This window comes from Dermacentor andersoni, chromosome 10, assembly GCF_023375885.2.
Source record: "Dermacentor andersoni chromosome 10, qqDerAnde1_hic_scaffold, whole genome shotgun sequence".
Classification (NCBI taxonomy): Eukaryota; Metazoa; Arthropoda; class Arachnida; order Ixodida; family Ixodidae; genus Dermacentor; species Dermacentor andersoni.
In genome coordinates this window covers 6,540,645-6,684,823 of record NC_092823.1, presented here as the reverse complement: position 1 = coordinate 6,684,823, position 144,179 = coordinate 6,540,645, and the positions used below count along the sequence as shown (strand labels likewise).

Below are 144,179 nucleotides of genomic sequence, written 5' to 3'. Positions count from 1 at the left end.
ACATCCAGGACGTGCGCGCACCTTGTCGTAAAGCCGATCACGACATGACAGAAGCTGAGAAGGTCGGGCATGTGCTTAAGGGCATTGCTGACGATGCCTTTAGTCTGCTCATATGCAAAAGCTGCTCTACAGTTGACGCTATCATTAAAGAGTGCCGACAATTCGAGCAGGCCAAAAGCCGACGCGTCTTGCAACCATTCATCAGACTTTCCAATACTGCCGCAACGTCGACGTGTGAAGATCAACCCGCACAGCAGCATGCGTCGCCATCACAGGACGTGGTGCAAATCGTTAGACGTGAACTGGATGCGATGGCACCCGCAGCTTTCCATTCGCGTAGCCCTGATGCTACCATGTTTTCAGTTCTACTCGTACAAGCCATCGTTCGCCAGGAACTTGAAAACATTGGTTTACAGTCTGTGTGGGCTCTCGGCAATCCCCGAGCTAACGAACGCGCTTCTACTATTTTCGCTCCACACCGACGCTTCTCTCCACGTTATTGCGACCCGACTGAGTGTAGAACTGCGGACGACCAGCCGATATGTTTCACCTGTCGCCGCATTGGTCATGTCGCCTGATACTGTCGCAACTCGTGGCCCTCAACACTTCGCACGCCGACCAACCTGAGCCGTTTTGATGGCAATACATGCAATGTTTTGTCCACAGCCGAGTCTAACAGCGCTGACAACTCTGCTAGGAACAGGTGGTACAGTCGCTCACCATTGCTGCGCGGACACCAGTCTCGCTCACCGCAAACAAGTCATCCATCTTCCCGTTTGCCGCAGCCACGTCACCTTTCGTCCCCTGGAGCTTTTGGCCGCACCCTTTTGGAAAACTAAGAAATGCAGCTCTCGGAGGTGGTACTGCATTGCCCACTATTGCAGCAAATACTCTGTCTGTGCCCATAAAGAGAAGTGTAATTGATGTTAAAATAGACGGCTTACCTGTCCAAGCACTCGTCGACAATGGAGCCCACGTATCCGTGAAGAGTGCTAGCCTACGTAGACGTTTAAAGAAGGTCCTCACCTCAGCGGCTGCCCGAGTGCTTCGTGTGGCCGACGGCAGCGTGCTGGTTGTACTTGGAATGTGTACTGCACGCATGGTATAGCCCGCCGCCCTATTTCTGTTCTCTATGCTGTGATCGACAACTGCCCTCACGACGTTATCCTTGCATTGGACTTTTTATCCACTCATTCTACTCTAATCGACTGCGCAACCGGCGTTCTTCAGTTAGAACTGCCTCAACTCGCGGACGCTCTTAGTACCGCCCCACCACGCTTCTGCTCGCTTCAAGATTTGCGTTTGTCACACGAGGCAGTTACTTATGTAACTTTGACCACCCAGCCACAGGTTCTTGACGGTGAATATGTGCTTCACCCCATCATCGACGTGCTTTTCGACTGGAACGTTGCTCTTCCACATAAGTTGGTCACAGTTAGTGATAACGACGTCGTTCTGCCGCTTCTGAATTTCAGCCTGTGCCCTCAAGTGTTTCCGGCCGGCATGTTCTTGGCCAGCGTTTCTAGTGGTTGTAAATATGACATTGAGAGTCTGAATGCCAAAAGTGGCTTATTAGCGCCGATTGCGGCTGGCAGCTCTGGTTCCTTAACGGATGACTTCGCGAAAATGATTGCACCTGACCTCACCGCTGCACAGGCCACGGAGATACGACGCCAGCTTGAATCGTGCAGTGACATCTTTGATTTCGGCGACAGGGCTTTAGGCCAAACATCTGTTGTTCACCACCATATAAACACTGGAGACACGAATCCTATTCGCCGGCTTCCCTATCGTGTATCGCATACTGAACGTCGAGTCATCCAATCATAAGTGGACAAAATGCTCCGCAAAAGGGTCATCGAGCCATAAGCCAGCCCTTGGGCTTCGCCTGTCGTCTTTGTGAAAAAGAAAGATGGTATGTGGCGTTTTTGCATCGATTATTGGCACTTAAACAAGATCACGCGGAAAGACGTCTACCCACAACCAAGCATCGATGACGCCTTGGACTGCTTGCAAGGAGCTAAATAATTCTCGTCCATCGATCTTCGATCCGGCTACTGGCAGATTTCAGTTAATGAAATGGACCGCGAGAAGACGGCCTTCATCACGCTGGATGGCTTATATCAGTTCAAAATCACGCCCTTTGGCCTATGCAATGCTCCTGCGACATTTGAACGTATGATGGACTCTCTCTTCTGTGGGACTACAAGTGGACCACCTGTCTTTGTTATCTTGACGACGTTATTGTTTTTTATTCCACGTTCGGCAGCCACCTTAGCCGACTCGCTGCAATTGTTGCGGTTCTCCGAAAAGCCGGCCTTCAACTGAACTCCACGAAGTGTTTGTTCGGGCGCCGTCAGATTACCGTGTTGGGTCACCTCGTTATGTCCAGCCAGGTCCGGAAAATTTCGCGCCGTGCGCAGTTTCCCTGTGCCATGTTCTGCCTCTCAGTGCGCTGCTTCGTCGGCCTGTGTTCTTACCTTCGCCGTTTCGTCAAAAACTTAGTCGCGTTGCTCGGCCTTTGACAGATCTTCTAAAGAAGAACATGTCATTCTCATGGGGCCCGGAGCAGGCTCACCCGTTCGCCCCTCTCATCGGGTTTCTGACCACTCCTGCCATACTTGCCCACTTTGATCCGTCTGCACCGACTGAAGTCAACACTGACGCAAGCGGCTATGGCATTGGCGCTGTTCTCGCCCAACACCAGAATGCTACCGTGTGCGTAATAGCTTACGCCAGCCGCCTGCTGTCACCTGCCGAGAGAAGCTACTCCATCACCGAGCGGGATTTCTTGGCTTTAGTTTGAGCTGTCGCCAAGTTCAGGCCATATTTGTACGGCCGCACGTGTTCGGTCGTCACAGACCACCACGCACTGTGCTGGCTGTCTCCTTACGGGACCCGACTGGACGGCTTAGTCGCTGGGCTTTGTGGCTCCAGAAATTTTCATTTAGTGTCCATTACAAGACTGACGTCTCCACAAGGCCGCCGATTGCCTGTCGCGTCACCACGTGGATCCTGCCGAGACTGTTGCGCATGATCCGGTGACCTGCATGATGTCTTTGACCGACATGACCGACATGCGTGCTGAACAACTACGCGACGCATCCTTACAGTCCATCATCGCCGGAGTGCAATCTGGCAGTACCGACGGCATGTGCCGCATGTTCATGCTCCATGACGGCATTCTCTACCGCCGCAATATCAACCCTGACGGCCCTGAGTTGCTCCTTGTCCTTCGTCATCTGCGACCCGTCGGTCTCGAACAACTTCACGATGCACCGACGGCGGGACACCTTGCAGTGTTGCGTACATACGACCGCGTATGACGCCGGTTCTTCAGGCCGGGTCTCTACCGCTCTGTGCGTCGTTATGGCGCAACTTCCCAATTGTGTCAACGCCGGAAGAAACCTCCCCTGGAACCTGTCGGACGACTCCATCCCATTGAACTTCCCTCTGAACCGTTCCTTTGAGGCCTTCACCTGCTTTGCCCTTTTTCGACAACGACTAGAGGGAACAAGTGGATCGCCGTCGCTACTGATTACGTGACACGCTAAGCGATAACAAAGGCGTTGCCGACTAGTTGCGCAACTGACGTCGCCGATTTTCTTCTCGAAGACGTCATTCTCCACCACGGTGCACCTCGAGTTACTCACAGACCGTGGCCGCTCATTCTTATCACGAGTTGTCGACGACCTCCTCCGCTCTTGTGCCACTGAGCACAAGCTGTCCACCGCCTACCACCCACAAAGGAACGGCCTTGCGGAAAGTCTCAACCGAACAGTCACAGAGATAATGTCGATGTACGTCTCCAACGATCACCGCGTCTCGGACGCCACGCTGGCTTACGTGACGTTCGCGTATAACTCGTCCCGACATGACACCGCAGGATATTCACCTTTTTATCTCTTGTATGGTCGCAACCCCACACTGCCTTTTGACACCATCTTCCCTTCTATTCCACTTGCAACTGAGTACGCTCATGAAGTCATCGACCACTCTCACATGGCACGTCAAGTCACCTGATATCATTTATTAGCCTCGCAGCATATACAAAAGGAGTGCTACGACCGCTCCCATCGGCATGTTAAGTTCGCACCAGGTGCTTGGGTGCTCCTCTGGTCACCATATAGTCCGGTTGGCCTCTCCCAGAAGCTTCTCTCTCGCTACACAGGGCCTTATAATAATAATAATAATAATAATAATAATAATAATAATAATAATAATAATAATGCCTTTATTTGTGTCACATGTAGGGTACACAACACTGGAGGCCAGCAGTAAAAGCTGTCATAAATGACAGCTTGACAGAGCCGCAGGCCCCCATGCACATGATAGTGGTATAGCGGCATTGCTTACATCAGAAAAAAAACCCAGAAATAAACACACAATACACAGTACAGTACATAATACACCTTCATAAAGTAATTCCATTTGCCGGAAATAGAAACAAAAATGATCGTGATCATATCCAGCTTTCCTGGACACGTACCAACTAGCGCCCCAAGCGGCGCCGGCACGAAGCTAGCGCGTTTTCAATGGAACGAGCGGGTTTTTCGCGTATAACAAAAGCTGCAGGTCGATTATCGAAAAACGCAGGCGACAGACGTGTTCTGGAAGACAATCCACACGATCCAAATGCAGTGATCACGCTATGGCACGTAAGAATTTTGTTCCCACAGCGGTTAAAGGTTTAGCAATGGAAGCCTATGGAAACGACGAAAATTTGTACTCGATTTTCGAGGCACGAACGGTGCCTGTAATTAACCTACGACGTCTATCGTAATACGCAGTGCAGCGTATGTAGTCCGGAGACTCAGCTTTCGATTGATGCCTATCGCGACTCTCCATACATGGCGCAACACTGTTCCCAAAAGCGTTTTTTGTAACACTGTTGTGAAAATTCACGAGGTATCTATAAAAACATGAGCGTACCGCTGGGCGAAGACTCGGAACCCGTGGCCGAGTGGTAGAATCGCGCGAACCTTTCGTCTCCCGTCGCGGTTGCCGCGGTTCGATTCCCGCTTCGCACTTTTTTTTTAAGCCGCATAGGGCCTAGTTTTATAGTCTGTCACTAGATGGCAGAAACACAAAATCCAATATTTGCTTTCGGTTCTGGTTTTGCAGCGGCGCAGCTTTTTTTTTTTTTTTATAAAGCCGCATAGGACTTAGTTTTACAGTCTCCCACCAGACGGCAGAAACACAAAACTCATGGTTTGCTTTCGGTTCTGGTTTTCCAGTGGTTCTCCTGAAATATTATGTTTTCTATTTTTCCTTCCTAAAACATGGCAGTGTCGTGTTCATTAGTTAGGTCATCGTATTTATGAATATTTTATTCATTGGACATCTTAACTAGAAGCTTGAGCATAGCTTTGTGTTATGCAAAAAAGAAATACTTTAGTGCTTTGTAGCGTGGAACCTGGGAGAACAAAATGGCTATTCTTATTGCGTTCTTCTGGAAGGTCCGTTTTCACGACTTTCGCCTGTCCTTAAGGGCACATACTCCGAGCCAATCAGGTCCACCTGGGCCACAATGCCACCCGGTGGCCAGTGCCATTCCTATGCAACGTTCGTGCGGAACAAAGGGTCTGCTAAGCTGAGTCGCTGCCCGAACGTTAACTATTTCTAAAGATTCATCCAAATAAGAAATGCACCAACTAGGAGAAGACATGCAGCGTGTGGATTAATAGCTACTGTTAATGTGTTGCCTACAGCCAAGTGATATGAATCCGTAGGTGTGGACGTAAAAAAACCATATGAATAAATGTCCCGTGCTGGTGTCTGCCCCGGTCGCTCTACAGAGAAGCTAGCTTGGCTAGCCGTCACTATTTAGGATCAACATATGGCGTCGCTCGTTCGGGGCAGTTGCTTTGAATGCGCAGCATTCTTTGGCGAGTACCCCTGCAATTTGGTAGCAAAATCGTGCAAAATCGTGTCTGTAACGCCAAAAAACTTGACGCATTTCCCATATGAATACATAGGTCTTTATAAAAAGGGTTGGGCTGACCAATTTGAAACTGGAAGTGGCCTCAGCATAAATTTGGGCGTGATACAGGGATGGGCCAAGTTTAGTTTGGTAGTGATATGGGAGTGGCCCAACCTAAATTTGGGGTGAAATGGTAATGAGCCAAGCTGAATTTGAGCCTGATATGGGGGTTGCCCAACCTAAATTTGAGGTGATATGTGGGTGGGTAAGCCTAAGTTTGGGGGAATATGGGGGGTGGGCCAACCTGGATTTGGGGATGATACGGGGGCGGGAGAACCTAAATTTGGTGGGATATGGGTAGTGGGACACCCTAACCATGGGGGTGACATGGGGTTGGGCGAAGCTGAATCGGGGGTGTAATGGGGATGGGCTAACCTAAATGTGGGAGTGATTTGCGGTGGGCCATCCTAAATTTGAGGTGATAGAGGGGTGGGCCAGGCTAAGTCTGGGGCTGATATGGTGGTGGGCCAACCTGGATTTGCAGGTGGTATTGGAGTGGGCCAACCTAAATTTGGTGGTGTTGTGGAGGCAGCCCAATTTGTATTTGGGGGTGATATGGGGTTGGTCCTACCTAAATGTGGGGGCAATCTCGGGGTCAGCCAATCTGAATTTGGGGGCGATATGGGGGTGGACTAGCCTAAATTTGGGGTGCGCCGACTCGAAATTTGGACGTCGATTTATGGAAATTCGGGCGTGCATGCACCAACTTGAAAATTAGGGGTGACCCAATTGAAATTTGGGATTGGGATTTGAGTTTAAGGCTGGGCGAAAAGAAAATCGGGCGTGGCCGAATTTAAATTTGGGGGATGGGCCAATTTAAATTTGAGGGTGTGCCTACTTGAAATTTGGGGGTGAGCCTACTTAATGTTTGGGGTGGGCCAATTGAAATTTGGGGGCCTGTTTACGAATAGTTAGACAACACCAGCGGTGTTTCTGCATCGTTTTCATCATCGCAAAGTACGTACATTAATAATTGTTAGCCAATACCCCTCAAAGTGAGCTACCACTCGAGCCTTCCCAGCCCACTGAGCTAATAATGTCACAGGAGTGCTCTCATCGTGACGACTGCGACGTTCAATGTGGAGATCCACAAGAACAAATCGCAGACCGAGCTGACCATTTTCACACGAATGTCATGGTTAACACTACTCGCGCGTGCTAGACGCAACACAAGCTTACAACGATCATAATTCAACTTTCCATTGCACGCTAGTCGACACGCTCTCAGTGCACTATTTCGCCAATCATTGGATAGAGCCTTGCTGCATGTTTTACTGTCATGTTGCGTCGTTTTTCACGAAGGCCGTCTCCCGAAAAGAGAATACATTTTTGAGATTGACGAGGCAAGCTAGTATATAACTCATACGAAGCAAATGTTAAACGGTTATATTGATTTTTCAAAAATGAATATAAGTAAATAAGATTTCAGATGGTATTGTTTCGATCGGGCATGACAACGAGTTTTTCCCGCCCGTCACAGTGCTTTGACCGAAAACCTAATCATTTTGCTCAAACGTGTTGCCCCAATACTACATGTGCTAAATGTAGAAAAGTGCGGTGCGTGGTCACAGCTTCAAAGCCAGTCTATTTTGTGTACGGTTGTTGATATTGTACTAATGTGGAGTTTTCTTCTTTATAAGAGCACAAAAAGAAGAATATAACAGGTGGTAGCTAAGCGCAACGTAAATTGGAAGATCTGAAACCAGCAATTATTTTTAATTTGTGGGTTGGTCTTCTCCGCCGGTAGATCGCTGTCGGATCACTTCAAAGAATTTTGTTTGTGTGCAACTGCAGCAAAAACAAAGATACTACCATTTCATTGCCAGGACCTTTATGCCCTCCACACACACAAGAAGGACACCAGATAATTGGCAATATCAGTTTATAAACTGACATTATTTTGCTAGTTTCAGCGTAGCGTGGTGCCTGCGGACGGAGTATTTTCTTAGTATCAGTCCAGTGTTAGCAATGAGAAGCAGTTCGGTCTACCATTCCCATGAGGGCATACTAGCCATCGTAGCGCTTTACTGTAGGACAAATTAAGTGCTAAAAACTTGGTGTGCCTTGTCCTTCCCGCAGGTCGTTCATCCAATCTGTTATGGTGACGATCAACGTTGTGTCCGTCAGGCCTCCTCCTCATTTTTAGCTTCACCATCGCGAGAGTGGACAGAGAAAGGAAGCTTTCTTCACAATCAGCCCCAGCGGGATTCCACCACTCGTAACTGCTGCAATTTGCATTCAGTGACTGGGCATGCTAAGCACATCCTTAGTTTCACAATGACTAGAGTACGCAGAAAAAGTAGAGCTTTGGTCGCTATCACTACCATGAACCCATGTCAATGCATATATAAGTACGTGCAGGGGCTGAGTATGCTAACCTCTCCGCTACCACCTGCTTCCACCACCTTAGATTTTCCAGGCATACCTGCTTCTTGTTTTCATCGCAGACGCATGCAGGGCAAACGCGGATAACTAAAAAATCTCAGTGCCCTTCCACTCTGTGAAGAAACATGACCTGCAAAGCTGTGTATGTGGGTCCCTTAATGGCGAACTGCACCTCCACCGTATGTCGGCCCCGCATTGCACTGTCTTCGGGATCGGTCCACGTATGGGGAGTGCTTAACGCCTGCTTCATCTCCGCCGCGTGTCTCCCCGGCATAGCGTTACATTCGGGATCAGCCCACATATGGGGAGCGCTGAACGCATGCTTCACCACCGCTGCGGGTCGGGCCGGTATTACGCTATCTTCGGGATTTGGCTCTACACGCGGACGCGATAGGGGGGAAAGTAGCCCTTAAGAGGAAGCTTTAGCTCTGGTGGTCCTATCTAAATAAACGTAAAAGGAGAATTCGTTTTTCTCGACAGCCACTGCATCTAATTTGACAAGGTTTGTTGCATTTAAAACAAAAACTTAAAATCTAGTGTCTGTTGGTTTCGAATTCTTGAATTAGGTCATCATTTGTTTATTCAAAATTGTCAAAAATTGCAAATTTTAAGAAAACGAAATCATCAAGTTTACAACTCGCTTTCGGCAATGAAAACTGATATCAAAATTATGTACATTGCATCTAACAGCACATCTAAAGGAGACAAAATTGATATATTACGCATGAATCTCAAAAAATTTAGTAATATGGAAACACAGCTTTTCCACAACCCTTGTTCACAACGTAACGACTTCACGTAAGATATAGATCGGCATATTGGAATTGTCTAATGGATGCTGTTTACAGAACCGCGATATCAGTTCTTGATGTGGAGTTAATAATTTGTAAACTTCGTGCTTGTGTACTTTTCACACTTTCGAATCGTTGAATATCTTTTACCAAAATTCAGGCCCTAAATAGAAATTCCGCTTGCAATAGTCACTAGAATTTACCTTTCTCTCCCGAATCCAACAAATTTCATTAAAATCGGTCCAAGGGTTATTTGAGAAAAGCGTTTCGGCGTTTTACATCTATTTGAATAGGCGGAGTCGGAGTAGGGCCCGTGTTAAAGCTTCCTCTTAACGACTTCGCTGTAAAAAAAAAAAAGAATAAAAGCATAAAAGAAAACAAAAACGCTGCAGCCATCAATATCGCCGGCTCAGATTTTGTCATGATGGCACCGTCCCCATCGGCACGGCTCCGTGAGCAGCTACCAAGCTGTTCACTTTCGTTATCTTCCTTCCCTCGGCGGCAGCGCATTGTCTTGATGCCAGCGACGCGCTAAATCTGCATCATCATTGAGTCATGCATCGCTCCTGCGACCAAGCAAGCTTTCGGCGGCACACGTACACTGCCGCATTGACACCAAAACTTTAAACTGCTTACTTTCGAGCAAAGAGCATGAATAAAAATGGAACGCGACTATAAGGCCACGGGGAATATGTTCGCGGGGCAATACTATTGATGACAGCATCCCGAAAGGCTAGATGTGGTCAGGTTGACTTTACAGGTTTGGAAGGAATGACTGATGGTCTAGTTGCTTCATTATCACATAAAGAAAAGCATTTGAAGTTGTTAGCGCAGTTTGTGTGTGGTTCCTCCTTTGTGTCCCGTCGTGAACTGCCGTTCTTTCTGTGGCTTTACAGATGTTTTTCGATTGGCTGCATAATCTCGTGGACGGGCTCCAAACTGCTCATTTTCTTTAGCCACGTAAGAACCATTACTGAAAATTTAATTAACGTAGCTTTGTTAATTACGCAAACAACTTGTCAACTTACTCCGCATCTAGAGATTACCAATCTGAACACTCGAATGATAAAATGATGTTAACATTGTTTGTATCATTTCAATAGTTTTGTTTCGTGCAGTTAAAAGCAGCCGGCATATTGATGGTGTTGTAGACTTCTTATAAAGTAAGGGTGAAAGCTTGGACAGGTTATCTTGACACAAATCAACTTCATGAGCTTAAGCACATGTGCCCAACCTTGCACGACTGCCTTTACAACCGATTCTCATATGTTATACAAGAAGCACCTCAGCGCTACGGTACATCCCACAAGGTGTGCGGGAACATTGTGCGCGCTCCCGATTAGGTTCCTGAGCGTTGGTGGCATCAGGCTCGGTTTCCTGGCATCATATGGAATAAAAACTGCTGCCTGGAGGAAAGCATAGGGTACATTTTCAGTACTTTGTAACATATGAATCAGCACGGATGTGTACGTTAGAACAAAAAGTACTGAAATATTAAGATGAGGATTTGGCTGGATGTATTTTAGCTGTCGAATGATAAGATCTAAAGAAAAAATACTGCGATTTTGTGACAATTAATGCTGACATGAAATATGAGCTCCGACACAGTACCCGTGGTGGAACTGGCCCCTGGACTATTGGGATACATTGAACCACGATACGCTGGTTGATAGTTCGCGCTTGAATTTCTTGTATGTCGGCGCCGCTGTGCAGTGTTGGAGGCCCTTTTTAAACGGCAAGCACTGTGTTTCAGCTAATATTGAAAGCAACTGTATTCTTTTTTTACGGGGGAGGCTTTTTTTTAGCGTCTAACCACAGTTCCAGAGTTATCAGTTAGCTCAAGATGCGCCTGCATGTGTTTCTAATATCCAGTATGTTGTCACGGATTCAATAGCGAAAGAGCGTTATCTTATCAGATTGCGCGCGTGAAGCGAATACTGGCCTACATTCGCCGTCACATTTGACGACCCGGGATTGCGCTGCAATGTACGAGCATTTCAGTCTGACGAACTGATGCCTTGATCCGCAGATCGGAATCAGAGGAAGCACTTTGCGCGCAGCCATCGTTGCGCTTTGAGCGTTTTCTTTTCCAGCGAAAGCTCACCTTATAATGAGTTATATTCGTGACTCACTCTTTGGAAGTGTTTTGTTCTTGACATCCCTACAATGTGAGAGTATAGAGGCGCTCCATCTTCATTGAGTGAATACTTGGAAACGGACTAGGCCTTTTCTTGCGTCTGCGTTTCCATACTTACCGCTTCAATTTATTTTTATTTTTTATAACCTAATTTAGGAGGCTGTAAAGCACAGCAACCTTTTATTAACAGGACGTTTTAATAACACAGAAAATATAAATGCTTAGTTGTCGGCTTTCACCTCATGGTAAGGAATTTCAATAAATCAATCAATCAACCAATCAATCAATCAATCAATATTTAATTTTGACAAAACAAATACAAGATGGGTATAAGTACACATTCGGAGGTCCCGAAGTAACAACTTTCGGGGGGACCATAAAGATATGTTTATGATAATTAAAAGCCTATCCTCTTGACAACGTTTAATCTGAGTTCCTCTTTGCAAGCTGATACAGACTTGCAGGTGATTCGTATCGGGTGTCCTCAACATATGTCTAACCGTCAAACAAAGAGTTATTCCGAATGTTTAATTTCAGGAAGGCGTGTTACCCTCCTGTCTTTCATTCCCGTTCGCAAACACGCATAAGACGAAAGTGCTGCATGAAGAGCGTCGTTAGTCAAAACCAACGAGCTAGCGTAACTCACCTCGCTTATATCGCTGTCATTTATACTTATATACGAAATATATATATTTTATATCGACGCATCACGAATCCAAAAAGAGCTGTCCATGACCAGCCCAGATAGGTTTCTTTCATTTCGTACTTCGTAGTAGAGCTAATAGTAGCTCACGAAGCAGAGCACTGAGTGTGGATATTGCAGAGAAGGTGTTCTATATACTGTCTGGTCACCCACCAAAAATTGCCCGCCGTGCTACTGGCCATTCCTAGAAAATTGTATATGTGACGCCCAGTCATTTGCAACACCGCAACTTTGTTTTGCGATTGGAGAGTCCAGGTGAGAGACAGGGTGGTTATGTAGATAAAGACACGCTATTTTCTGCAGTAACATAGGAATGCATGAATGAATGCCTTGATGATATGTGGTTTTTAATGGCGCAAGGGCCAGCTATGGCCAAAGAGCGCCATGTCCGTGTTAATGAGTTTGCAATGAAATCATGAGTTCGATGAAGTTGGTGTGACGTGGCTGTAGAGGGGCCTTAAAAATGTTCGCGCTAAAGTGCGCAAAATCTGTACAATAAGATTATGGCGATGTCTTATGACGTGTACTATGAACATTTAAGGTGCATTTAGAAAGAATGATACGATGTGTAAAAATATATATGGTTAAAAGATATGCTAGAGCACTGCTGCCTCCTTAGAGCCCTTGAAGCACAAGGGCCTGGAGGCATGTGCTATTCGAAACAATTATCGCAGCGGCATCCTCTGGAACGAGGATGCTCTACGAATTTAATGGTCTTATAACGTGTAGTACGACATTATTTAAATAGTTGAGGATTGCCTTGGTGTCAAAAAGCGGTTCCTCGCCGAGAAACATAGCCGGGTGTAGAGGGATGTTATAATGGTAAGCAAGCGGAAAATGTTTCTTTCTCTCCGTTTCGGCTTCGCGACACTCCAGGAGCACGTGGAGGACGGTAAGCCTCTCACCGCATCTGCCACAGGTTGGAGGTTCACTTTCAGTAAGCAGGTAACTATGGGTGCCAAATGTGTGTCCTATTCTGAGGCGACAGAATAGGACATCTGTTCGCCGAGATTTTGTTGGGGAGGGCCAAAAACCTAACTGGGGCTTTATAACGTGCAGTTTGTTATTTGTTTCCGCGTCCCACGTGCACTGCCAGTGATGTCGCAGTTTATTTCGTAAGAAAGGCCTCAGGTCTGTGACAGGCACCTCAGCGGTAGGGTTAACAGCTTGCGATGTGATTGACGTGGCCATCTCGTCCGCGAGAACGTTACCTTCGATTCCCCTATGGCCAGGGACCCAGCATATTATGATGTTCTGGTTAGATGAGTACGCTTTACACAATACCGAATACAGATCATTGAATACGGGATTTTTATGTTTGTAGAGTGACATTAGGGCCTTCACGACGCTTAGAGAGTCTGTATAGATCGCTGCTTTTGGAAGTTTTGTTCTTCTTACATGCTTCACAGCAGAGAGTAATGCGTAGGCCTCGGCCGTAAAGATGCTTGTTTCCGGATGCAGTACATCGGATTCCGAGAAGGATGGGCCGACGGCTGCATAGGATACCCCGGCATTTGACTTCGAAGCGTCTGTGTAGAACGCTGCGCAGGAGTGTTTGTACTGCAGTTCTAGGAAATGCATTCTAATTTCGGCCTCAGGAGCGTGCTTTGTAACTTTTATAAAGGATATGTCACATTGTATCACCTGCCACTCCCAAGGAGGTAAGAGCTTGGTTAGGTGCATTAAGCGATGCTCGAGGAGTGGGACACTGATTTCATCGCTAATCTCCTTCACACGCAGCGAGAAAGGCTGTCTTATGGAGGGGCGATTGTTGAAAAGTGTAGCGCACGTCATATCGGTAACGGTATGAAAACATGGATGTTCAGGATTGGAGCGTACTTTAAGGAAATATGTAAAGCTAATGTATGATCTCTGTAGGTGGAGAGACCATTCATTCGATTCGGCATATAAGCTTTGAATCGGGCTTGTTCTGAAAGCGCCAGTAGCTAAGCGGATGCCCAAATGGTGGACAGGATCCAGCATCCTTAGCGCGCTCGGGGCGGCAGAGTTGTACACTACGGCACCATAATCCAATCGTGACCGAATTAGGCTCTTGTAGATATTCATTAGACACTTTCTGTCACTACCCCACGTAGTCTTAGATAGAAGTTTCATTAGGTTCATTGTTTTTAGACATTTTTCTTTCAGATATTTAATGTGTGGAATGAAAGTGAGTCTGTAATCAAGTATAATACCCAGAAATTTGTGCTCTTTGTTGACCGGTATTTGGTGTCCACACAGTTCTAAGGAAGGATCCGGAAACAGGCCTCTCTTTCTTGTAAAAAGAACGCAAGTGCTTTTGTGGGGGTTGATTTTAAATCCGTTTTTGTCTGCCCACTTGGAAATCTTGTTCAAGCCCTGTTGCACCTGTCTCTCGCATACTGAGAGGTTACAGGATTTGAAGCCGATTTGAATGTCGTCAACGTAGACAGAATAAAGAATGGCAGGTGGCAGCGAAGCACGAAGCGAGTTCATCTTCACGATGAAGAGCGTACAACTCAGCACGCCTCCCTGTGGTACACCTGTTTCTTGTGTGAAAGGTCGCGACAATACGTTGCCGATTTTCACTCGGAAGATTCGATTCAACAAATAGCTTTCAATTATTTTCAGCATATTGCCACAGATGCCCATTTCCGACAGGTCTCGCAAGATGCCGTAGCGCCATGTTGTGTCATATGCCTTCTCCATGTCAAGGAATATTGACATGAAAAACTGCTTATGTACAAATGCGTCCCGAATATATCCTTCAATGCGTACAAGGTGATCTGTTGTCGACCGGCCTTCTCAGAAGCCACACTGATAGGGATCAAGTATATTATTGAGTTCAAGGAAGTGTATGAGTCTGCGATTAATCATTTTTTCAAAAACCTTACACAGGCAGCTTGTAAGGGCTATTGGGCGATAGCTTGCCGCCATGGATGGGTCTTTCCCCTGCTTCAAAACACGGACCACAATTGCTTCTTTCCATGCAGTTGGAAAGTATCCCGCAGCCCAAATAGTGTTGAAAATTGTGAGTAGTGTAACTTCGGTGTCATTGTGTAGGTTTTTGATCATTTCATACATAATTCTGTCAGAACCCGGTGCGGAGCTCTTGCATGATCTCAAGGCAGCTCTGAACTCGGCAATACTAAATGGACAGTTGTATGGTTCATTCCTTCGACATTTTCCTATGAGTGGCTTACATTCTTCTATTCGTTTGTATTTTAGAAAGGATTGCGAATAATTTGTTAGACTTGACACGCTCTCAAAATACTCCCCAAGTGAGTCCGCCTGAGCTTGTAGGGTATCGCCTTCTGTGTTTACCAAAGGGAGTGCATATGCTTGTCTCCCTCTTATCCTATTTACCCTGTTCCAGGCTTTGGCCTCATCTCTGAACGAGTTAATACTCGATAGAAACTTCTGCCAGCTTTCTCTTCTGGCCTGCCTGCGGGTTCTCCTGCCTTGAGATTTTACTTTCTTAAAGTTAATAAGATTTTCTGCAGTGGGGGAAGCGCGTAGCAACCCCCACGCTTTGTTCTGTTTCTTACGAGCAATCCTACATTCGTCGTTCCACCACGGGACACGCCGTCTGCATGCCAAACCACTTCCTTCAGATATGCATTTAGATGCGGCATCTATTATGAACGCTGTAAAATACTCCACAGCGGCATCAATTTCTAGAGAAGACATATCAGCCCATGATATGCTAGATAGATTTCGAAATTTCTCCCAGTCGGCTGTATCTATCTTCCACCTAGGAGCTTGTGGAGGAGATTCATTTTCTTTGGATGTTCTTAGCAGTACGGGGAAGTGATCACTCCCGTAAGGATTGCTCGTAACTTCCCATTCGAGTTCGGGCAGTATAGACGCGGAAACTACACTAAGATCTATTGACGAAAAGGTTCTGTTTGCAAGAGAGTAATATGTGGGTTCTTTCTTATTTAGAAGGCACGCTCCTGAAGAAAAAAGGAACTGTTCAACGAGACGACCTCGCGCGTCTGTACGAGAGTCGCCCCACAGGGAGCAGTGCGCATTGAAATCGCCAAGAACAACATAAGGTTCTGGCAATTCATCTATGAAGGACTGAAATTCAGGTTTGTTTAGTTTGTAATGTGGGGGTATGTAAAGTGAACAAATAGTGATGAGTTTGTTTAGCAGGACAACTCGAACCGCCACTGCTTCGAGGGCCGTTCGTAGCTGCAAACGTTGACACGCTATGCTTTTTTGAATTACAATGGCAACGCCACCCGATGATGCGACAGCATCATCGCGGTCTTTGCGAAAAGTAACGTGTTGTCGAAGAAAATTTGTGTGTTTTGGTTTTAAGTGTGTTTCCTGTAAACACAGCACTTTTGGATTGTGTTGGTAGATGAGTTCTTGTAGATCATCGAGATTCCTAAGAAGACCTCTGACGTTCCATTGGATTATTTGTGTGTCCATATTGGAAGTAAATAAGTGCTGTGTTTACGGAAACGGAAGGGATGCCTTAGATTACAGAGCCCTTTCGGGGCCCTGTAATAGGGGTTTTGTTCTTTCTGGAGCGTTCGAGGGAGCCTCGCCGCTCCTTAGGCGCTTGGTGCGCCTTGAGGATAGGTGTAGTGTCCATTGCCTCTTGTGAGGCGCCGGACACGTGCTCTTGCGAGCGAGATGTTTCCCGAGAGAGTCCCGCCTTGGAGGGCAAGACCCCTGCGCCCACCAGCCCGGAGGTCGATGGGGCTCCCTGAGGGATCTGGCTGCGCCGGCTGTTGCCAGCGCTGGAAGGGGCCGGGGAGGCTGGGGCAGCCTCGGCTGCGCCCACCTTCGGGGTCGATGGCCCCGTCTGCTGTGTTGGCGTAGCAGCGTTAGCTGCAGCCGCCGAGGGGGCGGATGGCGTCACTGCCGCCTCACTGGGTGTGGGTCGGACAGCCGGCGGAGACCGTTGTGGCGCTGCCCCCTGACGCGCCACATCGGCAAAGGTGTGCTTTGGCAGGAAGGATACCCGCCTGCGTGCCTCTTTGAAACTTATGTTTTCTTTTACTTTAATTGTAACTATTTCCTTTTCTTTCTTCCACGATGGGCACGACCGCGAGTATGCAGCGTGCTCCCCTTCACAGTTTACACAATGGAGAGAGTTTTCACACGTTTCAGAGGTGTGCTCATGAGCACTGCATTTCGCGCAGGTTTGGCGGCTTCGACAGCTCTGTGAACTGTGACCGAAACGCTGGCATTTGAAGCAACGCAGGGGATTTGGAACATATGGGCGAACACGGAGCTTGATATAGCCGGCCTCGATGGACTCGGGCAAAACACTTGTGCCAAAAGTAAGAATCAGGTGTTTGGTCTGAATTTCCTTATTATCACGCCTCATCTTAATTCGCCTAACGTTGATGACGTTCTGCTCGCTGAAGCCCTCCAAGAGCTCAGCCTCAGTCAGCTCCAAGAGATCATCATCGGAGACTACACCACGGCTGGTATTCATAGTACGATGCGGTGTTACCGTTACTTTGGCGTCGCCAAAAGATACTAGATTGGGTAGCTTTTCATACTGCTTCAGGTTGCGGAGCTCCAAGAGGAGATCAGCGCTTGCCATTCTGGATGCTTTGTACCCTGTACCAAAAACTTGGGTCAGAGTCTTGGACACGAGGAATGGTGAGATTGTTCGAACGGCTTTGTTTGGTGTTTCGGAGTGGACTACATGGAATCGAGGAAATGTTTCTATTTGACGGGCAAAAAATTCTAAGACATCATCGGTGCGCCCCCTCTTCAGGGAGCGATCAGGTAGTGGGGGGAAAGGAGAAGCCATAAGAGATTGTAATTTCGGCAGTAACGCCAGCCACCCACCGTGGAGTCCTACAAGGGGACGCTGCAGGGCCTGTGAAACACGGCCTGCAAACGCCAGCTGTACATTACCACTATAACCAAATATGAAATAACCGAGGTTGGCTATTCACACAAGGTTAACCCTTGCCGCCGTGAAGAAAGGAAGTAACTGGAAGAGAGAAGAAGACAGGAAAGATCAAAAAGTGAGAGATAAAGACGAAGGTTTGAGGAGAGAGAGAGAGAGACAGGAAAAGGCGACTGCCGATTTCCCCCGGGTGGGTCAGTCCGGGGGTGCCGTCTACGCGAAGCAGAGGCCAAAGAGGTGTGTTGCCTCCACCGGGGGGCCTTAAAGGTCCATACACCCGGCATCGGCTCAACCCCCAGGATCCCCCTTTCCCCGGACACGGCAAAGCCGCGCACGGCTACACGCGGGAGGGTCCAACCCTCGTGTGCTCGGGTACGTGGTGTCGCAACACACCAAACGCCTGCTGACGCAGACGCCCCTGCGGGGGAATGAATGCCTTCATTTATTGAGAAAAAAGAAGACCAAGCATCAGTGGAAGCACGTCTCAGCAGATTGGGAAAGAAGCGGGGGACAAAGAGGAAAAGCTGGAGGCCGGGTGGCAGGCGAAGTCGCAGTTTAGGGGCGAGAGAATATAAGCAAGAGTTGGTGAAACCAGTTGAATTCTAGTGTAGATCTGTGATGTGGTGAGTAAATGATTGGAGTGACCGCCAAGCATCCGTCATTTGCGGTAGTATAAGCACCCGCCGTTCTTGGTAACAAACGTTTACTGAAAACCAATCTTCGCAATTAATTATTCATCAGCCATACCTCGCCACGTATTTCTTAGTGGCAGGGTCAGTGGATTTGAACTACGCTGTCGCGACAAGTTACGACTATAACGTGAACGCTTGCGGTTACGGTTGCCATACTCGTGACTCTTACTATTGCGCGAATACTATAAACATGGGTTTACTGCACAAGCTAGTGAACAGACATTTTAGAACCGCGTTTTTCACCTTACATACGCGCAACGCAAGCACCATTGCAGCATGTTGCGGTGCGCGTCCCTTCAAGACAGAGACGAGAACAAAAGACTGTGTTAGAAGACAGGGTACCGACTTGGGCCTCGTGCCAAACATATCCAAGCCAACAATATTTATTTTATTTCAATACCCTAAAGGCCCGATGCGGGCGTTACGTAGGGGGGGATTCATCAAAGAAAACTTAACAATATGCAACACAAAATATAAACGGCTGAAGACAAGAATAAACAAGTTATTAAGCCAGGTGCAAGTTGACAGGGGAAGAAATGGCTAGGAACAGGTACTGAAAAAATGCACATGTAGCAAATCCCACAAAACAAAACAAAAATCGCACCTTCAGAAGTTCCAAAACATGTCATCTAACATTCCACGGAATGTTACGGCCCACACGCACACACTGAAAAAAAAAAACGAAAAAAAAAACGCCCATCATTCTACAGTGGAATTTTCTAAGTATGGGGGGGGGGCGACCAAAGAGTTGCTTGAAATGATGATGTTCCAGCGATAGCCACAATGCCAGAAGGAAGCGAATCCCACTCTTCAATAGCCAGGACCAGAGGTGAGTATTTGTATCGTTCTGTCCGAGCGAAAATGGGTTTAGTCTTCTTCATGTGATCTACACGAGCCGGTGTGTGCGGCACCAGGAGAAGATGTGAACTTGCGAATGGTGTGTTGCTGTGATAGAGAGTATGGAAAAAAGATAAACGGCTGAGTTTTCTGCGCATGACCAGAGGCGGGAGACGGAGCGATATTTTCAGTACTGTTACACTTTGATACCGAGAGTAACGGAAAAGGATGAATCGAGCAGCCTTGTTTTGTATATATTCCAACATGTTAACAAGATAGGTATAATGAGGGTTTCAGATCACGGGTGCGTATTCTATCACAGGCTTGATTAGCGTGTTGAATGCGTGTAGTTTTGGATCCTGGTTGGCTTGGCGTAGTCGGCGTTTAAGAAGACCAAGTTTTTTTAAGTCTTTGGTAGTAATCAGTTCAATATGAGTGCTCCAGGATAAATAAGAGCTAAAATTTACACCGAGGTATTTTACCGACGCTGAAGTTTCAATGATAGTATTATTAACTGTGTGGGCATTAGGAATCGTCTTAGCAGCGGAAGTAAACTTGAGATGTATAGTTGTGTCTGCGTTAATTACCATCTGCCCTACCGCACCAATGAGTTAGCTCATCAAGATCAGTCTGGAGAGCAATGATGTTAACAATCATGCCGTCGTTTCTAGGCAAAGAGGTTATGTATTTAAACTTCTCGGGTGACAGTCCAATCCGCCACCTACGGGAGCGCTTGAAGCCGCCGGCGGCCATATTGTTAGAGGAAAAGGAGCACGGCTACAGTACGTGGCTGCAAGCACGCGCGACGCAACTGTGCTTGCGGTTCTGCGATGAAAAATAAAATGACACCCCTTTAGGAAGTATATCAGTCCGGCATTGTGTGTCGCTGTTGTCAAAAAAAAAATTATGTCATGGTGGTGGGTGCCTTGTGTTCTGTGTACAATATGTTGCGAGAACTGAAAAACAGTCGTTTCCTGTTTTCTTCATTCAGTAACCTGACGCGTGCATCGGCACTGTGATGCCCTTTCGTCGATACGTGGTGCCGGGCCGCATTGACAAAACATGACCTTGAAGTATAGTATCCTTATGCCATTTCTTAAAAAAATCACTGTTTGTGTTAATGAGCATTTTTGCTTTAAACCTAGAAAACAAGAAAAATATTCAACGGTAGGTCTCATTTTTGTCCGGCGTTTCAGTTCTAGCTGAAAAGAGTTGGTGAAAGCAAATTTACAGTAATGCTAAGGCGACCCACCTTCACTGCACGAAGCCGCAAGCCTACATGCGCTCCGATGAGGGTAACCTGCCAAAGTTAAAGTCATGCGTCACTGGCGGCTCAAGCAATCTTTACTTTTTTTTTCGTTTCTGCATCCGTTCTTCCTGCGTCTGCGGCAAAAACGAGAAGTGGGAAGGCAGATAAACGGAAATTGGTGGAGGCAGGTGGTAACGTAATGGTTAGACTGCCTGCCCATCTCCCAAATGCAAGATGCTGCATTTGGGAGATGGGCTCGAATCCCGGTGGTTTGTTTGGGAAGACAGCTTTCTGTGCACTCTGGTGACTGCGACGCTCAGAATTAGGCGGCAGCCTGACGACAACGGTCGCCGTCAACGTAACAGAATAAGCGGGCGTGCAACGTCCCACTTAAAGCCGAAAGTACATTCAGAGGAAATACGCTATACTCTTGTCGGCAAAAAAAAAAAAAAAAAGTGATGAGTAATGAGCGGTGTTGTTGAGCGAAGCTGTAGACCGATAATGTCACCATACACAGGACCACGCTCCAATCCCGGTGCTCAACGGAAATATACGTCGACAGCATGTCAACTAGCGTGTTATAGATACTTCATTAAAGTCGTTGCGTGTTTGTGTTGTGTCTAGTAGGAGCGAGTAGTATAGGAGATTTCATTGGAGAGGAGGCGGTGAGCGAAGTCCGCGAAAAGTAATTGAGGATAGCCACATTGAACGTCGACGCCGTGTTGAAGGAAGCCTGCGACTTCAGTTGCTCAGCCGACAGAAAGGCTTGAGTGGTAGCATACCGCTGGGCGTATTTGGTAACCACAGCGATAGACACACACTTTGCGGAAGTAAACAGAGGAAAGGGACGTAGTGAGTTGGCCGCCCTTTTCAAGCTCTGGTATAGCTTGAAAAATGAATGTGGCGAAGTATGACGCAACAAATAGTATATGCCAACCCAAATGAATCAGCGTGGTCATACTTGCGCGACATGCCATGGTGGCCTGCCACCAGGACGTCATGAAGTTGCAGTGATTACAGTTTTCATTGGGTACTTGAGAATAAAAACGAGCACATCAGAGACGTCAGAGGGATGTTTCTACGGTATAAAAACACATCGCTCTCGCCCCCCCCCCCCCCCCAAGTAATTAAATCACGAATATAAGCTTACGAATAGGGGCATCATAAGTTTGAGCACTAGGGCGCTTGTTGATCTTGTTCAGGATGACGTCAGCGTTTCATTCAGCGTTTATTTCTGAGAAAATGAGTTGGAGTTACGTTTATTTGCATCACAATGGCGGGCGTAATCAGGCAAACATTGACAGCATTTCATTAGAGGGTGCCTGACTACTCTGTGGAGATTATGTTTAACAATGACAACAAACACAGAAAGCTTTGCTTACATCGATTCGCACATCCGTGGGATCCGCATAATTTTGTGACTATCAATTTAGATGCTTCAGAATGGCGCTCATTAGCGCAACATTTCCATCCACAGTGAGCAAAAGCGGCTGTCGTATCCACAGTAGAATTGATTTAAATGGCTTTAATCCCATGGACATATCGTCGCCAACTTCCGTGGGAATGGAGTCGTCAAAATGGAATACAGGTGACAGGGAAATCAGGAGGTTGATGAACGGCAAGAAGGCGGAAGCTTGCACATGACCTCAGGGATATAAAATGACTTTTTGAGCAGCTTATCCAGGGGGCCATGCAATGGTTTCCACGTCTATTAAAAATCCTCCAAAATATTAACAGAGGCCGACAAAAATGCGGGCATTTTGGGAAAGGGGAAACCGCTGGAAATTTCGCGCCAGCCTTAGCCTAAATATAAAAGATGACTTAAAAATAAGAAACCATAACGTTGACAGGGTGGCCAAATTCTGGCACAAATAAATCGGCTGTTGAAGCAGTTCAGCTGAAACGCAATGGTGCGAAATAAGGCGAGAATGTCGGCAAGTGTTGAACAAAGGTCATGTAGGTCCTGTGGCCGACGCCAGCGCTCGGCAGCTGTCTGGTCGTCAGTGTCTGGTCGTCAGATGCCTGGTCGTCAAATGCCTGGTCGTCAGATGCCTGGTCGTCAGATGCCTGGTCGTCAGTAATTACAGTATGACTCGGGTCTGAAATATTGGACGCGGACTCCATCACATTGAATACAGTGCATTCTACGGTGTCATTCTTGGACAGATGGTACCCATTCTCTCGCAATGAGGATGGGAACAAATTGTCTCACGTGCCGGCTGTCACCTTCCTCCTACTGGCAACATTCCTTTCCCTCCGTAGTTGCTCAGCTTTTATTGGGTTCGGCTGCTAATCACGAGGTCTCGGGATCGAATCCCAACCACGGCAGCGTACTTAGGGTTAGGCGCACGTTAAAAATTCCAAGCGGTCTAAATTATTCCCGGATCCTCCACTACGGCGTGCCTCATAATGAAATCGTGGTTTTGGCAAGTAAAACCTCATAATGCGTTATGTAACATTCGGTAAGGATGTCCTGGGCAGTCGCACAACTCTTGAATACAATTAAGTGTCAGGAGTTGCGCGTGAGGTCCTTGAATATGTCATCATCATCATCATCATCATCATCATCATCGTCAGGCTGGTTACGCCCACTGCAGGGCAAAGACCTCTCCCATACTTCTCCAACAACCCCGGTCATCTAATTGTGGCCATGTCGTCCCTGCAAACTTCTTAATCTCATCCGCCCACCCAACTTTCTGCCGCACCCTGCTACGCTTCCCTTCCCTTGGAATCCAGTCTGTGTATAATAGCTGTGTCTTACCAGTACTCACCTACGGGGCAGAAACTTGGAGGCTTACGAAAAGGATTCTACTTAAATTATGAACGAGGCAACGAGCTATTGAAAGAAGAATGATGGGTGTAACGTTAAGGGATAAGAAAAGAGCAGATTGCGTGAGGGAACAAACGCGAGTTAATGACATCTTAGTTGAAATCAAGAAAAAGAAATTGGCATGGGCAGGACATGTAATGAGGAGGGCAGATAACCGATGGTCATTAAGGGTTGAATATGTGGATAGCCTTTATGGCGTTCGATAGCTGCTAGTCTACAATGCGGCTATATAATAAAGGCGGAACGGCAACATGGTAGAGAATGTGGAGAACATACAAATCCGCATATATTACTGCACAATGATTTTAAATAGCGTTCTTGCTTCACGCACGTGGATAGCCGCCATAGGAGACTACTTTGGAAACTAATTGCAAGTACTGTATATGTCGTACCCAAGGGTGTACCTGGCCTGGTGGCCAGTAAATGTGACCTAATATTGCGAGCAGCTTCGGCCATAGCATGCTAACGGATGACGACACAGACTGAAGAGACTAGTGCAAGAGTGGACAGGGGACACTAAAGACGCTACAAGGACAAGCGCCCAGTTGGAAGTTTGCGCTTATCCTTGTCGTCTCTTTAGTGTCCCGTGTCCACTCATGAGCTAGTCACTTTAGCATGGAATACCAACTAGCCCCTCTCACACCCTGCGACGACACAGGGACAGTTTGCTCAATTCTTGTTTCGCGACTTTTGTGTCAAGGTGAAAACAACAAATCCATGTATATGTCTAATACTTAAGCACATCTAGATTTGCAGCTGCGGCGATAGCCCATGAGTGCGCATTGCAAAGTCGCTAGTGAAATAATTGTGTGCACCTTAACGAATTCGATAGGGGAAAATCAAAATCCATGCACGACGGGGTCTCTAGTAGGCGCGGTGCGATGTTCGGACGTTAACAATGTATGCCGATTGAAGAAAGGCTGCCCCGAAGTGCTTCTGACGGTTAGGCTAGCTTCTTTACTCCGTAGAATGAAAAAAAAAGAAAAAGAAAAGGAAAAGAGAAGAAAAAAAAAAGAACCGAATCAAAAGCCCAGAATCAAGAATTGCTCGTCGCGAGTAAACGCTGGATGACGAGCAATTTCCAGGCGACGAGCGAATACGCTTGATCAAGAACACTGATAACGCCGGCGGGACATGCATTGTGGCGAAGTTCAATGCGCAGGGATAGCTTTTACTTTTTTTATTTTTGTTTGGTTAACGTCATCACGCGTCACCGCGGGAAGTTTGAAAAGTTTAAAATGAGTACGCCACGTGGTGGCATTCACGCGAACTAAACCCTCGTGTCCAGAAAAGCTGGATACGATAGGCAGAAATTAATGACAGAACAAATACCTTCAAGCAATTAAAAAAGAAAAAAAATATCATACGAAGGTATAGCTTACTAAGGTGAGAAAAACACAATTCACTACAATTCAAGAATACGAGTCATGAATACAAGTCATAAATACAAGTCATAAATACACTTCACTCATCAGGAGGAAATAACATCGACGCATATATAATAAAAGTGGGTAATTAAAACATGGTCACTTAGAATAAGGAGAAAGGACATAATTAAAGCAGAAGTATGTTGAGAGCCAGGATAATGGAATAAGGATAAAAATAGATTAGCGTAATTGCAGATTTTCAATGATAGTGAAAGACCGGATCATTCGGACATATAATATTTCCGGAGTTCTTTAAATGTATATATTTCCAGCTGTATATTTTTTTCTATTCAGTTTATTTAATAATCTCGGTAACTGATTTTCCAGTGTTTGAAGACCATAGGTCGTGCGGTATGTTTTTATTTTTGAAGTAGTAGCTTAGCGCGAATAAAACCACGGACACAAGGAAGACAGACAAGGACAAGCGCTACTCACAACTGTTTAATGGAAGGAAGGATAGTGCACATATATATATATATATATCCTCTTGTCACGCATGCGCATACCAAGTGGAAAAGAACAGGCACATGCACATCAAAGGCGGTTGCGCAAGAAGTTAAATTCGGCATCCAGTAATGTTATAGGAGGCTCACTGACACATCTATCTCTATTCTTCTATGTTTTACATTCGCTATTCTACATCTATCTACATCTACATCTATCTACATATTCTACATCTATCTCTATTCTCTACGTTTTTACATTCCAGTATTCGTTGTAACGGGTGACATGGCTAGGGCCGTCACTATGTAGGTTCGTTAACTGTTTTAAGAATGTGCCGCCATCTTTTATTTCCTGTTTACAAAGCTTACTTGGTCGGTAATTGTATATCTTCATAATAGTCCGACGCCAGGTTAACGATGTAAATTACGAGATTTCGCCTCTACACTTTGATGCATCCTCAAGTCAGATGCCTGCCTACGTCGTGCACGTTTCGCGACTGAAGCCATGCTTCGCTCGCAATTCTTCACCTGCCACGCGCCGAGACGGCGCTTCGCCAGCCGGGGGTCCTGTTACGGAAGGATGAAAGAAGAGAGAGAGAACGAAGAAGATCGCAGACGCTGGCTGCTGCGTGTTGTTGGTGGTCAGCCATCTTAACTATTCTGACTCATCCTGTATATATATTGTAAGTATAGTTTTCCTGGACTTGCAACATTCCCGTAACAATATTATGTGCAGTTGTGTGTGGTTTTAAACATTGCGATGTTACAGTGCATGTTTGTTGAACGAAACACACTCATATACACGTACTATCAAAGGGGGCGTCACAGCGAACCGAGTGCGCGTGTGAATGACAGTACATTGCGTCACATCTCCCCTTTTCTTCAAATCAAGATCACTCAAGTTCAGGCATCGGGTATCTTCGTGGTGGTCGGCGGTTGCGTTCGCTTCTACGCAGTTGTGGCTCTGTGGTTCCCACCGTGAGTCGATGTTCTTGGTGGGCGCCAATGAGTCTGCCAAAGGAGTGGGTGCCAGACGGAGGTATTCTCTGGTGCGCTGCAACAGGAGCCTATCTTCGGTTTCGATAATGTAGGCTCTCGAGCTGTTGGCGGGCTTCACAACTGTAGCAGGGGACTAGGCTTTTGATGGTACGCTGTACACTGTGACGCGGGAGAAATTAGGAAGCTCTGGTAGAGGCCTTGTGCCTCGGTTGCAGAAGGAACGTTGTTTACTCCCGATGTCGTGGAGCCGCCGTTGCACCTCTTGAGGGGGTATGGTTTGCGGTCGCAGGTGGCTTTCCGTGACTGGTAGCAGTGTCCTCGCCTGCCGGCCCATCAGACTCTACATCAGAGACCCCAAGCAGGAATCGCGAGGCGTATTTCTCCAAGCAATGCAGCACAAAAATCCACTGCACTGTACCGATGTCTCTTCATTAGTTTTATGGCTTCTTGAACGCCATGTTCAGCCATTCCTTTCGATTGGGGGTAATAAGGACCGGTACGGATGTGGTGCAAGCCAATCTTACCGACAAAATCACGAAAGTTCTGGCTGCAGAATGGTGGCCCATTGTCGATGCATATTCGCTGCGGGAAACCGTGTGTGGCGAATATGTCGGCGCAAACAGCAATCACCTTGTCGGCTGTTGTCTGCACGGGCCTTAGTTCGAAAAAGAAATAATAAAGGTCGATAACCACCTAGTACTCTACGCCGTTGTGATAGCAAATGTCGGCTCCTGCAACTTCCCATGGTAGTCTTGGAATTTGATGATTCACCATTGGCAAGCGTCGATTTCATGGCTTGTGTTTCTGGCAGGTCTCGCTCTCGCAGCGTCGGGCAATCTCTTCTGCATCACTGATTATAGAAGGCCAAAAGAGCACAGTTCGGGCACGTGCCTTCATCTTGTCTGCTCCTTCATGCGTGGCATGAAGGCAGCCGAGTACTTCTCTGCGCATCTTAACAGGAATGATGAGGCGGTTGCTCCGGAGCACGAGACCGTCTTGCGTATGTAGCTCGTCACGGAAGGTCCAGTAGCAACGTATTTCGCCACTGATATCAGCTTTGCTGTCCGCCCACTGGGTGCTAGCATACTGTCGACAGCAAGCAACGGTATTCACATTGTAATTCAGGCACTGTTCTTTCAGTAGCGCTTTGCTCGGGAATCGCGATAAAGCGTCAGCGAGAAATAGCTGCTTTCCAGGAGTGTATCGAACGACTATCGGGTACCTTTGGACGCTGAGGTGCATGCGCTGAAGTAGTAGAGGGCATTGGCATAACGGCTTCTTAAATATCAGTTCTAGTGGTTTACGATCCGTTTCTACTGCAACTTCAGGCTGTCCGAAAAGATAGTCGGGCAATTTTTCACGATTGCCAGCATCTCTTTTTCAATCTGGGCATGCCTTTGCTACGTTTCTGTCAGCGAACGTGAAGAGTACGCTAGCGCATGCCCATCCTGTATAATTACTGCGCCAATTCAGTTCTGGCTGGCGTCTACCGATAGGCTGATCGGTTTGCCCTGCTGGTAGTAGCTTAATACAGGAGCTGCGGCAAGCGCTTCCTGTAGAGGATTGAAGCTTCCTTCTTCACGGTCCTCGCAAACCCTAGCGACATCCTTCTTTAGTAGTTCTCGTAGTGGCGCTGTTAGGTTTGACATATTAGGAATAAAGCGAGAGACAAAATTAACCATGCCGAGGAACGTCTGCAGCTCCTTTTGGTTGCTTGGCGTCTGGACTTGCAAGATGTCTTTTAGCCGCTGTGGATCGAAACTCAGCCCGTCACATGTCGGAACGTCTCCTAAGTACCGGAGAGATTCCTGTAACAAACTGCATTTCTTTGTGTTCAATTTCAGGTTGTATTCTTGGCATCGTTGCAGGACGTTTACAAGGTTGATGTCATGCTCGCTTTTCGTTCTGCCCCACACTAGAATATCGTCCATGACAACCGCTGCGCCTTTGAGACCTAGGACCCGGTGCATGGCACGCTTAAATATTTCCGGTGACGACGATATCCCAAACGACATGCGTAAAAACCTGTAACGGCCATAGGGATTGCTCATTTTGGAAATCTTGAAGCTTTCTTCATCTAGCTTTATTTGCCAGAAACCGGAGGCTGCGTCCAAAGTTGTAAAGTACTGCGCGCCACTGATCGAAGGTGATTTGTCTTCCACTGTTGGCATTGGATAGTGCTCGCGAAGCAGTGCTTTGTTCAGACAAGAAGGGTCTAGGCAAATTCGTACCTTCTCTCCTTTAGTAACGACGACCATGTTGCTGGCCCATTCCGTCGGCTCTGTCACTTGGGCTATCACTCCCGATGTCTCCATGCGGTCCAGCTCTGCTTTCGCCTTACTTGGCAATGCCATTGGAATCAGCCATGCTGATTTCACCGCTGCCTGGGAACCAGGCTTGAGCTTCAGGTAGTAAACCGTACCCTCCAATTGACCTAGGCACTCGAACACGTCTTCGTAAGGCTTCGCAGCATCGTAAAGCTCTAGAGTCTCGACAGAAGAGACTCTTTGGAGTAAGCCAAATTCTTCAGCAACTGCACCGCTCAATGTCACGCCAACTTACTTCGTCTTCCACGACAAAAAAGTCTGTCTGAATCTTGCTTTCTCTCGTTGCAACTTCGAGACGAACTTGTTTCGTTGCTTTTTTCTGGAAGCCAAAGAACGTGTTTAAACCTACGCTGCAGTCATGAGGCTGCTTGTGTGTTATTTTCTGCAGCAGGTTGCGCCTGGGTCGAACTTCGAAAAAACTTCTATCTGAACGGTAGCCGTCCAGCGATAGTCTTTCGCACGGGCATGCGGTACTGTTTCCAACCAGAAATCGCCTAGCGTTTCGCCGTCTTGGGTTTCAAAAGATGCAAGGTTTTTCTCTTTCGGGTGAAATTTTTTTGGGCACCTTCTTGCAGGCTATGGCGAAGTGATTCCTTCCGCCGCATTTTCTGCATTTGCGTCCTATTGCGGGTCGGACATGGCCAGTCTGATGAGCCTTCGCGCACTTTGTGCAACGCCGACCTTTTGCCTCAAGTAGTGCGTTCATCTCGGCAGCGTAATGGCTTTTGGGGCGTGCCTGTTCGCCCTGTTCCTTGCCATGTCCTCGCAAGTGGCACATTTCTACTGTCTTTACATATGAAGTATTTTCAGAGAAGAGCTTTGCTTGCAGCTTTTTCTCTCTTATTCCGAGAATAATACGGCTTCTGATCATGCGCTCCTAAAGTTCTCCGAACTCGCAACTTTTTGCTAGCACTCGTAGGTCTGTTAACCAGTCGTTGAAGCTTTCGCCCTCATTTTGGTCGCGCTTTTCAAAGCGAAACTCGTGACAGGCTACGTTTAGTGCGGGCTTGTAAAATGCCTCAAATTTAAGCTTCAGGACCTCTACGTCCCACATATCTTCATCCGGTGCATAAGCAAAGGTGCTATACGTCTTGCGCGCGTCCTCTCCGACAATCATGAGAAAAGTGGCTGCCTGTACCTTTTTGGGTTGCTGGTTTAGGTGCGTTGTTGCGAAGAGCTCGAACTCCTGCCGCCACGTCTTCCAACTTTGTCATACATCTCCTGTGGTGTCGAGGACTCTCGGTGGTGGCAGTAGCGTGGTGACTGGGGCGCTGGTCTGCTGGCGCTGTTGCTGTTCGCCGTTCTCTATTCTTGTACTAGTTCGGACCTTGGAGCCGTCCTTGTTGGCTTGCTACCTGTCCGCTTTCCTTTCACCGGCTGCGTACATCGGCTGCAGTCCGACCACTTCTGACAACATGTGGTTGGCACACAATCAAGTGCGTCTAGAGAAAGGGGTGTTTATTGAACGAAACGCACTCTTATATACACATACTATCAAAGGGGGTGCTACAGCCAACCCAGTGCGCACTGCAGGCATGAATGCTGATCCAATGTGTACACTTGCAATTTTTTGATGGCATTTCATAGTGAAGATTTTCCTTTCCGGAACGATGTTCACATATTGGGGCATTGCAGCACCATATTCTGTATTGTGCATTCAGTGCTCATTTCGTATGAACTTTCTGCTACCAATTTATTTGCAGGAAAGGAATCTTTGTTTACCCTCTGCAATGAGCTTATTTACTCATTGCATTAAACTCCTCATATCTTTGATTTATTCCTATATAATTGTCTGAACCTTAAAATTTCAGCTCTTTTTATTTTGAATACAGTATCAAAATCAAAATGCGCCGGATTGCAATATAGACTGCAAGGGAATTCATCTGCTTAATTTGGGGGCATGCCGCTGCGACGAACGAGGTCATGAAACCGCTCCTTTTTGCGCAGGCTTTCCTGCTATGCACCCTTGCTCCGCTACATTCCGGTTTCGGCCTCATCAATCCCGCCACCGCTGGTCAACCCCATGGCGCTGCTACACAGCCTCCTGTGGATGGCGACCGAGCAGCAGAAGACAGACTGAATCCTCCGCATCCAGCTACAGTCGAGTTCTTCGCCTGGCAACCACGCAGTACTGCCACCTCAGCAGCTTTGCCTTGCCTACAAATACCGCTTCCGCTCTGGGGCCACTCGGGGCATGCCACTGCGACGAACGAGGTCATGAAACCGCTCCTTTTTGCGCAGGTTAGTTACCTCCCTCTCGCTAGTTGCCTCCGAACCAGCACTCCTTTTTTGGTCGCAGTGTCGTGCCCCTCTGACCTGCTTGATTGTTACCGCAGATTGTTGCGTTTTCATGTTATTTTTGCCTCAATGTCAATTTGGTATCTCTCTTGCTTGTCATGTCAGGGGATGTGAAACTGAACCCCGGACCTTCTAACGGTGACGAACTTGTATCGCTTGTTTCAATTTCACACACACTGTCCCCCCTGGAGCAGTCCCAAACCACTGTTCTCGCAGAACTTTCGCTAATCCGCGCTGCCCAAACTAATATAGAAGGTCTGGTCGGCCGCCTGTCTTCGCGTGTCGACGCACTGGAAAAAGTTGTCGAGAATAATCAATCGAACGACTCGTCTTCTTGCACCTTGAAAACAAGCATTGAGAAATTCTCCGCGGAAATCAAAGCTCTTACCAACAAATGTGATGACGCCGAGAATCGCCTTCGCCGGTCAAATTTGATTTTTTTCGGAATAAAGGATAATAAAGGCGAAACCTGGGCAGAGTCCGAGACCCAGATTATTTCCTTTTATTCAGAGAAACTTGGCATTAACCTAAATCCTGACGACATTGAGCGAGCGGCTGGGGCGATTCCAGGCAGACAAAAAGCGCCCTGTAGTTGTGAAATTCGGGCGTTTCAAAGTTAAGTCAAACATTCTATCAGCGGGACCCAAGCTTAAAGATACGTCTTACGCAATTCGTGATGATTATTCAACACGCGTGCAAACAGCCCGAAAAATGCTTTTCAATTACGCCCCAGAAAGGAGCACTAACTATAAGATTCGATTCGACAAGCTCACCATGAATGGCAGACAATTCATGTACAATTCCGAAACAAATTTTGTCCAGGAAGTGCAATTATAGCAACCGTCACCCGCTTACTTGTCGCCGCCACGCCCCCGGCCGCAGCCACCCTGCGGGAGATACATCGCACCGACTTATCATACTTTGGCGGTTCTTCTAGCCAATATTCGCAGCTATTTGCCGAAGAAAGACGCTGTTGAAGCCTTCCTAAATGACAGCAGTACAGATATAGCAATATTTACTGAGTCCTGGCTAACTTCTGATATCTCGAATGATGAGTTGCTACACGATGTGCGATCTTTCACGGTGTACAGGCGCGACAGAGTGGGACGGAGGGGTGGCGGTGTGCTTGTTTTCGTGAGGTCGAGTGTGCCTTCTTTCTGTGTCTTACCAATCAGTAATCATGAAATTGTTGCTCTGAAATTAACACTGCCTTCCAGTACAATTATTTTAATTGCATGCTATCGTGCCCCGGACGCCGACGTTTCATTTGTTAACCATTTGTATTCAATCCTACTGGACCTTCAGGCCCGCTATCCCCGCGCGAGGTGCTTACTTTGTGGCGATTTCAACTTCCCTGACATTAACTGGCTTGACTTATCGGCGCACAGTGGCCAATCGAAAGAGTTTATTAATTTAGTTCTTACCTTTAATCTTACACAAACAGTTGACATGCCAACCCGCCAAAACAATACTCTTGACCTTGTTCTTGCTTCGAACCCTGAATCCATTCAGTCATTATCATGCATTCCCGGTTTCAGCGATAATTGCTCCTTATTGTTCAAACTGTCCGTACCCATCCCTACTCGTCAACCATCTGTCAAATATATACGAGACTATAAGAAGGCTGACATTCAGAATATTATCATCGAGCTGGACAAGTTTTTTCATTACTTCCGCATGTCCTCCACTTCCAGAACAGTAAATGAAAATTGGCTCCTTTTCAAACAAAAATTGTTATCACTCGTTGACCGATATGTACCCCTTGTTTGTATTCGAGGCGATGCCAGCAGACCCTGGTTTTCTAATGCCCTCAGAAAACTCTCAAATAAGAAGAAACGACTCTTCCGAGCAGCAAAACATTCGGCTAGCGCTTTGCGTTGGGAAAGGTATTTCTGTTGTCTTCGCGATTACACAAAACTTTTGCGATGCTCAAAAACAAAATTTTATCATCTGGATTTACAGGACATTATTCGCTCCAATCCAAAAAAATTCTGGAAAATTTTAACTCCCGCCATTAAGTCATCGCATAATATCTCATTGGTTAGCAATAACGGTTCTGAAGTTCCACCAGACAAACGCAGTGATGTAATGAATTCTTACTTTTCCTCAGTTTTTACTAATGAACCGACCTTAAATATCCTTCCCCTATCTAAGTTTCCGTTTTCACAGATGCCGCCCGTTATCATCACTACACATGGTATCACAAAACTTATTGAAAGGCTCAAAGTTTCAAGCGCCCCTGGACCGGATAATATATCGCCTAAGATACTGAAATACACCAAGGACATATCAAGCCAGTTTCTGCAAATAATATTCGTGCAATCGATTGCTACCGGCTCACTTCCAGACGACTGGAAGCAGAGCAAGGTAGTACCGGTTTTTAAAGCAGGTAACCGATCTGATCCTTCTAACTATCGACCGATTTCACTTACATGCATTGCTTGCAAACTACTGGAGCATATAATATATTCACAAGTCGCATCTCACCTTGATTCCAACAGCTTCTTTTTTCCCAACCAGCACGGCTTCAGACCCGGTTACTCATGCGAAACCCAACTTTTTCATTTCACAACCGATCTTCACCTAAATTTAGATTCCTCATTTCAGACGGACGTCATATATCTCGACTTCTCGAAAGCTTTCGATCGTGTACCCCATCAGCGCCTTTTAGCCAAACTTTCATGCTTGTGTCTTGATCCGCTGATATTAACATGGATTCGTTGTTTTCTATCTGGTCGTTGTCAATTCACTGTCATCGATAACGATCATTTGCCCACAACTGAAGTTCTTTCTGGTGTCCCGCAGGGCTCGGTGCTCGGCCCACTTTTGTTTTTAATTCTCATAAATGATCTTCCTTCCAGCATATCGCCGTGCATTCGTCTTTTCGCAGATGACTGCGTCTTGTACCGCCGCATAACCACATCCAATGATCAGTTATTGCTTCAAAATGACTTGGACAGAATTGAAGACTGGTGTTCGACATGGCTAATGAAGCTGAATGTATCAAAGTGTAAATACATGCAGGTAACACGCAAGCGCACTAACCTCAGCTACGCATATTCGTTGTACTCCACCACCCTTTCCCAAGTTGAATCTTACCGTTATCTTGGAATTCACATCACCAGCAAACTCACCTGGTCTGAGCACATCACGAAGATTGCAGCTGATGCATCGAAATCACTTGGGTTCATCAGACGGCACCTCAGCTTCTCCCCTCCCTCTATTCGCAGTCTAGCTTACAAAACTTTTGTCCGAACCAAACTAGAATTGGGCTCCCCAATTTGGAATCCACATCAGGCTTACCTAATCGATAGTCTAGAAGCCATTCAAAACCGTGCAGCCCGATATATTTCATCCGACTACGACACTCACTCCAGCGTTACCAATATAAAATTATCGCTTGACATCGAGCCTCTGACACACAGACGACAAATCGCCCGTTTGTCATTATTTCATAAGCTATACTTCTGTTTTCCTTCGCTTCGGGACTCTCTTCTGCTACCACCTCTCCGAACATCACGCCGTCTTTTCAACTCCATGAGCATTAACGTCTGCACGGCTCCTCTAACGCATTTAACAAGTCATTCCTGCCTCTTGCAATTGAAGAATGGAATTCATTACCCGACCATATTGTAATAGAACGCGATCCATATACGCAGTGGCGTAGCAACAGGGGGGGCCGGGGGGCCGTGGGCCCCGGGTGCAAGGGGCCAGTCGGGGGGGGGGGGGGTGTCATATACGCCTGAAGACACCCCTCTTTCCGCCAGCTTGACTGGGCGGAAATTGCAAAGAATGCTCCGGTATCCAGTAGCCCGAGCTCATGCACCCGATGCGTTGCGCCGCAGAATTGTCGACTGCAGCTCTATCAACACCCCACGAAATAATTACACGAATGTGCGGGCTAAAAAATTTAAATCGCGAAATGGTCACTAAACTACTCGCCTTAGCGGAACGTTTCATGTGGAGTGCGCTCGTGCTGTGCGTTCATGTTGAGAGCAGGAGTCGCTAAACATACAGTGAGGCGTTGTAAGGCGTGGGGCTCTTGGGTCCCTCTTCCGTTCAGAACGCGCAGCGAAGACGAACAAAGACAGCAGCGAGCGGGCGTTCAACCAGCGGGCCTGGCGCTCGCGTTTACGGCGAAGCGTTCGTTGAGAGCGACGTTGCATAAGTGGGGCCGTCAAAAGTCGCGAATGGGATTCTCTGGATCGCCTTCAGCCTCGGTTCGGCCGAAGAGTTTGGCGGCGTATGACTCGACAGGCTGTAGTCGCGGGCCCGCCGCGATGTGCGGCTCGCTTTTACTTCCCCTCTCCCGCTCGCTCCGAGAAGCCGCTGCGAAATCTGCCGTTATGTTTCACGCTTTCCTTCTCACCCTCGAAAGTTTCAGAAAACTATTGTTGTTGTGTGACTTCATGTCACAAGAACAGTGTCTGTATCAGCTGCACAGAATTTTATAGAAGGAAAGGTGAATTTTGTAAGGATATTTCCTGATCGAGATTCTATGAAGTTATGTCTTTTTGTGATTACTAGGAACTCGGTAGCGCGAAAAATATGGCAGATAAGTAATAACCATATCCTTAATGATCCCGTAATTAGTACTTATAGAGGAAGCACTTCAATTCGAGAATTGACGACTCAAAGTCACATTATTAACTCAACAAAAACTTCTTAAACAAAATCGTTTTGGTTGCTACAACCTACAGTACTTTGGCACTGCGGGCGGCACCCAGTATATGGCAGCAGCGAAAGAAATACGAAATAGTAGACCAATGAGGTTGATCCCTTAATCCTCTCCATTGCGAGTGCAGACCAACAGTAGTGCAAGCTTTCGCTGGTACGGGCTTCATCGCGGCCTTTTCTTTCTTTTTTTATGGTGACGCCAAGAATCGACTCGAAGCATGCTCTATTCTGCTCCCAATCTTGCGGTGGTACCGCAGCTCGGATAATCACGTTTGTACGTATAGCAGCAAATGAAAACAAGGCTTTATTGATCAGAATGAAGAGAACTCGTAATTGTCATAGCAGTGGCGCCCGCGCAGCGGGGAGGCAGGTAGCATTTTATAATAGGGTGGGGAGATCAGCGTCACTGACAAACAATTTAATTTTCGTTTTCGTTCAGGGCTGCCCACAGACAGAATACTGCGTGCCATAGTACCTACGACGATTTTTGTGAAGTTGTTGTTGGGCAAGATATGAATGTCGGGCTTCAATTTTGCAAATGCAATATTGCCGCTAAAATTGGTAATTAAAGGTTTCTTATAAAGATATTTTTTGTTACTTGTGACGTGAGTCATGTTTTCCACGATGCCGCATTTGTATTGGCTGCCAAGCCTTACAGTCTGGCAGAAGATGTGCACATGGGCTTATCACACGTTATCAGTGCAGCACCCTGTGTTATTTGGCGCAGGAAAAACAGCGTGTATATTTGCTGCATTCGCGATCTCTGGAAAAGAAACCGAAGGAGAGGGGGACCCGGGGAACGTGCGCGGTATCCAAGGCGGCTGTACTGGGGCTGAAACCCGGAAATTGTCGATATCCTCGCCTTCCTCGACTACATCAGGGGGGGGGGGGGGGGGGTGACAGAAGACCTATGGGCCCCGGGTACCAGACGACCTAGCTACGCCACTGCATATACGTTCCGGCAATTGCTGACATCCTATTTGAAACATGATGTGGAAATTATTGTCTTCTTCTGTTTGCCTGTGTTTACTTTGCTGTTGCTATTTTTATATTTGTTGATGCTTATTTAAAGGGTTCTTCTACTCTTTTGTTCTGTATAGATCCTGCTGATCACTGATTGTGACAATGTTTGTCAGTGACCTGCGTTGTTGTGTTCAATGTTTCCCCCCCCCTTATGTAATGCCCCTTCCAGGGGTCTTTAAGGACCAATAAATGATGATGATGATGATGATGATGATGAAGTCTTGAAAAATTAATGTTTCATAATTTTGAAGCTACACAAAGTATTGGGCTTCGACAGTTTTTGGACAACTTAACCGTGTTGAACCTAGCCATTACAAGACAAGAGAAAAAATAATGCACTGGAGCACCTATTCAATCAAAAGTAATGCTTGTGCTCATTTTGCAGGTGTCATAATGTACTTTTAAGCGACAGAGGGCGGGTAGCCAATTTAGAGCCATTACAACTCATGCGTGTAGTGGCAACATAGGATGGGAAATAGTTGTGGCTCTGCGATCCATTGAATAGGTGATCACTTCCATACAGTCCCCCCTTGCGAGGGGGAAACATGTAAGATGTGTTGGGCAGTAACGGTGATGGTTTTAGGAGACAAGAAATGTCAGAATGCAGTTAAAAGACTGCAGCAAGGACCGTGTAAATAATAGCACACCAACATAAATTGCGTAGGTGGGAAATCACTCTTTAGAGAATGAAGTATAATTTGGGAGCATGAGGAAGGATCATAAGTTTGAATAAGAGAATCCAACTTGGCAGCGTATTGCGAATCAAACCCATTGGATAAAGTGGGCGTGCTCTAAGGAATATAGTTAACACATGGTGAATTTTCCAGGAAAGTGTGCCGAAATGCCACTTCTTACTAAATTAGCAAATAAGAAATACACAATAACAAATTTTAGGATACAGAAAGGGCCTGAAACATTGCATTGGAGAGTTGGAGATTGTTGCGCTGGAAGCATGTATTGCAGCACTGAGCACGTGTTGATGGGCGAGTTGGTTACACATGATTTAATTTAATAAAACGCTCAGTTAGTGCGCCTACGTGGTTGTCCCGCGTAGCCTTCCTTCGTCCGTTGTGTTATTTGGCGCCTTCGTTGTAATCGTTGTATTGCATTGCAGGGCCGGTGAGAATGCCAGTGGGGACTTTTTTGTGCGCACTCTGTAAAACAGTACTCTTTGTCTCCCAGTGCAATAATGTGTTAAAAAATTACCGACGATTACGTTACTTCATAATGCGAAATTTGAGCGCAGCAAATAAGCTGTTTCACCTTTTCGATAGATTGAGGCAAAGAAATCGAGCAACACATGTATGCGCTATCACAGAATTTTTTTTTATTTTTCACACGTATTCCTTTAACAAAGACTCCACTAACAGTTCTTGACAGTCATGAAGGAAGCTTTGTGGTCGGAGAAATAGACTGATATATGTTCGACTTGGTACACCAGCGGCAATTTCGGCTCGGGCGGTGCACATATACAGATCCGCCGCCACCGATCTGGCTCTCTGATTGCCACCGCACAGGGCGAACGGCAGCGGCAATTTCGGCTCGGGCGGTGCACATATACACATCCGCCGCCACCGATCTGGCTCTCTGATTGCCACCGCACAGGGGTTGCATTGGAGGAGGAGCGAAGAAAGGAATTAAGTTCGAGCCGGCGCTTTGACAACCGGAGACTCGCAGGAAGAGGGGGGAGGGGGCGGCGTGTACACCCAGCGGCAAACGATGGGGGCAGAAGCGCGCGCAGCAAGCGGACAACACGATAAAGGGAGGAGGGAAGAGATAGCAGCGACTGACTGATGCCGCTGACGCCGATAGTGAGTCAACCCCAGCTGCGGAGTTGGTTTCAGGGACAACGCCGCCGATGCCGACACAAACAATATGATACCCTCGCTTCCGCAGCGCTAAGAACCAGGTCTAGCCGTGGGAAGGTGGTCACGTATTCGTCGACGTGCCGGGGCCTACGTGAAATAACCGGCGCGTCGGCAACTGAAGAGCACCCTATCCGCCACACAAGAACAGGGGGGGGGGGGGACCCTTTCCTCCTCTTTCTGCATGGCGGCGACGGTGTTCTATGCAGTCACGTTATCTTGACTCTCTAGCGGCGTCAGCGGCATCCAGCGGTATCAGTCGGTCGCTGCTAGCGCTGGGGGGATGAAAGGGGGGCGGAGCTGGTTACGAGGCCGACGACAACGCCGACGACGACGCGAAACCCAGGAACGGACGCCAAAGAGCTGCGCTCTAAAACAACTACATTTTCATGTCTTCTGCATCGCGGTCTTAATGTGCCATGTCCCATAATGTTTTAAGCTGCAGTGCTTTAAAGTGTAATGCACAAATATATCGCAGATTTCAGAATGTCAGTTCAATAGTAAGGACACATACAAGCTCCTGGAGAAATGTGTGCTGTTGAGAGGTGTCATTGCTGATGTGTTTAAATTTTATGCACTGTTATTTTCTATAGTGAGAATGCTACTGTAAATTTATTTGCTTTTGCTGCTCTGTCATGTTATATTCACAATGAGAGTGGTTTAGTGTTCACGCTAACACGCAATTCCTAAATTTGTAAACAGAAATTTCTCCTACCTTTCATTTGTCTTGCCCAGTTACCTAAGCTGTGCATTGTGTCTGGTAACATTAATTATGATTTTTGTTTTCAGGAGCTTGTTTGCTTATCAAGTTTTTTGCAGTGTACATGTGTAACTGCTCAGACTGAACTCTCGCCATTCTGTTCTATTTTGCTAATGCGGGATTTAAGATTACAGCATAGCCAAGCGCTGTATTTATAGGTCAAGATTATCCCTCAAGAGAAAAGTGTATAACAGCGGTGTCTTACCAGTATTCACCTACGGGGCTGAAACCTGGAGGCTAACGAAAAGGATTCTACTTAAACTGAGGACGAGGCAACGAGCTGTAGAAAGAAGAATGATGGGTGTAACGTTAAGGAATAAGAAGAGATCAGATTGTTTGAGGGAACAAACGCAAGTTAATGACATCTTAGTTGAAATCGAGAAAAAGAAATGGGCATGGGCAGGACATGGTATGAGGAGGGAAGATAACCGATGGTCATTAAGGGTTACGGACTGGATTCCAAGAAAAGAGAAGCATAGCAGGGGGCGGCAGAAAGTTAGGTGGGTGAATGAGATTAATAAGTTTGCAGGGACAACATGGCCACAATTAGCTTATGACCGGGGTAGTTGCAGAAGTGTGGGAGAGGCCTTTTCCCTGCAGTGGGCGCAGCCAGGATGATGATGATGATTATAATGATGATGGTGATAGGATGGAGTCGCCGTGCCTCGTGGTTAACCGTCTTTTTTTTTCCTTTTTGAAAACTAAACGCCATTTGCTGCATCAATTGCCTTTTTGCAGCTCAAATGTGTACCGTATTCTTCTACTTTTGAATCAGTGAATATACACTGTTCAGTATATTTATACTGTTTGATATAACCATTTCTTGCTGGCTAATATTAAGTGTGATGTTTAACTTGAACTTATGCATGACTGCGTGCGTTTAAAAAATTTAGAACCTACACTTCGAAGCTTCTTTTAGTAACCAGAGTATGGCTCATTCAATAAACTACATTCGCTCATTTGCATACTCGCATGCTACTGCAAGCGATAATGTTGCATTACCGCACCTAAGTGCAAAAATTTTCCAAATTTACGATTTATTTTCAAGCACTTCATCCAACTTTTGTGCTCAGCAAAATATTTTATTGAACGGTGGCTTGTTTTTATCAGGCCTCCAATGATACTGCGCTTTCCACCCAAACTGCAGTCAATGTGGAATATTTCAGTCATTTGTTTTATAGTAAGAAAAGAATCCATATTCAAATGACATATTGTAGCAGGCCAGTGGCATCGGATTAAAAAACAAAGTTTAAAGAAACCGGAATTGTAATAAGAAAATCTGCTACACAGCATTTTTGGCACAGAGAACTCTATTTTCACATCAAGAAAAAAAATGATTTAGGCGCCAAAGAATTCTAGAGAAAGCATTTATGCCGACTTCATCTTCATCTGTACAAAGTCATCATCAATCATCGGCTCACGTTCGTGTTTGCGTCGGCACCATTTTTCTTTCTCGGACTAAAGCGTCGTCTCAACCATGGTCTTTCAAGTGGTAGAGGTGCTTTAAGATCCCTTCAACCTCATTCCACTTCAAGGTCTCTCTTGGAGCTACGTTCGGGACGCCCCTTACGCCAAGAGGCCGCCATGTCGCAAGACCAGCCTGCAGCGTCCATCAGCTCGGTTAAGGTGCCAGCCACACCCACTCCCAGCCCTGCCAACAACCGATATCGCGATCCTGAATTCTTCTCTGGCTTGCCTGGTCAGGACATTGAAGAGTGGCTCGACAACTACAATCGTGTCAGCGAGTACAACTGGAACGAGACATCGAAGTTAAAAAACGTGCCATTTTACGTCTCTCAAGTAGCCAAAACGTGGTTCCTGAATCACGAGAGAGTCTTCCGTGATTGGTCGTCTTTCAAGGAGCAGCTACGGTGGACTTTTGGCACTCCCACGGTTCGTTCAGAAGTTGCGAAAAACAGGCTGTCTGAGCGCATCCAGCACTATGGCGAGTCGTATACCTCGTACATTGTGGACAACTTCGCGCTTTGACGCCGTGTCGACAGTGCCATGCCAGAAACTGACCGCGTGCGACACCTTCTTAAGAGTACTGCCTTCAAGGCACTCGCTGCTAAAAACCCTTCGACGTTGTCGGACATCGTCTGTCAGCGCCTCGACGCCCTGCAATCACACCGCTTGCAAGCGTACTTTTCTGACAACCCCCTGGCAAATAGTATTCAGCTCCCGTCTACCATTCGAGCCATAATTCGTGAGGAATTGCAAGCGCACGGCTCGCTCCCTTGCAGCAGCGCTCATGTCCAACCTGGTTCTCCTCACCTGTGCGGCATTATTAAAGGGACACTAAAGGGAAACAATAAATCAGTTTAGACTAATGGATCATTGTTTGAGAACCCTGCAGGTAGTCATTTCAAAAAGATAGTTTGATTATTAGATGAGAAAATGAAGGTCCAAGTATCAGTATTTGAATTTCGCGCCGAACCCCAGCGCCGGTACGTCAGCGTGACGTCAAAGCTTCCAAAGTATGTTTTCGCATTTGGGCCGCGTTGGCTGAATAAATGTTCCCGAAACTTGCAATGTTTAATGTTTGCTTCCTTTAGAACACAATGTAGTCAATCTGTACCGCTATATATAATTAGTAGGCCCTAGAAGATGCCATCAAAATCTATGACGTCACAGCCCCCAGGTGCGGGAACTCAAGTAGGCGTCGCCACCCGTATTTCGTTCTTGCGCTTTTTCTGGCTTACCAAACGTCTTATCGTTGTAAGAGTGGTGTTTTTGGTGTTGAAGAACGGTAATTTACTGATGCAGAAGAAATGATTTTTCACTTTAGTGTCCCTTTAAGGAGGAATTGGCTTTTTTTCGTGTTCAAGTAGTCTTGTTGGAAAGCGAAAATTTGGAATAATGCTCCAGGCTTAAACCTTATTTGAAGCGCGTTTATGCCGGGAAAGTATTGTTTCGGTCTATCAAAAATGTTGACCAGGTATGCCTTACATCGACTTTCCGAATGAACTTTTCGTAATGCTGTGCCATGACGTTGGTGTACAAAATCACTGGGGTGTTTCTTGTCGTATGCCTGCTCTGCATTTCATGTACTTCCCTAATTGCCCTTTGCAATATCCCATTTTTTTTTCGAGGCATCAAAACTTGAATTTTCGTACAGTGTAGCTTAATAGTGAAAATTTATTTCTTTAGTGGCCCAAAACACTTCGAAGCCAACTGAGGCTCTTTCAGTAATGCTGTTAGTTTCTCCTCTCATAAGGACAGATTTGATCAATACATACATACTTTTGTGGGAAATGTAAATGTTCTTGTACTTACCAATGCGTTTGGTGATTACGCATGTTTAGGTTTCATGTGATTTATGTATATATTGTACTCTGTATTACATCATGCAATAAATTTATTTACATTTATCTTGAAAATGCAGCATATGTCTTGCCATACCGTGTTGCATGTTATACGGATCTGGAAATGTGATAACAGTTGCTGTTGATAAACATGCTCAAAAGCGTCGAATTCGCTAGGTTGCATTTGTGCAGCGAAAACAGGTTTTGCAGTATCCACCATGAATTACTAATATTTTATGTGATCCATATGTACAGATGTTGTGTATGCCGATCGAAGCTTCCAGGCCGGCTGTTGGACGGTGGGATTGGTAGCCGAACTTGAACCTTCTGGCACACACGAGTTACGCGTGGATCGCTCTACATAGTAGTAATTGAACCTGTACTGCTGTGTACTGCTGAACCTGCCTTCCATGTACACCAAGAAAAGGGTGTACGCCCTTCCAACACCCACGTAGATGGGTGTCAATATGGACTAGCGCCCTTACACCCTATTTAATCTTGCTGGGCACCCTTCCTCTAGGGTGCTATAATTGCAACCCAACTGTAGGGTGTATACGACAGCACTCTTAGGGTGTTCATCTGGCGACAAACTGATTTACACCTCTACGGGTGTTAAAATGTTTAGTGTGTAGCTGCTGATCGACTCGTCTGGCCGTTGGTCGCGTCTTTGAAACACGTACCGGCCGTAAAGCTCGGATGACCTGGTGTCGAAGTGCCGCCTAAGAAGTGTCACTAAATCATTGAAGTTGACTTCTCCCGGGATCTTCGGCGCTATCAGCGCGCACACAGTGTTCGAAAGTTTCGGCTCCACAAAGCGTGAGGAGAAGTGCCCGCTTCTCCGCTTCGTCGCTGACGTCGCTCGCCACGAAGTAAAAGTCGAGGCGCTGGATCCACAATTCCCAAGATTTGCCCGAGAAAGGCTCGACAGCGCCGTGCATTCGTCCTGTAGCCATGGCCTTCGAAAACTTATCCGCTTCGCAACTCCTGCCTCGTCGCCAGTGTTGCGTACGGGGTCTGGCCCCGTCCGTGTGCGCATCGGTTGTGGCAGAAAACAGACTGAGTTTATTTTCTACAAAAGACGCAGGCGAGAGCTGCATGTGTTCGAGGGGGCAAACTCTCGGTCCCTGTCCTTTAGTCGAGACGCGGAGGGCGACGGAGGATTTTCAGAACTCGAGTCAGTATGGGGTCGCTTCCTGCTTCTTCCGCGCTGGTGCTTCGTCCAGCCGAGGAGCGGTGGTGCGTCGATTTCCTTTCCCTAGCACACCTACCTTTCCCTAGCACAGCTACAAGAGGTGCGCCATCGCGCCGGACACAACCCAGTACATAGTGACGTATGTTGTCGCAACATTATGCGGTAGCAATAAACAAAAAATGCGGCACAGGTAAGATAGCTGCACAGTGTTACAAAGGTGGGTCACGACGTCAACGCCACACATGCAGCACAGAATGTGACAGTGCAAGAGTCGCGTTTTCGCCATGACGCGGACGCTTCAAACTACATCGACAAAAATATGCCAGTGTTGTCTGCTGTTGGCGATAGTTAGCGACTTCAAACAGCTTTGCTCTGCGAAGTGCCGAACGTTTTCCAGCTTTCAACAGACGCCGTGTCAACAAACTGAAGTGGGGATGCCGGCGCATGCGGACCGCTGGAGCTAACTAATAAAAAAATACCTAGAAAAATTATGGGGTTTTACGTGCCAAAACCACTTGCTGATTATAAGGCACGCCGTAGTGGAGGACTCTGGAAATTTCGACCACCTGGGGTTCTTCAACGTGCACCTAAATCTAAGTGCCCACGTGTGTTATCGCATTTCGCCCCCACCGAAATGCGGCCGCCGTGCAAAAAAATACTTAATAAGAGAGCAAACCTAATAACAAAATCCTGGCACGGCGCGAAATTTTGCTGGTCGCCAGCACACAAGGCTGCCAACTCGCTGTTGCAAGTTGCCAGTCGCTGGTTACCGGCTTGGACAACCAGAGGGCGCATGCGAACCGCACCGCACCATGCGGTTTCAGCGTTCTAGCGACGGTCTCCAAAAGCTTGTCATCCATACCACCACGTATACGCAGGGCCAGGCATTATATTGCATACAATTTTTAATAACCATATAAACTGCGCATGAACAGTCGATTCATGCTAACAGAAAATTACGATGTCAAAATCTAGGCAAAGTGATTCTTATTCTGCAGAGAAGAGAACTGAAGCGGCATATGGTACTTTAATATTCACGAGTGTCATCTCGCGTATCATGAAAGGCAACACTATTGTGCGTGGAGAACACTCAAGCTGCCTGGGGCGCCACGAGCTCGGGAGAATTCATTCTCGGTCCTGACGGCACTTCCATCGTCGCGTTTCGCGGCGTATCCTCACCTGTAGCAACTCGTGAGCTTGACGACGAGTCGGCACGATTACCATAGGAAATCGACGACACCTCGTCTGATCTGACGATAGCACGGGAATCGTCCGAGCTGCCCGTTGTGCTTCTGTTGGCATCTGACGTGCTGGCACTTCGCGTCGTGTCCTCGCTTGCAGGAGCTGTTCTCCTTGTCAACTCCTTCGCACGACTACCAGCAAAAACCACTGCCACCTTGTCTGAGCTGGCCATAGCGGCCTTTTCGTTTAAACGGTCTGTTGTGTTCCCATTACCATCTGCCGTGCCGGCTCTTCGCGTCGCATTCTTCCTTGTAACAGCACGTTTCGTTACCGTCGCCTTCTTTTGACTGTCAGCGGAAGCCACCGACACCTTGTGTGAGCTGGCCACACTCTTGTCGCTGTCGGTCCTCAAGCTCGCGCTACGGTGCGCTGCTGCGCCGGCAGATGGTGCGTTGGCCGGGTGCTGCCGATTTCTGTGCAACCTGACTCCGTTGGTGGCCAGGCTGATGTCCCTCGTGAAGCGTCGAGTAGAGCGTCGAATGGCTGCCGCATGCTTGGCGCGTTTCTCCGATGCCCTCTCGGTCCCTTGGTCCCGACCCGACTGCCTCGCTACAGCCCCGTTGGCCAACCTGACGCGGGAGCGTCGCCTGGACAATTTTCGATGTTGTCGCTGCCTGGCCACGACGGCCCCTTTCAGGGGCTTGTCCTGCGAAAAGGGAACGGCGCACTGTCGTCAAGCGGGCGCTGCCCACTGATGTTGACCGACGAAATAGTGCCAGTGAGCACACCATTCTCGTACCCATTAAAAAAGTTCTTAGGCGATTCAACCTCTGTATGACGCTCATCAAAGACAATAGACAGTTTTAGCAAAGCGTCTCTGCAGAGAACAACGTAAATTTCACAATTTTGACAAGCGCGTCTTGCGGAGACGCGATGGCTGTCAGCACTGTCAACCACGAACGTCTCTTCAACGTCTATAATTGATGCAAACGTTCACGTCTTGAAGTCACGTACGTGTTACGTCTCGCGCACGCGCCGTTTCTATAAGAAAAAGCGTGTCGGTTTATAGGACGTACTATTTGCATGATTGTTAGGCTACCAGATAACGTATTGTGGATGTACATAAGATATAAATGAAGCACCAATTGGTAGGAATGTTTTATTGGTGCAAACTGTTTGAACAATGCAGTATCACCTTGTATCCAGCTTTTCTGGAGACGAGGGTTTAGTTCGCGTGAGTGCCACCACGTGGCTTACAAACCTTAAACCTTTCAAACTTCCCGCGGTGACGCGTGATGACGTCAACAACAAAAATAAAATAAATAAAAGCTATCCATGCGCATTGAACTTCGCCACAATGCTGGTCCCTCCGGCATTAGCAGTGTTGTTGATAAAGCGTAGCCGCTCGTCGCCTGGAAATGACTTATCATCCTAAGAGCGTTTAGTCGCGACGAGCGGTGATTGATTCTGGGCTTTTGATACGGTTATTCTTTTCTTTTCTTTTTTTTTTTTGATGCTACGGAGTAAACAAACTAGGCTAACCGCTAGAAGCACTCCGTGGCAGCCTTTCTTCAGTCGGCGCAAATTGTTAACGTCCGAACATAGCACAGCGTCTACGAGAGACGCCGCCGTGGACGGCTTTTGATTTTGACCTATCGATTTCATTAAGGTGCCCTCAATTATTTCGCTAGCGACTTTGCTATCCGCAGTGATGGGCTACCACCGCAGCTGCGATGTGCTTAAATATTAAGATATACATGGATATGTTGGTTTGGCACCTTGACGCAAAAGTCACGACACAAGAATTGAGCAAACGGTCTCTGTGTCGTCGCAGGGTGTGAGACCGGGCTAGTTGGTATTCCATGCTGAAGTGACTAGCGCAAGAGTGGACACGGTACACTAAAAAGGCGACAAGGCCGTCGCTGTCCTTGCCGCTTTTTTAGTAGTATCCCGTGTCCATTCTCGCGCTAGTCACTTCAGTGTGTGTCGTTGTCTGTTAGCATGCTATGACCGAAGCTGCTCGCAATATTACGTCACATTTACTGGCCACCAGGCCAGGTACACCCTTGGGTATGACATATGGCGAGGCGGCAGCAATCCCGGCCACATGCTGAACGATCCCTTTTGCTTCATGCTACAGGTTACGCTGCTTACTCTCGGAAACCAAGCTTCGACTAGCGCCTGCGCTGCTTCGACAACGTTGGTGGGCGTGTACCAAGACGCTGGCGTGCATTATCGGCACGTGGTGAATGCGGCATCATGAATCGACGAAGTTTTCCATGCGTCACAAGTGTGGGTATCGCCTCCACAACAGTGACGTCAAGTCACATGCCCCATCGGACGGCTATAATGGCGCCGGACGAGCTGTGCTTCACCAGTGGCCGAGGCGGCAGCAGTCCCGGCAACATGCTGAACAATCCCTTTTGCTTCATGCTACAGATTAGTAGATAGATGCCAACTCGTGGTTATCGATTGGATAACCGGTTTTTGCTGCTGCTGCCCTGCCCACTGCGCGTTAATTATTTTTTGTCTAGTATAATATGGCCATTTATTAGAGATCTTCTGGTTTGTGGAGACGTAGAAGAAAATCCAGGTCCAGCAGAAAAAGATCTCTTGCTGGAACTGTTAAATGGGCAAAGTAAAACTCTTTCTACTATACAGGACATGCAAGCAACACAGAATGGAATGCAAAGGAACCTATCAAAATTAACAGAAAGAAGTGATGACATCGAGCGGCGATTGGGCGGTTTAAGTGCACTGCACTCTAAAGTAGAAAGCATCGAAAGAACAATAACGAACCTCGAGGAACAACTCGCCAACATTAGTGAACATGTTGATGATCTAGAAAACAGAAGCAGGAGAAATAACTTAATAATTTATGGCTTACATGAACCTAGAGTTGAAACTTCAGAAGACTTAGAACGAAATGTAAAAGATGAAGTCTTTAATAAAAAACTAGGCATAAACGTAACAGGCATCGAAAGGTGTCACAGATTCGGCAGAAAAGGCGAAAATAAAATCCGTCCAGTGATTCTAAAATTTCTTGACTACCGAGAAAAGAATGCCCTGCTTAGAGCATCGCGAAAACTAAAGGGTAGTGAACTGTCACTATCTGAAGACTTATGTAAGCGAGTACGTGACACACGGAGGCTTTTATGGGAGAGTTCTAAGGAAGAAAGCCAGAAAAACATGAAAGTAAAGCTGCATTACGATAAGTTGAGCATCAACGGGACTTTTTTTGGTTGGGATGCTAAAAAAATGCCGTTATAAGCTAAAGAAATCAGGTCCTCAAAATTGACAGAACAAGCGCAAGCGTGGCGCTTTAGGAATACTTAACGTATATTGTAGGAGCGTTATAAACAAGCGTACAGAGTTAGAGGGAATTTTGTCGTATAACCTAGATATCGTTGTCTTGACGGAGACATGGTTAAATGAAGAAATATATGATAGCGAGTTCATTCCACTTGGGTATAGCGCATTCAGAAAAGACAGAGGTAGCAGGGGTGGAGGTGTAGCCATCCTTTTCAAGGATAACATGAAGCTCTTAAAAATGCCTCATTTATTAGATGTTGAATGCATTTTTTGCAAGGCCTACCATGAAAATATTCGATATGTCATAGCTACTCTGTACAGACCTCCTAATTCTGGTGTTGAAGTTTTGGATTCTTTGAAGCTATACATGAGCGAGCATGTGAAACCCGCTGACCGCATTATTCTCTCGGGAGATTTTAACTTGCCAATCATTGATTGGGAAACGATGTCGGTCAAAAGTGATAACGACAGCTTAGGGAAGGCCATGCTGGACATTGCCTTTTCTTTCAATTTATTACAGTTAGTGGATACCTGTACTAGAATACAGGGTAATTCTGAAATAATCCTGGACCTCTATTTTGTAAATGGGACCATAAGTAGTCACACTAAGTGCGATGTATTTCCCGGTATATCGGATCACGAGGCTGTGTTACTAACAATAAGTAATATGAATTGGAAAGACAGCCCTAGCGCTGTCCGATTCCACAATTTCTCCCGAGCTGATGATGTCTCGATTACAGATCCGCTTTCGTTTTACTTAGATCCATTTTCAGAGAATATTGTAGACGTGCATGAACTATGGGAACGCTTTAAGAGTACTGTTAATGAATGCATTGAAAAATATGTACCAACTATTGTTAAGAAAAGAAAAAGGAATCCCTGGATTTCTCGGGAGACGCTGAGATTGAAAAGGCAGCTCAAGAGGTTAAAAAATAAAATGAAAAAATCAAGCAGTGCTTCACCAGATCAACGGCAGAAATTTCTCTCTCTTTCATCTAAACTTCGGATCCAAGTATCTACTGAGAAACAACGTTACTATGAAGAATCATTGCCTAAATTCATCACATCGTCTCCAGATGTATTTGAAGTTGATGTTACTGACTTGAATGATGAAGAAAAAATTGCTAACTTATTTAATGAGCATTTCCACTCCGTTTTTACTTGTGATGATGGTGTCTTACCTATGTTTGAGAATTCTTCGCCCCCTATTTCTGATGTATCAATAAGTGAACAGGGTATATTCCACATGCTTTCAAAACTTGATGAAAAGAAAATTTCAGGCCCAGACCGATATACCCAACACTTTCCTAAAAAGGTGTGCCGAATGGGTTTCGAAATACTTGTACATTGTGTTTTTACATTCCTTAGAAGAAGGTCAACTCCCGAATGACTGGAGAACAGCCCGAGTAATACCACTTCATAAACACGCGCCAAACAGTCTGTAAATAATTACCGTCCGGTCTCTTTAACCTCTAACACTTGCAAATTATTAGAGCACATACATGATACATAAACATATCGTGGACTTCTTAGATGCACATAACATCTTAACAAAATGCCAGCATGGATTTCGGAAAGGGTACTCAACTTGTACACAGCTAGTTGCTACCATCCATGATTTTGCCGTAACTGTAAATAACGTAAAACAAGTTGATGCAATTTTTATGGACTTCTCCAAAGCTTTTGACAAAGTATCACACAGTAAATTGTTATTTAAGTTAAATAGTCTGCTTAGAAACTCTCAAGTTGTCAATTGGATATCAGCGTATTTGAACAATCGCCGCCAGTTTGTCGCATTTAAAGGCCATCAATCTAACCAGTTACCAGTGAAATCAGGTGCCCCGCAGGGCTCGGTCCTAAGGCCACTCCTTTTTCTTATGTATATAAACGACAAGGTAGAAGACATCTCTGTCAAAATAAAATTGTACGCGGACGACTGTGTTCTTATGCGGAGGTTAATGATCAATCTGATCAGGCATTGTTAAACAATTATTTTCAGCGTGTTGCTTCTTGGTGTAAGCGGTGGCAGATGTATATAAACTTCGACAAGACCGTTTCATGCGGATCACTCGAAAGAAGAGGTCCTTATCGTTTCCGTATAATTTTAACAATGTGCTTTTGTCTGAAGTGTCTGAATACCAATATTTTAGGTTATGGTTTTCAAACAACCTTAGGTGGAATAAACATATTCACTACGTTACAGCGAATGCTTATAGAAAGTTATTCTTTTTAAGAAGAACGTTAACTTTGGCAACCCCTGCTGTAAGAAGATTAGCATACACATCCATTGTCCTCCCAGTCTTAGACTATGCTGCTATAATATGGGACCCCTATACAAAAGGTAATATTCTGAAACTAGAGAATGTGCAAAAAAAAAAGCTGTACAGTTCATTTATAACAATTTTCGACGCAGCTCAGTCACTGAACTACAAGGTCGCACTAACCTAATGCCGTTATCCGATAGAAACCGCTCATCACGACTAAAACTTTTATATCAATCAGTTAAGGGGCACTATAAAGCCGACGTTAGCGAATGGATTAAGTTTTCTTCCGCATATTCAACACGCCAAAGACATGAACTAACAATAACACCTTTTCGTTCTCAAGATGACTCTTTCAAGTATTCATTTTTTCCACGAACAGTCAGAGACTGGAATAACCTCAGCAGCTGTATCGTTCAGGCAGACTCTTTGTCAGCTTTCGCATCCCTTCTTGATGGCTGAAACATAATTGGTTATATTATAGTGACTGTCTATATGATATATGCGTTGAGTGTTCATCTGTTTCCTTTGCACATTTGATAAATGCTATGCTTAAATTTTGTTTGTGTTCTTTCTTGACTGTGACCTAGCCATGTAGATATATTTTGTTTCCCATTATGTTGTATTTTCTCTCATGTATTGTATCCCACCCTGCTAAAATCCCGGTGGGGATTGCAGTATCAATAAATAAAATAAAATAAAAATAAATAAATACAGTACTTGCAGTTAGTTTCCAAAGTAGTCTCTTATGACGGTTATCCAGGTGCGTGAAGGAAGACCACTATTTAAAATTATTGTGCAGTAATATATTCGGGATTCGTATGTTCTCCATATTGTCTACGGTATGTTGCCGTTCCGCTTTTATAATACAGCCGCAATGTAAACTAGCAGGTATCGGACGCCATAAATGCAACCCACATACTCAAAGACCTCGCGCACAACTCTTGACACTTGTATTCAAGAGTTGTGCGACTGCCAAGGACATCCTTAACGAATGTTACATAACACAGTATGGGGTTTTACGTGCCAAAGCCACGGTCTCATTATGATGCACGCCGTAATGGGGAATTCGGGAATAATTTAGACCACTTGGGGCTCCTTAAGGTACGCCTAACCCTAAGTATACGGGCGTTTTCGCATTTCACACCCATCGAAATACGGCTGCCGTGTCTGAGATTCGATCCCGAGACCTCGTGATTAGCAGCCCAACCCAATAAAAACTAAGCAACTTTGGAGGGAAAGGAACGTTGGCAGTTGGAGGAAGGTGACAGCCGGCACGTGAGACAATTTGTTGCTATCCTCATTGCGCGAGAATCGGTACCAGCCGTCGAACAATGACACCGTAGAATGCACTGCAGTTAATGTGATGGAGTCCGCGTCCAATATTTCGGACCCGAATAGCACTGTAACGACCGATGACCAGGCATCTTGCTTATAAGTGCAGTCGCGTGACAGCTGCCGGGCGCTGGCGTCGGCCATAGGATCTATACGTACTTCACCTCTCTTCAACACATGCCGACATTCTCGCCTTATTTCGCACCATCGCATTTCAGCTGAACTGCTTTAACAGCCAATTTATTTGCGCCAAAATTTGGTCACACTGTCAACGTTATGGTTTCTTATTTTTAAGTCATCTTTTATATATAGGCTAATGCTTTCCTAAGATTTCCAGCGGTTTCACCTTTCCCAAAATGCCCGCATTTTTGTCGGCCTCTGTTCATATTTTAGAGGATTTTTAATAGACGTTCAAACAATTGTATGGCCCCCTGACCACGCTGCTCAAGAAGTCATTTTATTTCCCTGAGGTCTTGTGCAAGCTTCTGCCTTGTTGCCGTTCATCAACCTCCCGATTTTCCTGTCACTTGCACCTCATTTTGACGACTACTATCCCACGGAAGTTGGTAACGATATAATGTCCATGGGATTAAAGCAATTTAAATCAATTCTACCGTGGCCACGACAGGCGCTTTTGCTCACTGTGAATGCAAATATTGAATTAATGAGCGCCATTATTAAACATATAAATTGATAGTCTAAAAAATTAAGCGCATCCCACGTGTGTGCGAATCAATGTAAGCGAAGCTTTGTTTTGTTTGTTGTCATTGTCGTATGTAATCTCCACAGAGTAGTCAGGCACCCTCTAATCAAATGCTGTCAATGTTCGCCTGATTACGCCCGCCATTGTGATGCAAATAAACATAGCGTCAACTCATTTTCTCAGAAATAAACGCTGATTGAAACGCTGACATCATCCTGAACAAGATCAACAAGCGCCGTAGTGCTCAATCTTATGAAGCCCCTACTCGCAAGCCTATTTTCGTGTTTCTTTTTTTTTTTTATAGGAGGGGGAAGGATGCGATGTGCTCTTGTACCGTAGAAGCGTCCCTCGGACGTCTCTGATGAGCTCGCTTTTATTCTCAAGCACCCGGTGAAAACTGTCATCACCCAATGCACCCAATGAAAACCGTCCTGGTGGCAGGCCACCATGGCGTGTCGCGCAAGTAGGACCACGCTGATTCATTTGGGCAGGCATAATGGCGTGTCACGCAATTATGACCATGCTGATTCATTTGGGTTGACATATATTATTTTGTGCGTCACACTTCGCCACATTCATTTTTCAAACTATGGCAGAGATCGAAAAGGGCGGCCAACTCACTAGGTCCCTTTCCTCTGTTTACATCCGCAAAGTCTGTGTCTATCGCTGTGGTTACCAAATACGCCCAGCTGTATGCTACCACTCAAGCCTTTCTGGCGACCTTAGCAAATGAAGTCGCAGGCTTTCTTCAACACGGCGTCGACGTTGAATATGGCTATCCTCAAGTACTTTTCGCGGACTTCGCTCACCGCCTTCTCTCTAGTGTGATCTCTTACACTACTCGGCCCTGCTAGACACAACACAAACACGCAACGACCTTAACGAAGTATCAATTACACGCTATTTGACATGCTGTCGATGTACGACGTCATGTCAAAGACACAACGTCAATCGACACACAACGGAGGACTGATATACTTCTTAAAGGGGTGTAATTTTATTTTTCATCGCAGAACCGCAAGCACAGCCGCCGTCCAGGCCACTTACGCTCGCACCTCCGCCCCTCCGGTAAAACTCCCAATCCGTTTGCGTTTACTCGAATACCGCGCACGCTAAAAATCTCTATTGATGAAGGAGATAGAAGAAATTAACTGCCCCGTTTTGTCGTCAGCCAACGGAGACATTCCAACCCCTCCTGCAGACTAATGCCATACAGCAAGTGATAAGAATGAAGTAAATTCCGGTTCCTTGCCGTGAAAGCAAGATCAAGTCCCAAGCATAAAGCGAGCTCGTACAGGGCAGTTACAGTAACGTCGGCGATATATAGAATGGCAATGCAAGCCATTCGAAAGTTATAATGGTCGAAGCGAGTGGAGAAAACTGAATTACTGAGGGAGCTAGTGAATGGCTTTAGACCAGGCAGACGTTTACAGGATGTGTTTGTAGTAACTTAGTGCAGAGAGGTTCCAGTAGCTCAGAGTAAACCTGTGTTGATAGCGTTTCTAGATATTAAGGGAGCCTACGACAACGTAGACGAGGAATTTCTATGGGAGTCTCTCCAGCACGAGGGCATAGGGAATTGCGTGGGGCTTCTCAGGGATATATATATATATATATATATATATATATATATATATATATAGTTGAATAAACGAAGGAGCACACTTACGAAAATTCCATTTTTAATGTTGTAACGTTTCGGCCGTGGCACGGCGTTCGCATAAATGCTTATATATATATATATATATATCAGCATTTATGAGGACTTCATCTTCATCTGTACAAAGTCATCATCAATCATTGGCTCGTGCTCGTTTTTGCATCAACGCCATTTTTCCTTCTTGGAATAAAGCGTCGTCTCGACCGTGGTATTTTAAGTGGTGGAGGCGCTTTAAGATCCCTTCGACCTCAATCCACTTCAAGATCTCCCCTGGAGCTAGGTTCGGGACGCCGCTTACGCCAAGAGGCCGCCATGTCGCAAGACCAGACCACAGCGTCCACGATCTCGGTTCAAGTGCCAGGCACCCCCACTGCCAGCCCTGCCAACAACCGATATCGCGATCCTGAAATCTTCTCTGGCTTGCCTAGTAAGGGCGTTGAAGACTGGCTCAACAACTACGATCGTGTCAGCGAATACAACAACTGGAACAAGACATCGAGACCATTTTACGTCTCTCAAGTAGCCAAGACATGGTTCCTGAATCACGAGAGGGACTTTCGTGATTGGTCGTCTTTCAGGGAGCAGCTACGGCGGATTTTTGGCACACCCACGGTTCGTTCGGAAGTTGCGAAAAAGAGGCTGTCTGAGCGCGTCCAGCACTATGGCGAGTCGTATACCTCGTACATTCAGGACAACCTCGCGCTTTGCCGCCGTGTCGACAGTGCCATGCCAGAAACTGATCGCGTGCGACACCTTCTTAAGGCTATAGGATCTGCTGCCTTCAACGCACTGGCCGCTCAATAACCCATCGACGGTGTCGGATGTCGTCTCCGTCTGTCAGCGCCTCGACGCCGTGCAATCAATCCGCTTGCAACCGGACTTTTCCGACAACCCCCTGGCAAACAGTATTGAGCTCCGGTGTATCATACGAGCCATAAGTCGCGAGGGATTGCAAGCGCATGGCTCACCCCCTTGCAGCAGCGCTCACGTCCAACCTGCTTCTGGTGACCTGCGCGGCATTATTACGGAGGAATTGGCCTCCCTGCAGAACGCCCACCATACCAACGCTTCTCCTTGCCCACAACTGGCTTCTTACGCCCAGGTTGCTGCAATGCCAGCCGCGCCGTCTCCAATCACACCGCCTGCGCCTGTTCCCGATCACCTGGCACCTTTAGTCGCCCGAGCTCCGAACCCGCCTTACTACTCTGCGTGGCGTTCCTCGAGGCCTGTCTGCTATTACTGCGGCTTTCGAGGACATGTCTCCCGGTTTTGCCGACGCCGCCAGCAACACGAACGTCGTGGTTATGTTGCCTTTGAACGCGATGAGCCACCTCCTCGTGTCTACCGCACTTATCACGATAATCCTCCCGTTCGCGGATCTCCATCTCCTGCCTACTTCTCCAAAACCGCACACAACACACGTGCCTCGAGACGCCGCTCCCCATCGCCGCTCCGACGTTCTGTTTCGCCACTTCGACCTCCCAACTCCATGTCCAGCGACCGGAAAACTAACGAGTGCAGTTTTTGGAGGGAAAACTGCATCGCCGCGAAGTGCTCCAAGTCCTCCTGAACGTCCTTCGAACATGTTATTGGTATCTGTGGAGGGTGTGCGTTTGTTAGCTCTGATTGACACGGGAGCTACTATATCTGTTAGGCGGGCGGACCTGTGCTCTCGTTAGCGCAAAGTGAAGACGCCTTATATTGGATCATCCCTGATTGGGGCTAATGGAGCAATCATTCGACCATCAGCCCAATGTACAACACGCGTCTTCATTGATGGTATCCGTCATCACATTAAGTTCGCGATTATATTCCCGTACGCTCATGAACTAATTTTAGGTTGGGACTTCCTCTCATCAGCGTCCGTTTAATCTCTTGCCGTCAACGTGTAGTCCATATGACCGAGGCTGTTCATTGCAGCGGGAGTGCCATTGAGCCACGACTGCGTTTTCTCACGGCTGCCGATCCTGTACTACCTCCCGGCCACGAGCAAATCATAAGTCTCTCTTCTACGGACATCACCAATGGCGACGTGTTCATCACTCCTTACGGCCGCTGTCTTGCCCGTGGGATTGTCTTCGCTTCCTGCCTGGTGCGATTCAAAGGAAGTTCTGCATTAGTCATCGCATTAAACGCGACCACTGCGACAGTCCTCCGACCTCAAGGCACCGCAGTGAACTGTTATGTGGATACCCAACCAGTCTCCCTGCTTCCTCTGGACGCCTCGCAAGCTCTTCCTCAACAGGGCAAATCTGCTTCATCTGCCCCTGCTTCCGTTATAAGACCTTACCTTACTGCTGCTCAGAGTTAAGCGTTGCTAAAATTGCTCACGAAGCATCACGCCTCTTTTGATATGGATACTTCGTCACTCGGACAGACTTCCGTTGCCTCCCATCGTATCGACACCGATGGCCAGACTACTGTACGCCGTCATCCCTACCGAGTCTCTTTGGCCGAACGCAAGATCATCGAGGAGAACGTCGCCGATATGCTGAAAACAATCATCATACGATGCTGAAAAGAATCATCATACGTCCCTCCGCCAGTTCTTGGTCATCACCCGTCGTTTTATTGCAGAAGAAGGATGGATCGGTACGATTTGGTGTTGACTACCGCGCGCTAAACTTGATCACCCGTAAGGATGTATATCCGATGTCGTGCATCGATGACGCCCTCGATTCTTTCCAAGGCGCGCAATACTTTTCCAGCCTTGATCTTCGCTCCGGATATTGGCAAATTCCAATGCACGAAGCGGACAAAGAAAAGACCGCCTTTTCTACTCCTGATGGTCTTTACGAGTTTAACGTAATGCCTTTCGGTCTATGCAATGTTCCCGCCACATTTGAAAGAGTGATCGACACTGTTCTTCGCGGCCTCAAGTGGAAAACTTGTCTGTGTTACCTCGACGACGTCGTCGTGTTTTCCTCGACTTTCACTGACCATCTGTAACGCTTAGATGAAGTGCTCACATGCCTTTCTAATGCCGGACTTCAACTAAACACGGGGAAGTGCCGTTTCGCGAGCACAACGATTAAAGTCCTGGGTCATCTCGTTAGCAAAGATGGCATCCAGCCCGATCCGGACAAAATTTCCGCAGTGCTTAACTTTCCATGCCCACTTCGTGCAAAGGAACTGGGCAGCTTCATTGGGCTCGCCTCATGCTTTCGACGTTTTATCCGGAACTTCACCAGCATTGCCTCGCCCCTCCACAACCTCCTTGCTAGTTCAAGTTCCTTCGATTGGAACGATCAGTGTGAAGCCGCGTTCGAAGAACTCAAGCGCGCACTAACATCCCCACCTATTCTTTGTCATTTTGATGACAAGGCGCCCACATGACTGCATACTGACGCTAGTGGTCAAGGAATTGGTGCCATACTGCTGCAGCGCGACCACGAATTTTGCGAAAAGGTTGTTGCATATGCAAGCCGCGTTCTCACTTCCGCGGAAAAGAAGTACTCGATAACCGAACAAGAGTGTTTGGCTGTTGTCTTGTCCATTCAGAAATTTCGTCCATATCCCCGCGGTAGACATTTCACGCTTGTGACCGACCACCATGCTCTATGTTGGTTGCCGACAATAAAAAAAAACTTGTCTGGACGCCTTGGCCGCTGGATACTCCGATTACAAGCATATAATTTCGATGTCATAGACAAGTCCGGAAGGAAGCACCAAGATGCCGATGCTCTTCCACGATGCCCATTACCACCATCATCGGAGCACGTCACATCCCCCAGTCAAATTGGCTGCGCGGAGGACACATCGCGTATTACACCGATTTCTTCCTTGACTCCATCAAACCGCCCTTCAGTACATTCCACTCACCAGCGCGCCGATTCTTATTGCCATAGTATCATCAAGCGCCTCGGCGGTGTTTCATCTCCACCCAATGCCAGGCTACGGAAACAGCTCAAGCTGTTCAAATTCGAAGACGACGTGCTCTACCGGTACATTTTTCACCCGGTACGCCATCGATGGGTTCCCGTTCTACCGCGCTCTCTTCGCGCTGCTGTTCCTCAGGCCTCACACGATGATCCTACGTCAGGCCATTTGGGCTACCACAAAACACACGAGCGGATACGCAGCCGATTCTATTGGCCAGGTCTTTTCACGAGCATAGCTAGATATGTTGCCTCGTGCACGCTTTGCCAACACCGTAAGCGACCTACTACTGCTCCGGTCGGGTCGCTAGAACGACTTCCTTGTACAGCACAACCCTTCTCTGTCGTCGGCATTGACCTTTTCGGGCCACTCCCACCTACTCCAGATGGCAACAGATGGATCGTCACTGCTGTTGGCCACTTGACCCGGTACGCTGAAACAGCCCCAATACGTTCCGGAGCTGCCTCAGAAGTAGCAGCCTTCTTCTTGCAGGCTATCTACTTACGTCACGGGGCGCCTCACGTTCTTTTGAGCGACCGAGGCAAGGCATTTCTTTCAAGCACTCTTAATCAAGTTCTGCGAGCGTCCAACACCGTGCACAAGACAACGTCTAGCTACCACCCTCAAACCAAGGGCCTAACAGAGCGATTTCATCGCACGCTGTGCGACATGCTATCCATGTATATTCAGCCTGACCATCGTAACTGGGATGTGATTCTCCCATTTGCAACATTTGCATGCAACACGTCTGTTCAACGAACCACCGGATACTCTCCGTTTTTCTTGGTATACGGCAGCCACCCAATCTCATCACTCGACGTTTCTTTCTTCTCTGGCCCCGTCAACGCTTCACCATTCATTTGCGACCAGTTCGTGTCTCGTCTTGCCCAATGTCGTCGTCGCGCCCGTATGAAGACTGAAGCCAGCCAGGACGATCGCAAACATCGGTACGATGCCTCTCACCGCGTCGTTTCCTACCGCCCTGGTGACGATGTGCTCCTATGGACACCTGCACGAGCACCCGGTTTATGTGAGAAGCTTGAGTCTCGATATATTGGCCCCTACAAAGTCATAGAACAGACCTCACCGGTGAACTATCGCGTTTATGTAACAAAAACTATGTTTTTGCTCCGCAATTGTTATCTGTACCGCCCCCCTCACGCAATACTCCTTCTGGAGCCTGTGAGGTATATGAAATAAAAATAAATACACCTGTCGATGCCCGAACTGATCGACGCTGCCGCGGAACAGAGATCGTGCACGTTTCCCGCCTGAACCCCTTTCATCTCCATTCCACTGTCTAATGTGCGGCCAGGCTGGCCGCTGCCGTCCACGCGGGAAATTAGTGTAAGCATTTATGCGGACTTCATCTTCATCTGTACAAAGTCATCCTCAATCATCGGCTCGTGTTCGTTTTTGCATCGACGCCATTTTTCCTTCTTGGAATAAAGCGTCGTGTCGACCGTGGTATTTCAACATATATATATATATATATATATATATATATATATATATATATATATATATATATATATATATATATATATTCTTAGTTTTTTGGCAGGACGTCAGAATGGTGATACGGCTTGAGACGCTGAACGTGAACGACTTCGCGGTTACGACGTCGCATGTCGGACGGTGGCGTTAGCGACTCCACCAGGTAATTAACGGGTGATGTTCTCTCGAGAACACGGTATGGCCCGTCGTACTTCGGAAGGAGTTTTGAAGCGAGCCCAGGCGTGCGGTGCGGCACTAACAACCAGACGAGAGCGCCCGGGAGAAAAGTGGGAGTCGAGTTCTGGGCATCGTGAACGGCTTTCTGACGGTTGTGCTCGTCCGAGGTGAATCGGCGGGCCAGCTGGCGGCATTCCTCGGCGTTTCTGGCGGCTTCCGCGATCGGCAGGCATTCGGATGGGTCCGGCCGGTAGGTCAGAATGGTGTCAATTGTGTGCGAAGGATGACGGCCGTAAAGAAGGTAAAAGGGTGAGAATCCGGTAGTGGCCTGAGTTGCGGTGTTGTAGGCGTAGGTGACAAACGGAAGAACTAGGTCCCAATTAGAGTAATCAGGTGACACATTCATGGCGAGCATGTCACCAAGAGTTCGATTAAAGCGTTCCGTGGTACCGTTAGTCTGTGGGTGATAAGCAGTGCATTTACGATGAACAATAGCGCATTCAGCAAGCAGTTGTTCGATGACTTCAGATAAGAAGGCGCGGCCTCTGTCGCTTAAAGGTTCACGTGGACCTCCATGACGAAGGAGAAAACGGCGAAGTATGAAACTGGCGACCTCCTGCGCTGTAGCATTTGGTAGAGCAGCAGTCTCCGCATAACGGGTTAAGTGGTCTACCGCAACGATTATCCACCTGTTGCCGGTAGGAGTCAACGGAAGTGGCCCGTAGAGATCTATGCCCACGCGATCAAAGGGTCGGGATGGGCATTGTAAAGGCTGGAGTTCACTGGCGGAGTTGTGAGGTGGCGCTTTGCAGCGTTGGCACTCATGACAAGAGCGGACGAACTTTCGAACTGTAAGGAAGATACCCAACGTGCGGACAGAGTCAGCAGCATCGGCAGCATCAAGCGCGCGGCAGAGGCTCGTGCTCGGGAACTGCTCGGTGCATGCTAGAAGCGGCGGTCGCTTCGAACCCCAATAAATCTCCTTTATAAGTGGTGGAGCCGTGCTGGGTAACGTTCCATTCTACCATCCTGGAACTCCGTTTTCGACGCTACCCTCCGCCATGCCGGACGCCGACCAGCAGATTCTTCCATCGCCACCCGTCCCTTACGCTGGCACCGTTCGCCAGCGTGAGCCTCCCATCTTCAGCGGAACCGACGACAACGACGTTGAAGAGTGGCTGTCGTCATACGAACGGGTGAGCGTTCACAACAAATGGAATGACTCGGACAAACTGTCTTACGTATCATTCTACCTCGCGGGCGTGGCCAGTCTCTGGTTCAGAAATCACGAGAGGGATATCCGAACGTGGTCGGCGTTCAAGACGTCGATTACCGAAGTATTTGACCGACCCGCCGTCAGGAAACTCCGAGCCGAGCAGCGTTTGCGTACACGCGCACAGGACACGGGTGAGACATTCACCAGCTATATAGAAGATGTTCTAGATTTGTGCAGGCGCGTGAACGTTGCCATGACGGAAGCGGAAAAGATCAAGCACGTCATGAAGGGAATCGATGATGACGCGTTCCAGATGCTTCTCGCCAAGGACCCGCGCACTGTTGGCGACGTCATCAGCTTGTGCCAGAGCTATGACGAATTATGCAAGCAGCGAGCTCTGACAAGGCGACATCCCACACCGAATGCGGCGCCACTCTGCAGCCTGACCACCAGCCAAGAACAAGCCTCCTTGATAACCCAAATGAAGGATTTTGTCCGCGAAGAAGTCGCACGACAGCTATCTCTGGTGTCCGTTACTCAGGAGTCTGCCAGCACTTTGCCATCTCATCTCCGTAACGTGATCCATGAAGAGGTCGCGGAAGCGCTGCCGGCTGTTCACCAGCAGGATGTCGTGACTACACCAGTCACTTATGCTACGGTTGCTGCAGTGGCCCCTCGCACTGTGCCCGTGCGTCGCTTCCAGCAGCCTGTGCAATGCCCTCCCCCTCCCGTCTCCTGTACCAACACTGCCGTCGCTAACCCGTGGCGTACGCCGGACAATCGCCCTATATGCTTTGCATGTAGGTATCCCCGTCATGTCGCAAGGTTCTGCCGCCGCCGATCGCAGGCGTTCGGTGACGATCGCCGAGCGCCCTATGTTCCGCCTGATTCAAATGCGCCTTACGGACCCTTCGACCAATCACCAGCTCGCTCCCAGACTGATCGCCGTCCTCGCTTCGAACGCCTCCGATCACCCTCTCCACGTCGCCGATCGCTTTCCCCTATGCGTCGACGACCCATCGCTACCGAAGAGGGAAACTAGACGACACAGTTCCTGAGGCAAGAACTGCGCAAGTGTCGACATGCCGAAGTCCTCCTCCTTTACCTGCCAATGTCATTGATGTGTGTATCGAAAATGTCGCTACAGTCGCCCTCGTCGATACCGGTGCCGCTATTTCAGTTATGGATGCCAGGTTTTGCCGTTTGCTTCGCAAAGTGACGACGTCTCTGTCTGGATTGTCGCTTCGAGCGGCGAGTGCTCAACCCATTTGCCCTACTGCTGCTTGTACTGCCCGTGTGACCATACAGGACGTTTTGTACACGATTGAATTCGTTGCAGAGCTGCTCTTTTGTCACTTGCAATGAAGCTGAAGAGCAGACGACGGGCAGCGTTGTGAAAGGCACGGGGTTATTTTTCTGCCACTATCCGGCACGTGCTGTAGCACATGAGAGCTCTAATAACCAGTCATCAAAATGCAAAAGACTTTATTTATACCGAGAATTACGCGTTTTGGGAGCACGATGTTTCGAGTGGAACTATATTAGTCGCGGAGGCAATCAGCTGTCGCGCTTCGGTCATCTGGGCGGGGCCTCCCCTTCTTTCTAAAGTTGTATCCTACTTATAGTCCCCACAAGCTTCCACGGTGACACGTATGAAGACGCCGAAGACTGGGTGGACCAGTACGAACGGGTAGCTAAGGTCAATCAGTGGCGTCCGGACCAGAAGCTTTCCAATGTGTACTTCGCTCTTGAAGGTAGTGCAAGGACGTGGTTCCAAAATCGCAAGGCACATTTGACAACGTGGGACGAATTTTGCCGTCGGCTACTTGACATCTTCGGAAGCACTGATAGTCGAGGTAATGCACAACGCCTTCTCTAGTTGCGCATTCAGAAGCCCAACGAAAGTGTTTCGATGTTTGCCGAGGACATGTCTCGTTTGTATCGCCGCACGGATCCCAGCATGCCTGATTCGAAGAAGCTGAGCTATCTCATGCGCGTCGTCAAAGAACAGCTATTCACTGGTCTCGTGCGTAACCCGCCTACAACAGTGGAAGAGTTCATTAAGGAAGCCACAGCAATCGAGCGGGCGCTGCAGCAGCGTTGCCGGCAATACGAACGCCTGATTAACAATGCGACTGCAAGAGTCGCAGTACTGACAGAGACAGACGAGACATCGCTGCGTGAACTAATAAGAGACATTGTGCGCGAGGAGATTGCGAAGCTAACTGCAAGACCGAAGGAGTTCACTGTTGCTTCGGTCGCTGAAGTTCTCCGCCAAGAAATCCGGCAAGCATTTGCATCACCTGAGCCATTCCCTGAACCGTGTCCCGAGCCACGCTTCGAGCCGCGTCCATACAACTACGCCGACGCTGTTCGTCGCCCGCTTTCTAGCGGGCCAGTACAGCAGTACCACCAGCGGCCACATATTGCTGCCTGGATACAGAGAAAGCATTTCAGGCGACGCCAGCTTCGCAGGACCGACGTATGGCGCACTGCTGATCGCCGACCATTGTGTTTTCAATGTGGCGAACCTGGGCACATTTATCGTTTTTGCCCTCATCGGCAGGGTGGCATCCAGGAAATGTCAGCTGCCACTCCGCGACAGTTTCCACAGAGACATCGACGCTTCGACGACAGTGTCACTCGGGAACAAGGTAGCTCAGCTAATCTCCGGTCGCGCTCGCCGTCTCCGTTGCGTTATTCTTCGCCGAACCGCCGCAGTTTCGCCGACCTGGTGAGAGGTCGCTCTCCAAGCTCACGGCGGGGAAACTAAAATCGGCGACCTCCGGGTGGAAGGTTGCAAGTCGTCGAACCACTGAATGTCTCCCAACATTACAAAGAAATGATCAGAGCAACGCGGAGAAACGGAACGCTGACGAATTTGTGAGTGCCGACATATATACTCTTAACGATTGATGGGCACGACGTGACAGCTTTAGTTCATACTGGCGCTGACTTTTCGATTATGAGTGAGCAGTTGGCAGACCGGCTTAAGAATGTCAAAATACAATGGACGGGCCCTTATATTCGAAATGCCGGGGGCCAGATAATGACACCTACAGGTGAATGTACTGCACGACTCCAGATAGGAAATACAGCTTTTGTCGCCACTTTTATGATTTTAGAAGAGTGCTGCAGATCACTCATCCTTGGACTGGACTTCTTGCGGGAGTACGGCGCCGTGGTTAACATACGGGACGGCGAGATAACCTTGTCAACTAGTACAGAGACCAGCAACAACGAAGAGCGCCAACGTACATCGTTAAGTTGTCGCCGACGACGACGTCTGCATACCGCAGTCTTGTCTCTGTCAGTTGCGGAGAACAGTTTAACAAGGACGGTATAGCCGAACAACTAACTGCACTTCTGTTCCATCAAGGTGTTGCCATCGCTCGCGGTATCGTCAGCCTAACCGGTGGTCGCAGAGGTACTCCTGACAAATTTCACCAATGAACGCCGGCACATCAGTAAGGCACTGCTGTGGCATACTTTGATGAAATTGACCACGTTCAACACTGCTTTGCTGTAAATAGGAATCAACCACCGATACGATGCCACATACACCCGTCGTCGACGTTGACCCAGGTTTAGCGCCGCAACAGAAACAAAGTCTCAGGGAACTGCTTGACGATTTTAAGGACTGCTTCTCTACAACATCCCGAGTGCGTCAAACACCACTGACGAAACACCGCGTCATTACGGAGGAAACAGCAATACCCATCCGACAGCATCCGTATCGCGTGTCTGAGAAAGAGCGTGAAGCAATACAGCAGCAAGTCAAGAAAATGCTAGAAGACGATGTCATCCAGCCGTCAAAAAGCCCTTGGGCATTACCCGTGGTACTCGTTAAGAAGAAGGATGGTAGCCTGCGGTTTTTTTATCGGTTATCGCAAGCTCAATCGGATTACAAAAAAAAAAAAAGATGTGTATCCCGGGAAGCGCCCCTGAGGACCGCGGCGGCCCCGTCGTGCTGCGGACGCGCAGTTCCCAGTTGGTGCGACGGCGGAACGCACCGACGGCCGAAGGAGACTCCAGGGGTGGTCCTGGCAACCACACCGGTCTTTGAGCGACGTCAAAGACGCCGGGAAGCGCCCCTGAGGACCGCGGCGGCCCGTCGTGCTGCGGACGCGCAGTTCCCAGTAGGTGCGACGGCGGAACGCACCGACGGCGGAGGGAGACGCCAGGGGTGGTCCTGGCATCAGGACCCGAAAATGCCGGGCCGCCGTGCGACGCGCGCCCTCTCGGGGGCCGCGAAGGCGTGTCCGGCAGCGGCCGGAGGCGATCGACGGCCACGAAGAACATCTTGTACATAGACTGCCTTTGCATTCACTCTTTTACCTTTATTTTCTTTACTTTCATTTTGCCCTCCTTTTTTACCTCATTTATGGCATGCCCATGCCACCACGACTCCGCCTCATCACTCACGTTTATTAAATGCCCGGCGCGGGGGCTTCTGCCCTCGCTGAGACGCCTCTGGACACCATCGCATTACCGTTAGCCCACTTATAATTTTTCCAATTGGCTTTTCTCCACAAAAACATGCGCTTTGGGTATTAATTTACAACCCCTTTTCATTTATTTTTATTTGGCTTTAAACCTGGTATGCTTTTGCAGGGACAGGTTCTCCCCACCCTTTATTTTTGCTTTTGCTTTCAGGAATAAACGGGGAAGTAGTCGCGGGGATTCCCGTCGTAGGACTCCCGTCGCGGGGATTCCTCAGTAGGATGTATTTGGATGTGGACGCTAGTTGTCCCGACTGCACTGAAATCTTTTGCTCAATGGCTCACACGCTCTGGCGATGTCCCGCGTTGCCTAACGACTTCCTCTCCAGCGAGGCCGAATGGGAGGAGGCCATCAGAAGCACGGTACTCCGAAAGCAAGCCCAGGCTATCCAGAGGGCCCAGGAAAGAGCGGAGCGTCACGGCGTTCTGTCCTTTACATGGGCGCGGCCAGCGGCTACAATGGCCTCCCGTTAGGAGGTCCTGACAGCAGCTCCTCAGGATTACATAAAGTTCGTTGTCTGTCTGTCTGTCCGTCCGTCCGTCTGTCTGTCTGTCTGTCTGTCTGTCTGTCTGTCTGTCTGTCTGTGTCTGTCTGTCTGTCTGTCTGTCTGTCTGTCTGTCTGTCTGTCTGTCTGTCTGTCTGTCTGTCTGTCTGTCTGTCTGTCTGTCTGTCTGTGTATCCCTTACCACGCATCGACGATTCCCTCGACAGGTTACGGCATGCACGGTACTTCTCATCGATGGACTTAAAAAGTGGATACTGGCAAATAGAGGTCGATAAGCGGGATCGCGAAAAGACTGCTTTCGTAACGCCTGATGAACTCTATGAATTCAAAGTTCTCCCTTTTGGTTTGTGCTCCGCCCCAGCCACGTTCCAAAGGCTAATGGATACTGTTCTCTCAGACCTTAAGTGGAAGACTTGCTTAGTGTACCTAGACGATGTGGTTGTTTATTCTGCCACATTTGATGAACATCTCAGTCGGCTACGGTCAGTTCTTCAAGCCATACGGTCCGCTAGGCTTACCTTAAAACCTGAAAAGTGCCACTTTGGCTATGAAGAACTACAGTTCTTGGGCCACATTGTAAGTCACACAGGTGTCACACCTGATCCTGAGAAAATCGCAGCCGTCGCAACATTTTCAAGGCCTACGGACAAGAAGGCAGTCGGACGCTTCCTGGGCCTATGCGCATATTACCGGCGATTTATTGCGGGTTTTGCACGCATCGCCTCACCGCTCACCTGCTTAACCAGAGAAGATGTCACGTTTGTGTGGGGCGAGGAGCAGGAGGCGGCATTTAACGAGTTGCAGCACCGTCTACAAACTCCGCCTGTTCTTGCCCACTTTGACGTGAATGCGCCGACAATGATCCACACCGATTCCAGCAACGTAGATCTTGGCGCCGTCCTTGTTCCGCGGCAGGACGGCGCTGAGCGAGTCATCGCTTACGCGAGTAGAACATTGTCACGTGCCGAGTCGAACTACTCCACCACAGAGAAGGAATGCTTGGCTGTAGTATGGGCAGTTACCAAGTTCAGCCCGTACATATACGGCCGCCCATTTCAAGTTATGACTACCATTCTCTCTGTTGGTTGACCAACATGAAAGATCCATCTGCACGTTTGGCACGCTGGAGCCTACGGCTTCAAGAGTACGACATGACGGTGGTCTACAAATCGGGAAGGCAGCACTTAGACGCTGACTGCCTTTCCAGATCGCCGATCGAGTCGGCAGGCGGAGATGATGACGAATCCGCAGGCTTTTTAGAAGTTGTTGATGCGGCCACCATCTCTCAACAAGAGCAAGAGGACCAGGAGCTCGCGTCACTAATTGATTTCTTAGAAGGCCGCACCACAAACAAACCCAGATTGTTCTCAAGGCACCTGTCATCATTCTGCCTTTGCAACAGTGTTCTTTTTAGGAGGAACTTCTCTTCAACAGGGAAGAGATATATACTAGTCGTCCCTACAACTCTCCGCAATGAAATTTTGCAGGCCTGTCACGATGAAGCTACCTCAGGTCACTTAGGCTACACAAGAACATTAGCACGGATCAAAGAGAAGTATTACTGGCCATGGCTCGCAGCACAGGTGAAGCACTACGTTCGAACGTGCCTTGACTGTCAGCGTCGAAAATGCCACCTACGAAACCTGCCGGACTATTACATCCTGTTCCAGTGCCGGAAACACCGTTTGCACAAATTGGGATGGACCTTTTGGGCCCATTCCCAATATCTGCGGCCGGAAATAAGTGGATCATAGTCACGACAGATTACCTCACACGATATGCTGAAACCAAGGCACTTCCTAGCAGCACAGCAGCCGAGGCCGCACAGTTCTTCATCGAAAACGTCGTCCTGAGGCACGGTGCTCCAGCGGTCATCGTAACCGACAGGGGAACCGCGTTCACGGCTGAACTTTTGCGAACTGTACTCACCCTCAGTGGCACGTACGGCACACAGAAGGACGACAGCCTATCACCCGCAAAGCAATGGACTTACGGAGCGCCTTAACAAGACTCTCGCAGACATGCTGTGCATGTATGTCGATGTGGAACACAAGAACTGGGACCAAATATTACTCTACGTAACGTTTGCTTATAATACGGCTCGGCAAGAAACAACAAGAATGACGCCATTCAATCTCCTCCACGATGCTGGATGCTATGCTTCCTTATGATTCCAGCGATTCCGAAACTGGCGCTGCAGATTTTACAGAGCGCACCGAAGAAGCAAGACAGCTCGCGCGCGTTGGCATAACTAGCCAGCAACACCGTGATGCCCGACGTTACAATCTACACCATCGATGCGTCGTCTACCATCCCGGCCAAAGAGTCTGGGTTTGGGCTCCAGTACGCCGCCGAGGCCTCGCGGAGAAACTTCGGCGCCGATACTTCGGACCGTACGAGGTTCTACGACGCCTTAGCGACGTCAACTATGAAGTCGTTCCTGACAGCCCATCCTGCTCGAGGCGCCGTCAGGGCCTGCCTGAAACTGTGCACGTGGTGCGCATGAAACCTTATTTTTCTGAGTGACATGGACACACTGGTTTGCTGGACACCGGATGCTACCCGCCGAGCATCGGGACGATGCTCCTTCTGGAGGGGGGCAAATGCCGCGACGCCATCTGTGCCCAACCACGTTGACGATGAACACGACGACCTCGTCCGTGCAAGCGAAGCGCTACAGAAGAAGAAGCCTGGACAGAGCGCTTGCCCTAATTCTCTCAATTAATACCACTCTCCGCTCTTGTCTCCAGTGAGCCGTGACAATATATATATATATATATATATTCCGACTATACGACAGCGGTTGCGGGGAAACAGGATAAGCTCAAGTTCAAGGTACGGTACCGTACGTTGCTATTTCTGAAAAATAAGCGCCAGGGACCAGGGGACACTACGGAAGTGGTTGACCTTCAAATCAACACTTCGGCGCCCGCCGCGTAAGCTTTGCGGTTGTGGCATTGCTAGAGGTCACCGGTTTGATCCCGACCGCGGCAGCCGCATTTCGACGGGGACAAAAAAAGGAAAACGCCCGTGCACTTATATTTAGCGACACGTTAAAGAACATCACGGTGTCAAAATTAATCTGGAGTCCGCCACCACGGCGTTCCTCATAATTCGATTGTGGTTTTCGCACGTAAAGCCCCGGGTTTCAATTGTTCTTTAATACTTCTGCCACGATGCGATTTGCCATGTGAGGCAATGACAATGCTCAACCCAGTCAGAGGTTATGCAATATGGCGCACAACAACGCCACAAGCAAACATCTCTCCCTGTGTACTACGCAGACAAACAACAGTGGTGCACGCGAAGTAACGTTTAACATCAACTTACCACTGTCGTGTTAGCCTAAACGTTGAAGAAATCAAGCTTTAGCCGTCAACATTGCGCTAATTATCGTCAATCAAAGCATTCAACAAGGAAAGCTTCGCTTACATCGATTCCCACAGTGCGTGGGATCTGCATATTTTTTTACAAAGTTATTCCTCGCAATTTCGAGAATGACAGCTCGTAAAAGACTGTTATGAAACAATACACGGAAAGCGGGACGCCTTTTATGTTTTTGTGACATGGCCACGTCTCAACCATGTTCCGATGCGGCCGGCGTTAGTGGCGTGCGTCTCAACCACGTCACGACGCAGCCGGCTTTATCGGCGTGCAAGACCACAGTAGCAGCGGCGGCGAAAAGTCGAAGACGCAAAGAAAGCTTCGCTTTAAAAGCGGCATTTGCTCCTCAAAAGCGGATGCACACGGTCCTCCGCCAATGGGCGCACACTCTAGACTGACGTCATGAGTTGGGACGGACGGCGACTCGACGACGGAGAAATTGGCCGCCGGCGTTTCGAACTGGGCCGGGGCACGTCAGTCGTGTGCGCGTGCCCCTCGTCAGAGTGAATTCCCGAACTGTTTGTGGTGGTCTATCACGCCGGAAATATTACTACGAGCTTACGTTTGGCCGTGACCCGGCGGAGCAGCGAGCATCGGGTGACGCTGCGCTTCGTCTGAAAACAGGATCCCGCGGCGACACAGCGCTAAATACATCCTGCATGTTTGTTCCATGGTGTTTTGTTTTGCTCCAAAGTTACGACGAGGAAAGTTTGCCAAAGCCTGGTGCCTACTGCTAGCGGCGGGTTTGTTCGTGTACTGTGCCGCTGTGATTTTCGTCGGACGGGGTGAAGTGATGGAGCAGAACCATTCTCAGGAGAAATGAGAAAAGCGTACGCGGATGAGACAATTCTACGAGTGTCTCAACAGAAAATATTTGCGAAAGCAACCTCCAGCACGAAGATTCATTGCTGCCGGCTCAGAGCGAAAGAGGGTCGGCAGCAGCGTTATAAGATTGTCCAGCGGCGTCGGTCGAGCGTTGTGTAGCACCGTCGATTGATTGCTGCCCACCAACACTAACCATCAGTAACACGCGCTGCTTGAGCGAATTTCATTGAATTAGTAACGGCCAGATATTTGGTCGCCGTCTTTCTTCCCTTAATGTTAACACCAGTACCAAGTCCTATAAAGTTATGACAAACTGGTGGCTTTACAACAAGCGAACATGCCAAATTCGCGTCGCTGTGTGGCATAGTAGTCTTGGCTCACTACGCGCCCCAGCTGTAGAATGCCTGCTGTGTCACAATCACGTATAAGCTGTGCAGCCAGTGATCGATGTCCTTTGCTTTCCCACAACAAAGTTCTGTGCTGTTTTTTTCATTTTCGTGATTTGTTGCTACTAAAAATTCCTATGAAAGTGTTAAGGCAGCCGTACAAAAAAAGAAAGAAAAACATATGACAAGGTAGGCACAGGAGATTGTGAACCAACTCCTAAACCTCTACCCGCGTCTGTGTGTGCTTTTTCTTGCGTATGTGTACATTTTTTTTATTTCCCCCATTTGTTTATATTTGAGACTTTCGTAGTTCTCGCGCTCGCGTTTGTGTGCATACGGGTGAATATGTACGCCTTTGTTTTTATTTTTATTTCTGTCTTTTTATATTTGCGCTTGTTTTTGTAAAATTTCTTGCAGGTGCGTCTTTTTTTACAATTTCATAACTCGTCTCGTTCGAAGCACCAAGTCGTGTGAAAAGCAAGGCTGGCCTCTTAGATCTCATTAAAACCTTTCTCTCTCGTCTACCTTGTCTTGTCAAATCTGCCTTCTCGCTGTGTCTTCTCCTGCTATTCTGTCCTTGCTTCTTGTTCACAAGATGTCCTTGTGTCCTTTTCTCGTCTTCGTTCAATGTGCGCAAAACTTTCCACAATGACCTTTTCTGTTGTTGCCACAACCAACTTGCACGAAAGAAAGTTCCATCAGCTATGACAACGGACAAGTTTGTAGATACATTGTGTTAAAAGCATCGGGTATGCGTTGCACAGTCTCGGCGCTGTTCGCGTGCGTCGGTGCACGCGGCAGCTCACCAGAAGTGCACATGCAACGGTGCCATGTTCTGAAACAGCGCCTCGCTATTTTCTTTACGTTTCCAGTATTAGCAAACATACGATTTCGCTGCCCGTCACACACGGTGGCACAAATTTTCAACACCGATAGCATTGTGCAGTGGAGTGTCATCTCCTGTCCGGTGCTTTCATCACTACAAAGGCATTCTTCATTGAACGGAGCCTAGCAAAGCGGTGCACCGAGAGCTTTTGCAACGTCCACCATTTATTACTACACCAATTTCATTGCCTGAATATGGCCATCGTTTTGCCTGCGCCTTGTGCAATGAATAAAGTGCCTCAAGAAAACACGTCAAACCTAATTCAGCATTTTTCGGTACAAAAAAACGACAGAAATGCTAGCAGAGTAATTCAGGGTTAATACTTGTGTTTGCATTCGCGTTACTTGCCCAGTCAGATGAACAAATTACACCATGGCTGCGATAGGACTGCGCTTTGAAGTGCATACTGCTAACGGTGTCTTTTAAGCGTGCCCCGACTACTGCAATTTCACCACGGGCCCGTCAAGCTCGAGGGCGGCTGCCTGTATGAGCATTTTGGGCCTCACTAAGCTAGTGATATTTTACAATTGTTCTCTAACTCGCATTACTCGCCTGATCCAGATTGCCAAAATAAACAATGCAACCACGTGAATGTGCTTTGGCTTGCAAGCTGCAAGCAGTGGCGGTCAGTTTCGTGTTGCCTACACTGTAAATTAATTTACACTCATGAGGGTTTTTTTAGTGTCTGTAACTAACCCCCCTAGCACTCTTGAATGAGCTGCATTTTACAGGGAATTACACCTTTATGACTGTTGTTTTATTTTCCAATAACGCGCTATCCCTCGAGGGTGTTTTGAACAATATATTACTCTTTGATCTATGCCATGTAAGTATGTGATCAGCAATATATTACTTCACCTAGTGAGTGTTAGGGCGCAATGAGCAATATAATATCCCTTGCTATAAGGATGCCGAAGTATGGCATGCTGTAGCAGGTACATATGCACTCCATTGTATGTTTCGCAAGTTCATGGTCAGGCTAGCACATAGAAATGCGTCAGGTGGTGCGCACACAGATGGTGCGCGGATGATGTGCATAAGTTGTAGGGTCTTCTGGTCTCACAGGAGTACCGACCACCGCGGGTTCGAGCTGAGCGAGCCACAGGTCCCCGTCAACCTCTAGCGCCGCTGCGCGCGAGCTCAGGCCACAAGGGGCCTACCAAGCGACGCACGCAAGAACACAGTATTGCCCTGGGTTGGCGGAAACCGTTTATTGTACCCGGCGGAACCCGACACTGCACAAACGCCCGCTCCCGGGCCGGCGGGGAACCAAAGGGTCCCGCACCAAGGGCGAAAAATACAGTCAGGGGCGCCTATGGCACATCGCTGCGAGAGCGCAGGCTCAAGCTGGGACATGCTGCTAGGAAAAGTCCCAGCGGCTATGCTACTTGCTCTCGCGATTACCAATGGGCCAACTCGCGAGAACTCGAGCAATCTCCTCCGACGTGGTACGACCTCGCTCAAGCACTAGGCACCCGTTCTTCGGTTTATCGTCTCGACAGGATCAACACAAGCTACGCTCTCCCCTCACGGGCAAAGGCACCGTGCGTGAGCTCAGTCCTAGTCGCAAAGGTGTCGGTGGACGGGAGGAAGCACCTGGCGCCGTCCTCAGGGAGAAGAGACACGCCACGAGAGTAGCCGCCATGGGCCACCTCGCGAGCGAGAGTTGATGGCAACAAGGGACTGAGGCAGGGGTGCCCTTTATCCCCATTCCTGTTTATCATGTACATGGTGAGGATGGAGAGGGCGCTAGAAGGAAGTTTAATCTCCCATACAAACAGGCGGGTACAGTAGCAGAGCAGCAGCTTCTAGGTTTATTTTATGCGGACGACATTGTGTTGCTAGCTAACAAGCAAAGCGATTTGCAACGTGTGGCTAATACCTGTGGACAGGCAGGCAACAATTTAGGTTTCAAGTTTAGCGTTATAAAATCAGGTGTTATGGTACTCAATGAAAACAGTGAACAGACAGTGGCAATACAGGGCCAGGAAATACCTCGGCTAACAGAATATAAATACCTTGGTATGTGGATAAACGAAGGCAATATATATATGGAAACACAGGAAAAAACAATAACAGTGAAGGGGAAGAGAAATGCAGCCATAATGAAGCACAGAGCGCTATCGGGATACAATAGGTACGGGGTGCTCCGAGGTATGTGGAAAGGTGTAATGGTTCCAGGACTTTCTTTTTGCAAATGCGGTTGTTTGCTTTGAATCAGGGGTACAATCAGGACTTGATGGGAACCAAAGGTAAGTGGAGGTATTCAGGAGGTATTCAGAGACCTGGATTGGTAAGAATGGGGGATAAGAGTTAATGGAGAATACCTTAGTAACTTGCGATTCGCTGATGATATTGCCTTGCTTAGTAACTCAGGGGACCAACTGCAATGCATGCTCACTGACCTGGAGAGGCAAAGCCGAAGGGTGGGTCTAAAAATTAATCTGCAGAAAACTAAAGTAATGTTTAACAGTCTCGGAAGGGAACAGCAGTTTACAATAGGTAGTGAGGCACTGGAAGTGGTAAGGGAATACATCTACTTAGGACAGGTAGTGACTGCGGATCCGGATCATGAGACTGAAATAATCAGAAGAATAAGAATGGGCTGGGGTGCGTATGGCAGACATTCTCAGATAATGAACAGCAGCTTGCCATTGTGCCTCAAGAGAAAAGTTTATAACAGCTGTGTCTTACCAGTGCTCACGTACGGGGCAGAAACCTGGAGGCTTATGAAAAGGGTTCCACATAAATTGAGGACGACGCAACGAGCTATGGAAAGAAGAATGATAGGTGTAACGTTAAGGGATAAGAAAAGAGCAGATTGGGTGAGGGAACAAACGCGAGTTAATGATATCTTAGATGAAATCAAGAAAAAGAAATGGGCATGGGCAGGACACGTAATGAGGAGGGAAGATAACCGACGGTCATTAAGAGTTACGGAATGGATTCCAAGGGAAGGAAAGCGTAGCAGAGGGCGGCAGAAAGTTAGGTGGGCGGATGAGATTAAGAAGTTTGCAGGGACAACATGGCCACAATTAATACATGACCGGGGTAGTTGGAGAAGTGTGGGAGAGGCCTTTGCCCTGCAGTGGGCATAACCAGGCTGATGATGATGATAATGAACGGTAAGTGGGTCGCCTCGCATTGGGCGCTCACGGGAAGACAACAAATGAAGCTGTGCAGGGTGATATGGGCTGGACTAGCTTTGAAGTGAGGGAAGCTTGCAGTAAAATTGAGTATGAAGAACGACTGAGGAATATGGAAGAAAGTTAGTGGGCTGGGAGAGTGTTGAGGTATCTGTACAGGAAAAACGTTGAATCACAGTGGAGGAAAAGAACTAGGACGCTTACCAGCAAGTATGCGGCCTGTAGGTTGGGCAACACAGAAACAAAGAAGGTCAAGCGGAAAGTCAGAGAGGCTGAAATAATCTCATGGGTGGCGGCAATGGAAAAGAAACCTGCCATGAGTAACTACTTAAGAGGAAAGAACGAAATGAGGAAAGAAACCATTTATGATAACTCAAAGGGAAGCTCATTACTTTTTGAAGCGAGATCGGGGTGCCTTAGAACACGCACCTATAAAGCGAGATATTAGAAGGAAGAAGAAGCATGTGCTTGCTGCGGTAAAGCTAGGGAAAATATGGAGCATGTTTTATTAGAATGTGAAGACATCTACCCAGCGGTCGATTTAGGCACCACTGGCCTCCTTGAAGCCCTTGCGTTCAGCGAGAGCACTGGAAAAGTAAAAATGTCCGCAATATGGATGAGTAAGAGGCGATTCAGGATTGGCGGAAGAAAAGTAGGGAAACGACAAAAAACGGAGACTTACAAAAGCACAGTTCGCAATAGGGAATCAGAAAATTTGGTTGCGGGAGCTCATAGTGTTTTTTTTTCTTGTTTAACCTAGGTAGCCTAGGACATTGGGCAGTATAATCATCATCATCATGATTATTTTTATTTTCACCACTCGATACAAGGTGTAAAAGGGAGAGCCGTAAAAAAACCGAAATTTCTTCGCCTTGACAAAGCTCCGGTCTCCCGGACAGGCACGGTAGCGGCTGGTGTAGCAATACAACCACGTATAAAGTGTCGATATAAGAGTATTTTTAAACACAAATACATATCGACAATTTCATGTTATTACATAGAAACTAGTCGTAATACAGTTTTGTAATATAACTACCAGTATACAATTACAATCTGTTATCTTGTATATTATTAACACAGACTCAATCGCATATATCATAAGACTGCAAAAGCAATATATATATTGTCACGTGGTGGTGACGTTGAAGAACACAGTAGCAATACTGTGAAGGACGAAACTAACTTTTCTTGGGCGTACCTGTGCCCACAAAAACAGGCTACACTTATAGCACAACGATAGCAGCGAACACGGTCGGCGATCGTCGGAAATCTGATCAGCGGGTCAAGCGCGTCGGCTTTTAAAGAACAGTCGTCGAATGTTCCAGACTAATCGTTCAGACCCGCGTGCCTTCCACAAAGTTCTACACCATTCGCGTCAGGTGATGAAATCAGATAACATAAGGTTCGGCGACAACAGACAGCGGATAGAAACATCGATAACTTTCCAGAAACTTCGGATACATGCAGGCGCGTCCCACGCTGTGCGATTACATTTGTCAGGCGGCGAAACGTGGTTGCCCGATAAAGATAAGTACACGTGTCAATATACATATATATACATATATACATACACACACACATACATACATAAATATAACAAATTTCACAGAAGTGTATAATAAACACAAGTTACCATCAGGACACGTTCTCTTTTTAGAAATTATTTTGCATACTTCCAAATATATATATATGCGTCTATGTTAAAAAAAATATTACCGACGATTACGTTACTTCCTAATGCGAAATTTGAGCGCAGCAAATAAGCTGTTTCACCTTTTCGATAGATTGAGGCAAAGAAATCGAGCAACACATGTATGCGCTATCACAGAATTTTTTTTTATTTTTCACACGTATTCCTTTAACAAAGACTCCACTAACAGTTCTTGACAGTCATGAAGGAAGCTTTGTGGTCGGAGAAATAGACTGATATATGTTCGACTTGGTACACCAGCGGCAATTTCGGCTCGGGCGGTGCACATATACAGATCCGCCGCCACCGATCTGGCTCTCTGATTGCCACCGCACAGGGCGAACGGCAGCGGCAATTTCGGCTCGGGCGGTGCACATATACACATCCGCCGCCACCGATCTGGCTCTCTGATTGCCACCGCACAGGGGTTGCATTGGAGGAGGAGCGAAGAAAGGAATTAAGTTCGAGCCGGCGCTTTGACAACCGGAGACTCGCAGGAAGAGGGGGGAGGGGGCGGCGTGTACACCCAGCGGCAAACGATGGGGGCAGAAGCGCGCGCAGCAAGCGGACAACACGATAAAGGGAGGAGGGAAGAGATAGCAGCGACTGACTGATGCCGCTGACGCCGATAGTGAGTCAACCCCAGCTGCGGAGTTGGTTTCAGGGACAACGCCGCCGATGCCGACACAAACAATATGATACCCTCGCTTCCGCAGCGCTAAGAACCAGGTCTAGCCGTGGGAAGGTGGTCACGTATTCGTCGACGTGCCGGGGCCTACGTGAAATAACCGGCGCGTCGGCAACTGAAGAGCACCCTATCCCAGCGCTAGCAGCGACCGACTGATACCGCTGGATGCCGCTGACGCCGCTAGAGAGTCAAGATAACGTGACTGCATAGAACACCGTCGCCGCCATGCAGAAAGAGGAGGAAAGGGTCCCCCCCCCCCTGTTCTTGTGTGGCGGATAGGGTGCTCTTCAGTTGCCGACGCGCCGGTTATTTCACGTAGGCCCCGGCACGTCGACGAATACGTGACCACCTTCCCACGGCTAGACCTGGTTCTTAGCGCTGCGGAAGCGAGGGTATCATATTGTTTGTGTCGGCATCGGCGGCGTTGTCCCTGAAACCAACTCCGCAGCTGGGGTTGACTCACTATCGGCGTCAGCGGCATCAGTCAGTCGCTGCTATCTCTTCCCTCCTCCCTTTATCGTGTTGTCCGCTTGCTGCGCGCGCTTCTGCCCCCATCGTTTGCCGCTGGGTGTACACGCCGCCCCCCTCCCCCCTCTTCCTGCGAGTCTCCGGTTGTCAAAGCGCCGGCTCGAACTTAATTCCTTTCTTCGCTCCTCCTCCAATGCAACCCCTGTGCGGTGGCAATCAGAGAGCCAGATCGGTGGCGGCGGATGTGTATATGTGCACCGCCCGAGCCGAAATTGCCGCTGCCGTTCGCCCTGTGCGGTGGCAATCAGAGAGCCAGATCGGTGGCGGCGGATCTGTATATGTGCACCGCCCGAGCCGAAATTGCCGCTGCCGTTCGCCACTGCGAAATTATCTTGCTGGTAGTAGCTGCCTACTTCGCCCCTACCGCACTCACGAAAGACGTCGTCCACTTCCTGCAACTCGCATTAACCGTCCATCGATCCACACCGATGTTAGTAATGGGGGACTTTAATGTTGACATAAAGACAAACAGCAATTTCCTAACACTTATGCGGGAGAACATCCCGTTCCTCTCGCTCGTAACGCGTCCCACGGCTGTGACAACCTCGCGAGGCACTTGTATAGATCTCGTCTTTGAGAATCAAGCATTGGTGTACCAAGTCGAACATATATCAGTCTATTTCTCCGACCACAAAGCTTCCTTCATGACTGTCAAGAACTGTTAGTGGAGTCTTTGTTAAAGGAATACGTGTGAAAAATAAAAAAAAAAATTCTGTGATAGCGCATACATGTGTTGCTCGATTTCTTTGCCTCAATCTATCGAAAAGGTGAAACAGCTTATTTGCTGCGCTCAAATTTCGCATTAGGAAGTAACGTAATCGTCGGTAATTTTTTGAAATCGGCTCAATAATAGCCGAGATAGAAATATTTCAGTGCCGCGAACCCATGACTTCAGCCGGCGGGATCCACTGCCAAGCAAGACGCTCTCTCCACTCGCCCCGTCTAGCCTACGCAAGCGAAATTATTTCCCTGCGTTCTCCCATACCGGACCTCGAGGATCACATGACGCATAGGTCACAGGCCTCGCCTCCATTTGTTTTTCGGCGCTACGCACTTCCGCCAACGGCGTCGCTCGCGAGCTGTTGTCTCGTTCGCGCGACGCACGATTTTGCGCGCTGTGCACAAGGAAACATGACTAGCGGTATAATTGAGTGCTACACGAATACTGAGGCGGAACAAGCGGATCGCAGAGCATGATCACGCGCTGGAACACGGTAGAAAATGGTATAGTTTCAGTACCTGCGCACCTGACCGCACGACCGAGGGAACAAGCAGACGAAGCGGAAGTACATCTCTCTTGCTTCGGTGCGAAGTAAAACAAAAAACACTCTGACATTCCTTTTGTGTGTTTTATTTCCCTAAACTACAATTCGACCATTCAAGCAACAGATCGCACAGATAACAGATGTTGTCTTGAATGATTCTCGAAGTCACGTGTCACCACCAGCGACGTCACACTGCGTACACGACTACGTAGGCGCTGGGGCACGACTACGTCACCGTCCGGCTTGAAGCGTGGCGGCCGCGAGGAGAAGGAAAAAGGGCGTTCGGTTTGAAATTTCAGATCTTTCCGCAGCGCGTAGCGATGTAATACTGTGCGGACACGATCGTTATCGCGCAATGTATGCACTGCGCTTGTCAGCTCACGATGGCCAGACCTGGTGAGGGGCCCTTTAACGCCTGCTTCACCTCCGCCGCGTGTCGGCCCGGCATTGCGCTATCTCCGGGATCGGGGCCCTCGTCTTACGCTTACCACGCCAACAACGACACGAAATTTTTCTTGGACGGTAGAGGTATACAGCTTCGCTGTAAAATGCTAACGGAAAAGTGTGACAACACAGAAAATCCTTTGCGCAGGTATAACTTAATCTTTCTTGATATGGCGGATTCGAACAGGGATACCTGGTAGCAATCGGAGGCGCATGAAATCTCATTTTGTTCACAGCACCTTGGACTACTGTCGATGAACACCAACAATACAGAACGTGCCCATCGAATGGGCCGCTTCCAGAAGTCTAAAAACCGTCCAATCATTGCCAAACTGGCAAATTTTAAGGTTAAGTCGAAGATCCTGGCAGCAGGGCCGAAGCTGAAGGAACCAATATTTTCGATTCGAGAAGATTATTCGGCGCATGTTCGATTAGCCCGTAAAAAAATTGTACTCTATTGCTAAAGAAAGGGAGGCCACGTTCAAAATGCGCTACAAGTTGCTGATCGATAAGAAGCAATACGTATATAACGCAGCTACGGATTCTGTTATCGAACTTTCTTCATAGCGGTCACCGCCCGCTACTAAGCTTCACCTTAGACCAGCTGTGCCTTTGCAAATTTCACACGTCACCCCATCTTATCATAATATGGCTGCCATGCTAACAAACAGTCGCAGCTACTTACCAAGGAGGGAAGCTATGGAATCCCTTTTGCAAGATAACTATCCGGATATTGCAATTCTTACCGAGTCATGGCTTACCGCTGATATTCAAGGCAGTGAACGCCTCGACGACAGTAAATTATTCTGTGTGTACAGAATTGGCAGAGTTCGTCGAAGAAGAGGCGGGGTCCTGGTACTCGTTAAAGCAACGGTAGATTCATGTTTAGTACCAATGCGTTCTAGCCTCGAACAAGTGTGCGTTAACCTGTCTCTTCCATTTGCCAGAACGATACTTATCACGTGCTACCGTCCGCCAGATTCTGATTGTTCTTTTGTAGATGAGTTGTATTCCGTCTTCTTACATCTGCAGTCCCACTATACCCGTGCCAACTTTGTCCTTTATGGAGATTTTAATTATCCTGAAATCGATTGGGATCAGTTGTCAGCATGTTCTCGTCAGTCAAAAAATATTTTGGAATTAATTCTTACTTACAATCTTGTTCAGTCCGTTAATATACCAACGCGTGCTCCAAACATTCTGGACCTTTGTCTCGAAACCAGGGTTGTGCCAGTCTCTCTCTTGCCTTAGAGATCATAACCTTTCTTCAATTTGGCCATTTCGATCCCTACCCGCAAGCCATCGTTAAAATATATTCGCCACTATAACAAAGCCGACTATGCGAAAATTAACTGGGATCTGGTAGAGTTTTTTCATTAGTTCAGTGAAAGCATCTGAACTCGAACAGTTAATACTAACTGGTTGCTTTACAAGGAAAAAATACTACCGCTCATGGAAATACATGCACCTCATTTGTATTCGTGCTGATGCTGGTAAGCACTGGTTTTCTCACGTTCTTCAACGGCTATTAAATAAAAAAAGCGCCTTTTCGGTGCGCCAAAAATGCAGTCTCTCGATATAAATGGGACTGCTACTATGAATGCCTCCGCACCTATACGAATCTTTTAAGGCGCTCGAAGAGGAAATTTTTTCATAGATACTTACAAAATATCATTCAGAATAACCCCGAAAATTCTGGGAGGTTCTGCTACCGAATGGTAACTCGTCACAAAATATTATTTTGCATAACCAAGATTGCTCAAACGTCCCTGCTAATCGTTGAGCAGATGTTACGAATACCTCCTTCTCCTCCGTTTTAACTCACGAACCGGTCCCTAATATACCCTGCGTTCACATCCATAATTTCAGCCAGATGCCTCCGATTTTTACTGCAGTTGAAGGTATAGCTAAACTAATCAATAAGTTCAAGCTAACGGTTCTGATGACATAACTACAAAGGTACTAAAGGGCACTAGAGAAATCTCATGTCAGATATTACAAATAATCTTTGGTCAATCAATTTCCACTTCTTCAATCTCAGATGATTGGAAGTTAAGCAAGGTTGTTCTGGTTTTCAAGGCAGGCGACCGTTCGGATCCATCTAACTACCGCCCAATTTCAGTAACATGTATCGTTTGTAAAATGCTAGAACATATAATTTACTCACAAGTCGCCTCTCGCCTGGACAATAATTTCTTTTTTCTCAAGCAACATGGATTTCGCTCTCCATTATCTTGCGGTACCCAGCTTTACGAGCTCACCACCGACCTTAACCGAAACTTAGATTTGTCATGACGCATTCGTGACTCCACCGGATGCCCTCCATAAAATTCTCGTTAATCGTTCTCACTGCACCGAGGCAAAAGAAACATCATGGGCGCAGGTGCCTTTAAAGTATCTCGACCTTGCGAGGCATCGCTGCGCGTGCCAGGGGAGCTGTCCGTGCGAACACTCCCTGGCAGAGACCTGCCTCGGCGGCCCCAACCTACGTACCGTTCTGCTTCGAGCTTTGATCCCCCCACTGTCCCTTGGGTGCCCTGGAGTTCCTGCGCCGCCTGCTTTATTATAATCTCAGGTGCTCTCCTGAGACTTCCGTTTGGCGGTTACATGTGCCCTACAGCTGGATCAGTACTTATAATAATAAAGAAACCCGATCTATCGTCGCGACGATAGATCGCGAAAGCGGCTTTTGCAACATACCGCGCCCGTGCGAAGAGAATTACGGAACGCCAACGAGGAATCTGACCACAGCTTCGAGCTCGTAACCTCGTCGAGTGACACTCCTGCAACAGGCGTGACCGCTGAAAACCGCATACCGCCGGAAACTTCAACAGGATCATCCCTCGGTTGCATAACTGCCACCTGTACGGCCAACATAGACCACACCGTCCCGCAACATAGAATAAAGAACCAACTTAAAAAGCCCTAACACACGGCTGCACGCACACATCACGACCCTACAAGCGAGACGCCATGCTGCTACGCTGCTACTGTTGCCGGATTAAAACTGACTACTGTCACCAAGTCTAGCAAGCGTCTCAGGAGCTGGCAACCTCGGCGCGTAGCAACATGGCGGCGCTCTTGCGGTTCCCGATTTCAATGCATGGGCCCTATGGGTAGCTTGTCTTGTAGTGTCAGTATAGTAACTCTATGGGCCTCCAGCTCCACCACTGCAAAAGCTGGCGCCACCGTCGGCGTGACGTGCTATTAGGGATCGCGTGGACATACCGGCTGCGTCGGGAGCGCCGAAGCGAGCTGAAAACGACAGTTTAAATTCCCTCGTACGCTGCGGTCCTCATTTAGTGGCGAGATTTTCCCGCTTCGAGTGTCTCCTTTACAACGCTTGAAAACACTACAATAGGTAGTGGCTGCCTTTGAAGGCGCGCAACATGGTAGGCTACTGCTCGGTGCCGCAGTGCCGGACGTACGCAACGGAGCCCGGTGTCAGGCGTATTCACACGTAGCCGCAGGACAAGAAGCCGCGTGAAGCTTGGCTCGCGAAACATAAAACCGGCAAACAGTCATCGGCTACAACTCGGGTATGCAGCAAGCGTGCACAGACGCGAGGAAGAAGTCTGCTAAGGCGCCGGGTCTGCGAATTTCGGAAAACCCGCACTGAGACGCTCGCCCGAGTCCGCTGCCCGACTAATGTCATGACGGTTTGGTCTATGAACTTGTCGATGCTATAGATACTGGCAAGTTCACTGGAGTGGAAAGGGAGCGGTAAGAAGCACATTAAAAAAATCATGGCATATGGTCATGTTTGTGTTATGAATTAATGCACTGGATTACAAAAGAGAAGCAGCGGGACATCGCATGCTGAGAACACCGACAAACATACAGTGCGACGCAACTCGAGAAATAATATTTAAACATCCAAGAATTTAGAAGAAAAAAAGATGGAGCCGTCGCCACGGCACATCACAGTCCCCGTAGGTGTCGAAGTCTCTACAATGAAATTATTTTTGAACAGCTCCGATAGCGCCCACGCAACAATTGTTGCTTGTATACTGTCAAATGCTCATATTCTGCGGCCTGGAGCTCATGGTACGATGCGAAAACGCGCACGCGGCGACAGCGAAACAGTGCGCGGACAAGGATGCAGACGCGCAGTCGGTCGCTGCGAATATGTGCGATCGCTGTATTGAGGCTTCATTCTTTACGCTCCATTCAGTTATACAAACATTATAAAAACATATTTCATATAGTTTGCTCTCAGCGTTTACCTACCTTTCACGCAAGAAGCCGGTTCGGGAGACTCCATCGCGGCGACAGCGCACGGAGGAAGACTGGCTCCGGCTCGTCACCAGCTCCGCCAAGGAAGAGCAACTCAGGGCTGTCCAGAGAGCCCGCGATATCGCCGAGAGTCTCAACCTCCCGGCTCCGTCGTGGGTGTGGGCCGCAGACGCTGCCCCCTAACGGGGACAGTCATCGTCATCTCAGGACCAAAATAAAAGTTATTTGTCTGTCTGTGTCTGTGGCGCTCACTGTACGTATTCGGTAAAGAGATAGCGTCTGTAAACGATTCTGTGCTTTCAGTTTGCCCGAGATTATAATTTAGACAGTAAAAACCTTCTCTCGTTTCGAAAGTACTTGCAGAAATGTCCGGGAGAGCTCCCGCGTGGTGTTTTCAGTGAGCGCTGATAGCAAAACCTATGAGGAGCGCGCCGCGTGATCCCTCATACTACGCCAGCGAGGCGCTTCCGATAGATGGCGACTCCGTAACTCCTCGCCGCCAATGGGGAACCAGCGCTGGAGTTTTCACGGCGCCTGCAGCGCCGCCCTGGCGGTCAGAACGTGCACAATGCAGCCTCCCCTGCGGACGAAAATTGCGTTGTGTGCCCTGAAAGTCGAAGAAAAACAAAAGGGCGCCGACGATACTGTTGCGTATACAAGTGCCACAACTAAGTCGGGATGAGGGAGGATGTATCCTTCTGCGTCTTTCCATCTAAACCCTACGAACAAGAACGGAGGCGGCGTTAGATCCAAGCAGTCAGGCGAGCGGAGTAAGCTCCCGTTTTGTCGCCCTGTCAAGCGGTGTCGGGCTGGTTTCTAAATCAAATTTCGCGAGTATCCTTGGTTTATTCGATAGTGAAGACGGTCAGCCATGGCAGACAGTACCAAACAGCAGAATCTGCAGTCGGTATTTCGTCGGAAACAAAATGAGCAATAGCATGCACCATCCGGCATATGTACCATTTTTCCTTCGCAATGCCACCGCCAAGCCCCTTCCAACGCCACCGCACCAAGTGAACGATACGAAAGGTAAAAATTATCCATTCATTGCCAAGAATTACGTGGGAGGGAAGCTGCCTTGTAATACGAGTTGTATGCGCATAGTGCCGGCGCACGCGCGACTAAGCCACCTACGTGTTTATAAAAATGCGCATGCGGATGAGAAATCGGCGCTGAAATGCATCCGGCAATTTATGTAATTTGTGCTAAATGTAGCCAGGATTGTTACGGATCAAGCAGCGGAGCACTCAAACCTTTGCTTGCGCGAGTCAGCTGATGCGATAAAGCTTTCTTCTCCATTGACTGCTGTGGCGAAGTAACATCAGAACTTTTTATGTCTAGCCAGAGAAATATGGAATATATTCAGGCCAACTAATACTTACGAAACCATAGCGCAGCACGACCGGAACCATAACTGCTAGATTTGCGAGGCAGGCAGCCACGCAAGCATGGCATCGATACACGACGCAACAATTAAAGAAACACACGTGCTCGTCGCGACGCACTGTGAAAAATATATGAAGCTTAAAAAGCTTCTTTCGTCATTTCTTCACTTGATGGCGCTAGCTTCTTTACAAAAACTGTCCACTTGAAGCGGCGCGAAAACGGAAACATACGAACTATAATACGGCTGCGTATGTGTGTGTGTCGTCTGGTTGTGTGGCTGGAATATGCCGCGTTTCGTCGCCAGGGCGGCGTGCAACGCACTCTTTTCGACGCGCCGCCTATCCAGCGCTGGTTCCCCATAGTGCACCGCACACGTGGCTGCCGAAGAGCGCGAGCCGCGCACCATGTGGGGGAGGGCGGCGGCGCTCGTAGAACTCGGGAAAGAGGCGTCGGCGGCGGAGTATTAATCGTTGGTCTATGCCCACAGAGACGAGATCTGCCAGAACTTGACCATGAGCAGCCCCGCTCTAATATTAGGTGAACTTCGGTCTGGACAAGAGCCTCCGGGTTGCGAGGCGAGCACGCTTCCCCGACGCGGCTACGCTGTTCTCGTCGACTGCGCCTAGTGCGTGCATCATTACTCGTCATTGCGCGCGTCACGACACAATGTCCAATTGAATGCGGTCCTTCGATTATAATTCCTCGCGAGCAAGCGAGTGCGTTGAGACGCTTGGCACTTTTCAAGTTGGGCTTACCGAGGCGCAGTTAAAACGCATGCGAGAGCTTGAGCGGACAAGGAACGCGCAGAAAAAAAAAATGGCTGTAGCTCAGCTAAGGTTAAGCCCAGGATGCGAAGCATACTAGCCTTTATTTTAGTTGTTGAACCACTGTTTAGCCTGGTGAACTGCTGTTGCTTGGCTATATTTGGTTCGGCTAGACGAAGAAACAACTCATGCGTTACTCTGCTTCGCCTTCAAGAGTGGAACGCGACAGCGTTCCCGTCGACCCGCCAAGGGGTGTAAGACAATGGGCTACGGCGCAGCGACTACGCGCCCCGCATTGGACGCGGTGAGCGTCGAGCAACGCAGCGTTCGGCGCGGCAACGAAATGTGCGCCTGAGCAAGCGACGCACGCCTGAGCCTTAGAAACAGCTCGTTTCTAAGGCAACACCGCATTCACTAGAGGCGCTTTTGTACCGCTTTGAAGCATCGTACTCGTGGCTCAGTGGTAGCGTCTCCGTCTCACACTCCGGAGACCCTGGTTCGATTCCCACCCAGCCCATCTTGCAAGAGTTGAGCCAAAGCCACCTAGAAAATCAGTCTCTATAGCACGCCACAACCTTCGCTTTTCATTCCAACGAGCAGCTCGGTCTCCAGGAGGCATCTCACCTCGTGAGTGTCTAGCAGAGGCAAGCGCAGCTGCTTATAGTATACCGCCGCGACGGCGCGAGTTGGAGACCCGTTTCTCCTCTGTCGTGACGTCATGGTGTCACGTGGTATTGAAGGCGACACCGCCGCGCCCAACGTTACTAGACTAGCTTCAGTTTTAAAACTCGGCGCCGTTGCGCGGAACCGCCACCCACCCGCGCCTTCGTGGCGCTGCAGTCGCGCCCGGCTTCACTTCTTCACTAGCCGGCTACGCGGGCGGGCCGTACTAAGCACGCGGTGCAGCGTTGGTGTAGTCTGTGGTTCGTTGTTGACAGCGAATTTCAGCAAGCATGTCATCCGTGGAACTGTAGCCTTCGCCGAGTTTTTTACAGCAGAAAATGCCGACGTGCTGCGTACCTGGCTGCATAGGCCACTATCGGAACGATGTCAACAGTTCGGCGCACCAATTTTTCTGTGCTCCCAGCAATGCGACGCTTCGCTCGGCTTGAAACAGAGTGATTCCTTGTGCCGACCGGGAACTCTCTGCGAAATCAACGGCTCGTGCTACTGCTCCCGCGTTCGTCGTCGTCTTCCACAGCTGGCTGCGTGGCCGTTCATCTTTCCAGCGTAGAATTTCACTTCACTTCTGTCGTCGTAATGGGGAGACCGCGTTTACGGGGGTATGAGCCATTGCTTAAGGGAGTATGAGCCACTCATGGTCTTACGTAACGGAAATATTTAATTTTGAAGAAATTTAATTTCGAAGAATCACAAGCGGCAAATCGCAGTCGAAGGCTGCTAACCACGCCGCCTAGCAAACTCGAGACATCGAACGCAAGCGACAACTGCGGACTGCGGGCATACCGTCAGTGACGTCGTTCTCTCCGTCGCAGCCGATTGTGTGTGTAACCTCATAACTGAGAAATAATTTAATGAACCCTCGGGATTAACCCAGTGATAAACACAGGGGCCGCACGTTTCAGCTTCACCCGCCGTGGTTGCTCAGTGGCTATGGTGTTAGGCTGCTGAGCACGAGGTCGCGGGATCGAATCCCGGCCACGGCGGCCGCATTTCGATGGGGGCGAAATGCGAAAACACCCGTGTACTTAGATTTAGGTGCACGTTAAAGAACCCCAGGAGGTCGAAATTTCCGGAGTCCCCCACTACGGCGTGCCACATAATCAGAAAGTGGTTTTGGCACGTAAAACCCCATAATTTCATTTCGTTTCAGCTTCGCTGCTTGGGCATCTTCACGGAATGAAAAATCCGACTTCTTTTTTTGGTGGCTTGTGTGCACAAAGACCGACTTCATCTTTCTTTTTGTAGCGCTTTGGCGTTGTGAGAAGCTTCGGTGGGGATGATCGTGCTACAATCACGCACTTTGGCCAGATATTCAGGCTCGTGAGCCTAAACTGCGCGAAACGTTAAGACGACAGGAAGAAACACACATTTAGAAACGCAGCTTCTGCTCTTCGCTGTATGCGTTTCTTCCTTTCGTGCAGTTTACCCTCCTTTCAGTATTAACGAACTGGCGCGATAAATCTTATTGCTGTAGGTGGATACCGCTTTCTCGTGGTATCACTAATTCGGACAAGGGAGAACGCCAATGAGCGTGAAACACGCGCAAACTGCCCGTCCGCACGAGCTCAAGGCTGTGACGAGGCGTCTGCAGTGGAGCCTGATGGAACAGCGTTGCTCTCTGGCGGCTGTCACAGAAGTGGCGACAGCGGCTGTAAGCGCGCGGGCGGGGAGTTTTACAACTGAAGCTAGTCTAGTAACGTTGGCCGCGCCTGAGGAGCTGGGTTGAGCTCTCGTAATATGCTTCGCATAAAAAAAACGTTCCCAGCCTCGGTGACCAACTCTGGGCCGTCCAGCAGGCCCGCGAGGCAGCGGCGAGGCAACACCTCGACGTTCCCACGTGGGAGACCTAAGGCCCCGTCGGCGAAAGCTCTGCAGGACTCTAAATGAAGTTCTTACCAAGAAAAAACAAAGCGACTGTAATACTTTCGCATTCCCACACGTAAGAAGTCTTAATTCTCTCTGCCGAACTGTCTAACCTTTGTCCACACGAGCTCAATGGGATAAAATTCGCAGCGGTTAGTAGGGCGGGAGCCTGGGTAGAATGCAACGTGCCCTTTCAGCTGCGTTGTCTACAATGTAGCTCTGCAGGCGTGACCTCACAGATGCCACGAACTCAAGCAACAGTTTCTTCACCATTCACTGTAGGCAATGGTCTTGCTTTTGAGCCGCTCGTGTATTTTTTCCTTCTTCCAAGCCATCGCCGGCAATTTCTGTTCTCGCCCGGTATGGTAAGGTGCATTGTCCATAACAATGACGCTACCAGCTGGAAACTCCTGCAGAACAACATTCAACCATCCTTCGAAGCGATTGCCGTCCATTTTTTCCTGGTAGTCTCCTGTTTTTTGGCCACGGAATACACCAAAGCAGCCGTCAAAGAAGCGATCCTCGCTGCCCACGTGCGTAAAGATCATTCCTAGAAGGTTGTAGCACAGTCCATTTGCGCGAGCGTTCAGGCGCTTCTGCGCAACGGTGTCTGTCCACACTGTCGACCTAGTATGTCCCGCCGTCACAGACGTCTCGCCTAGGAAGATATTTCGGCCTTGCGCCCGGTAGCGCTCCACGTCACGCAGGTAGCGATCCCGCCATTCGGCAATGTCATCCGGGTCGATAAGCAGCAAGTTGCAGCTCCTTGTGGTTGAAGCCGACTTCGGCAAGCAGGCGACGCACAGCACAGCGCTTCAGTGATGGCAGATCCATACGCTTCGAGAACTCGTTCTTTATGTTCTCCACCATCGGTATCTCGTTGCGGCAAAAGAAATCGTGCATACACTGCTTCAGCGCGCACACAACGGGAAGCTGTTGTAGTGCGGATGAAGCAACGCACTTCGTGCTGCGTCTTCTGTACTCCTTATTTCGTGGGCGCTTTTGTGAGAGCGTCGACAGTTTGCCGCCGGAAAAACGCGAAGCTCTGACCTCACCCCGAACACTGTGCTTTCGTTGACACCGAGCATCTCGACGACGAACTTGCTCATGTCCTCCGAGCTGCGTTCAGGCTCCCTGTTACGCGAATACGTGTAGCAGTGGAAAATTATGTTGCGTGAACCCCTCTTCAGGATGTGGCCACTCTTGGTCTTATTGCCCAGGCTCCTTGGTGGTCTGGACATCAAGGCGAGACAAGGATCCTTCGGCAAAGGATCGCTCTGCGATGTCACCTCGCTGGACTCCATTGCGGAAAACTCACACAGAATGCCATGCACGAAGTCGCGCAATTGTAGGTTTGCAAAAAAAAAATAAAAAATGTGTGATAGGGGACGAAAAAGAAAACCTATCACATCATAGAAAATAAGTTTGTAACAACACAGAACAAAAAATATAAATATTACGGTATTTAAAACCAAGAAACAAGCATCCATGTATTTATTTAAAACGATGAATAAAGGATTTTTGTACCTTTCCTACCTCGATCGTCTTCTCGGCCCAGTTGGTAAAGCTTTCTAGAAATGCCTTCTTTTTAAGTACTTGTTAAAAAGCAATTGATTCATATTAAGCTCGCAGAACGAGTAGTAAATGTTCCCTATACATGTACACCAGCGAAAAAGTCAGCCAGAGCTGCTCTTTCTACGTTTGTCTCTTGCAATGAAGCTAAAACGCAGACGATGCGCAGTGTTGTAGATGGTACGGGGTTATTCTTTTTTCGCGATCCGACATGTGCTGTAGCATTCCAATCAGAGAGCTGTACCAAGGCAGCCAACCAGTCTTATTTGTACGATTACGGTATTGCCTAACACAGGCACGTACCCGGGGGAGAGGGGGGGGGGAGGCGAGGCCCCACCCCCGAAATTAAGCGTTCCCCCCCTCTCCGCCCACGCCACCACTCCTCATACACATTCCAATCAATCTCGTGACTTTACAGCTATACGTAAGTGAGCATTTTCCTGCCTATTTCACTCCTTTTTGGCATCTCCTGGGGTTTGAAGGCCAGTTTCCTCATCTATATGGTGCCCGCGCGATTAACTCGAGATACGTTCAGTTGTAATGCTTAGGTGCAGCACGCAGGGCGTAGTTTGTTGTTTAATTAAAATATTTTATTTTGTTTATAATGCCCAACAAGTTTTACGTCCCCATCTATTGCAAAAATCATGGGCATCGCTCTTGCTTCGTTAGTTCAACCTTCTTTGTTCAGACTGATCCAGGGACCAGGAAAGGGATTCGGTTCGTAGTCAGCTGGCCTGTATGCTCGAGGAACGAGTTGCGGCCGGAGAAAACGCCAGTTGCTTTTTTTCCTTTTTCTTCATTATTTTCTCTTGTGACGGATCGCTGATACGCTGGCAGATCCTCGGAACCACATACCCGTGATATGGGTTAGATAAGATGGAAAAGAAAATTATGCGAAACAGCGTCCATCATCAAACCCTGCAATAACCATTAAACCCACAAGCAATATGACGGTCACCCGTTACCTCGTCTGGTTTTCCCTTATTATATAATTGTACAGAACTGTTCGTGCAAAATTGCAAACTGGAAACAAGAGTGGCAAGGAGTTGAGAAATTAAGCGATCTACTAAGGGAGAGAGCCGAGGCAAAAGCCAAGCAGGAAGGAAAAGAGAAAAAATTGGAGGACGCTTAAGCTTCGCCTTCAAGAGTGGAACGCGACAGCGTTCCCGTCGACCCGCCAAGCATAGAGTTTCCTCTCTATGCCGCCAAGGGGTGTAAGACAATGGGCTACGGCGCAGCGATCACTTAACGAGGCGCCCCGCATCGGACGCGGTGAGCGTCGAGTCGACTTCCGGCCACCGAGCGTGACGGACGTGTGCTTCATGGGCTCCCAAGGAGCGGCTTTAGCGACCCAGCCGGGTCGCGGTATCAGGAGCACTGAAATGCCTGCCCAGGATTATGAAATGGTTGTCCCGCATCTGCCATCAGGTTCGAGTGTTTTGAACACAGTATTTTTGCATGGTGATGTCACCGCCAGGCCATATCGCGTCGAGCATTTTCGCGACGCTTTAGCGCGTCTGTCATTGCTGCCGGATGTGGTTGCCCTTGGGGCATATCAGATGAACCACCTGTGGGCCGTTACTTTCAACAGCGAAGGAGCGAAGGCAAAGATTCTGCAGGCCGAAGCTTTCAATGTGAAAGACCACCGCTGCGTGGTTATTGACCCGACCAACCGAGGCGTCAGGCTGAAGCTGTTTTGGCTGCTCCACGGTGTGCAAGACGACGACGTGCGAGTGGCATTAGCAGCGTTCGGAAAAGTGACCGAAATAACCCGCGATAAATGGAAGGTTAAAGGCTGCGTCGACAAGGCTTCAACAACACGGTCGGTTACACTGAAACTGAAGGTGGGTGTTACCATCGAGGACTTGCCCCATCAGTTGCGTGTTGGTGATGACGTTGCTCTCGTCCATGTTCCTGGTAGGGCTCCGCTCTGCCTTCGGTGCCGTGGAAAAGGACATATACGCCGTTAGTGTTCCTGTATATGCTCCCGCAGGGAGCAGAGTTGCGCATAGGTCCGCCGCCGTGATCCAGCTCTGCAGCGAAGCCACTCCTCGCGCGCGCAGGAGCCAAATGCCGCGCGGTGTTCCGCCTTTTTCTCTAGTGGTCGGGAGCTACAAGCGCCAATTGTTCGCAGGCGCTTAGCAACAGGGCACTTCTTCATACAGATAACGCTCGAACGAGTCATTCGTGCAGCCGGAGGGGGTGGGCTTCCAACCAACCGAAACTTTGTATGTACCTATGTAAACACGCATACGAAAGTACAAATAGGGGGTAGGACCGCCTTCGATTCCCCAAAATAAAATACTCCCGTGGCTCGAACAGCTCCGAAGTTCGCTCGCAAACGCGCAGTACGTTGCCACAAAAAGCGGTGCAATGATTTTCAGCATGCATATGAAGTTGTCTTATCATGGTCAGAAAGCAAGAAATGTTTTAAAGAGTGTTTAAAACTTCACACACGTAAGGTGGACACCTAGCGCATTTTGGCTGCCGAAACCAGCCGATTAATGACCGTCGCCAAGAGAGCTATCGTGCCTGCAGTTATGTGAGTGACTGTTAACAGAGCGCCATTTATCACTAACCATCGTTCACAACAGCTGCACGTTTTCGATACATGCGGTGCAGACACAGATTTAAGGGCATTTCAAATGTTGACATGCGCACATTTTAAGCAAAGCTTACTTTTATTTACTATTACTATTTAGTAGTACTTACTATTTAGTAGTGCTTACTATTTAGTAGCAGCAAATCTGCAAGTAGAAAAAGATTCAAGATGCAAGAGCTTCTAGCTGCTCCTCGGAACTCACGATCGACGGTCCACTGATTGCAATGGCGATGGTACTGACGGAAACGATGAGTTCGCATGAGTCGGCGATGCGCCCGTAAAGTTGGCTTCGCAGCGGCGCGGATCATTTGACGTCATTTTTCGCGCTCGGCCAATAGCGGTGCGAGCGGCGCCGAAAAAGTTATGCGCAACTCTGCTCCCTGCGGGAGCATATACAGGAACACTATACGCCGTGAGTGTCGGGTGCCATGCTGCGAGCTATGCCGGCGTTTCGGCCACGATGAGAGCCAGTGCGTGCGTAGCTACGCTAATGTTACGGGCCAGGCACGAAGTGATGAAGCGGCCGAACACATCATGGATGAAGCAGACGCGGTCGAAGCAACCCGCGGAAGTGGGGGAGATGATGCTACCAAGGAGTCAACATCCAAGGAAACCGCACCCGCACCCCTTGCAGATGCCAGCCAAGCCGGTAAGGACCAAACCCAGCCGGCCGTCGCATGAAAGCGAGCGTTCCTTCCGGAAAAAGCGGATAGCGTGACTGCTGTAAGCCTGGTTACGACTGGGCAGCAGGGCGACAACCAGGAAGACGCCGATACCGATATGCCCGCAGCGTCAAGTGTACCAGTGAAGCGGGCTCACGAGGATTCGGATAATCAGGAACCGAGACTGGTCGGTGAACGCGGCGAGGAGCCTCCGCCGAAGGCACCTTCAACGCGCCGCGGACCGTTCAAGCCCAAACCGAAATTGCCACCGGAACGCAGTACTGCGTCTGCTCTCCCTCCGCCTTAGCGGAGGCTTCTTTTGCCACAACGGTTGAAGCCCGGTCTTTGATCGGGTCAGTACTAAGCTCAAACGCCTTAATGGATATGGATTCATCCTGTTTGATGTGCGAGTAGACTGATCGGCGTCTCCCTTTTCCTTAGATGGCTACCAACCTCACGTCCAGCCTACGTGTTGCTATGCTTAATGTAAGGGGCCTGTCGGCGCGTAGAAGGCAACTGCAACTGAACCGCCTTCTGCTAGAAAACGAAATAGATTTGCTCGCGGTTCAGAAAACTAAAATTGAAGACGAAGAACAAACAGACAGAATGGTAGCGGTCTATCGTAGCAGATACAGCGTTTGCGTATGTCATGCTGTTGGAAGAGCGGGTGGATGCGTTATTTTTTTAAGAAATGGTATTGGGGCTGTTGATACTGTGTTCTCGTGTGAAAGTGGGCGTCTTGTAATGTGTGATTTTGAATCGGATGGAGTGGCTTGGAGAGCTGTGTGTGTATACGCTCCGAATGCAATTGCTGAAGGGAGAGATTCTTCCGACAGGTGAAGCCTGTCCTGCTTACTGAAAGGCGGGTGATCTTGCTTGGTGATTTCATTTGCGTCTGTAGACCAGAGGATAGGACAACAAACCGTTGCTTTCGAGATCGGAGCGCCGAGTTACTTTCCGAAATTATAGGTGAGCACGACCTTGAAGATGTAGGCTTGATATCGACGCATGAAGGCCAGGCAATGTACACTCACTTTCAGGGAGGCAGTCATGCTAGATTGGACCGTATATATGTTCCTGTCGAATGTTCGCTGTTATGTTCTGACTACCAGTCGATCTATGTCTCTTTTAGTGATCACTGCCTAGCCATGGTCCCAATCGGTACGAAGAGAATAGCTGCGAAATTTAATTGGGACTTATGGAAGTTTAATGATAAATTACTCGAAGGTGAAGAGTACGTGACTAAAGTCAAGGATTATATAGCGAACATGCTGCGAAGTAACTCCGGAAGTTTTATGCAAGTATGGGAGCAGTTCAAATGTGACATTAAAATAGTCGCTATTGATAGATCATGTGCGCTTCGGCGAAAAGAAAAACAACGAGTTAAAGAGCTGCAGAGTGCCCTAGATTTTATGCTAAGTACGGAGTGCTATGAGCCGGGATTGTTCACAAAAGAAATTAAAGAGACTAAAACTAAGCTCGAGGCAATAGACGAAGAAATGTACCGTGGCGCAGTGATAAGGGCGCGCAACGAGAAACTGTGGTCCGGAGAGACGCCTACCAAACGCGCGCTCAGCGCGCTCAGGCGCGCTCTGTCGAAAGAGATAACGGAAATATGCTATCAAAACGAAATCACAAATCGAAGAGAAATAATCAAGCAGGCATTCGTCGAACATTACACATATTCAGCCTTAATACTCCGAACACTGACTACTTCAGAACAGAATTCCTATCGGTGACGCCAAGATTAGAGGATGACCTTGTGCACGCTCTAGAAGCCAGTATTACGGCTGAGGAAATTGAATCAGCGATTCTGGAGCTTAGTTCAAACAAGTCGCCCGGGCCAGACGGTCTCGGTGAATCTCTATATAAAGCCTTTAGAACAGAAATGGCAATTGCACTTGAAAGGCTGATTAGCGAATTCTATGAAATGAAGGCAAGTCCTCCATCCTTCCGAGCGTCCCACGTGGTACTAATTCCTAAAACGAATGATCCGATTAAGTTACAGTCTGTTGAATCATACCGTCCCATCAGTCTAACAAACGTGGATTATAAGATATTCATGAAGATTTTAGCTAGGCGCCTTCAAAGTGTTATTAAGTCACTTGTAGGGCCACATCAGACATGCGGCATAAAAGGCAGGTCAATCTTTACCAATGTTCACACAGCTAGAACTGTCCTTGAATGCTGTGACGGAATGTATGGGCGCGTGGCCATGTTGCAATTAGATCTCCACAAGGCATTCGATAAAGTCGTACACGAAGTTCTGTTCCCGATCCTAGACCATATCAATGTTGGAACTGTTATTACAGAAGGTGTTAAAATGATGTACAATGGTTGTATAACGAAGCTGATAATTAATAGGCAGTTAAGTGATGGTATTCCTGTGCAGCCGTCTGTGAGACAAGGCTGCCCTTTATCCCGCCCAAACATTCGGGGTTACACTTTTCATAAAACTGAAGTGCGAGTTTTAGCATATGCTGATGATGTAGCAGTGTTTTGTACGGACCATGACAGTGTTAAAGCAGTTGTACAAGAGGCTGTAAAATTTTGTACTGCAAGTGGAAGTGCTATTAACTGGAACAAGTGTCTTGGTTTTTGGCATGGGAATTGGCAATACAAGCCTGAGACCTTTTGTAACATGCAATGGGCGGTAACTCCAGGCACCTACTTAGGTGTTCCCCTCGAACATTATCGAGATAGCAAAGAATATTGGGACAATGAAGTAGTGCGAATGAAAGCCCAGACCGGCAAATGGGGAGGGCATAAATTTTCGATGTTCGCAACAGCCACCGTGTGTAATTTGTTTTTAGTCGCGAAAACCTTTTATGTGATGCAAGCGTTATGTCTGACGAGGATGTCTCTGCAAAAGCTGCATAGAGTATTTGCGATGTTTATTTGGGCCTCAACATGGGAACGTACAAGTCGTAGTAATCTGTTCCATAGAGTGTTGAATGGGGGGGCTGGGGTTGTCACATATGTTCCTCAAACAGATTGCAAGCAGGTTTCTTTTTTTGCGTGATCAAAAGGATGCTTTTCTGAGAACAATGATTCAAGCTAGACTGCGCGATGCCTTGCCTGATTATGTAGTGTCGTCCATGTATGCGGGGCCAATGCCTTTAAGTGCCTTTTTGCGTGAAGTGGTCGCGTCTTTCCAAATACTAAAAGCAAGATTTTCTAGTGAATATCTGGCCGCTGTTACTAGTAAGAAGTTGTACAAAGATCTCGTTGATGTATTTTTGCCTGTACCGTTGTATCGTACAGTATTTGTTTTAGGTTCAGAACGAGATGTTCTTAAGAGAGTTAAACGAATGCCGGTAAGAGCTTCTGTTAAATCTTTCTTTTTTCAACTACATACAGGCACTCTCCCAGTGAAACCGTGGCTGCAAAGCAAAGGCATTTTTGTACCTTGGTCTGTGAATTGCTTTATATGAAAAAAAACGGAGACGATTGAGCATATCTTTTTCGACTGTCATGACGCAGTGTTTTTGTGGGATATTCTAAAACGTAGCCTTAAAAAGGAATTGCCGTTAAGTGCTTTCGGGATACGCTACCTGCCATGCCCGGAAACAGAGGGAGTGCCTGTCGATATGTTAATGCTTCCGTGCGTGCACAGTGTGTGGCGAACGCGTATGGATATTAGACATGAGCGCATTGTTCAGGCCCCAGCACATGAATACTTCATTGAAAGTGTGTTATATATACGCGAATTTTTCTGTGCACAGAGTGATCCTCCTGATTGGCTAAGTGCTTTGGACAAAGTGACTAGCCTACATCGTTCTTATCACACCACACTGATCCGGCATTGACTAGTTGTTTGTTATGGCCATGTAATAGTCACATTGTATTTTCTTTTGCCAAGGCGGTAATAATAAAAAAAAAGAACTCGTGGCTGAGTGGTAACGTCTCCGTCTCACACTCCGGAGACCCTGGTTCGATTCCCACCCAGCCCATCTTGCAAGTTGTTTTTTATTCATGAAGTGCCTGCCGGGATTTATCGCTCACGAACAACGCCGCGGACGCCGACGACACCGGCTTTTCTGCGACACGAGCTCCTTAACGCTGTCGCGTTGAAATAACAAATTCAACCGTTCATTGTGAAAACATTTATGGACCAACTTCTTTTTATTTAAAAAATCACCGCCCCTTCCAGTCCGTGAAGGTGGTCGAACAGCAAATCTGTATTAGTTACACCGACTGTTGCACCATGCAAGTCAAACTTCGCAAGTAGTCTATATAGTAAATATTTTCTTTCACCATTCTTTCACCTCATTTTCGCCTTTGTGGTAGGCAGCTTCTTCCTGAGGAGTACGCACTACTCGTGGTCTCCCCATAGTAGTAGCTGGGATGGAATGTGCGGAACCACTAATCCAACGCTCCGTATATTGGGCTCAAGGCCCGCCACTGGAGATGCGGTCGCTGCAATGGTTTGGTGATTGGGTGGATTGGTTTGACGATTGACGCAGCTGCCGGTACGTCTTGGTGGCGCAAGAAGTGCCGGCAGCCATGCGCCACTAGTATCGCGTTTCAATAACTGGGCACTGTTCGTAGGCCGCAAACCGCCAGCATAACGTGCGTTTCTTTCGCGGCAGGGTGTAATCAATCGTCGATAAATTCAATGCCGATCTGGCTCAATCACCCGAAAATGCACCGTGTGACAACCGTATAAGATTCGCGTTTGAGATAGCATTCTCCCAGGGGGAAAGGAGTCACCCCTTTCCCCTTGTTGAGCTCTTCTTTTTCTCTCCCGCTAGGTCACGTGGCCCGTTTTAGCGAAGCCCGGCAACGACTGTACAGTGTCCGCATAATCAGCTTCGCTGTAAAAGAAAGAGAAAATGCTCCCGGAAGCCGACAATAACTCCGTGTGTTTTGAATGACGCTTCTACAGTTATCAGTCCAGCCGCCTGACGTAGCCACTTCTCTGCTGTGCTTATGTGGGTGTTTAACTCTCCTTGGTGGGCACGTCTAGAACCGCGGTGTCCTGCACTCTTGCGCGGTTGTATTGGCCTGGCGGCCGCGCATCGTTACGCAGCTTGCCTAATAACAACACGACTCGGTTTTGGTACTTGGTAGAGCAGTAAACTAGGGATCCAAAAGAGCTGTGATTATTCCGCAAATATATATTTCTCTATAATTCTTCCAGATCTAACTGAAAAAAATGCTACAACGTATCTTTATTTTACGCTTTCGCTTACTTGTTCTTTGCAGTGTTCTTCCTGCGCGAATCCATTTGATGAGGTTATTTGTTTGCCAAGTAAAGGAGACGCGTGTCTCACAGGCGTACCTGTGACATACGCCTTATTAAAGCGATAGCGTTAAGGAGCCCGTGTTGCAGAAAATCCAGTGTCGGACGTCGCCTTGGCAAAAGGAATTTCGAACCATATTTGCAAACACGCATACCCAACCACATCTCTACCACCAAAGTTGCTCATACCTTGTCTTTCATTCTTTACGAAGTTATTCCTCGGAATTTTGAGAACGGCAGCCGACAAACAAATGTAATGAAAAAAAAAAAGAACACTGACAGCGCATGTCCTTTATGTTAGCTCTTTTCAGACTTAAATATTCAAAGTGCGAAACGATAACAGCAGATCGACCCACGCAAGAGTTCCTACCAGAAAACTCGCCTTCGTGCATAGCGTTCGCAGCCAGCGTTTCCCGGTAAACGTTACAGTTACATAAGGTGTAGTTGCCGGAAACCACGAAAAGTAGTAAGGGCTCTTTGAATGCTATCGCGTTCCACTCTTAAAAGCGAAGCTTAAGCGTCCTCCAATTGTTTTCAATTGCCTTTTGCGCGTTTTCGCGTCTTTATGGCGAACGCTCGGCACTAGACAGTTTTAGTAGAGAGTTTTAGTATAGCGTAAAATCCTTGCGTTAGCGTTAGCGTGCGACGCAACGCTAACGCAAAGAAAGACTGCACTGCGCGGCACAAGGTAGTGTTTTAGAATAGCGGAACGGAGAAAAGCGTTAACGTTAACGCAAACAAATACAGCGCCATCTAGATGTAAAAACACAAAGTACTGGAAAGCCAAATCCACACGAAATGTCGAGCTTATCCAATGCCGAATCCGCAAGTGTGTACCTAAGTCAAGCTTATCGAAAGCCACAGTCGCTGCGTTAATTACGCATGTAGGTGTTTGGTTTGAGCGTTGTTTTGTCGAGAGTCGCGAAACACACCGATTAATCTTGGCATGCCGCGATCGAGTGTTCTGTGGGACCCATATTACGTGTCCTTTTTAAGTTGGGATGAGATAGACGCCCTCATGCTTCGGGAATGAGAGCGACCGCGCAGGTTATACGTGTCCTCAAGATCCACTCAACGTCGAAGCTATACCGGAGGGGACGTTTCGCCGGCAATTTCGCTTCGAGAAAGCGGATTTCCCACTTCTTTCCATTTTTTTGCAGCGGACGCCCACCTTGACGTCCATCCGAATGGGTTCAAGGCGAAAACTTCCCTCACGAGGTTCATATCGTCGTCGTTGGTAAAACGCACACGCGTTGTGACCACAGCACCGACCACACTACTGTGTTTTGCCGCGGAAAACATGACATGCATCGGCTTCACATGCGGCTTTACACCAAGCGAACGAGCGAAATACACTTGGGCGCCATCTCGAGGCGGATACAGCAAACATGAGCAAACATTAGCAAACCCTCTAGTTAAGCCTACTGCCCGGCTAATCGAGGACGTATATCGCAAACAACGCCCATTTGTCACCTGTGCGCCGCTGCCGAAGCATCATCACACAAATCTAAGGCGAGCACGAGCATTAGTGGGGAAGGATAGAGCCTAGCAGTGCAGGCAGATGACGCGATAGATCCGAAGCGGGCTGCTCTCACTTCAACTGGCGCCGCCATCTTGCCGTACGTAAGGCTCCCCTTGCGTGCGTTAGCGTTCAACGCTAAATCCTGAAAATAGCGTACGTACGTAAGAGCTCCAGCAGCGTTTACGTATAGCGCATACGCAGTGTGGTGCACGCAACGCTAACGCTAACGCTAACTCTTTGCGTTTGCTGCTTTACGCTATACTAAAACTGTCTAGTTACGTACGTAAAGGCTTTGCGTACGTAGAGCTCTTACGTGCGAGCAGTGCGCCTACGCAGAACGCGAAGGGTTTGCGTGAGCCTCACGTGAGTGAGACTCAAAACTTTGCGTGTGTTCCTTGCGCACGTAGGGACGTCCGCGCGGCGGTATCGAGAGATCTCGAGCAAGCGAGAGCACCATTGCAAGATGGCAGCCAAACACGCCGACAAGGTAGCTCCGCGCCTCCGTTTTTCTAAAGACGACTTGGATCTGTTGCGAGACCTAAGGGAGTGCAACCCCTTCAAGGAGAACATATAGTATAGCACTTCTAGGCATTGTGAAGCTCCGATCGGCACAAGAACACACTTTTACGTGTTTCGCGCGCCAATCCAACTCGACTGGCTTGGCTTTGATTTGTCTTTGATGTCAATGGCTACAGCAGTGTTTATACCTGGCGATAGATGGCGATACATGGTCGCTTTTAGCGTGCGTCGCGTACGTGTAGCTAAAAGCGTTTCAGGTGCAGTGCGCGTATGGTACGTCGAGCTTTCATGTTTGCCTGCGTGAAGTCTCTGCGTACGTGTAACTAAAACTGTCAATTCACATTTGCGCTAGTAAAGGTACCATGCCCCCTCATTTGCATAGAAGTTACCTGGGGTTGCCGCCCTCCCGAAAAAGAAATACTGGGTACGTGCCGGGTCTAACGCGAAATTTGAGCGCAACTCTACACGTGTTTTCATTTCCCGATACACTGGCTGGCGCGGACAACCTGTCCGTTGAAAATGAAGCAAGGTGTGGCGCGACTGCCTCGCCAATCTGGAGATCGCGAGAAGCAGCGCCTGCGTGACGTGTGGGCGCGATTCACAGCAGCCGCCACGAGCTACTCTGGCGCCATCGCGTAGCCATCGTCGCCGCGCTGCGCTTCTCATGCTTTCGCCGTACCTTCCTCCTCCTATTTCCGCCTCATGGGTCCGCTGCACACTTCTCCTCTGCATTCCTTCGCGCGTCTTTCATCCCCCGATGTGCTCCGCGTTCGCTCGGTTACACCGACACTCGCCGCGGAAACGGGATACTGGAATAGGGCAGTGGGTGTCGTGCGGCGGCGAAAACGTACCTCTGGTCCCGATGATGGCCGGGGGTGCTGGAGCACGCCGGCCTAGTGTAGCGCCATCTGTCGCTGCACCCTGGAGTCATTGGTGGGAAGAGGAAAACTAATGGCGCAACCCAGGGCCTCCGAGATCGGCAATTGTTGTCGCGGAGGTCATGCATGTACGTTCGGAGCTCGCCGAATGCTTTCCGTGGTTTTTCCTGCCACGTTCGCACATTCTTTTTGCGCACGGCGAGCGCTGGGTTGTAAATGTATTTGTGTGTGTGTGTGTGTGTGTGTGTGTGTGTGTGTGTGTGTGTGTGTGTGTGTGTGCGTGCGCGCGCGTGTATGACTCCGGGTTGCTTCAGATCGGGCACATTGCGACCATTGGCTGTATTCTTGCCCTTCGATGCCGTTTTGCGGAGCGAAATATCCAAACGATGGCGCCTGCATTTGTCACAGAGCCGTAATTTTTTTCCAGTGAAACCTGGCAACCGCTTTTCTGGCTGATGCAACATGAAGGAAATCCTGTGCAATCCACCAGGCACAATGCAGGTGCTCCTTCCGGGCTTTTCATCATCGTGTGTTTAGAAATACTAAAAACATATGCGTGCTTAGCGAACGGAGCGAGCATACGAGCGCTTGTTTGTCTTGTGGAAAGGAAACGTTGAGCAGAATATCAGGAACACTGAATGATCTATGGTTGGAAACGTGCAACTTAGACGGCATTATTGATGTGTCCTAACAGTTTGTATTATTTATTTTTTGCAAATTATAATAACTTCAATTGTGTTTTGAGAGCGTTTTAGTTTATAAATGCAGAAAGTTCTGCACAACACGTTTAAATTTCGCGCGCTAGGCACGCCGGTCGATCGCAGCGCCCCACTGGCGGCGTCATCACAGAAGCGTCCCTGGTTCTCCCGTTGTTTTTCTACACGGATGAAACACTGCGACCACCGCCGCGCCGTCGCATGCACGAGGTCGATCCAAAGGCCGGCCCGATCCGAATAGGTCGTGAAGCTTTGGGCGAAAAGCGGTTCAGAACAAATTGCGATCGACATCAGCAAGGGTGGTTATGGGCGACGTTACTATGTTGAATTCCAATGGTAGATCGCCAGCGCTCGGCCGGATCACGAACGGAGCGCGTCGCTCCGACTGAGATCGCTCTCGTGCGCGCACCATATCTGCGAAGGGGATGCGTGCGCTCCCGCGGGGGCACTTAGTACTCGAAAATCAAGTGAGAGGGCGCTAGGATAGAGAGAGGAACAAGCGCTTGGAAGCGCAACCCACCACCCCATTTCACTGTCCCTGTCAGAAGAATGATCACTCGACTTGGAAATTGTACTGTCTGAGCGGAGCTGTCTAGGAGCGCGAACAAAATCGCACGGCGCGAAGCGGCGTCCACGTTTCCTGTGTCGTCCATAGCTGCCCGCGACCGGAAACAGGCGACCGTGACAGGAAGCAGAGGCGGGTGAAGGAAATACGTCACGAGGACTTCCGGTCAAATCTGCCGATTTCGGCGGAGCAAATATTTTTGCTCCACGGAGCTACACGGGATCAGCGGCTGGTCCCAATCTGCCATTGGAACACACAGCTCACGCTCCCACTCTGCCATTGGAATAGGATTGCTCCATACAGAGCAGAAAAACTTGATCTGGATCTGCCATTGGAATTCAACATAGAGAAAAATCTAGTAGGGATGGTTATGGGCACCGTTTATAGATCCTTTATCTATGGTTACAGGAGCAGCGATAGAAGCGCGATTATGTTTTGAGGGGACAAACGTTGGGAAAGGAAAAAGCGTTTTTTAATTAACGCGAGACACAGTCTACATTCATTGAACGAAAATAAAATCCCTAATCAATTTTATATATGCGTGACGAGTAAAGAAACGATATTTTATTTTGTCATTATCAGTGAATACCTTTTTTCAGCGCCCATCGTAAGAGGGGGCGTTACGGCCGCTGCCGCTTGCAAAGCAATGCAGCGCTTGAAGTGTGCAGAATGGCGCGGTCGTAAAGTTCACCTGTCAGAATACCCCCCCCCCCCCCCCCGCACACACACACACACGAACACACGTGTTGCGGTTTTGCTTGTCGACGTATGTCTGAATTTCGTGACGGAAGTAGCTTCGTCGTTTCTCAACCTGTTCAGTCGGGAGTACTGAGTTATGACTGCCAGTTAATTGCTTACTTTAGCTGTTCTCGTGCGACTGCGCAGGCCAACGAGCTTGCTGTCCGGTGATAGTACAAGTACATATCTAAAGCTTTTGTCGGCCTCCAAAGAAAGTATGTTCTATTCAGGAGAGCGATTTCGACACCCGTACGGCTGACCATTTTTTGCATCGCTTTCCGCACTGAAAGCTCGAAACGCCCATCAAGTCGAATTGCGGGGTACTTGAATATACAGCTCTAATGGCAGGCCACCAAAACAAATTTAGCGCCTTCGAGAACAAAATGACGTCACTTCGGTTTTTAACGGATATAGCATCACATTGTTTTTTCTTCCGCCGGAAGTTTTCCCTCCTCATACAGATGTCGCTAAGCCCCATGAACCGCCGAAGAACCACCGAAGAACCGCCATGTTTTGAACGTATGGGCTTCTGTGGAAGCTTCGCTACCAGGTATATTTACCTTGGCTTGCATGTGAAACAGGCTTAAGAGCGGCGCTCTAAAACTTTCGTCAGAACCTAGAGAAGGATTTTCATTTTCTACTTCGTTCGGTGTATATTTTCATTTTTTACTTCCATTACTTGTAATTGTACTTGTTCACTACCGCTCTTTTATATGAACTTTTGGCTACACTGTTTCTTTCGTAGTTTTACGGTGTTGCTTGTAAGGAGTATTTTTTGCGTTAACTCCATGCGCGTCGTATTTGAATTCGAGCCGTCAATACGTTCTTCCTCTGTCTGCACGTGCTTGTGTTGCTTTGACATATCGATTATGTCTATTTCGTTCATTGAAAAAGGCACAATTGCGAAGATCACCCATTTCCAATTGTTGGGATGCACATTTAGAAGGGTGATGGTTCGGGCTAGTCGGTTTTCCATTTTAGACTGTGTGGTACAGCGCGAAGCGGGACAGGGGGGACAGGAAAAGCGCGTGTCCTCGTTTTTTCCTGTGTTCCCTGTTTCGCTTCGCGCTTTACCACACAGTCCAAAATGTAATGTACAGCGCTCCGGCACCGCTCCGGCAACGCGATACGCATGACCTTCGGCACTTTTTGCACCGCTTTCGGGCGCTGACGGGGACACCGAGCTGATGCAATGTATGGGGGCGAGGACTTACGGAGTCGCCATCTGTCGGAAGAACCTCCATTGCGTAGTATGAGGGACCTACGGCGCGCACCTCATAGGTTTCGCATACGGCGCTTAATAAAAACACCACGCGGCAGCCCTCCTGGACATTTATGTAAGTTATCTCAAAGCGAGGGAAGTTTTTGACTGTCGATATAATAATCTTGGCAAACTGAAAGCACATAATCGTTTACAGACGCTATCTCTTTATCGAATACGTACAGTGAACACCACTGCGCTCGGTCGCCGCGATGGAGTCTCCCGAACCGGCTTCTTGCGTGAAAGGTAGGCAAACTCTCAGAGTAAACTATCTGAAATATGCTCTTATAGAGGGTTGTCTGTATAACCAAATGAAGCATAACAGAATGAAGCCTCAATGCAGTGATCGCACGGGTTCGCACGTACCGACTGCGCGTCTGCATACATGTCCGCGCAAAATGTTTCGCTTTCGCTGTGAGCGCGTTTCTGCACCGTGCCGTGAGCTTTACGCCGCAGCATATGAGCATTTGACAGCACACTAGCAACCATTGTTGCGTGGACGCTATCAGAACTGTTCAAACATAATTTCGTTATAGTGATTTCGACGCCTATGGCGACTGCGATGTGCAGTCGCGGCGATTCAATCTTTTTTTGTCTTCTAAATTCTTGTACATTTCAATATTATTTCTGAAGTTGCGTCGCACTGTATGTTTATCGGTCTTCGCAGCGTGCGATTTCCCTCTGCTTCTTTTTCGTAATCCAGTGCATTATTTCATAACACAAACAGGACCATATACCATGCCTTTTTTTTAATGTGCGTCTTACCGCTCCGTCACCGTTCCAGTGAACTTGCCAGTATCTAGCATAAACAAGTTCATAGACCAAACCGTAATGATATTAGCCGGTCAGCGGGCGCGGGCGAGCGTCTCAGTGCGCGTTTTCTGCTATACTCACCGAACATCGCAGACCCGGCGCCGTAGCAGAAATCTTCCTCGCGTCTGCGCTTGCTGCATACCCGAGTTGTAGCGGATGGCTGTCTGCAGGTTCTAAGCTTCGCGAGCCAAGCTCCACGCAGCTCATTATCCTGCGGCTACGTGTGAATAAGGCTGACACCGGGCTCCGTTACGTACGTCCGGCACTGCGGCATCGATCAGTAAGTAGCCTACCGTGCTGCACGCCTCCAAAGGCAGCCACTACCTATTATAGTACTTTAATGTTGTCAAGCAGACACCCAAGGCGATAAAGCCTCACCACTTAATCAGAACCGCAGCGCAGCTGGGACTTTAAACATTCGTTTTCAGCTCGCTTTGGCGCGTCCGAAGCAGCCGACGCGGCCGCTGTGTCCACATGATCCCCAGGCCACGTCGCGCAGACGGTGGCGCCAGCTTTTCCAGTGGTGGAGCTCGCCCCCAATACGATGAAATCGGAAACCTTGCTGACGCATTGTGACTGCATTTGGCCCCTTGCGCTCAGCGGTGCATGGTGCAAGAAGCGCCCATGCGGGCAGATTGTCGCGTTTGTATCGCCGAGCACTGTGGTACATGCTGAGTAAAGACCTCTCACCTCCTCTTGGGCGAAGCGCCCGTACGCGTCGAGCCGCGGCGCGTTCTCGGTCGCCCCGCGGCCCCCCTCAGGCGGCGCGGCGGCCTCGGTCGAGGAAGCCGCCGACGCAGCGGCCGACGAGGCCGCACTGGAGGCTGCCGATGATGCTTCGCTCGCGTTGGCCGTCTTGTTGGCGCCGCCGCCTTCGTCGAGCAGCAGGAAAGCGGCCACCGCTAACGCCCCGCATACGCCGAGCACACCCACAAGGCACAGGCAGAGTCCGAAGCCCGAGCCCCCGCCGGCAGCCTTGCCTTTGCCGGCACCAGTCGTGGACATGGTGGAGGACATGGACGACTTCTCGTCTGAGTCATCGTCGTCGTCCGCCATGGCGCCGCCGACGGGGAAGATGCGAGTACCCCCGGTTCGGCCCTAGGACGCGGCGGAAACTTGAACAAGAGGCACGTGACCGTCTGCTTTCTCTTCATCGACCTTTGTTGCCAGGCTGCTTGCTCGCTCCACTTTCCATGGCCCGTACCTTCTAATAGTGATAGGCCAAGAAGCTGACGGTTAAAGAAACGGTTAAGAAGCTTCAGCGTCACCCGATACGGTTCCGGCCGCGTCGGAATTCCAGAAACGCGTGCAACGTCTTGACCGGCTGTTTACCGCGTCAACGAATGTATTGGCGGAAAGGCACGAATTTACGAGCAGAAAACAACTTGAGAGGGAAGGATTTCTTGAATTCGTTGCGGAATTGAAGGAAAAGGCAGTCCAGTGCAACTTCGGCACGACTAACAACGAGCGCTTCCGAGATCCGACTATCCATGGAGTAGCGAACGCCAGCGTTCGCGAGCAGCTGTTAGCCTATGATGAAAACCTTTCCCTGGAAAAGGCGGAAGAAATTGACCGCTCATTGGAAGCTCTGCATCGAGCAAACCCCGCGTTCGGCTCTGAAAATGTACGAAGAATCGAGGCATCCCAACATGGCGCTCTGTCGACGGGCCAAGATGGCCGACTTCTCCTGGGATGCCGCCTTGCTGGCCGACCTCTTACGGGAAGTCGTCAAGACGGTCGACATTTCTCACGATGTTCCTCCGGGAACCGTGGTGTTTCGCAGTCCTGGGTAAATCACCGGGAAGAGCAGGACGCGAAGAAAGACCTTAATTTCGAACGTTATGCATGCGATCAGTGTGGCAGCACGAAGCATATCACGTCTTACGAGAATTGTCCAGCAAGAAATCGGCGCTGCAACGCCTGCCACACGTTGGGCCATTTCGCTTCACTATGCCAAAACCCCGAACAGCTGTGCAGTATGTCTCTGCCGCAGGGACACTGTCTTCGTCAACTTCCGCAGGGCAGCCGTCCGCGCCTGTCTTGACGGTAAGCGCATTTGAAACTAAACAAGATCTGGAAGTTCAGGTCGTGGCTAGCGGCGTCTGCATGCGACCGCTGGTGGACACGGGAGCATCTTTGTCATTGATGACTGCCGAAGATTTTAGAAATTATTTTCGTGGACAGCACACGCTGGCAAAAACAGTAGTGGACTTGAGAAATTGCTCCAAGCAACGCATCGACATTCAAGCTCTGTTTCAAGCCACTGTCAAGTTTTTCCAAAGGTCGCGCTCCGTCACGTTTCCCGTAACGACTAAGGGAACATCGCTGCTGAGGCTAGACGCCACCCAACGCCTGGGTATACCGATCGACGCTACGTCGCTGCCATGTCTGGCATCGCTTCCTTCAGTACAGAGCCTTGCAGGTGTACCTCCGGGTTTTGATCACCTCTTCAGTGGCGAGTTGGGTCTCGTCAAAAACATTGTGCTTCGAATTCATCGGCGGCAAGGTGTGGCAAGGTGTAGCTTCAAAGTTGCGCAGGCTACCCCTGGCTCTCCGTGACCAGGTCACAAATGAACTGCGACGTCTAGAGGACTGCGACGTCATCGAGCGCGTCGAGGCTTCTGAGTCGGTGTCTCCACTCGTTGTGGTGCGCAAGAAGGATGGAGCCATCCTGGTCTGTGTGGACCTACAGGAACCAAATAAGGTAATTGTCATTGATGGGTAACTTTTGCCGCATGTAGAGGAATATTACAGATGTTTCATGGTGCCACTTATTTTTGTAAGCTAGATCTAGCATCTGCTTATCATCAGCTTTTACTGGAAGAAGATAGTAGAGATCTCACTACATTCATAACCCATGAAGGTTTATTTAGATTCAAACGTGTCTGTTATGGGTTGGCATCCGCGCCAGCAGTATTTTAGGAAACGATGTCACAAATTTTGAAGAGTTGTAAGAATGCTGTCTGTTGCCTTGATGACATTTTGGTAAGGGGTCAGTCACAACCTGAGCATGATGCTAACTTGAGAGAAGTCGTGAAAAAAATGTTCCAAAAGCAAGGAGAACTGATACTTCAACGTGTTGTTTTCACTGGCTTTACTCAACAATACAATAACAAAAACATAAACGTTTCGCCACCTATGCGGGTGGCATCGTCAGTACACAAATGGCAACAAATGAGAAATACATCCTATTTATGTATGATACTGCCGTAAACAGCCGGCAGGGGGCCACGGTTAGAATTGCATGAAGATTGATTGCGGCGGATGAACCATGATTTCACGAATTTTCTTGGGCCCCATTGGTGTTCCCGTCAGTGGCGTAGCAACAGGGGGGGGGGGGGGGGGGGGCCGGGTGCAAGGGGCCAGTGGGGGGGGGGGGGGGTGTCATACGCCTGAAGACAGCCCTCTTTCCGCCGGCTTGACTCGGCGCAAATGGCAAAGAATGCTCCAGTATCCCGTAGCCCGAGCTCATGTACCCGATGCGTTGGGCCGCAGAATTGTCGGCTGCAGCTCTATCAACACCCCACGAAATAATTGCACGAATGTGCGGGCTAAAAAATTTTATTCGCGAAATGGTCGCTAAACTACTCGCCTTAGAGGAACGTTTCGTGTGGGGTGCGCTCGTGCTGTGCGTTCATGCTGGGAGTAGGAGTCGCTAAACATACACTGAGGCGTTGTAAGGCGTTGGGGCTCTTGGGTCCCTCTTCCGCGCAGAACGCGCAGCGAACAAAGACAGCAGCAAGAGGGCGTTCAACTAGCGCGCCCGGCGCTCGCGTTTACGGCGAAGCGTTCGTTGAGAGCGACGTTGCATAAGTGGGGCCGTCAAAAGTCGCGAATGGGCTTCTCTGGATCGTCTTCAGACTCGGTGCGGCCGAAGAGTTTGGCGGCGTATGACTCGACAGGCTCTATACAGTCGCGGGCGCCGCGGTGTTCAGCTCGTTTTTACTTCCCCTCTCTAGCTCGCTCCGATGAAGCCGCTGCGAAACCTGCCATTACGTTTCACGCTTTCCTTCCTACCCTCGAAAGTTTCAGAAAGCTGTTGTGTGACTTCATGTCACAAGTACAGTGTCTGTGTCAGCTGCACAGAATTTTACAAATAAAAAGGTGAATTTTGTAAGGATATTTCGCGACATTCTATGAAGTTATGTGTCTTTGTGATTACTAGGAACTCGGTAGCGTGAAAAATATAGCAGATAAGTAATAACCATATCCTTAATAATTCCTTAGTTAGTACTTATAGAGGAAGCACTTCAATTCCAAGAATTGAGGACTCAAAGTCATATTATTAACTCAACAAAAACTTAAACAAAATCATTTTGGGTGCTACAACCTACAGTACTTTGGCACTGCGAGCGGCGCCCAGTATGGCAGCAGCGAAATAAGTATGAAATAGTGGACCAGTGACGTTCATCCCTCAACCCTCTCATTTGCGAGTGCAGACCAACAGGTTTCGCTGGCACGGGCTTCATCGCGGTCTTATGTTTTTTTTTTTTTTTTTTTTTTTTTTTTTTTTATGGTGACGCCAAGAATCGACGCGAAGCGTGCTCTATTCTGTTCCCAATCTTTTGGTGGTACCGCAGCTCGGATAAACACGTTTCTCCGTATAGCAGCAAATAAAAATAAGGCTTTATTGATTAGAATGAAGAGAACTCGTAATTTTACTTGTGACGTGAGCCGTTTTTGCCACGATGCCGCATTCGTATTGGTTGCCAAACCTTACAGTCTGACAGAAGATGTGCACATGCGCTTATCACAAGTTATCAGTGAAAGCACCCTGTGTTATTTGGCGCAGAAAAACCTGCGTGTATAGGCCTCGAGCTCCACCACGGGAAAGCTGGCGCCGAAGCGAGCTGAAAACAAGAGTTTAAATTCCTTCGTACGCTTCGGTCCTCATTTAGTGGCGAGATTTTCCCGCTTCGAGTGTCTCCTTTACAACGCTTGAAAGCACTACAATAGGTAGTGGCTGCCTTTGAAGGCGCGCAACATGGTAGGCTGCTGCTCAGTGCCGCAGTGGCAGACGTACGCAACGGAGCCCGGTGTCAGCCTTATTCATACGTGCCTGCAGGACAAGAAGCTCCGTGAAGCTTGGCTTCCGAAACATAAAACCGGCAAACAGTCATCGGCTAGGACTCGGGTATGCAGCAAGCGTGCACAGACGCGAGGAAGATTTCTACTACGGCGCCGGGTCTGCGATGTTCGAAAAACGCGCACTGAGACGCTCGCCCGAGTCCGCTGCCCGACTAATGTCATGACGGTTTGGTCTATGAACTTCTCGATGCTATAGACCGTTTTTTCGTAGGCGCCGCCATATTGTGAACGCAGTGGCGCCGCATATGAGCAGCGCCATACTGGCTTGGGTGAAAGCGGTTTTTTGCATGGCAGGTATACGCTCGGCGGTAGGTTCTGGCGTTTGTTTTCGCGGTCGTGCGGTCTGTTTAGTATGACGTGCGTCTTCTACGTGGTAAACGGTTCTGTGAGACGTGCTGGAGTGGTTTAAGGCGTCATGGCCGGAATTCCTGCTGGCGTTGAGGTGGACGGAACACGCAGCGCAATGTGTGCTCGCATATTTGAGCCTACAATCAGCCTCGGAGATCAATTGTGTATTTTTAAATGTTCCAATCACTAATGTGACCTTATTGCAGTATTATCCTCTATTTCTAAGCTCCGGTTTAGGAGCCATGAAACATACGCGACGATTGTAACAGCGTGGGTACCGTTCTGCTACGATAGGAGCTGTGATCTTATACTTTGGCAAGCGTTCAAACTGTTCGCTGCAGGTTACATTGCGTGACTATTTGGTTCGATGGATGAGGTTTCCACTCATGAATAAAATAGTTTTGGCTAGTAATAGCAGCATACCTTACAATCTGAATTAAGCTTGTCCAGCAAAGCGACCGTTTACGAACTGCGCGAGCGTCCTATGCAGTAGTAGGTGCTGGATTACAGATATCTTTGTTCTATATAGCGCATGGTACAAGCATACGGCATCAGCCGTTATATATTTATAAACGTTGTGCGGCGTTAGCCCGTTTTCTCTTGCTTTTTAGAGAAAGATGATGATAACCGAATTTTTTTTTTCGGTTGTTTTCGTTCAGTTCTCTACGACGCACTCACACGCATTACGGAAACGTTGCGCTCAAAAATAGCCATCGCATTCTTTTTATGCAAATCTTCTCATATATCATGGCTGTATACAGGCCAAAAAGGCAATGCCGAAGCACACAGCTTATATGTGTATCGTGCTGGTTCACCAACCGCAGTGATCGCAGTGTTGAGCAGCGCCATCGGCCTCATGCAGGAAGCCTTGCGTAGACATATGGTAATTTCAAGCCTACTAGACTTGAAATGCGCGAGAACGATGCCGATGCATCACAAATATTTGATAGCGACTGCCACTTAGATGTTTCGTGGTTGCCTTAGGTTGGCCGTGCACGAGCATGCGCTCTTATGTTTTATGTTTTACTCCCTACGCCAATCGATCAGACAGTGAGCTGGTTTACCATTTAATGTTGGTAATACAGAGACGCCGGTTTTCTTTGTTGAATTAAAATCGATATAAGCAAAATAGTAAACAACACATACACGCACCGCGACTGATAATGCGCGTACACCGCGGCTGATTATGCGTGTCACATTTTTGCGCCCCCAAGACATATTTCTGCCTACAGTAGTTACCGATGCACCGAAAGGCTTCCCTGAGGACCTTATATCAACGAACATGGCGTAAATTTCACAAAGTAAGATCTAAAACATCTCGAGATCGTTCCGCAGCACGCGACAGCAATACTTTCAAGCAGCGACGCGCCGGATCGCCCAAGCCAGAGAGGAGGAAAGGCTCTCCGCGCGCACTTTCCTCCTCGCCCGATGAAACGGTCTATAGATACTGGCAAGTTCACTGGAGTGGAAATGGAGCGGTAAGAGGAGGAGGAGGAATAAGCATTTATTTTGGAAACAGTATTCCGGAGTAAGCACCGGTTCTACTCTCGGTGGGAGGTCTCCTCATTCCAGAAACCCTCTGGCCTTCGCTGCCTCCGGCCCTGGCGACGAGGCGTCGTTGTTGTTCCAGGTCCTCGGAGACGAGCTTGGCCTCCCACGTTTCTATGAGGTCTTCGCTTTGTCTGGCGTTGTAACAGTCTCTCGGTGAAGGCAATGCGTCTTTGTCTAGATGCCATGGACATTCGATGATCAGATGCGGTAAGGTGTCCGGTACGCCGCACATTGGACAGTGGTAGCCTTGTAGCGTTGGGTACAGTCTATGCATGATGATTCCGTGGATGTAAGTATTACTTTGCAGTCTTCTGAGTGGTAAGAAGTCTTCTTTGCAGTCTTCTGAGTGGTAAGTGGTCTTCTGAGCGGTAAGAAGCACATTAAAAAAAGAAGCATGGCATACGGTCATGTTTGTGTTATGAAATAATGCACTGGATTACAAGAAAAAGAAGCAGCGAGAAATCGCACGCTGAGAACACCGATAAACATATAGTGCGACGCAACTCGAGAAATAATATTGAAACGTCCAATAATTTAGAAAAAAAACATTGAATCGTCGCGACGGCAAATCACAGTCCCGCGTAGGCGTCGAAGTCTCTACAATTTCTTTTTTTTTAAGTTATGGGGTTTTACGTGCCAAAACCACTTTGTGATTATGAGGCACGCCGTAGTGGGGGACTCCGGAAATTTCGACCACCTCGGGTTGTTTAACGTGCACCTAAATCTAAGTACACGGGTGTTTTCGCATTTCGTCCCCATCGAAATGCGGCCGCCGTGGCCGGGATTCGATCCCGCGACCTCGTGCTCAGCAGCCTAACACCATAGCCACTGAGCAACCACGGCGGCTGAAGTCTTTACAATGAAATTATTTTTGAACAGCTCTCATAGCGCCCACGCAACAATGGTTGCTTGTATACTGTCAAATGCTCATATTCTGCGGCCTAAAGCTCATGGCACGGTGCGAAAACGCGCACGCGGCGAAAGCGCAACAGTGCGCGGAACAGCATGCAGACGCGCAGTCGATCGCTGCGAAGCTGTGCGATCGCTGCATTGAGGCTTCATTTTATTACGCTCCATTTAGTTGTGCAAACACTATAAGAACATATTTCACATAGTTTGCTCTCAGCGTTTGCCTACCTTTCACGCAAGAAGCCGGTTGGGGAGACTCCATCGCGGCGACCGCGCACAGTGGCGTTCACTGTACGTATTCGGTAAAGAGATAGCGTCTGTAAACGATTCTGTGCTTTCAGTTTGCCCAAGATTATAATTTAGACAGTAAAAACATTCTCTCATTTCGGAAGTACTTACAGAAATGTCCGGGAGAGCTCCCGCGTGTTTTCAGTCAGCGCTGATAGCGAAACCTATGAGGAGCGCGCCGCGTGATCCCTCATACTACGCCAGCGAGGAGCTTCCGATAGATGGCAACTCCCTACCTCCTCGCCTAGAGTTGCTGTATATGCTACCAAAGGTAGCAGAGTTGCGCGTAGGTCCTCGATCTTGCCTGGGAAGCAGCCAAATCTATGCGGCGAAGCCGCACTCTGTTTTTGCAGGCGACATGCCTACCGTATCGTCGATCGACCGCGGACGCTTTTGCATCGCTTGTGGACTGCTTTTCTGCCTAATCGTAAACAAAGTGCATCGAAACAGCGGACTGAAAAGATAGTCAGGAAAAAGGCGCCGAGATCGGCCCCCACCGAAGCTTAGGCCAAGCGTATCCGCCGAGTACGTCTGCACGTTCTCGGCCCGTCTAGGCTCAGGAATCAAGTCTAACAAGGATAAATCACCATATTTCAGCTTTCGCATCAGTGTTCTTAAATAAACCATTTTTTCATGTTTACCGTGCCAGCACAAGTAGCGATGAGCGCCGATGTGACGCGTCATAAACACAGGTATATATGTGCTGTCGCCGAAGGCTCACAGCCCTAGCCTGCGCTTCTGTGACGAAGATCTATGAATAGACAGACGTGTCGACTGAAAGGCATCACTGAACTAAGGAAATGTTGCATATCCTTCGCGTGAAGAAAAAGAAACGGCTATCCAAAGCGGTAGTAACAGCTGATACAGCGTCCCGGGTCGGCGGTTCATTTAGGACTCTTTTTGAAGTTAAAATGCCAATCGCAAGTGAAAATCGGTGTTGTGGCACTTCCGAGCATGCTACTGAATATGGACAGCAAAATTTTGTTTGTGGTACAGGCGCGAGTTTTAGTTGCAGGGCAATAGCGCATATACCATGACTGAGCGAGACGCATCTCTGTGAAACTAAAACTGCTTCTCGGTCCTTGACGTGGAAATTATGCGCCCACGTTCGGCTCCTGGCGTGGGGTCGTGGTGAAGTACCGGGCTTGGGATTTGTAGGTCCGACGACCGAATCCTGCTCGGAGCTTATTTATTTTTACGTTTTTTTTCTTTTTTATTGCACCAAAACGCTCTCTGTTGCTTTCTGTTCTCAATATATATATATATATATATATACGGTGTCCAGGCACCGCGTATTTAACGCGCTAGAGCTGTTTTTCACACCAGTACCCAGCGCCTCCCAGTTCGCCGCGCCTGCCCAGCGCTCCAGCATCCAGCGCGCGGCACTGGGCCCATAATCCGGCGCTGCACTGAACTATAGAGTTTCCTACAACTCTATGCACTGGACACTGGATAATGGGCACTGGGTTTTGCAATAGGCATACTTGCTTATGTGCCAAAGCTCTCAACGTGTAGGCAGTCTTAGATATTACTGGTGAATCAATGACCAACCATTAGTATTTCGACTCTGGTACCCCATTAAATTTGCTGTAGAAACGTACCCACCTACTAGCAGGCACTGGATATCAGCCACACCTGCAAGTGCCACTTCATTATGTGCCTTTTCACTGCAGGGATTCCAAAAGTAACCTTCTGTGGGAGTGTAGTGAAAGTTTTTCTCTCACAGGATTGACATAGCTACATTACGGGTAATAATGCAAAACACAGTTAGGCCCTTACCGTATGGTAACCGAGGTGAATTTGCAACTGGGATGCAACTGGTCCCAGTTCAACTGGTTTATGGAACAACTCCCAGTTAGTCCCAGTTACAACTGGTTCCAGTTGGTCCCCATGGCAACTGGTCACAGTAGAAGCCTACCAAAGGTGTCTTCTGCTGATGGATTTCAGGCAACAAAGGCAGTTCAGCTTGTTTTATTTATTTGAACTCCATCTTTCGAAGGGCCTTCGAGACATCTTGTATTTTCTCAGTGAGGAGCCATGGCATATTCTCGAGTGTGTCGGACACATCCACATTCTTCTGTTGGCCACAGTGCTCGATTGTAGCTGAAAACAATTGTAATGTTTCTTGTATAAGCAAAAAATTAACTTCAAGAATCATACAATGATATAGTGATTGAAGTGGAATATAGAAAATATTCTCATTATGACAAATGATCTCATCTGTGTATGTTTAAATTACATTATCTGCACTAGCAATAACCTAAGAATGAAGTGGTAGAAGTACCACTGTTTAATTTAGGGAGAATTTGTTTAGATGCTTCAGCTAATTACACTTGCTCATTCCCATGACACTACAATAAAGGTATGCTCTTCTAATACAAAACGTTTTGGCCTTGTAAACAAACTTTTCAATGTGCCAAGAAACTAGGACTAAACACGACCCTTGTGTCCTTTGATGAATGGTTCAGTTGAAACTCACTTCAGTCCACTTAAGGTCACTTAATTGTGTTCTGCATTTCCAGAAGTTGCGCACTTCAACGTAATCAAAATTTTATGATCATTACTTCACGGATGTCCGTGGGAAAATTATGACTGTTGCCAAGTCTTCCAGTGTTCATTTGTCTGCGACAGTGTGAACATAAGCTTTCTGAAACCATTTGCTGTGACTTCTTGGTTTGCAAATTATAGTAATATAACAACACAAGATACTCCCATAGATGAAAACAATCAGCACATCTTGAGAACTACATTTTGAAGCACGGAAAAACAGAGAAAAAATGCTGTCTGATTCTGTAACAGGGCCTTGCACAAAGTTCTTAGGCTGCCACCAAGCAATGTAAAGTAGAAGCAGTACAAGAAATTAAAATCAATGGAAAGAGATACTGTGCTGTCTTCCATCATTTCAGTATAACCACAGCCTACCCAAATGTTTACTGTTGAGTGAGCTGCAGCATTCAAACCCAAAGATGCATTTTTAGTGCTGGCATTAACATTTTGTGACAGCTTACCCACTACGACATCCACCTTCTTTGGGGTTAACTGCTGTTTCGGCAGCTCGCCCAATGCCCTCTTCCTGGGGGCTACATTGCCGCTGACGCTCCTTGTGGCAAGCACCGTGTTACTCCACAGAGCCTGCACTGTATCCTTACACACAAGCGTCCCTTTCTTGTTGGCAAAGATTTTAGCCGCTTGTGCACCAGAAATACAGAAGCCATCTTTTAGGTGAAACTGCAAAAACAAAACTGCAATGGTCAATGATCTTCAGACTAGTTTACGTAACCTGCACACACACCACTCATGAAAATAGAAAAGGGGCCGCCTCCAAATTAGCTTCACAGAGTGTCACATAGAGGCTACAGGTTCTGCTGCTACGAGCAGGCCAGTGCATTTTTTTTTTCTTTTACCATGTCAATTAAAGGCAAAAACAATTACTACCATTACTACCTCCAAACAGTACTACCTCCCAAACACTCCCATTTAGTTTTCACATGTTGCTTGACCTTGTTGTAGTTGGCTTACAGTACTTATACAAGCACGTCACAGGTTTCTTCTACCACTGACACATATTATGGCACAACCAAGCTCACTGTGACAATTTAGCTTGTTTGCTTACATAACACCATAAGGAAATCATCACACTAACAACGAGCACAGAAAGACATGAAAGTAGTGGGCGAGCTGTAATTAGTTAACTGGTTTGTTAAACGCCTCAATGGAACTATGTTGCACGAAACACATGCAGTAATTGTGCTATACATGAGCAAAAGACTTCTGTTATTATTCTATGACAAACTGCTAAGCAGTGGTTAAGCAACAAAATATCACTTACAAAGCCGTCTTCTGTATATGAAAAGTTTGGCTTCTGTGCTGTAAGCAGAAATGGAAACGTTTTTAGCAGGCAACAGTTGATATCTGGCCTTGTTGGTATGACATTCTAACAGGTTTTAAATGCTAGAAACAAGAGGAGTGAGACAGAAGCTTACATTGAATGAGTGGCACTGAGGCGCACACACACACGCACACACACACACACACATACACACACACACACACACACACACACATACATATATATATATATATATATATATATATATATATATATATATATATATATATATATATATATATATATATATATATATATATATATATACACACACAGACACAACACATGCCTTTAAATGCCACAGGTAGTGATATGACTTTCTGTGCCAAAAAGCTGTCAGTGTCAGAGCACAGGCCATTAAAAATGACAATTCTTTTTCTGACAGAAGAAGCAGCAGAGTGAAGCTAACTTTGCAATTTTCGCTGCTTCCAATTACTAATCTTATCAATACTCTGTGTTTTTGCAAAGCTAAGGTCCCTTGAACATATGGTTGGCACCCAGATGTGCTACAACGAAACACAAGCTACTCACTGCATTCTTTCCCGACATTATAGCTCTCTTAATTTAAGATTCAGGCAATGGCCCAACTAGCTGCCGCAGAGCTTGCCAAAGAACTGTGGTATCCGCTAAACAACTGGGTCTTTGCAATCCACAAAAAGTACTAAAAGCCATTTTTTTGCAAGAATACGTACCTCCTATCTGGTAGTCGACTACTACTCTTCTTGCATATTGCTTTTGACCATCTTGGGACTGAAAAAAACTACTTTAACAACACTTTCTGTCAGACCTCTCAAACTGTGCAAGATTTTACGCAAGTAAAGACAGCACTACAGCGACAGTGCTGCCCATAATATTGACTTGAAAAGGCTGGAACACTGCGCCGTTAAGGTAGCTTTTTGGCCCCATGCAAGTCAGAAACAATTCGCAAGAGCAGTCCACAACCAGATAGAACATATGTATGCTTGCAAAAAATGCTATTTAATGCCTTATGTGAATTGCAAGAAAGCTGTTGTTTAGCAAGTGAGCCAGGTGGGCCATTGCCTGAAGGTTATATTAAGCAAGTGTTACAATGTCAAGAAAGGACGTAATAAGTGGCTAGTGTTGCATTTAGCACGTGTGGATGCAGACTATTTTTTTTTTACAAACCTTGGTTTTGCCAAGACAAAGTCAAAGTAACAAGAATAATAGCTGCAGAAGCAATCACTGCAACTTTAGGTGCCCTTTGTGCCTCCCTCTGCCAGAAAAAAAATATTTCTTTAGTTCTGGTGCGCATTACGATATTGTGCCCGTGTTCTCATGTATCAAAGCAGAAGTCTTCCCAATATCGATGGAATTTGTGAAGGCACGTGTGCATCCTCAGTGTATATGTGTGCCTCGGTCTCGAGTAAACCATTTACCAGAAATTTAGTGCTCGTTCACACTACCAGTCATGGAAGCATAGTCTGAATAAGCATATGTAGCCACATGTAAAGCAATGTTGTTTACTGTGACAATGACATAAGCACCGTGGTATCGACAGGGATCTGATTGTGGGGATTCAAAACATTGCCCTTTTCTGAAATTCGCAATGCTTTTATGGCAATATATATGTTGGAAGGAGGTCATACAATCTAAACCATTGCGAAAAAATGGACCCTGGCTTAAACCACAAGGAGCACTCAATCGTACTCGAATGTGTTCCAATAACAGCTCTGGAATTGACAGGAAGAAATGCAATGTACATTTCACTGAATGCACATTTGAATGATGGGAATGGTTATGACATATGTATAGCATTTGTAGTACAAATTTATGCTGAATAAAATTACCTTCAGTCTGGGCGGGCTGTGATGCAGTGGGTTCCGCATGTGGAATACCCCGCAATGCTGGTGGAGTTTCTGGCAGGTCTGCATGGAGAATATACAAAAGGATATATACATTTCTCCCACGGCTTTCATCAAAGATGAACATGCTTCTTCAAAAGCACATAAGCCAACAGCAGCAACGTAAAGCTAAAAACGTCCCTTTGAACGGCTGCATTGCTTGGGCTCCGCACAGCTTACCATGTCTTTCATCATCCCCTTCAATTGGAATTTGGGCCATTTCAGAGCCTGCAGGACTTGCAGGCCCGCCAGATGGGAGGAATTTAAACCTCGCTTCCACTAAAACAATAATTATAAAAATGATTTATGTCTTTTATAAACTTGTTATTCTCAAGTGTGCATTCCTTGCAGTGCAAAGTTGAACACCAGCATGAAAACATAGAGGTACTTACAGTTAAATATCTGTGACTGGAGGCAGAGTTGCAATGACAATGTTTGTTCAAGCAGTTTTCGATTTTGATTCTGCAGGTCGAGGGCTCCTTGCGTCCAATTTTTTTTTTCTTTTATTGCTTGAAGCAACTCGCTCCTAGAGCAAAGCGAGTCGCTTTCACACGAAGAACTCGACGGAGTTCGTGTCCGTTTCGCGCCCTGCAGGCAAGATAAATGGCAGCTTTGCAATACATATCAGCTAGCTACTAAATTCAAGTTGCACTTCCCTTTCTTTGTCCAGCTTGGCTCGTTGGAAGACATTCATTGCTGATTAATGCAGCCTTCACATTTGATTGCAAGATTTGTTCATACGCCATTGTCTTCACAGCGGCACGATGATGCTTTCGCCTCTACAGACAGAAAAAGAGAAAGCAGGCACACTTCCCTCGTGAAAAACTATTGGTGGAGCAGCACTACTATCCAGCGGCTCATACATGTGTATGCAGGCTAAATTAGGCTAATTTAGGCTAAATGAAATGTGCAAACAATGCATGCTGTACTTTGTTGATATACTTGGCTTATACTCTTGTGACAGTTCGTAAAATATCATTACCTTTCTTTCTTTTTATCTTCTTCATATTCAGTTGTGTCATCGTCCACATAGAGTTTTGGTATGTGCACCCTCTTTGCCGTTTCTCCAAGCCGTCTCGTGTGCCTTTAACACACAAAAAATAGAGCATTATGTTTCTTGCTTTCCTAAAAAGTTTCACCTAACATCCTAGCAGCCAAAAGTACGTTTTGAAGAAGTTTGTGAAAGCAGCCGAAGTCGGGTGGTGTAATATTTATTTAACCAGCAAGATGAGTGAATGTATTACACCCGCATAATATTACCATAACTCCATCAATCAACTTCCCATGCACCACAGTTTTAATCTTACTTTGCTATTTTTATTTGCACTCATGTGCATATCTGCTTTACTGCCATATATTTTCGCATATCTTCATTTACACATGTATATTTCGAGATATAGCGTAGTTTATTTTTAGTTTATTACCGGTCCTGCATTCCAGCTCCAAGAGCGATCGTCGCCGTTAAATGAATCAGTGCTAATTAAACAATGATCTGCAATAACTTGCATGCTGTCTACATGCGAGTGTCAGATTTTGTAAGTAATGCCTTACGATCCCGAATTGGTTCTGTTCGCAAAGCACGGTCTCCAGATATGCGAATGTTGCGAGCGACTTCAACATTTTCACAAGTGGTAGAGAAATAGAAGCGCCTTCATAAACGAGAATGTTAGCCACTTACGGTCCAACATCAAGATCTGTCCACTGTAGGTTCCCGTGTTTTCTTCATTGATGTCGTCCCGCCACATGACAGAATACAGCAATCTATTATCAAAATCTGTTTCATGATTTGGGTCGAATCCGTCGATGTCGTCAATGTGCACGATGTGAAGACGGTTGTCCTCTTCGTGGACAAAGCGTACGAGTGCGAACATGACGTACCTAACGCTAATAGTAATTAAAATAAAACAAATGAGCCAAAGAGAAAGGGCGGCGGATACTAAACAAATTCGGAAGGCAAGAGACTATTAAAAGGAACAAAAGCTGAGCTAGATATATGAATTAAACGATGAGCGAACAAAAGACAAACGATCGAAAACACAACTAACCACTGACGACGAAAGGCACAAGAAAAATTGCAAAGGCCGATGGCAATACTATGCAATAAGCGACACATCGGCTTCCATGACGTTGATGATGTCCATATCACCTCCGCCGGCCAAATTACTTCGAGGCCATATTCGGTTCAGCTAATTTTAATTATTTTTTTAATTTCACGCTATTCTACACATTCGCGCACAACGTTTGATACATGCTAATTTTCTAGAATAGCACTAAACAAAACTGCGCGCAAAAAATTTTTACTAAGCAATAGGGTGAAGGCTTTTAGGGTATACTGAAATAAGTAAATAAATAAGTGCGGCTGGGTAATAGTACGTATTCATAATGAATGTGTAATATAGATAACTATTTGTGTTTCGGTTTTTTTTTTGGCTGGCTAGAGCTTTATTGTAGATATGGACCGCTTACTGTACAGATTGCCGCCATCGTCATCGGCGCTATGTTGTGTGGGTTGTGTGTCGCGGTCGGTTGTCGTGTGGAGCCCTGTGGTCGTGGTGAGTGTTGCGGTGTGTATCCGATCGTGGTTCGCCCTGAAGGACATAGGGGCTCGATGGCAAGTGCCATAAGTGTGTTAAATTGAGCGACTGCAGTCATTATGCGCCATATTTCCGTGTGTAAATCAGTGTGTAAACGCGTTACATTGTCTTGCACTGTATAAAGCTACGTGTCGAAGATGAAGCAGAGGAAATGCTATCTTGATTGTGGTGGTAGTAATAGTGCCGCGGATCTCCCGAAGATGACCAGATTTCGTTTGATGGGAACTAGTTCATGTGACCCGCATGTTACAGGCGCACAAAGTGCCTCTGCTGTATCACTGTCCACTGCTACGCCACTACAGGAGCCTGACTCTGACGCAACGCCCCTTCACACAAACAGCCAGGCAGCAGAATTAGGCGATGATGGCCAGAATGAAGCTGAACTGTTTTCCTAGTTTTCTGATATCAGTGAATGTTCAGCAGTGTCTGGTGACACTGCCAATAGAACAGATCACTTTTTCACATCTGGTGACCCGAGCAATACTGGAACAGCTTCTGCGGAAGATGATGGTGACCATGAAGACGCACACAACAGTCTCCCACCGCAAGACTTGCTTGCTTTAACAGTGAATTTTGCCATAGAGTTTGGCCTTCCCTGGAACGGCGTCGAAGCTCTCCAGAAGCTGATCGCGTACGTTCTTGACAGGAACGACGTTCCTGCAACCAAATACCTTTTCAAGAAGTATGTTGGTGCAGGTGTCGAAGCCGCGAGGTTTCACTTCTACTGCGCAGAATGGTTGACATGGCTGGCTGAAACTTCAGGAAAACTTCAAGAAAGAAACAGCGTTGAGGGCTGCTGTTCAACCTGTCATAAACAGTACAGTGGTCGCAAAATGCTCCTCAATGGCCACTTTTTTTTGACGTTGCCACTCCAACAGCAAATCTCCTCTCTCCTTGCTGATACATCTGTGGCAGCTGCCCTTTCCAGCCAACTTGAAGACATTGCTCAGAACAGAGATAACAGCCAAATGACTGATTTCACTGACGGTCAGTTGTATAAAGACATTAAGGCGAAGATTTCACGTCACGACTTAACGCTACTGCTCAATGTAGATGGGGCACCGAATTTCAGATCATGCAAGTATTCAATTTGGCCTATTCAAGTTACCATAAATGAGGTGCCACCACATCTGCGTAGCAAGAATGTTCTGATACCAGTTTTGTGGTATGGACAGTCGCATGCTGACATGACTGTTCGTAAAATCGTTCGTGGAGCAGATGAATCAGCTTGAAACGGCCGGAGTCACATGGAAAGCTGGGTCGTAAAGCATTCACTCCAAGGTAATTGAGCTCAGGCAGATGTCTGTGATAACTACTTAGCAGCATCTTAATCTCATCTCTTACTTTGTCATTACAGGTATAGTGTGTAAGTTGTACTGCTGATGCACCGGCAAGAGCGCTCCTACAGAACAGCGTCCAGTTTAATGGCTACCATGGCTGCAGCTGGCGTCTTCACCCAGGGGAGAGTGTAGATGGTGCGAACATTCTTGTGACTATCCTTTTTTTTGTCTTTTTCCACTCTCTTCATCCAGCTTTTTAATCCTGCTCGTGCATTGTGGCAAACTTGCATCTGTTCAATTTACATGCCTCTCTCTCTGGCATATGCATAGACTTCATTTAAGACAAAGGCACTGTTGAAATTAGTACCTCTTATCAAACGTTCAATTTAATCCACTGCCATCAACCTAACCTTCAATTTAACAAAATTCATTTTGAAGGAACTTGGGTGCGATTTCATAGGTTCGTTCGATTCACCGGCACCAATGTGAACCAGTCCACAGCAAGGCTTGAGAAGGTCATAAATAGTGCAGCTGGATTACAGCAATGCAAGCAAAATGCTACACTTGAAAACAGAATGCTGAGGTGCAGATGTAGTGCAGGCCTTATGTATGTCTACATTATGTGCGGTGTCTGTGCAAGTTTGGTAGGCCTTAAACCACAGGTACATGGCAACTTCTGAGATGTTTGTTCTTAAATACAACAGGAAGGAGTATACATGTACATGACATACATTCGGTTAACGAATAAGCATTTTTACACTGCAAAAGAACAAAGACTCTGTCGAGCATAAGCATGTTATGCCTTCACTGGCAAACATGTGGGTGATTCTTTTTTTCTTGTAATTTTATTGCTTGGCTTTAGAGGGCAATAAATACACAAGAATACCACCTGCGCTGACAATTTACAGACATTATGTTGTTTAATCCGAAATAGTATTGCTAATCGATGGGCACAAACAGTGGAATTGTGGGCTATGGTAAATACACAACATACTAGTATACATGTCTGACGTAAACAGCGCACCCCACATTGCATAGACACAGCAGATGCATGCGAGCAAGCTTTCAACGGGGCTTCTGCCCATGTGCTGCATTTTTTGCTTCGTATCTGCATGTCTGTGGTAACGTGGTACTGTCAGTAGGAAAGTTGCAGAAAAATCGGGAACCAGCCCAGCACCTTTTTCTGGCATTGTTCAGAGGCTGCCATTGCTACACCGCTGAACCAAATGGCAGGGTGCAGCACCTCGTGGCTGGTTCAGGTGGTGCAGGCAAATTAAACAGACCTCATATAGTGCTGCATTGTAGTTTGATGTGTAATATACCATGTTGATTTATTTTGTAATCTTTTAATTTTGCAGTCCTCTAAACCTAGAGCATATCGTATTCAACATCCATGTGGTTTAGCTTAATTTTAGAACCACCTATATTTTTTACTAAAATCTTGCAATCTTTTCAATTGCAATGAAAGGTTAAGTACTGCAATCTGTTCTGTGGTATGGTTAATTTATACTTTTATGCACATACATGTAGGAACCATCAATTACCCAGCAGACAACATTCCCATAGAGCGAACGCATGACCTAACACTTCAACAAATGGCTGAAGCTGCATCATATGGGACATCAATCAGTGGTATCAATGGGCCATCTCCTCTCATCAACCTGAGACACTTCGATATAATTTGGGGATTTACTCCTGATTATATGCACTGTGTGTTGCTTGGAGTGACTCGGCAGCTCACTGATCTGTGGCTAACAGATGTCAATGAGCCATATTATATTGGGGCACCACAGGTTTTTGAACTGATGGACAACCGCCTCCAAAGTCTAAAGCCGCCACTCTGCTTTGTTCGCCTTCAGCGTTCTTTGGCTTTGAGAAAGTATTGGAAAGCTACAGAATGGCAACAGTGGCTTTTGTATTTTGCACTTCTATGCCTTCAAGGAATTTTGCCATCACAATATAGGAAACATTCCTCACTTTTTGTAAAAGGCATTTTCCTCCTGCTGAAGGACTGTGTGTCTTCAAGAGATGTCACGGAAAGCACACATTGCCTTGCGAGATTTGTTGTAGACACACAGTTTCTGTAGAGCAAAAAGCAGATGACTTTTAATATGCATCAAATAATGCGCTTTCCAAATAGTGTAGTTCTTCAGGGACCACTTTGGGCACATTCGTGCTTTGCATTTGAAACAAACCTTGGTAAACTGAAAGAGCTAGTGACATCAGCCAAAGGTGTTTCATTGCAAATTGTTGAACGTTTGCTCAGCAAAAAACTGAAAGCATTGGCCACCATGCAAACGCAGAAATTCATGTCAAAACCTAAGAAAGCCTCGTGCAAGAACGCAGTGCTGCAGTTAGGCAAACCACGAGAACTGCATGAACCACTCCTTGGCTTTGTTAAGTCTAAGCTTCGTGACATTGTAAGTGATCCTATTGTCGAACACGACAGAGTTGAAGTCTGTGGGTATGTGTTCCACAGTGAACAGTACAGCAGGCCATACAAGACCAATTCCACGGCTCTCATGACCTCTTCCGGTTTGTTTGTAAAGATTGAGCACATAGTGTCCTTTAAGGATACATCAGCTAACCTATGGTATTTAGCAGTCTGCAAAAAATTTGTAGTAACTCCAGCACTCATGACTGCACATATCTTGAAAGCACACCAGCTGCCCCAGAAGCGCCTTGTAGAAATACTCCCCGGGGCTTTGCCATGTATATATATAGACTTTAGGGGCAAAACCTATTTTGTAAAAGTAGTGTGAAAGGCTTTGCATATGTCATTGATCACTTGTTTTTTCTAAATGCTACTGGCCTCCGTCTACCACCTTTTTCAATAATCTTCATGATGCCTTAAACTTAATATGTATAGTTTGTAACATAAGTGTCAAAGAAAAGTTTTTTAATCATGCAGAGTTCGTAACAACACCAGAGACTTGGTCAGCTATGAAATTGCTTCTGACACATTAAAAAAATATTGATAGGATGCTAATTATCAGTAGTTTAACCTTGCAATGCCCAGCATATCACGTTTGCTATGCTTAACTTGATACTTCAATATTCAAATTTAAGCATTACAAGCTTAATGCATAGCATATTCTAACATTTTTGCTGTGCTGGAGTGAGTTTTCACTTGTAGATACTTCAATTATTAAGTAATTACTATAAAAACTCAGGTGTTGCTCAAATAACATTTTATTTTGCTCAAATGTACTCTCCATGGCCAGAAACGAAGCTGCCCAAGTTGTTCTTGCTTTGTTTGGACATTACGAGGCTAATGGATCTTTGCTGTCTGTGATAAAGATAAATCCAAACAAGTTTTGCATTGTTGCAAGATTTATTTTGATGGCTTTTTTGACGTCATTGACATCATGTGGACCTGATGGTACAAACACAAAACTGCATAAAAATACAAATACTCCCTCAGTTATCAAGTGTGAAATCTCAAGAATGGTGGTTTAGGCAAGGCAATGTTCTATGATGTTCTTTTGACATTAATGCAACCCTAAGTGAAGGAAAAATAGGCAATAAAACTGGAGAACAGTTTATTACATGATACCTGTGAGTTGCTTTTATACTGAGTGTGCAAAACGAAAACTACTCATACAACAATTTCTGACAGACCAAGAAATACCAACTCCTTGCATAATAGAGGAGCAGCCGGCAAGCTCACACGTCATTCTAAATCATGCTATGACTTCTGCTTTTGTAATCTCGCTTGTAAGCGGATCGTAATTATTATAAACACTGGATCTGCTGAAGTTGTGGGTGTAGGCACAAGTCTTTCATCATGCAAAAAATCTGTTTTTCTTGGTCTTTTGCCACATGTCACATGATCTGGTTTTATTCACTCAGTATAAAAGCACTTTACAAGTGACATGTAATAAAATGTTTGAGGTTTAGCACACCTCCTGTCTTCTTTTTCTTAATTTGCCCATTTTTCCTTCAGTCATTCTGAGTTCCACTAGTGTAAAAAACACTTTGGCATATGGCAAGTTACCTGGAGAGTGAAAGGAATGTTGCTCTATTCCACGCCATAAGTGTCACGAAAACACTTGGCAGCTAACCATTGTCCCATCTAGTTGTTTCCATTGAAATTTGAGCTTTCAAGCTGTTTGATAAACAATCGTGTAGATTTGCTGCATTTAGTTTCTTGAGTCTTCTCTCCTTTACTCCATCCCACCATGACCTTCGAAAGTATTTCTTGATGGCTTTGACATTGAGCTTACGCTCTTATGCTTTTGCAACGCAGTTGTCAGAATTGTTTGCTTTAGAATGTGGGTAGCCAGATCATTGACCATTCAAACTTTTTATAGTATGTGGGCGCTAATAGTCGTTACTTTTCCTTGTTAGTGGTCCCCACCCTGCCCTGAGGCTCTGCTTGTGCCCTTGTTATTTTTGATGTGCATAAGACTTGCCTGACAACCTCACATCACCAATTAAACTTTGCTGATGATTGCATACCAGAAGAAGCAATATAAAAAACTGACCCTAATATAATTTCTAAATGATTATAAGTGAAAGATGGCCCTTAACACCGATAAAAGCAAAATGTTTCTTTCATGTTGCAGCACATTGTCCCCTTGTTCTGTAGTATATAACAGTGCCCCATTCCTCTGTTATATCGTAAATGTCCTGCATTAAATCTAACACCCAGCCTCTCTTGGCATGGGCATGCCACATCTATTTTTGCCAACACTAATAGGATGTGCAGTTCCATAAATTATTTCGTGGCACCTGTATCCATCAGCATTCAAAATGCATCTGTATAAAGCATTTGTATGCTTGAAAACTGAAATTGAATGTATAAGTATGGGCGCCCCATTCTTTACATTATTGCTCTTGAAGCTGTGCAGAGTCACGCTGCATGATTATTCTCGTCTATAACTGTTCATCCCATGCTACATACATTGATTTCACAGTGCATTAATTGCATATGTTAGGTTGCTGACATGCCTATATTTGCCATGCAGTAAGTGAAATGAATTCATTTATGGAACATATAGACTGCAATTGCTTTGGATGATATCCATAGCAGCAGTCAACAATGTTTAGGTATTTAAGAATAAATTACTTAGGCTTTTGGAATGTGATGCGAACTAAAAGTTTTGTCCCTTTCTTTGTATCCTTATTTACTAGCTGCTTATGTATTTTGCCATAATATCACTAGTGTGCATATTACATACATTTATACAGTAATGAAGTAGAAAAGAAAGTTGTATAATAACCTTGTTTATCATGTTTCGATGCCACTTAACACTTATCTCAAGGCATTTGAACATTCATTTGGTGCTGTTTCCTTGTAATCCAATTAGTGTATGCTTTATTCACTATATTAACCTTGTAATTATGTGTTGTGTTAAGCTGACCGCAACATAGTCAATGCCATTCAGGTCATGAGGGTACAGAAAAAAAGTAACAAATCTTGCATCGGACAAAAACCATTTGTTAGAATTTTCCACTGTTGTTTTCCTGTCCGACTTATTCTGCCTCATACTATTTGTAAACAAATGCATTTTGTGTGCCTGTACAACTACTGCATGCATCCCACTTGAATTTATATGTGATCTTTTCATGGCCTACAAATAATGCAGTTGCATGCAGTTTTGGTGTCTCCTAAGTGAATGAATATTCATTTCCATTTGAAAGCTCAGATGGCATGCCATGCTTTAATAAGTCCACCTGTGTTTATAGCGACCAGCCATACACAAATAGGTTAAACCTTCCATATAGGTTTAAGTTCACTTTCAAAACTGAATTACTCAGTATAAGTAAGAATAGCTGCTCCTGTCTTTGCAAGCACTGCATGTTACTTGCTTTCAGTTTAGCTGGAACCAGTTGCTACTGATACAACTGGTCAAAGTTCCAGTTGGAACGCAACTAGAACCAGTTGATCCCAGTACAACTGGTGATGGTTCCAGTTGGAGTGCAACTGGAACCAGTTGATCCCAGTACAACTGGTCAGATTTCCAGTTGGATCCCAACTAGGTCCAGTTGTTAACCAGTTGGCGTGCAACTGGGACCAGTAGGTGTGCAACTGGGACCAGTTGGTTTCTAGCTGAGACCAGTTGGTCCCAGCTGAAACCAGTTGGATTCCAGTTGGAAATTTTCACCTGGGAAATAACGACATGAATTTCTCGTGCATCCTGCTTCACATAAGCAGTAGTAGATGAAATATCTTTACTTGGTAGTGTAACCTCTTTTATGTTCAGAAGCAACAACCCACGCAGTGCATTATCATGAAAATGTGAGCTGGCTTTTTTATGACAGTTCTGTGAAAGCAGTGTGGTGCATGGGATTGAATTGGATCGAATAAAAAGCTTTTCCGCTTTCAGAGCGATTCGTGCTGTCGGGAGCAGAGCACCCGGTCGTTATATCATCCCGATGGGACTGCGAGGACACTGCGATGAACCAACTGTAAAGGCCCGTTTATAGTCCGACGTTATCGGCGCGCGGGCGAGCGTCGTTCGCGGTCAGTCACGCTGCGTCGGTTGCGCTGCGCCAGCCGAGATGCCATCCCCTCTATACTTCAACGCGCGCGCCGTAGGCTGCTATCTTCGGAGCATGCGCAGAAGGTTCGCCAAGTCGCGCGCCGTCCGCAAAAGCCGTCTGCGGAGTTGTGTTGGCGCCTTTTTCTTCGCGCGCAATGCATTGTGGTGCCAGAGTTCCGCCGACTTCGACGCGCGAATGGCTCAGGAGCCATATCGGCGCCGGGCACGTCGGGGCGCGTTGGAAGCCGCCGGTTACGTTGGCTGCGCCGGTGCGCCCGACTATAGAGGGGTCGTTTTCGCCGACGTGACGTAGCGTGCGCGCGCGCGCGCGCGCGCGGGCGTTACGTCGGACTATAAACGCGCCTTTAGACGCGCTGCGCACGTTGTGTTGTTGCTCCGCAGCTAACCCGGACGCGAACAGCGAACGCCAAAATCGGCCGGATTCACTTTGAATTTGACTGGCGATAACTTGCGTGAATCCAGTTCGCTGCAGCGGCGGCGTCGGGAAATAAAAAAATTGGCCCGGGCATCTGCTTCTCTGCAATGCATGGTTGCTTGCCTACCACGTGATGACGTTCTGCCAATAAAGGCGCTAGCGGCGTGATAAAACAGACGCGGAACTCTGCTACCTTTGGTAGTATATACAGTAACTCTATCCTCGCCGCCAATACCTGCTGCATTCGCGATCTCTGGGGAAAAAAAAGCGAAGGAGAGGGGGACCCGGGGGACGTGCAGGGTATCTAAGACGGCTGTACTGGTGCTTACACCCGGAAATTGTCGATATCCTCGCCTTCCTCGACTACAGCCGGGCACGGGAGGGAGGGGTGACAAGACCTATGGGCCCCGGGTGCCAGACGACCTAGCTACGCCAACGGTTCCCGTGCTAACGTGGTTACATTATCAGAATCGAACATGTGTCCCTTTGTTAAATAATAATCCACCAATTCCTTATTGGCACGTCTGGCATGGGTGGCTTTCGTAGCATCCCTTAAAGGGAAGCTGAAAGCTTTTCCAGAAAAAATGAGTGAAGAGCAGTACGCCGTGGTTTCCAGCCCTCTGAATTCGAATATCGCATCGAAATTGAGCGAAAGAAAGCGCAAAGATATTTTATTTCGACGAAAAGTGCAGCAGCAGACATGCCCAGCTCGCGCGCCTCGTTTCCGCCTGTGATTGGTCGGGCGCCTCGTGACGTCAACAATGGTGTTGGTCCGGACCGACTGCTGCCGCTACACACGAAGCACGGTGCAAAGTAGTTTGGTGGTGTTTTGCTGAGACGGTCATGGAAATTTTCGAGAGCTTGCGTTTCCCTGAGGAGTTCGGCGTTAAGTCCAAACTCTACGAGAGCGATTTTGCGCGCGACGGTGATGGGCGACGGCTTCGAGCGACAAAACGGGCCGTCGCTTGAACAAATCGCTTGGTGTTGTCGCTCGATCGCTCGTTTCTAGAAATCTAGAAGTCGTCGCTCGTCGCCCGGAAATGCTATGAGCGACTAGCCAATTGTGCGAAGTCGAAACTGGATGTACATAACTCAAATACTACTGTTTGTCGCACCGAACGAGCAAACTATTGAATTTTACACGTGCAAGAACCTAGTGCAAGACCTTCAGAAATATTTTGTGCTCCTTTTTCAGTAAAATACATCAACTTAAATTGATAAAGCATGCGTCACGTTAGTTTCGGCGCGTATTTTGCTGCCCTCTTACCGGGAAGTCGTCGCTCAAAGCCGTCGCTCGCGTGGAGTTCGGCTTGCAGACGACGAGTGAACGCGACAGCCATCGCCTCGCTTGTAGCGCTGTCGCTGTCGCTGTCGCGTGCAAGATCACTTGTAAGGGGTTTATACTTGTACATACTACACGTACGTACATACTTGTACATACTACATGTACGGGCCGATTGCGAAGAGCCGGCCTCTCCAAGAAGCAACAAATGCTGGTGCAAGCACTGCTTCCCACGCGAACGAAGGCAAAGTGTTAGCATCTCCTTGTGTTGGAAATGTTCTTTGGCGAGTACGTTTTTTGCTAAGCTGCATTCAGCGTTCCAGTGAGTACGTTTCCGGGCAAACAACTGTAGTGTTATGTTCCTGCATGCCTCCTCGTAGAACGTAAGCGGTGATGCGATCTTCAGCATTTGTGCGCTGCCCCAAAGCTGTCGGCAATCTACACACACGGTTTAAACGGGGGAAAAGTTTACCGGCTGTTGTAGCACGTGTAGTATAGAACCTTCATCAGCGCGCCATCCGCACGCTACTCGTAACCGGCGAATTCCGCCGGCTACGTGAGATGCTCGGTTTCTTATGTGTGCGAGAGAAGGGGGAGCACAGCGTCTTGGCGTGAGCAGGCTTTCCAACACATGCAAACTTTACGCTTGCACTGCGTTATGGTAGCTGCATGCAGGCTGTTTCACAACACACTTGCGAATAGAAAATTCGCGGCGCTTGGCGATGAAACCTGCGTCAAGGGTGGGCGGTAAACATGCACCTCCCGTTCAGCGTGCTAACAATTTTTTTTAGGAGAACCCAAAGCATGCATTATTGATAAACTCCGGTAGTAATCGTCACGGAAGTGGTTAGAGCACACCACTGTTGTTCTTGAGCGCTTGAAGTTGTTTCGCTTCTTAGCAGCCTCCCACTTAGCTGAAAGCTTCTTGTCTTGCAGGAACTAATGGAACATCGGAACATCGTCACGGCCGCTGGTTTTCGTGCAAGCGTAGGCTGCACAGAACGCCGGCATGATCGGCTTACAAGTTCAATTGATGCTGCGCACGTCAACTTCCACTCCTATATACACACAAATAAAGGAATGTAGGGTCGAGCGAAGCTGATTAGGACGGCACGCACGCAGAAATAAGCACGGTCAGGCACGGTCGCGGAGACTGCGAAGGAACGGAACACCAGTGTTGACGTCACTAAGCCGCGGTTTCCGGTCTCCGCTCGCATCGTCAGCGTCAGCCGCAGCGCGCGGCGCTCGACGGGGGGCGGAGCTACAGCGCAATTTGAATCGACAATTGCGTCGCTCCTAAGTGAAAAATCCCCCCCCCCAAATTTTACCTTCATGGTTTATAAGGTTCCCGCATCCATATATGAGCGTCTTATTGAATTCGACAGACTCTTCAGATTCCCTTTAAGTGTTCCTTGAGTCGAGTGCGACGTCGCCGCCCCGTCTCGCCAATGTAGCTGGCACCACAGTTCGAGCAGTCGACCTTGTAGACGACACCACTGTGTTCGTCCAGAGGTGTGCGGTCCTTTGGCTTCGGGAACACGTTTGCCAATGTGCACGAGGGTTTGAACACAGTTCGAACACCCAAATGCCGTAAAGCCTTGCGCACTGCGTCTGATACACCGCGGCCATACGGAATGCACACAAAGGAAGCTAGCCTTTCGGCCTTGCTCTCGAGGGGTCTCCGCATGCGGGGTCTCGGCGCCGCATGTAGAGACTATTAAACATGGTCCATTAAACATGTCCTACCCTAGGTATCTAGTCACTTTAGTTGGTTATTACTGAAAGTGGCCAGAAGTACGTGGTTCTAATTGCATCTCTACAGATGATGTCATTGCAAGCTTCTTGACTAGGCTTTCAGACGTGAAGGGTTACCAGATTCTATAGTTACGCACAATGGTTCGCAGTTTGTCTCAAAATAATTCCAGGATTACCTAAAGGAAAAGGGAACTGCTCATTTTTTCTCCTCGAACTATTATCCTCAGGGAAACGGTCAAATAGAAAGGTTCAACCGAGTCATTAAGGAACATTTGCAGGTAGCCAGGCTTGAAGGTCGAGATGCTTCGAAAAGCATTACAGAATTCTTAGGCTCCTATAGGATTACGCCACATATGCTACAACGGGTCTCTCCCCAGCTTTCCTACTTCATGGTAGTCAACCTCGTTCAAATATAGATATTAGTAACTTTAGGTTGCGCAATCATGTAGCAGAACGGCACAGTTTTCTGCCTCAAGTTCGAGAAAAGGTCTCGCAGAAACATTGGCAAACTAAACAGTGTGTAGACAAGCGTAGAAGTGCTCAGGCAACTCGTATTAAGGTGGGAGACACCGTCAAAATAAGGCTTAACAGGAAAGGATGTTTTAAGTACAGTAAACCTCGTACAGTTAAAGCCAAGATAGAACTACCTACTTTTTTACTCAGTGATGAGAAGACGGGTAATGCGTCTAATTTAACCTTAGTAGTAAAGGATGCAGAAGATAGAACATTCTGTAAAAGTGATAAAGACTTTTTGTACGCATATTTAAACTTGAATAGTCATCCCGATGACTTGTCTACAGCTACATCGTCTCTTTATAGTAATAAGGAGCAGCTACGTAGCTCGTCTGACTGTATCACTTCCGAGTTTACACAGTCAGCAGTCGTCTCTGATTCCATGGGGGAATCGGTAGCCTCCCCGTACTTGTTGGGACGTCGAGAGGAGCTTCCTGGGCAAGTCTCTTCAGCTTTGTGCGACACCAACATTCAGATGTCAAACCAGGGGTAGGGAAACAATAGTGGGGCGACTGGGCCGTCAAAGTCGACTGATACGCGTCGCAACCACCAAAGTTCGTCTGAGGTACGCACACGTCTTCACCGCAGCAAGAAGCTGCCTCCATGGCTTGGTGATTTTATTTCTTAAGTCTAGGACGTAGTGCCTTCCCTGCGGTGCCACGGCTAAGGGCCTCGCCAGGGCATTACAGAGATAGTGTCATATGTTCCCTGGTTTAATACAGATGTACAATGTATTTCTCTTAAGGTGTAGTGCAGTGAAACTTGTACCCTGTGTTGCAGATCGAGTTGTGTATTGAATTGTCTGCAGCGCAGTGTGACAAATGAATATTTCTTTGTGAAAGGATTACGGACTGGAAGCGCCTGGACAATGGTGCGTCAACTACTGTCTGTATTCTTGTGCCTCCAAAGACTGGTGCGCCTGTGTGTGAACTTGGGGGGACGGACAAAAATGATTCTTGTGTGCTTCGAGTGTGCGTTTCACTAAATAGTCACTCTTTTCCAGAGGGGGATGATGTGGTATAGTGTCTCCCTCTGAGTGTGGTATAGTGTCTCCCTCACGTTAACTGCTAAATTATGTTGTGGTCTAGTTTGGCTAGATGGCGCAGCTCTTTCGGTCACGTGTTTGGCTTCGACCAATGAGGTGGCGACGTCTGGCAGGGAAGTCTTCGTGCATTAAAGGGTCTCTTGCCGGTCCAGTCCGTGTGATTTGATCATGAGCGGTCGTCTCTCCGCCTCCCTCTCTCGTGTCGGCGTTGGCGGCTCTCGCCGCGCGCTCTCCGAACGCCGGGCCTCCGCCGCCTGCCGTTGGCGACACAACAGAGTCGCCAAAGGGATTTAAGCGAGAACCGGCCCATTGTGAAGGGAGAGAGTCACCTCCTGCCGCCCAGTCGGTCTGATGCGCTCTTGCAGCAACATGTACGCTATCATCGCCTATCTGTAAATATTGTATAAAGTTTTTCCTTTCTTCTTCGTCTGCGGAAAGAGTCCGTCCCTCGTCCTCCAACCTGAAGTCACAACAATGGATGGGCAGTTGTAAGATTCGAAGCCAGATAACGCCCGCTACACCGCTCAACGGCAGCCACGAGGCCGACCGGCGTCAGCTACTTTGGAAGGGTGAGTGGCCGATGTTTGCCTTTCGCATCGCCATACCTTTGTCGCACACGTAAATGCTAAGGACAATGGACGGTGTATGGATGGATGGATGTTATGAGCGTCCCCTTTGGAACGGGGCGGTGGGTTGCGCCACTAAGCTCTTGCTATTATACTGCCTCATGTCCTACCTAGGTTAAACAATAAAAAAAGAAAAAAACCCTATGAACTACCACACCCAAATTTTCTGATCCCCTATTGCGAACTCTGCTTTTGTACGTCTCCGTTTTTTGTCGTTTCCCTACTTTTCTTCCACCAATCCTCCGATCGCCTGGGAGTGTTAGCCAGCGCCACCCCTCGTAAACATTGGCAGCACTAGTACATGACGTACTCGTGAGGCGTCATGAGTACGTGATCTTTTTGCCTTCACCATAGTGAAGAGAACGAAAGCAGGGAAGTTACCGCTGACCGCACTCTGTCTATAGCTGCGTATATGTGAACGGCTGTCAGCACTGGAGGTGGGGTTGAAAAGGGGGGACGGGAAGCACTACTAGGGAGTCTCAGGTTTTGCGCACTCATAGTTTAGGGACGCAAACCACCGGATTTACAAAAATAATGCAAGAAAGGTATACAAAATAAAGCAAAAGGGGTACTAAAGAACGCAATCAGCGCGCAGCGCTTTGGGTGCACAAAGGATGATTTGGGTACCCAAAGCACGTTTGGGTGCGAAAAATCTAAAGCTACCCATTGTTTCTAAGGGACAGAAAGAGGAATGGTACAATCGGAGAAAGGAAACTATTTGCATAATGTGCAACGAAGTAAAAAAAGTAATCGAAAAGAAAAAAGAAATGAGACCGACTATGTAAACTATGTAAACGGTTCAGCATGGGTTTCGCTCTGGTTTTTCGTGCGTAACACAACTAGCCCAATTCACTCACGACATTTCACTCGGTCTGGACCATGGTGAACAAATTGATGCACTCTTTCTTGATCTGCGGAAAGCATTTGATGTCGTCTCGCACAATCTACTTTGCTTAAAATTATCATTCCTAGGCATTCCTGAACATATTATCAGTGCTTATCAGTGCCGTACCAATGTGTTTAAGTATTCATTTTTTCCTCACACGATCAACGATTGGAATGAGCTCCCTAATGAAGTGATCGCAGCGTCTAGTATTGAAAATGCTATTGAGAGCCATGTTCTTTGATTGTTCTGTTATTCATCTCTACACATACGCTACTTCTTTTTTTGTTAGTTACTTCGTTAGTAACTTTGTTACTTACTTTGTTTCGTACTTTGTTAGTTTGTCTTCCGCTTTTGCGAAGTTCAGTGCTTAAACAAAGTTGTATTTACTGATGTATTCTTTTGATGTTGCTGAATATATTTCCATTGTGACCACCTGTATTTTAACCCCCTACGATAATGCCGTGCAGGCGATGTAGGTATACCGAATAAATAAATAAATAAATAAACACAAAAAGCCATAGTCCATTTGCGCTATGAGCGTTCGCAAAACCGGCCCCGCGCACCGATATCATTCCCGAGCCAACGGGATGCCAGAGATGGGCTGCTGTCTAACAACGAGCCGATGTTGTCACCTGGCTGCCTGTCCTCGCCCGTTGTTAGGGTTGGAGTCTGACACCACGTGGCGAAAGGAATTTCATCCGACCATCTTCGTCGAAATGAGGCGTGACTTCTCCTGCGATGGTGGGCTTCCCGCACCTCGTGCACAAGAGAACTTTCACCCGACCTTCTTCCACCAGGCCTCGTCGAAATGAAGCGTGACTTCCTCATTCGCCATGACCGTTTCGAGTGTCTACCTGTCTGTCGGAAGCCCCGCAGTGTACAGGCCTCTTTTGTGTCTGTGTGTGTGTGCGAGTTTACTGAGGCCCTTTCCTCGAATTGGACCTAGAAGAGAACTTCCACGAACCCGCAACGCGCAGAAGAGGCGGACAGGCGTCTACAATTCCAGGAGGTGGGACGACCTCTTCCTTTCAGCAGGCTCGGTATAACCACAGGAGGAGGGGCCGTCTTTCTGTGCCGGTCACGTGACATCGACGGAAGCAAGATCCCGTCCACGATTCTAGAGAGCCTATTTAAGGCGCTCCGAAATGTACTTTTAAACACTTCATGCTCTTTTCATTTTCTTTCATCTACCTTTGAATAAACCGTGCAAGTTGCGCACTAGAAATCGTTTCGCCCTTGCTTGGTCGCCATGGTCTACCGGATGCCTGCAGCCCGCCGACAAGGCCACGCTACCCAATAAGTAACGTCGGTCGAGCTTCGATAGGCAGGCGCCGCTACTTCTCTGCAGCAGTACGATACGCTACCCTGGGCCGCTATTTTGTAGCGATGCCTTATGCCTCATTCTATGCTATTCTTATCATCCAGCACACACGGCCGCCTGATCCCGTTGATAATGTGGGCAGACCGTCACTCTGACCACTGGCCAAGCACGAAAAGCCTGAAAAAGCATAGAATCGGAAAAGGCATCGCTACAAAATACCGGCCCTGGAGTACGCAACACCGTTCACTTCCACGGGACGAGATGATCATCTCATTGGGCAGTCATTGAGGTAATTTAAAAATTATATTTTCATCCCTTTTTTGCGGCGAACTCCTGGGGCGCTATTCTGGACATTCCGCCATTTTCTTCGATGCGTGACGTAGCGCGACGCGAATAAAATGGCGCTGATGGCCCCATTTTGCTTTCGTAACGTGACGCCAACTTGACGTTTGGCCTAAGAAACTGAAATGAAGGCGCTGACATAAGGTTCTCGGTAAAGCAAAACAGTTTTTCCTCCGCTGTAAAAATAAAGCAGCCAGCTCAAAGCGCATGATTATTCCGTCGAAAACGCTTCTCGCTTCCGTCGTCTGCTGCGCATATTCAGGGCCGCTATCTTGTACACGTTCGAAAAGCCGACGTTCGATTTCGCCTCACGCAATTGGACTAGATTGGCCTAGGCTGCGATATCAGCGCAGCCTCGACAATTGCGCGAGGCGAAATCGAACGTCGGCTTTTCGAACGTGTGCAAGATAGCGGACCAGCTTTAGTGGACACGTACCAACTAGCGCCCCAAGCGGCCCCGGCACGAAGCTAGCGCGTTTTCAATGGAACGAGCGGGTTTTTCGCGAATAACAAAAGCTGCAGGTCGATTATCGAAAAAGGCAGGTGACAGACGTGTTCTGGAAGACGATCCACACGAGCCAAATGCAGTGATCACGCTATGGCACGTAAGAATTTTGTTCCCATAGCGGTTAAAGATTTAGCAATGGAAGCCTATGGAAACGACGAAAATTTGTACTCGATTTTAGAGGCAAGAACGGCACTTGCGATTAAACTACGGCGTCTATCGTAATACCCAGTGCAGCGTATGTAGTCCGGAGACTCAGCTTTCGATTGATGCCTATCTCGATTCTCCACACATGGCGTAACACTGTTCCCAAAAGCGTTTTTTGTAACACTGTCGTGAAAATTCACGTGGTATCTATAAAACCATGAGCATACCACTTGGTGAAGCCTGGGAAGCCGTGGCCGAGTGGTAGAGTCGCGCAAACCTTTACTGCCGCGCCGCGGTGGCCGCGGTTCGATTCCCGCTTCGTGCTTTTTTAAGCCGCTTAGGACCTACTTTTGTAGTCTCTCACTAGATGGCAGAAACACAAAACCCAACATTTGCTTTCGGTTCTGGTTTTTCGGCGGCGCAGTTTTTATTGCGAAGCAATACTACTTTAGGTCGCACTTCAGCCCGTTCCATGCCGAGGCGCTGGTAGGCACCATTGACTTTTAGCGTGACCTCGCTGCGTGACGTCACACCACGTGACCTAGAGTGACGTCACACCAGCTGTGTAAGAACGGGGCCCCATCTCACGCCGTCGCGAGGCGAGGCGGTAGCCACCAACGGCGGCTTAACTCCCGCTCCTCTCACCAGGGGCGCTACGGTCGGTGTGACGTCACACCAGCTGTGTAAAAACGGGGTCCCATCTCACGCCGTCGCGAGGCGAGGCGGTAGCCACCAACGGCGGCCTAACTCCCGCTCCTCTCACCAGGGGCGCTGCGGTCAGAGTGACGCCACACCAGCTGTATAAAACACTCCGCTCCTCTCGCCACGACATTACCCAGCACTATCGCCTCGAACGGTACGCCTACCCACCCCCACATGGCAGTCTTCCCAAGCGGTCCGAGATCGCCTGGCGTCGCCTCCAGACCCGCACCTTTCCGTGCCCCCTAGTGTATTCGCACATCCACCCTGGTGTCATTGATCCACGCTGCTGCCTGTGCGGCGACGTTGCCTCCTTAAACCACATCCTCTGGGGCTGCCCGGAATACCCCCCGCCCGCCGACCTCGTCTCGCCACCCCCCTCCGACGAACAATGGGAGGCCCTTCTCTCCAGCACCGACCGAGACATCCAAACACGGGTCCTGGCACGAGCTGAAGACTCCATCGTGAAGGACAACCTGGAAGCCTACGTAGCTTAGCCTCCCTTATCCCTTACCCCTTCTAATAATAAAGTTGACACTCACTCACTCACTCACTCCTCCCGCCAAGGCAGTCATACAGCCAGATGTTACGATGGTGCCTACGAACAAGGCAGCTCGGCAGAATGCAAAGAGGAAGCATCAGCGAGCTACGGAGACAGAAGAAGAACGAGGAGAACGACTTTCTAAGCGGCGTGCCCAGTATGCAGCTCGGCGACAACGTGCAACCTCCTCTGTGGAAACAGCATCGTGACGACGACGAGGAGACGTACAACAAACTGGGAAGAAGCCGTCACGTTCGGACGTCAACGTTCGCGTTCATTCGAGGCTCGGCTGGTCCCTGGTCCCTGCTGGCCTCGACAGAGCGACCGTTTCGTTGACCTGCAGTGGTGTTTTGGCTGAGTATCGGGTGGTTTAAGGTGTCTCAATAACCATATTTTAGTTCCTGGTTGATTGGCATTCCTTGCGTCAGGCGTCTTGAGCTGATGTCGACCAGTTCTCCTGGCCAGGCGCGATCCGCCTGGTCAGCATCCCTGCCACCTAATGAATTGCCCATAGATTTATTTTTTCGCAGTGGCGTCAGCACCATTCCTGTGGCGCTTGTGCCTACCAATGGAGGTTCCATCAGGATCACGAATCCACAGGCTGTCCAGAAGGCACTTAAGGCCACGTCCAACCACTTCCAGACCATCACTGATGTGCGAGCGTTCGGACGGGGAGGTATAGTGTGTCGTTCACCCGACCAGACCTGTGTAGAAGACCTCTTGAAATGCACTTCATTCGCTTCCACCCCGGTGAGTGCTTTTATTCCGCCTCACCTTGCGTGCACCAAGGATCTTGTACGGGGCGTAGACTCCCGATTAAGTCCTACTGAAACCCTGGACAAGCTATCCGCTGCAGGCGTCATTGCCATCTACCGTTGCAATCGACTGGCCAATAACGAGAGGGTTCCGACAGAATCTGTTATTGCAACGTTTGTGGGCACATCATGTCCATCTGAAATAAAGGTGTGGCCTCTTGTGTTCCGTGTAGAGCCGCTTGCGTCACGTCCAATCCAGTGTAAGAATTGTTGGAGATTCGGGCACAGCGCAGGAGGATGTAAGTCTAGCTTGCGTTGCCGCACCTGTGGGGATGGTCATTCTTCAAGTGAATGCTCTACTCAATCTCAAAAGTGCTGCCTCTGTGGGGTAGAACACCCAGCAGACTATTCGAACTGCTCAGCTCGCGCTCAAGAAATACAAATTCTTGAAATAATCGACCGCCGTCGTTGCTCCCGAAGAGATGCAATTTCAGTTATCAAAGACAGGGCCTTCGGATACTCTGGTGTTACAGCGCGCAACACTCCAAGCATGGATCTTAACCTCTCAGAAGCAATTGACTCTGCTGTGGAAAAAGCAATGGCTAAAGCTATGGACAAATTGATATCCAGTCTCTCTGATTGCTTAGCACAAATCATTTCCAGCCACATGATGCAAATATTGCAGCCCAATAAGACACCAATGCAGTGCCCAGTAACTAACGCCACACCTCGAACGCCTAGCAACGAGGTAGAGACGCCTTCCACAGTTGCAGAATATTCCACAGACACTACTTCGGTAGTCCAAAGACGCGAGGATGAGCCCTCTTATTCAGACACTGTTATTGCCACAGACATGGAACTTGACACTCGAGCTCCCAAACGTATGGGGTCCCCAATTTCAAAAACTATGAAACCAAAATCAAAAAAGAGTCAACCAACTCCTGTGCTTACAGAAAGTATTCTAAAGGCGGCAGTTGCCGCTGCTGTGCGTTCTACACCATTGGACAGTTGAAAGTGCTGCAGTGGAACTGTCGTTCTATATTTTCAGCTTCAACAGATTTATCTTGCCTATCTATTCAATTCAATCCAGATATCTTACTTCTTCGGGAAACGTGGCTTTCACCAGAGAAAAATTTTCATTTAAAAGGTTTTCGGTCCTTCCGGTTAGATAGAGACTCGCGAGGTGGAGGATTAATGATACTTGTTTCCAGTAAAATTTGTCACAAGGCAAAAATTTCTTTTCAAATCATGGACTGCGACTGTGAAATTTTGGCCATAGATTTATGCCTCCCAGGATACCATCCATTTTCAATTATAAATGCTTATTTCCCCAGCGGCGTGCAAAGTACACGTCAACTTGATAGGGCTGTGGCTGCCTGTAGAAAAGAAATTTTGTTTGTAGGGGATTTCAATTCGCATCACGTGTCGTGGGGGCAAAAAACAGATGTGTGCGGTAAGCGACTATGGGAGTGGACGATTGATAGCCACCTTTCATGTCAGAACACAGGACAAGTAACGTTTGTTAGAGGACCCTTCCGTTCAGTGTTAGATTTGACATTTTGTAGCGCTGGCATCAAGGTTTTGTCGTGGGTAGCGGTTGAATCAGCAACCAACAGTGATCATCTTCCTGTGTCATTTGAAATCAATTGTCCAATAACATCCTTAGAATACCAGGCATGCACATTTATGGACCATACGAAATTTAAGACTTTCTTGCGTTCTGCCGTTTCGAAACTTGCCAATGCCAATGATAAGGAAATCGCTTCAACCATTTGCTCAATTCTAGAGGATTCCCGGAAGCAAGCTGAATTTGTCATCCCTTCGGCTAAAGGCACCGCTTGTCGTTGGTGGAATAATGAGTGTACGCGGGACTATAGAAAAAGAAAGGCCGCTTGGAAAATGCTTCTGCATAATCAGTGCCCGACAAATTGGAAAAATTATCAGTTTCATGCTGGTGTATTTAAGCGTACTGTTAATAGAGCCAAAGAGGAATACGATATTAGACATTACGATTATCTATCTAATTCAAAAAATAAGCGTGCTTTATTTGCATTCCTTCGTGCTAGGAAGGTGCTACCAACACCCTTAACATTAGATTCAATTGTTTTGACCCCGCAGGAACTGAGCGCCTCCCTAGAAGAGATTGCCGAAGGCTTAGAAAATCGATTTACGGCCAGGCTTCCGGCTATTCATTCTACATTAGGTCCTTGGGATGGCTTCACTCCAATTTCCTTAGCTGAACTAAATGAGACTGCACTATGTTTACCGAATTCAGCCCCTGGCCCTGATGGCGTCACAAATGCAATGTTAAAAATATTGTTACAGGAATCACCTAACGTTCTTTTAGACCTGGTGAATTATTCAATTAAATATGCTTGGATTCCGTTGCACTGGAAGCTTGCCAAGGTAATATTGATGCTTAAGAAACAAGAAGGAAGGTATGTATTGGAGAACATTAGGCCCATTGCGCTTACATCAAACGTAGTAAAATTTATTGAGAGGCTTCTTCACCGTCGCATCATGAAATTTATTAATGATAATTCCATTCTTAGTCCCTGTCAGATTGGTTTCAGGGCCGGCTGCTCCATCTGGCATGCCCACGTCGACTTAGAAAGCCGAATACAACTCGCTCGACGTCATAAGCAATACGCTGCCTTAGTGACGCTCGATATCGCTAAAGCATACGACACTGTGGAGCACACTATATTGATCAATCGGTTAACTTCCTGTGGTATTCCTGGGTATATAGTAGCGTGGATTCAGTCATTCTTAGGTGAAAGAGAATTCTATTGCTACGAAAGCGGCGTTTCTTCTTCTAAACACAAACAAACGAGAGGCGTACCGCAAGGCTCAGTGCTTTCCCCGGTACTTTTTAATATTCTCATGAGCACACTACCTTGTCATCAAGAAATAACTACTTATGTTTATGCAGACGATATTGCGTTTTTTGCATCTGCAAACGACATCCACACGCTATATCAACGACTGCAAACTTACCTTTATGATCTGGAGAGGTGGTTAGATGCTAGTCACTTCACACTCAATGCCAGCAAATGTGCTGTTCTCGTTTTTCCGATACGTGACATAGTGCACATTTCATTGTCTTACCACCTTCAAGACATACCACAGGTGGAATCTGTTAAATACCTCGGAATTATTTATAACGCCTCTCTCAACTGGCGCTCACACATAGATCTGTTGACTGGGAAAGGTACCCGTGCAATTGGCATATTGCGTAGGCTGAGCAGTCGTCGAATAGGATTGAGAAGAGATACACTCCTAATGATATACCGTATGTACGTTCGCCCTGTATTAGAATTTGGTTGCGTGCTCTTCTCGGGAGCTCCAGCCTACATGTCCCGCCCTCTAATCCTCTTAGAAAGAGAGGCATTACGTCTGTGTTTAGGTCTACCTAAATTTGTTGCAAATTCTATTCTTTATCTAGAATCCCGTGTTCCGCCACTTTCGTGCAGGTTCCGGCTTTTGACGGTGCAGACGTTCTTAAAGATTTACGAATCACCACTACGTCATACCCAAATAATCTTTATTTCACAACCTGCGTTGTTCTTTGGTGTCATCTGGCCGCGACTGCATAAACCGCAAATTATATTCGTGCAACAATTACTTGACTCTTTGGGCGTGCACATATGCGATGTACTTCCTATTACCGACAGAGCTGTTGCCACGGATATTCAATTTGATGACATCTTTCCTAATAATGCAAAATTACTTCCACACCGTATTC

At 47.7% G+C, this 144,179-nt stretch overlaps 2 protein-coding genes across 2 annotated transcripts; one reads left to right on the top strand and one right to left on the bottom strand.

Annotated features, from left to right (window-relative positions):
* Nucleotides 1–44,679: 44,679 nt before the first annotated feature.
* Nucleotides 44,680–106,420, bottom strand: LOC129382047 (uncharacterized). The gene is made up of 2 exons (XM_055065389.1): nucleotides 105,975–106,420; nucleotides 44,680–45,674 (listed from the first exon to the last, which is right to left on the bottom strand). Exons 1-2 carry the CDS (start codon nucleotides 106,338–106,340, stop codon nucleotides 44,877–44,879), a joined length of 1,164 nt encoding a protein of 387 aa, XP_054921364.1. The 5' UTR covers nucleotides 106,341–106,420; the 3' UTR covers nucleotides 44,680–44,876.
* LOC140213654 (uncharacterized) lies at nucleotides 91,077–91,749 on the top strand. The gene has a single exon (XM_072284904.1). The coding sequence runs from the start codon at nucleotides 91,086–91,088 to the stop codon at nucleotides 91,731–91,733; it is 648 nt and encodes a 215-aa protein (XP_072141005.1). The 5' UTR covers nucleotides 91,077–91,085; the 3' UTR covers nucleotides 91,734–91,749.
* Nucleotides 106,421–144,179: the final 37,759 nt, after the last annotated feature.

What these genes read in the sequence shown, in the direction of transcription:
- LOC129382047 (XM_055065389.1), bottom strand. Translation starts at nt 106,340, where the DNA reads ATGGCGGACGACGACGATGACTCAGACGAGAAGTCGTCCATGTCCTCC. An exon ending in GGCGCTTCGCCCAAGAGGAG is followed by an intron (nt 45,675 to 105,974) that starts GTGAGAGGTCTT and finishes CCCTTTTCGCAG; the next exon opens with GACAAGCCCCTGAAAGGGGC.
- LOC140213654 (XM_072284904.1), top strand. Translation starts at nt 91,086, where the DNA reads ATGGGCTCCCAAGGAGCGGCTTTAGCGACCCAGCCGGGTCGCGGTATC.